The sequence below is a fragment of the Sander vitreus genome, chromosome 2 (assembly GCF_031162955.1).
Source record: "Sander vitreus isolate 19-12246 chromosome 2, sanVit1, whole genome shotgun sequence".
Classification (NCBI taxonomy): Eukaryota; Metazoa; Chordata; class Actinopteri; order Perciformes; family Percidae; genus Sander; species Sander vitreus.
Window position 1 is genome coordinate 37492180 of NC_135856.1, and position 128633 is coordinate 37620812.

Sequence of the window (128633 nt, forward strand, 5' to 3'; positions counted from 1 at the left end):
ATGCATCAGTATGTTAGCAATGTAACAGTACATCCAGCTAACAGCTGGATTCAGCTGGGTTCACCAAAATTGGGCCTTAGCCGTTGGCTAATTAATTCATTTTACTTTGAGCATGCTTACACTCCTGCCTACTTTTTTTTTATTTTTTTATATAAAGTCAATATAGTGAAATACATTATTTACTGAACACATGTATATGTGACAAAGGCAATTTATTATTTTGGTGGATTTTTTCATCAACCAGTCTAATTTCAGTTACTGAGAATTAATGCCCACCCTTTGACCAATCAGAATTGGTAATTCACCCAAGCTGTTGTATAATCCTATTATAACCCATATACACACACACACACACACACACACACACACACACACACACACACACACACACACACACACACACGCATGCCAATGTATGCTATCACACAGCCAATAAACAAAATGATTCATACCGACCACCATCAAATGGACTTTCATTCTCTACCTTCACTGAGTCCAAGGCTGAGTGTCCATGTCGTTGTTTTCTCAGCACCAGCAGTTTTTTTTTTTTAAATTGTTCCCAATGAGTAAGACTTGAGTGCTTCTAGTTAAAAATCGCTGAACTTTTCACAATGGTATCTTCATTGTCGCTCATTTTCAGGGAACCAATGAATTGCATAGCAAAAAAGCTCATTTTAATACCTTTAGACGCATTTTAGACGATTTTGTCCTACATTTAGTCAACACTCAACAGTTCCTGTTGTTTTTTTCCCCCCTTGACTGTGAACCCAGAATGCTTAACCACTTAGTGCATGGTGCGATGAACAGAAAGAGGGAGGGGTGTAAATAACCGAGGGGGTGAAACACAGAGTCAGAGATAAACAAGAAAGAGGAAAGAAGAAAGAGATAGGCGGAGTGGGTAAAGAGAGAGATACAGACAGACGAGAAAGAGAAAGCTGTCTACTTGTTGGCCAGTTGGTCAACATAATACATGAAGTTACAGGAAGAGAGCATGGACTGAAGACTGGTGTCACTGAGCAACAGGGATTTCTTTACAGCTCTGCCTTTTCCGTGAGGAAGAGATACAGTTCTTGGCTATCTGGATACTGCTCTCAGTGTTGGACTTGAAATATCGATTTCTTTCTTTTTCCAACACTAAATAATAATGACGACGTCAGCAGCATTTGTGGACTGAAATCTATAATTGCGGCACGCACACTAACAGCTGCATTCAGCTGAGTTCAGTTTCAGCCTTTATATTCACAATCCATACATTTTCTTTATATTCCTTTAAATCTTACCAAATACACAAATACATATTGTTTTATGTTTACTCAGACACATACTGCTACGATGTGGTCTTGTATAAAAGACTTCTTGACCTATGAAACTACCAAGTCAGTGGTAGTGAAGAGCTGGACCATCGGCATCATCAACCGTGTCGTCCAACTCCTCATCATTACTTACTTCATTGGGTGAGTATTTCCCTTCATTCTGGTGTATTTTAGGATTATGCAGTATTTACTTTGGTCTGGTTGAATGAAACAACAGCAGCTGCCAGTTACAGAAATTTTATTTTTTATATTTTCATATTTCATGCAATGTATAAGGCATTGGTTAATGGATTAGGCATTGGTTATTATATTGCACCTGCCCTGATTAATTGACACTTGTTACTATTTACGAGAAACTAATGTTGAAAAAAATGATGAATGTCGTTGGTCAACCAGTCATTGGTGGGGTTTTTAGGTTAGGTCTAGTGAATCATTCAAATTATTATCAAATTAGGATTCATATAAATAAATTGAAGTTCAGGTTGGCATATATACATGCAACTTCTCCTGTTCTATAGATATGCAAACGTGTATAAATCTTGCCATCTGTCAAATATCCTTTAGAGTCTCTGACTGTACGTGTTACATTTAAGCACAACATGTAATCTTTGTCCACAACACGTGTGTTTTCTTTTGTTTTCTTTTGGCAATTTGTACTTTTTTGATATAAGTAGTGATATTTGTGATTTGGTACCGCCATTACACACGCACACGAACACAAAGATTAAACAACGGTTACCTTCCACTTATGGTTTTATATTAAATAACCTGGTACATTTAATTGCAAACACATATCGAAAGCCATCAGCTGTAGTTGTACTGATTTATTAAATCCCATGGTTAGTTTTCTATCAGATTTCGTGGAGCTATCTTGTGGAATGAAAAAAAGAATGTACATTTAATTGGATTCCTCTGTGTCATTGTCTGTTTACAAAAAGAGATTTAGAAATGCCCTACTGTCAAAAAGATTTTTTGTTCTATTTTTAAATATAATTCTACACATATTCTATATTAAACATTTGAACACTAATATTTATAATATAATAATATATTATTATTATTATTAATACTATATTATTATTATTATTCTTTATTTTTTTTATTTTACCTTTTGTATGTCCTTCTGAACGGTGCTCCTTTTTCCAGTTATCGTCTCAAACACGCCCCATATTAGATCAACGGTTTGTTACTGTTGAGAACTTTACTTTGCTCTCAGCTAGGGCTAAAAAATGAATTGGTAAAAGATCAGGATTTCTATTCAGTCCTGTACACAATGTCATTTCTGAAGGACAATAATTCCGCCATACTTGCTCTGGAGAGTTGCATATTTAGAAGGAGTGCTCACATTTTGCATCTGCTGCCCATATATGCACTAAGACTGACAAGACTCTTCCTGAACCTACCACTTTGCTAACATTCAACAAATCAAATTAGCGACAAAGCAATGTGTGAGGTCAGACTGGGTCGCTGCAGAGAGTGTCCACTCTTTGTTGAGGCCAACACAAGCCTAGCCTGTAGCTTTTTTTTAAGGTGCACCAGCATTAACATTACTGTAGATAAATGTATGTTAGCTCTACCAGAGATATTATTCTACGTAGAATGACTTTGGCTCCACTCAGTCCAGAAAGAGCACTCTGTGTAGCTTGACAGCACAAGAGCTTAGAAGCTATAGCCTAAAACGGTCTCACTTTATTTTACAGTACGTTAATATGACATAATAAGACTTTGTATCAAATTAGACCAAGCTAGAAATAATGTGGCGTTAACTAGACAGTAAATGAACAGTTATAACCTAATTAGACACCATACACCGAAATTATGCTGTAATGAGTTCATTAATAAGACGTAATAAGCTCTACTTTGTATCAAATTAAAAGTAAACTACCGTGATCTTTGTTAGACAGAAAACAAACACAGTTATACCCTGATGACACCATACAGCTAAATAATGCTGTAATTAAAAACTGCTTATATTGCCATATTAAACCCCAAATATACTAACTTAGTCACAGTTATACCAAATTACACTCTAATTAGAAACCTTATATCGGGCATAGCCTTTTAGTGTCATTTGTTGCTTATTAGAAGAAAGCTACCGTTAGGTATTTAATATGTATACATGCCTCATCGATGCTCTACTCCCATACCACTTAAAGTGGCCATATTATGGCATGTCACTATCCGACCTCAGTAACGTGAAAGCTGCCAGGACATTGTATCTTTATTTCCCAGTTACATCCTTATTAATGGGTAATTAGCGTCATATTAGACCAGAACAGTACTGTAATCTAAAGTGAGATCCAACGTTATTTTTCACTGAATGATCTTATTCGACTTTATTAGAAGGTCATTTGAAACAAATTACAACAAAACCATACAGTGATCTAAAGTGGGATCCATCCTTGTTTCTCTCTGTCAGATCTTGTTAGATCTTATTAGACTTTTTAAAAAGGTAATTAGTGACGCATTACAACAAAAATGGCCAATTAGTGCACAGATTTCCATATATTTGTACACAGGTAAAATAAACATACGTGGTATTTTCACAAATGTATTTAATTATTTATTTACTGATTGACTGACTGTGTATGGCCTGTTGGAACTGAAGCAGTGTGAGCCCTTTTAAACAAAGAGAATCTCCTCAGATATGTGACCTCCTAGACAAAGGAAGGCCACATGTCCCACATGAGACCTGAAGCACCCTTTTAATAATAATAATAATAATAATAATAATAATAATAAGTCCATGCTAATGTCCTGTACATGTCTTTCTGTCTTTAGTTGTCTGTATCTGTCTAGTCCATGTTAATGTCCTGTACATGTCTTTCTGTCTTTAGTTGTCTGTATCTGTCTAGTCCATGCTAATGTCCTGTACATGTCTTTCTGTCTTTAGTTGTCTGTATCTGTCCAGTCCATGCTAATGTCCTGTACATGTTTTTCTGTCTTTAGTTGTCTGTATCTGTCTAGTCCATGTTAATGTCCTGTACATGTCTTTCTGTCTTTAGTTGTCTGTATCTGTCTAGTCCATGTTAATGTCCTGTACATGTCTTTCTGTCTTTAGTTGTCTGTATCTGTCTAACCCATGCTAATGTCCTGTACATGTCTTTCCGTCTTTAGTTGTCTGTATCTGTCTCAGCCCATGCTAATGTCCTGTACATGTCTTTCTGTCTTTAGTTGTCTGTATCTGTCTAGCCCATGCTAATGTCCTGTACATGTCTTTCTGTCTTTAGTTGTCTGTATCTGTCTAGCCCATGCTAATGTCCTGTACATGTCTTTCTGTCTTTAGTTGTCTGTATCTGTCTAGCCCATGCTAATGTCCTATACATGTGTTTCTGTCTTTAGTTGTCTGTATCTGTCTAGCCCATGCTCATGTCCTGTACATGTGTTTCTGTCCTCATGTGTTTTAACTGTGTCCTATGTTCTATGTTTCTGCAGAACAGGAACTTGCTGCAAACCAGTTTTTAAACTGAGTCAGGCCTGTTTATATTGTAACTTATTGTTACTTTAAAAATGTTCCTGTATAATAAACGAAAAATGAAATGAAAAAAGAGCATTTCACTTGTATGTGTGTGAGTATGGAGTTTTATTCCTATCTTTATTCAAGAACGCGTTCTTTCAATTTGAGAGCATTTCTCATTGATTTCACATTTAGATTTTGTAATAATTTCCCTAAAAACCTTGCTCTCACAATCAAATAGCCACTGCTCGAGCTTGGATTTGCTGGACTTCTGCTCAAACGTTACGCTTGGACTCAGATATGTTGTTGCTTGGACAGATTTCCTGCTCTCAGCTTTGGCCCTTCTCCTCGCACTCAGGAAGCAAATCTTCTCTCGGATTTCTCCTGCGCTCTCGGATTTTTTGTGTTACAACCCTGTCAAAATCCCCCAACCAATAGAATGCCAGGTGTAGTGTTGACCAATGAAATGATCCCTGCCCCGTTAAGGGTGCATTAGCTTTAAGTTAGAACATCCCTTGTGGTTGGCTACTCTGTAACCAGGTTTATTTACCCCCGCCTTTCAGTGCTTTATGATAAGTATATATGTCAACAATGTGCACAGGATGCTCAACACACTTTCACCTGCACCAGCCAGCAAACGGGAGAAAGGTTTAAAGTCAAGTTACATTCACAATCATGAGGTTGAGTTTTCTTTTTGCCCAGCATGTTTTGCCGTCTACGTGTATGGCTTAGCTACCCATGTGATCTCGTCATCATCTTCTCCTCTCTCTCTCTCTCTCGCTCTTTTCCTCACACACACACACACACACACACACACACACACACACACACACACACACACACACACACATTTATAAATATTATATATACTATTAAATTAATCAATATCTGTATTTTTAAGAGAACGCCATTTTTGAGACTGTATTCACAGTTCAGTTATTGGCCCCTGATTCCAGGGTGGTGCCCTGTTCGATTATTTAATACACATATTCTTCATTAATCATCAATATTGATCAAATATCTTTGCTAATTGCTAATAATTGAGTCTGTACCGTCCTAATTCCCAACAGGCCTATTGCAGTTCTCCTGTGTCTGGTGTTTCACAGCGGGACACTGGGCTATCTGTCGTTTGCCTGTGAGTGTTTGTAGCCTATTCCTCCGATTCCACACTGTGCAGCCCATAGAGAAGATGCACTGGAGACCTCCGCCGGCCGAGCAGGCTTCTTCCAGTTTAGCGCTCCGCTTTCTTGAATGGGGAATAAATGATTTAATCGTGGGGCTCTTCTAGACTTTCCAAATTATATCGGACCGAATGGATCAAATTCTGATAGTAACGAGTAATTTTGCAGGGGGTTGTGACACTCAACACTGACACTGGTTGGGTTGGTTAGGTTAGGTTTAGGCAAGAGGAGTGGGATTGGTTATGGTTAGGTTAAGAAGCAATACACTAGACCTTTTCTGTTCTTGGTCAGAACAAGTGCACAGGCCTAACGTTTCAGTTTTAGCTCAATGTGTTATTTGTGTGTGTGTGTGTGTGTGTGTGTGTGTGTGTGTGTGTGTGTGTGTGTGTGCTTCAGGTGGGTGTTTGTCAATGAGAAGGCCTACCAGGTGAGAGACACGGCTATTGAATCCTCAGTGATGACCAAGGTCAAAGGTTTTGGAATCTACAATGACAAGGTGATGGATGTTGCAGACTACGTCACTCCTACACAGGTATGGACGGATAGTTGGATGAATGGACAGATGGATGGATGAGTGCTAGTAAGATACAGTGATGGTGATGTGCTATGTGTTTTCCACAGGGAGCTTCAGTCTTCTGCATCATCACCAAAATGATCACTACAGAGAACCAAGTCCAAGGATACTGTCCCGAGGTCAGCTACTCTCACTACCATTTCTGCAATACTACCTTTATTAGTGCCTCACCTTTATTAATATTTCTACCATCATTACAACTGGTTCATCAGCATTAAGATGCATTCTGAAAAAAATATAGCCATAAGTGGCGATTCACGATAGCAAACAAAAAGAGTAAAGGGGACAATGGGCATCCCTGGCGTGTTGATCTAGATAATTTAAAGGGCTTTAAAGTTTGATTGTTTGTTATCATTTGTGCTGTTGGATCCATGTATAATAATTCAATCCATTTAAGAAATCTTTTTAGAGTATTAAAAAGGTATCTCCATTCCACCCTGTCAAAGGCCTTTTCGGCATCTAATGACAGGATTGCGTGGTGACGCGTTATGTTTAGCATACAAAATATTTAACAATCAGTGAATATTATGAAAGGCTTGTCTGCATATATATTTTTCTAATCGCCTCGCCAGTGCCTTACACAGTATTTTTGTATCACATGACAGTAGGGATATAGGACGATAGGGAGATTTGCCTGGCTTCAACAGCAAGGAGATAACAGCTGATCTCAAGGATGGAGGCAGTGTTCCTTTACCATAAGATTCATTAAACATTTTGAGAAGATGTGGTAGCAGTTTACTTGAAAACCTTTTATGCATTTCTATTGGTAGGCATCAGCCCCCGGTGCCTTTTCATTATTCATTGTTTAAAGCCTTTTAGCCGGTTTTAGCCTCATCAGGTAAAGTTGCAAATTGGAGTTGGTCTAAAAATCTTCTTTTCCTGAGTCATTTCATATTCAGATTCATAGATTCATCTTTGTAGTAATTTGTGCATTTCTTTCAACATTGTCGATGGCAGTTCTCCCGTCTTCTAGTGTAATGGAGTTAATTGCTCTATTTGTCTGTATCTTTTTTACTCTCCATGCTAAAAGCTTTCCCGGTTTTTCACCGTGGTCGCAATATGATTGTTTTAACCATACCAGATTGGAGGCAATTTAATACAAGTTATCTCGTTGTATGGCGATTTCAGGTAGAGAAGCTCTTGTTGTTTTTACGGTATGTCACTGTGGTGTAATTCTCGTTTTAGATCTCTAACTTTCTTTAGTGTTCAATAGTGTTCAGCCTTTCAAAATATAATTCTGATGTTTAGTATACTGATTATCTCTCCCCTTATATGCGCCCTTCCCATTTTGTTGAGGCACTGGTTTGGTTAGTGTTAAAGGACAAATATTCATCTATTTTCCCATCTAGAAATTCCACAAACTCTGGGTACCGGAGCCATTTAGATTGGAAACTAAATCTAGGTGGGGAAAAAATCTTATTCAGTACTTGCACTATTAATGAAATTGGTGCATGGTCTGACAATAAAATACCATCATACCAACACTTATCAATATTTGGTAGTAAATCTTTAGAAATTAAAAAGTAATCTATTCTAAGGTACGTCTTATATGTATTTGAAAAGCATGAATACTCATTTTTATTGGGATTAAGATCTCGCCAAATTTCAGTCAAATTCAAATCATTCATACATTTTTGAATAATCTTTCTTGTTTGTTGGTGTGAAGTGTCACTGCCAGTAGAGCGGTCTTGTAAAGGGTCTGGTACACAATTAAAATACCCGCCAATAATAAAATGTCCAGGGTAGGATGCTGGGGTGAAAAATAGGTTCTGGAAAAAATCTGGATCGTCATTGTTCGGACCATATAAGCATAGTAAATTGATCTGAAGAGATACTATGGAGCCGTTTAGTATAATGTACCTCCCTGATGGATGGATGTATTTGTTTATCAGCTGGAACGGGACAGATTTATGAATTAAGATGACCCCCTGAGTTTCCTGCATGAAAATTATATTTGATTTCATCTGCGTCATCCTACCAAGCACTTGTTTCGTCCTCTTGTATTCCAGCTAGACATTTTTAACTCTGAACTATTAAACATAAGTCTACGCAATTATTGAAACTATGTGCTGGGTCAATGTATTCCATAGGTTGTATAGACCCTTTGCACGTGACGTCACGCTCCACTCGCGCGAATTATGAACGCCATGACGGACAGCGGAAGAGCTATGTTGTAGACGGACGGCAAGCTAAACGCGTACGTTTTCGTTTCGTGTTTGTGTTCTCACATTCACAATCTGCAGAGTAATCCTCACCAACACAAGCATGTGTATGTATTGCCTTTCTGTTTTAAATGAGTGATAAATAAAATGATCCTCAACCAGCTAGCTGCTGTGCTAACCAGCTGTTCCTGCTAACAGGTCCAACCCGATGATGACCCACATAACTAGCTAACATCGGTTATTCACTGACCTAGCTACATATCCAAAAAAGAAAGCCGTTCCCTTGATCATTTAACTTAACACACATACAAAAAATATCGGAAACTAGCTTAAAAAAGGCCAAAAAAATGAGTTAAATGCGGGTCTGCGGAGCTCCTTCACCTTGAACAGCCGAAAAAGGAGCAAACTTATGAACTAAGTTTCTGTGAGCTGTAAATTTAGACACTGAGCAACATTGGCATTCAATGCGAGTCATTTTCTGCTGGCCTAATGGATGCAGATTTACTCTCTGTTAGCTCTGTTTTTGGTCTTTGATGATTCTCAGCGGATTTGTCCCTACAACGCCCCGTTTAACACGTGTGTGTGTGTGTGTGTGGGTGTGTGTGGGTGTGTGTTACCCAGAGTGAGAAGAAGTTTATTTGTACCCACGACAGTAACTGCACAAGGCACCTTAACAAGCCAGGAGGTTATGGTGAGATCTTCTCTCTGTTTCTTTTTCTTCTCTTATTATATCAGTATTTGATGAATTTGTTTTCATGATTATTACTATTATTATTAGGGCTGTCAGCGTTAAGGCGTTAATCGCGATGCGATTAAGGGCCGACGCAATGCGATTAATGTTTTTTAATCGCATTAATCGCATGCCGGCATGGGATTCATTTATTTTACACTTCACTCGGCTTTGCGTCGTGCCTAACGGCTACTATTTTGACCCTTTGGCGCTGCCGTACTTCTTCACAACACATCTTCTGCTGCAGAACGCAGGCAGGCTGCCAGAAACACTTCTGAATGGCGCTTTTCTTTTAAAAAAACTCCCGGACGGCTCAGTAGACAAGTCAAAACCATATGCACATTGTGTAAAGCCGAATTAAAATATCACCGAAGCACGTCAAGCTTGAGCTACCACCTACGAGCTAAGCATATTAACATGACGCAGTTTGATGCTAGCGGGCTCAGGCAAAGCAGTATTTTGGAGAGTGCTACTCCCCGACCTGTGGATGAAACCAAATCCAAAAAAATGACTACAGCTCTTGCAAAAGGGGTGGCAACTAACTGCAGACCTGTCAGCATCGTAGAGGACTCGGGTCTTAAAGACGTACTACGGTTGGCATGTTCTGACCTGTCTTATACACTGCCATCAAGGGGGACAGTAGTTTCACCATACACAGCCTGTATGACACGGAGAAAGCAGCTAAACTGGAACTGCTGCCAAGTGCAAACACACATTAACCGGGGGATCACTGGACGTCAGTGAGTAATCACAATTATTTAGGAGTTACTAAACACTATATTGACTCTGGCTGGACTTTGCACTTGTTTGCCTTAACGTGGTTGTTAGTGTTACATCTCAGTCAATTGTTCTCAATCCTTGTTAAAAATGTAAAGGTTAAATGTCCTGCTGTGGCATCCGGTTTTTGGACCATTTTGTTTGTACTGTATAAGCAAAGTGTTAGTGTTACATCTCAGTTAGGTTAGGGACTTGGAGGAATTGTGCAATAATGACAGATTCACACATTTGTTTACAGTAAATAAATAAAAGTTCATCAAGTAACTTTCTTTGCGTTCATTTGATTCCCAATCAAAATCCACTGGTAAGAACTGCTTTCGATTGTTAATATGTACTTAAAAAACAGTTCTGAAATGCGAAATAATAGAATTTTAATTGTGATAAAACATGCGATTAATCGCACTTAACTATAGAACTTCAGCGATTAATCGCGATTCAAAATTTTTAATCGTTTGACAGCCCTAATTATTATATGTATTGCATATTTGTTGAATCAGTTAGAACCTACATTTTTGGGGGGTTTTGCAGTTTGCATATAAGCTTTTCTTTTCCTGCTCAGGAATTCTGACAGGGAAATGTGTTCCTTTTAACACCACTGTCAAGAGGTGTGAGATAAGAGGATGGTGTCCTGCCGAGATCGACACCATCAAAACGTAAGATGATACTGTGCATGTGATAGAGAGCTTTTTACAAGGCTTCACAGAGCTTTTAACAAGGCTTCACTGTCAGTGTTCTCTATCGTATCGAGACTATCTCTCCACCGTTACATATTCCATATGTACAGGGATGATCCCCCTGAGGTCAGGTACGTGAATACTTCTTTAAGACATGCTAGTTCCTATAAAGCACCTGTGCTGGTGTGGAATCACTGATTGTTTGATCTCCACCTGAGGAGTATGGTTACGTGTGTGCAGACAATCTCATAGAGAAAAACAGAAAGTGTGGGTTGCAACGGTGAATTTGCTTACCTGTTGAGTTAGGAGCCTATCTGTGAGCAGCCTCCGTGGATTGTTGTTCCCGTGTTGCAAACAAAGTAGCCTACGTGACAACAGTTTTGACTGTCTTTGGGAGTCCAGTTGCAGCGGTTGCTTGTCCCTTTACCGGCGTATTGCTTGTGACCTGACGCGCCATGTGTGCTGAGGATGATGCCGCTTTGCCAGTTCCAGCCGCATTCTCAGGTTGACTGGTGGCTCTGCCTTCACCTCATGGGATGGAGGACATCCAGATAGTTCCCCTCACCCTCCTCTACTTGAGACCTGTGCACCGGATTATGGTTGGTCTTGTAGAGGCACGGATCCTTCTGCTGGTGGCTGACTTTGAAGCATAGCAAAGAAGTGCGCTGCAACCAGTGGTTCATCACCAGCTGGTCTCCACAGATGTGGGGTGCTGTCCACAAAGGCCGCGGGGTCAGCGGCCGTTGGTACAGCCTCTAGGTGACTCAACATATCTCTGCCCTGGAGCTATATCTGTTCACCTAGCACTCCGCCAGATTTTGCCCTGAACTGAGAGGTCATCGTCTTTGTCAAGATCGACAGCACAGTGGTGGCAGCCAATGTGCAAACTGGCAACCAGGCTGTATCTGTGGGCACATCCCCTCTTCTGCTCGCTCATAGCAGTGCATATGCCGGGCTGCTAACTCAGCAGCAGACATCGTGTTGTGAGGGGGACCGCACACATGGGAGTGGAGGCTCCACCCTTGGGTGTGTCTTCAGCTAGGGACAAGAGGACAGACAGTGTCTACTCTTCTTCTCCCTAGGAATGTCAGTCCGCGCCTGGGTTGGGACGCTCCGGCATGAAAGTAAAGGAAGGTGCCCTGGTGGCTCATCTGGTTGAACATGCACCCCATGTACTAAAGCTTAGTCCCTGCCGCAGCGGCTCAGGTTTGATTCCTATGCTGCCACCTATGGCCTCAGGGTCTGCTTTATGCCTCTCCTCCTTCCGCCTCTCCTTCTTCCGCTCTCTTCCAGCCTCGTCTCTGAGAAATCAGGCTGACGGAGTGTGGCCTCCTGTCGTTTCTGCTGACCCAGCTGGAGGCGGGAAAGTTGGTTCCAACCCTGCAAGGAATTTTGGCAGTGGTCTAGGCAGTGTGTGTTTGTGCTTCCACACTGCATGCACATGACTGCTCCCTGAGTTCCTGGTTTCTCAGAGGCTTCCTAAGGCCATAAGTCCAGTCATTTAGTCTCTCTTTGGGCTTGACCATGGTCCTTGGAGCATTTCTGCATCCTTCCTGATCTGAAGTTGCTCTCCCTTCACACTGGGTTACTCTGGCATACCTTTGCCTGAAGAGTAAGCAAGCTCCATGACCTGCCTGTTCAAAAATAGCAGTTAAGACTGCAGGTTCTTGAAGGATGGGGACGGTTTATCCTTTACCCTGATCCAAGCATTCCTGAGAGAGGTTTCATCAGGGTTCCTTTCACTCTCCTGTCCTGAAGAGGCTTGGATGGTAGAGTGGTGGAATACATCAAGCGCACATGGGCCCTTAGGAAGACTGTCCAGTGGTTCATTCTGCTTCCGGTCATCTGGGCGTACCTCCAGCTGTAGGCCGCTTGGAGACGGTTCCAATCAAACTATCAGTGATTCCACGCCAGCACAGGTGCTTTATAGGAAATAGCATAGGGCGTGGCCGGGCAAGCCAGTGTGTCTTAAAGAAGTATCCACGTACCTGACCTCAGGGGATCATCCCCGTACATATGGAATATGTAATGGTGGAGAGATATTCTCTGCACTCAGAGAACCAAGGTTACAACGTAACCGAGCATTCTGTACTGCTATGCTAATAAACATGAAGAGAGAACAGGGTTATCCTGATAGCAAAGTCATGATGTGCAGTTACATTCAGACATTCATTATGTTGGGGTAGTGCACTCTTTAAAGGGTATCTAACCTCTAGTCATATGTACTGTATCTATGCAGATAGTTAGGGTATCATTTGTCCAGCTTTTGAGATATCTGAGGTTTCTGCCTCCACCCCAGTACAGTGGAGGTGAACAGAAGTGTGTCCATTGGTACACACTGAGCCTTGTCACACCATGATAGTCAAAGAGAAAATGTTGTTTGTGAGGCTTGTGAAAATAATAAGGGATGCACTGAATCCAGATTTTTGGGGTTCGGCCGAATACCGAAACTGAATACCAAATCCTCCTCCCATCCTCAGACCATTAACACAGTAAACAACGTCCACAGCCTCTAAAATAGTTAAATGTAACAATTTAATGTTGAATTCACATGCTCTTTTCACATCGTAGGAAAGCACATTGCTATCGCCAGCTGAGTGACAATTTTCACTAACCAGTGTATGATGAAGGCATGTTGGGGGGGTGAAATTAGAAAGCTAACGTTGGTTAACGAGCAGCAGCCGGCCGTTCAGCTTCCACTGCTTTCGTACGGAGACTCATTTGCCAAGAAAAAGGCTGACAGCCTGGGAGAGGTTGACACTGGTTAACACAAGTTTTTAGCTGTGACTGTCCTTCCTTTGCCGTACCTGAAGTTGCTGCATTCTGGCTGCTGTCTGTAGATTCCTTCATGCTCAGCTCGTATTCTTCCAGATGTTTCATACCAGATGTTGTAACAGCGGTGATGTTCTGTATTGTTTAGGGTCCTCGCCACCATGAGACAAATCAGCATTGCAAATTAAACATGTAGCTGGACTTGAATGGCCTTCTTTTGACTGAAAGTACTGACAAACAACACATTTTCTGCTCACCAGTTCCATTTTCACTTTCTCTCAGCCTGCTGCATTGAACGCTCCACCTACGTAAACACCTTCCCGTAATCAACGGCGCCGTCATTACGTCGACCAGCGTAGCGCAAGCATAGGGTTCGGTTTGGTGGAAAAAAATTCTGAATACTTGAATCCGAAGCCAAATCCTGGATTCGGTGCATCCCTAAAAATAATGTTTACTGTTTAAAAACTGTTGTTTGTATGTCTATCTGTATTTTCTCTTCTTCTATGTTCCTCCCTTCACCTCTCTTTCAGTACACCAATGATGGAAGTGGAGAATTTCACCATTTTCATTAAGAATAGCATCCGCTTTCCAACCTTCAACTACACCAAGTATGACCATTATGATTTTAAATATGATGATGATAATGACGATGATGACACTGAGGTATGACATGTTCATATGATGATATGTCTGTATGTGTGCAGAGGTAACTTCCCTACTACCATCTCTGAAGAGTACATAAAAAAATGTAAATTTGACATGGTCAACAACACCTACTGCCCTATCTTCAGAGTGGGAGACGTGGTCCGCTACGCACAGCAGAACTTCACTAAACTGGCAGACAAGGTAGAGTCAAGAGATGTTTTCACAGTTAAGTCAGAGTCAAGGCAGATGATTTTCTGGTCTCTCAGTGCTGATCATTACAATTACAGCATTTTCATTGATTTTCCCTTCAAACAGTGTTTTTTTTTTAATGATTTAGTAATTAAAAGCTAGCATTCCTGTCCATAGGCTAGACCAGTGGTTCTCAAACTTTTTTAAATAATGTACCCCTTTTGAATTGTTTCTTTAAGCCAAGTACCCCCTAACCAGCGCTAATCATTTTTGGTAGAAAAAAAAGTCTATATAAAGAGGAACAGTACAGCGCTGTCAGCGATAGATTTACTGAACAACAGCCTTGTAACTGAAAAAAACATTTAAATGCTGATGAGAAAAGGAGACAAATACTGTAAAAAAAGACAAAACCTTGGAAAAAGATGGTAGAAAGAAGGAAAGGAAGTAAGGCAAGAATAGGTCGAAAATAGTATCAAAAACTTCAAAAACAGTGATATAACTTCGAAAAAAGCGAGAAACTTGTAAAAAGTAGAAGGAAGGAGGCAAGATTAGGTCCAAAGAAGGCGACACAAATGTCACATTTTGGTAGGAAAAAAAAAAAAAGTCTACATAAAGAGGAACAATGTTCTGGACAACAGCCTTGTAACTATTAAACATTTTGTTAAATATCTCACGTACCCCCTGCAGTCCTCCAACGTACCCCTAGGGGGACACGTACCCCCATTTGAGAAACACTGGGCTAGACAATACATTGAACCACTGGTCCAATACTGGTAGATTCAACCACATGCAGCTGATCAAATCAAATTGATTGCACAGATTACACCCTCAAAACAAACTAAATAGTCTAATTTCACCCAGGAGGACGGGGTTTGTGTCCCGTTTAAAAAAAAAAAAATGAACTGCAATTTTTTTTTTTACTAAGCGGAACGTCACATTCTGCATCACATGCGTAACTGAAAGTAACATAACAGATGTACTGATTTTAACACAATCTTTTTCTAAACCTTACTAAGTAGTGTTGGTGCCTAAACATAACCAAACTGCGACCAGTTCACAATGTGTTTCATGAAGTGACTGTTATGTTCTCTGGTTTAGATATGTGGATGGATGTCGTATTAGAGGGTAGGAATAAACAACCTATATCATGGTATGGCGTGTTGTGTTATGTGTATTGCATGTACCTTTGATGTACTTTGTAAAAGCCAAAAACTAATTTCTACTGAGGTGGACAAGTCAATCAAATAATAAGTAAAGTAACAATAAATAAACACAAATTCTTAAATCAGATGAATAATACAACTGTCTGTAACATTATCCAATGTAACCGAGACAAATTCTGGTTGAAAGTACAGCTTGCATTATATATTTTTTGAGCCTCCCTCCAAAAGGCAGAAAACAACATAATCCTAATTTAAGTGTGATTTCTTTGGCATATGTTGTCAAACAGGTTCGTAATGTATGTCTGGGGATGTGATCTAAAAAGTGTTAAAAAAGGTGACTTTAGTTGTGCGTGAGGCAATATATGAACCCTGGTTTGCTGTGGGTTAAGAATGACTTTCTCCTTCATACAAACAAAATGTTACGTGTAACCCCAACACAGGCAGCACATTGTTTCTTCCATATTAGGCAGTGTAGATTAGTTGTATATAAATGAAATCCCTAGGAGACACACACTCATCCACGCGTCTCTCTTATTTTGAAAATTCTGTCAGGGAGGAGTGATCGGAATAAAGATCGGCTGGATATGTGATCTGGACAAGTCAGATGACCAGTGTAACCCCTCGTACTCATTCACCCGACTCGATGCCATGTCACAGAAGAGCGATGTCTCACCGGGCTACAATTTCAGGTATTAAACTACATGTTTTTTTTTGTTTTTTTACATCTAGAGAACTCAACTAGCGAGCTCAACAGCTACTGGACAGATTGCCATGAAATTCATTAGATATATTTACGGTCCACAGGGGATGATTGTAATTATTATTATATTATTATTTTAGTGCCACCATGCCCTTTCCTCTGGCAACAAAATGAGACAAGAACTTCCACTTTTACACAACAGAAAAGACCTTCTTTGAGCTTTCCTCTAGTGCTAAAGTTACTTTGTATATAAGATATCAACAACACATGGTCATATGTATTAGTTTGCTGTGGATATTTATGGCTCCCAAGACCAAAGTCATCATTTTGTGTTGATTTTTTGGCGACCCCTCAGGACAAAAGCGGTAGTGTTTTCATCTGGATCAGCGGGGACCGGCAGAGCAGAGAGGTGAAGCTATGCTCCTGGCCGGGGGGGGGAGCTGCTCCTGGCGCAGAGCTCTCCACCTCCAGCCAGAGCTCCGACTGCAGGTCGATCCATGGTTTCAACTGAGGGACCCCTAGCCACAGAAAATTACATAGGCCTATTGTATGTTTAAATTGGGACTTTTTTACAACCAGTTAAAACGCCTTGTAGTAACTTTTACTTACGGTCTTAAACATTTTATATTGACGAATTCTGCAGCAAAACCTTAAAGGAACATGCCAACCTATTGGGACGCCAACATGTTCCTATTTACATGTTGTGATTTGTAGAGTCACAGCGTGTACAAATAACAAGGTCACATGACACACAGCTATCTTCTAACCGTATATAAACTGGGAACTACACTCATCTAAAGGATTATTAGGAACACCATACTAATACCGTGTTTGACCCTATCCTATCAGTATGGGCCAACATTTCTAAAGAATGCTTCCAGCACCTTGTTGAATCAATGACACAAAGAATTGAGGCAGTTCTGAAGGCGAAAGGGATCCCCCACACCATTACACCACCACCACCAGCCTGCCTTTATTTTACGTTGAAAAAGCTCAGTAAAACTGCAACCCACCATTGAATCAAAATAAAACGTTCCTCTTATTTGTGAAATAAGCATGTGACCCGTTTCATTGGAATCGAAAGGAAGAATCGCAATTGGAATCAGAATTGTTAAAATCCAAACGATGCCCAACCCTAGTTGTAACCAGTGGTTATTTGAGTCAACGTTGATCTTCTACCAGCTGGAATCAGTCGGCCCATTCTCCTCTGACCTCTAGCATCAACAAGGCATTTTCGCCCCCCAGGACTGCTGCATACTGGATGTTTTTCCTTTTTCAGACCATTCCTTGTAAACCCTAGAAATGGTTGTGGGTGAAAATCCCAGTAACTGAGCAGATTGTGAAATACTCGTTGTTGGTACCCGTCTGGCACCAACAACCATGCCACGCTCAAAGTTGCTTAGATCACCTTTCTTTCCCATTCTAACATTCCGTTTGGAGTTCAGGAGATTATCTAGACCTGGACCACCCCCCTAAATGCATTGAAGCAGCTGCCATGTGATTGGTTGATTAGATAATTACATTAACGAGAAATCTTACAGGTGTTCCTAATAATCCTTTAGTGTATAGTCTCAGAAAGGCGAAGCACTGTTACTCTCTGCTCCTCACCACGGGGCTTCTCAGGTGCTGCAAGCAAATCCCTCCGCCCAAGTAGCAGAAGTAGCAGTGCTTCACCTTCTGAGAATATAGTTCCCAGTTTGTATACGGATAGAAGATGGCTGTGTGTCATGTGACCTTGTTATTTGTACACGCTGTGACTCTACAAATCACAACATGTAAATAGGAAACTGTTGGCATTATTTTGTCACTTATTGGGAGCAGTAGGCTAGTTGGAGCCGGTTACCTCCAGGAACTGTGCTAAGCTAGGCTAGATGGAGCCGAGTTACCTCCAGGATCTGTGCTAAGCTAGGCTAGATGGAGCTGAGTCTACCTCCAGGATCTGTGACTAAGCTGAGGCTAGATGGGCCGGTTACCTCCAGGAACTGTGCTAAGCTGTGCGTCAGACAACACGCATGAGATGAGAAGGGTATGTCTGGACTTATCTAACTCTGGGGGATACGGGGAATAAGACAAAGTCCCAATGAGTCGGTGTGTTCCTTTAATCAAGTAATCAATCAGACTACATAATTTCCAATATATCAGTAACTGATCATTTTGGCTAGTCCAGATCTGAGCTAATAAAATAAAATAATAATAAATAAAATAAAAGGACAATATCAGACCTTTGCATCTGTAATCAAACATCTGCAATATCTGCTAGCTTTTCATACGGGTCTTTGAATGTGGTGTGAACTACTAAACCATTTAGTTAAAAAGGCTAAAATAACCCTTAATGTTCGACACCTTCATTTATTGTTTTTGTTCATTTTTGTGAACATTTTGTATCAGTTTGTTAAAGCTTTTACCGTTGTGGTTACTTGCTCTCTTGACCTTTGCAAAGTGCTTTTATCTATGCTTTTAAATGTGACATATACTGTAAATAATCATTTATGGTTATGATTTTTTTTCTGTTATACCAAGAAAATGCATCTCAGTTACACACTTAAAACTGTTTTCTTTAACAGGTTTGCCAAATACTATAAGATGGAGAATGGGACGGACTACCGCACTCTGGTCAAAGCCTATGCTATTAGGTTTGATGTTCTGGTCAATGGAAATGTGAGTATATCTTAGTGTGTGTCAACCTTTGTGTGAACACTATCCATTATGAATAATGACAAAGAGATATGTATCTGTATGTAGTCGTTTTGACAGCTCAACATGGAAGCATCTTGTTCCTTTTTATAGAGTACTAAAATATATATATTATGGCACTGGTTGCTTAGGTTTCTATGCATAATACTTCTACAGTGTGGCCATAGTGTTTGGGACGTGAGACACTGAAAGGGTTATTATCTTTAACATAATTGCTGGTTAGATAAAGTAGTTATGATCAGTGAAAGTTGATTATCAGTCGTCAACATTTTTATAAGGGAATTAAATGAACAGAAAAAGTCATTTCTTGTACTACTACATGTATAAAGGCAAGTAATAATAATAATTATTTTAAGTTTATATGTTTAGCACTTATTAAAACAAGCATTACAAAGTGCTTTACAATGAACACAGAAAACACAACAACAATAACCAGGTAAACATTAGGAAAAAAGTGGAACAAACTTAAAGCCAATGGATGATTACATTGTAACCCGTTCTGAACGTCAAGAATAAAGAATAAAAAATCGAATGATTAAGTTAAGAATAAGATAAGAAAGCCTTTCGATAAAGATATGTCTTCAAAAGTGATTTAAAAGAAGATGCTGATGTAGCAAGCAGACGTTCACCAGGGAGGTCGTTCCATAGTCCAGGAACCCAGCAATACTTCCTGATTTCTTACAGTGCAGGTGCTTTTGCTGCTTGCTCTTGCCTCTGCTTGCATTTTTCTGCTGATATTCTAGCTTTTCCTCCGTGAGACGCTATTAGCAGCAGCTCCTGGATACTTACAAACCACTGGACTATACCTTTTTTGTAAATTTTTTGCTATCGCTATATTTCAACATTTTTAGGATCTCCTCAGTACTGCGTGGCCTGCCAATAGCACAAGCCTGTACTGCTGTGACTGAAAATGTGGTACTTAGCATACCGTAACTTAGGGTTACCCCTTTTATCCAACTTCATTCCACTCATTAGTTTTACATTTATTTTTTGCATTCATGGTCAACAGACCTCATTTACATGAATTATACCTCATTTCTAAGTAAAATGAGGATATATATATATATATATATATATATATATATATATATATATATATATATATATATATATATATACACGATTAGTTGTTTTGGATTGTAACAGACTGGTATATTCAATTAAATTTTATTTATAGTATCAAATCATAACAGGAGTTATCTCAGGACACTTTACAGATAGAGTAGGTCTAGACCACACTCTATAATTTACAAAGACACAACAATTCCAGTAATTCCCCCAAGAGCAAGTATTTAGTGGGACAGTGGCGAGACCCAGGCTCTTGGTAGGCATGTGTGTGTGTGTGTGTGTGTGTGTGTGTGTGTGTGTGTGTGTGTGTGTGTGTCTTTCTGTCTGTCTGTCTGTCTGTCTGTCTGTGTATGTGTGTGTTTATGTGTGTGTGTGTGTGTGTGTGTGTGTGTGTGTGTGTGTGTGTGTGTGTGTGTGTGTGTGTGTGTGTGTGTGTGTGTGTGTGTGTGTGTCATACATACTTGTAAATATGCACGTGTGTCCTGTGTTTTTATCTTCTGTAAAGCTCAATAGTGCCCTGTTGCTCTACCAGGTCAAAATTCGCCCGGGAAGACCATAACTGCTATAAAATTGAATAAAACACCCAAAATCTTATGAAAGTTGTGAATATTAATTTACTTGCGAAGAGCATGGAAGGGAACAATGCATGTTATCTTTGGTTAATTTGGTTGAAAGAGTGTTAGATGCCTTTTTACTGGCTGGTGTAAGATTAGAGTAACTAGTCAATAACTGCCACACATAGGCTATTAATAGATGGATATAGATTTCATGTGATTTTAAAATTATTAAATAATTAAAAACTTTATATAACCCTAAATAGCTAACTTTAGTCTAATCTGACAAGCTACAGGCAAACAATGTTTTCATAAAGTGCCTCGTTCTACTGGCAGTTATTACAGCTCTCATACTTTTATTTTGACACGTTAATGTTACTTCCTGTCCAGAGCGCATTGGTTTTAGTAGACTTTTGACTTAACACGTAAGACCAAAATAACATTATAAACGAGACCTGTGTTCCATCAGATTTTCAATGATTATGCACATTATAAAAATGAGCCCGTATTCTCGCTCTTGGGTTAAAACGGAAACATGAATAACAAAAAAAACAACAGTTGAAAAACGAGCAGTTTTCCAGTTAATTTTTAATTTGTATGGACATTGGAAAAACGAGAAAACGGAGCTGATAGTTTTGTTTTTCCATCGACCCGTTTTTTCGTTTTTGGTTTAAAACCAAAAACGGATTATAATTTAGTACCCTGACCGTTATCGAGGGGCAAAGTATTCACATGTTTCTTTGAACTGAAAGATGAATTTAAAAGTTTCTTCATTGACCATCATTTTCACCTCTCTGAATATGCATATTTTTACCCGCCTGAATGAGATCAAATTGAGGCTATGATAAAGAAGTTGAAGCTCTGGATAGACTGCATGAACAACAACAAAACAGAGGGTGTGCCAGTATAAGCTGATCTCAGCCCATTTGGAGTTCAGGGGGTCTCAAAGTGGACTTCCCGTCCCTTAGTTTCTTTCCCATTATTGAAGCTTAAAGTCCAGTTTGAGTGAGATCAGGAAACAAACAATGACAGTTGCTCGATGCAGTTACGCGAGCATGGTGTATGCCATATGTTAGGTCATCGGAGAGCATTTGCGTGCCAGTTCTGTTTAAGTGGAGCCCGCTCCGAATAAATACCTCTGGTCCCAAAAGACATTCAAATTGTCTATAAAGCCCATGCTGTGGTAGTCACAGACAGAGGAGAGGCAGGTGTTGAGGCCGAGCAGTCTGCTGAAACACCCCATTCCACGGCCACAGGTGCAGGTTGGCCCGGCGATGAAAACACTGCAGTGGGAATGTTTTACAGTGTTAAAAAATTTTTGGTAATTCAGACTGCTGTTTTGGAATGTCGCTAGTACCTACATGCATGATTCTATCAGGCTCTGGGTGGGATTTTATTATGTAAGGACATTTCAGCAGTGACACACAGGAGACTGAAACATGCTGAGATAAAGTACTATTTTTCCTTTATAGGCAGGGAAGTTTAACATGATCCCTACACTCATCAACATGGTGGCAGCCTTCACGTCAGTGGGAGTGGTGAGTTTTACTGGTATACTTGACACAATCAGTGTAAAAGCTCATTATACACCAGGCGTTTTTCTCTCAGAACTGATAAATGGAGCCAAACCTTCCTTTAATTTCTGATTTAAGTTACAATTTGACCTTTCGTCGTACTTGAATACATTACAAAATTGGATCAACAATGTTCTCTCATTACTGAAGCATAACTGTGAACTGTGAACATGAATAGTGAGCTTTGAGGAAATGTGGGACTGCTGTTGGGCTGAGTCTTTAAATTTCATCTGTCATACTCTTGCTTTGTTGAGTGCTTTATAAATAAAGGTTATTAATACTATTATTATGTAGGGCACGGTGTTGTGTGACATCATACTGCTGAACTTCCTGAAAGGGGCGGAGCAGTACAAGGCCAAGAAATTTGAAGAGGTAAAATACTCTTACTCTAAACTGTAACAACACATTCTCACTCCCATCGCGTAAGCTACGGACGCTTGATCAGGTGCCTTTGGCCTTGTTATTGACGCTAAAAGTTTCTTTTAGCTTCATATCTAAACACGTCAACAAAACGTGCTTGGTCGGGAAAACTGGCTGCACTTTTGACGCAGTTAGGTTAAGGAAAAGATCGTGGGTGGGCGTATAAAAGGTACGTTTCTGTTACACGCAGGACAAGAACGGGACAGTTGGATTTAAGTAGAGAAGAAAGCGACAGTTGGGTTTTAGGAAACTTGACATGCGGGACACGCATTAGATAATATAGAAAATATGGCAGAAGATGAAGCAGAAAGGTATTTTGGGGGCATTTCTAGAAACCCAATAGCTTACCTCTGGTCGTTTAAGAGGCAAAGCGTGAAAGTGGACAATTTTTCCTTCATTTTCTACTCTATAAAATTCATTGCTGTATCCAGGGGCAATACTGAAGTGTCCTCCTTTGCATCACTTCTTAGTTTGAGGTCCTTTATTCTCCATTAAGTCAGTTGTTGTCAGAGCTGTCACTAGTTAGCTGGTTAGCTCATGAAAACTAATATAGAACTTCAGAACTGGTTCTAAACAAGAATAAAATGGCATTACACCTGTTTGAAATATGTAATTTAGATTACTTATTATTTTAATCCAGTATCACCGACATAGACCTATACTATTTCCATCTTGTAAATTATGCTAACTATATCCAGTGTTTCATTTCCACTTTAAGCTTCTGGATAAGGTGAAGGGTGGTAAATGTAATGTAAGGCGTATGCATAGTCAAGACATGAAAATCACCAAAACTGAAGGATTTGACGGATGACAATATGTGTGGTAATATACTAAAGAGCAACATGTCTCCCTATCTCTCTCTCATATACTGTAGGTGTCGGACAGCCCGCTGGATTCCCACAACAATGGGTTGTACCGCTCCCAGCTGTCACTCAGACATAGCGAGGCCATCATGAGGTCCAGTGACTCAGGGGCATTTTCTATTGAACATTACAGCTAAAAGGACAGAAGCAACAGCCAATGATCAGGGAGCAGTGGATTGAGAAAGACAAATGTGGGTTGGGTTTCTCTAAAAATGTTTTATCAATTATAGGCATTCAGGGCATTCAAGGTATTCAGAACCCTCTTTATATAATACTCAACGTTACCAATATGTCTAAAGAACCTCGAATTGTTGCCATATTCGTAAGTGTTTCAAAACCACTACATACAGTATGTCAAACAATATATTCTTAAGTCTTTGCATGGTGACACTTCTGGCATGTGACATTGGCTCAGGATTTTTTGAGCAAAAAGGAAACCTTTGTGTTTAAAAAAGGAATACAGCCAGAAAATGATTTCATATTTGAGCTCTATTTGCTTGTTTTGCTGTAATGCACCACAACTACATTATTAAGGCTTTGTGACATAAAACAGGAATAAAAGGCAGCTGACATGAATTGGTTCACTTGCTTGGCCTTCTTTAATTGCTCTATTGTGCTTTATATTCTGAAAGATTTTCTCTGGGTAATGGAGCTGGAGCTGGATTGTGGAGTGGTTTGACAAAAGCAGCCACTTTGTCTACAATGATACCTAGTGGGTCAACATGCCCTCGTTCACTTCCCCTAAGCACCTGCCCTCGGGGGAATCCCCGCCGCCATCTTAAGTGTCTGTCCAATTGTCTGAAAAACTGAAGTGATCTTGGTGAGATCAAGCCCCGGAGGGCTGAGGGAGCGAATGAACAATGATGGTCACTCCAGAGGTGGACCCACAATCACCCACAATGCATTGCAGTTATGCATTTGGTGAAAGAAAATACATCCGTGGTTAGGTGGCAGTAATGTACAACTGCTTAAACTCCTGTTGCTGACCACCAAAGAAGAAGATGAATAAATGCATTTAAACTTTTTAGTTTCCTCATTGTTAGCTTTATATTTTACTGAAACATGTAATATAACTAATGTTATTTTACTTTGTACATTTTATTTACTAGATATGTGGTTTCTTTTTTTTTAACATTAACATTATCTGTAAATGCATGGAGGACATTATGTTTTTGCGAGATGAAAGCATCAATATGATTTATCATGACAGATCACAAATTTCTAAATCTGAAACTCATGCAGCAGATTACCAAGCCTCATTGAAATGAGTCTGCAGGTATTTATGATGTGTAAAAAGCAGTAACAATACTTACTATACTTATAAATAATATTTGTATTGCGCCTTTCATACAAGAAATAGGCCTACTGTACAATAAGGAAATTGTGTGACATGAGCAGACAGAATGGACATAAAATGGGAATAGAATGCCATAATTAATAGAAAATAAGATGGATAATAAAACGCACTTGAAGCAGTAGCGCTAAGCCTACAACTGGCGGTCGATCCGTATAGTTTGGGCTGAAAGTGAACGAGGGCAGGTGTGTCCTGCTCCTCCCACTTTCCTTCTGCTCTCCAAGTGGCCTCCGTGTGACGTATGCTATGACGTCATACCACTGGCTGAGGGGAAGTGAAGGAGGGCATGTTAAAAAACGAATGAAACGCAGCCTACTCAGTTTACAATGCTCAAAATATTCAGATTTTTGCCCTTATTCCATAAAAGACGATGTTCCTACTAAGCTGTTTACATGATCAATGAATGCAGCGGTGCATATAGCATGTTGTGGAATGGCTAGAGCTACTTCTGAATTTGTGAATTTGGCTTCTTTGCGTCAAAATAGACTTTGTTCAAAGTTTTTCACTGGTGGTGGACTTGTTTGACCCAACACAGTCTCCCTCTTCCATTTCTTCGACCACCTTCTTGAAAAGATCGGCATTGTGATGTTTGCACATATCCAAACCTGTTGATATCCAAATATTTCCTAATGTTTAAAATAAGTGTTCCGTCCTCACTAAGTGATGTCCACACTAGGGCTGAATGATTAATCGCATTTGCAATAATATCGCGATATGTTAAACCACGACTTCCTAATCGCAAAGGCTGCGATTTGGTCACATGACTCGCGAGAGCAAATCAACTTAGAACGCTAATGCTACGCCGCACCTTGAGCAGATTTCTGTCATTCAAACAACTGAGTTGTAGTTTAAAACTTTTACAGCCATTTTAATAAAATGAAGGGTTTTATTCAGGCTCGAGTCCATACATGCAGTTAATGGATACAGGCACACAGAACTGAAGGCTCGGTTAGCAACCATTAGCTCTATATATATGTGTGTATATATATATATATATATATATATATATATATATATATATATATATATATATATATACACATATACACACACACATATATATATATATATATACACACACACATATATATTAATATATATTTATATATAAATAATATATATTTATATATAAATAATATAAATATATATACATTAATATCCTAACCTGTCAGCTGTGTTGTATTAACAGGGAGAGTCTAACCTGTCAGCTGTGTTGTATTAACAGGGAGAGCCTAACCTGTCAGCTGTGTTGTATTAACAGAGAGAGTCTAACCTGTCAGCTGTGTTGTATTAACAGGGAGAGTCTAACCTGTCAGCTGTGTTGTATTAACAGGGAGAGTCTAACCTGTCAGCTGTGTTGTATTAACAGGGAGAGTCTAACCTGTCAGCTGTGTTGTATTAACAGGGAGAGTCTAACCTGTCAGCTGTGTTGTATTAACAGGGAGAGTCTAACCTGTCAGCTGTGTTGTATTAACAGGGAGAGTCTAACCTGTCAGCTGTGTTGTATTAACAGGGAGAGTCTAACCTGTCAGCTGTGTTGTATTAACAGAGAGTCTAACCTGTCAGCTGTGTTGTATTAACAGAGAGTCTAACCTGTCAGCTGTGTTGTATTAACAGGGAGAGTCTAACCTGTCAGCTGTGTTGTCGATGCCTCGAGAGAAAAAAGGAAGCGACTCAGAGCTTGCCGTAAAGCAGTATCTCTGGCCATATATGTGTATGACGTCATTGACATTTTAAAAGGCTTTTTAGGACGAAAAAGCCTCTTTAAAAAAATCAAACACCCAGCAGCGTGTATTTTCTTAGCCTCCCCTTTCGAATGCAACATTCAAATTACTAGACAAAAAATTATATCCTGAGAAAAGTGGATTTTGAGGGGTACAGACCATATAGCTCCATTCATTCTGCACTGGCCTCTAGTGGAACTGCAACCAGTTCAGAAGCCGGAAGTAACGAGAGAGTGGAACTTCTTCCCTTATTAGAAATTCTTTGGAAGCACTTTTCCGGTGAGCACCGAGCGTTACTGTGCAGCCTCCAACTGAGAGAAACCTGTCTGAAAGTTGTAAGTCTTCTGGTAGCTGTGCCAAGAGAAATCTCAATCATTCCCAATCTAGCAGAGACGGAGAGCGTAGGTATATGTAAGGAGATAACATAGACACAGGCTAATTATTGATCACTAAAATGATAGTTAATATTAGTAATTAAACTTAAACAGCTAATGGAAGTCCAAACTGTCTGCGAGCTTCTCCTGTACTATACAGTAATTCCTCTACTATGAGACAGTAAGTCTCGTGGTTATGACACAATCGTTAGCCTATTTTTACAAAAACGTCTGCTACGGAGCCATAACGTGAGGTACAAGGTAATGGAGCCTTTTATACATTGTCGTGTTTCTTTAGAAATAAACAATGGACAAATAGAGTCTTTAAACGCTTCAGATGTAAAGTTATTCGCTGTCAAATGAATGGGAGTCAATGGGATGCTAACAGGGGGTGAGTGCTTGTTAGCATCAAAATGGCGCCATAGGAGGTTCGGGTTGGATGTAACAATCTGCAGCTGCCATTGTCGGAAAAACACAGACGGTGCGTTCAATGAAACTGGTAACCTACAGCGTCGTGGTGCATTCAAAGTGGTTGTTAAAGGCCCTTTTCCCATCTGGTAGTTGTTTTTCTCATTCAACAGCAATTTACTAGTGAAATAAGTCATTGTTATAGTTATTACATTATTATTAAATAATTTAATTTTGACCATATGGCCTTAGCAATAAACAAGCCTTCTTTAATGTTGCCGACTGTTGTTTAGTACCCTTCTTTTTTTTTCTTTTTAACTTTCTTAAAAAGTATTGGTTAAGGAACCGGGCAAAAATGATGTATGCGATTAATTTAGATTAATTAATCACAGAGTATGTAATTAATTAGATACATTTTTTTAATCGATTGACAGCCCTAATATATATATATACACTATATTTTTACTTATTTAACTGTCTAGTAAAGTTCAAAGACAGTGTTTAAAAAGTGCATACATATGTTTATTATAGTAAATAATAATTAAATAATCTAAATACTACTAAGTGTGGTAAAGCTACATATTTGTTTTTATATTTCTGCAATCTGCACTTTAGTTTGTGTGATTAGTTTCTGACTTTCATATGAATGTTTCCACCAGGCAGTCAGTGCTCAGTATACTACTGGGACTGAAGTAGTTAAATAAAAGATGTCATTCATATAAATTCATGCATCACCTAATTTCATATCACATCACATCCAGGCCTGGCCTCCAGGAAAGAACAGTTTGTTTAATCTATCTAATCTTGTGTTGTTCATACTATACAATGATTTATTGCTTGTCTTGAATCTATACATTATCTTGAATAATACAGAAGACAAAGAGCTTAAAAAATAATCGCATATTAAATCGCAATCACAATATTTGTGTAAAAAATCACATTACGGTTTTTTTCAAAAATCGCTCAGCCCTACTCCACACAAGCGTATACTCAGCTATGCAGACAGCTAAACACTCTCTAATGAAGCTCCAAGGAACAGGCCCATGTATTGATTTTGGCAGTTTAATCAGATTTAAGTGTTGAATCATTATGTAATATCACACAAAGTTTAGCTTAAGAGTTCCATGACATCTTGCACAAGGTAAGTGTAAACGTTTTTTATATGCTAGTGCAATAAACATATCAGGTTTTACTGTACTAAATAGCAGATAATTAAATCAACCACATTAGCTAACTAAGAAAAGACATAACTTACTAACCAATACATTTTTAAACAAATAATGATGTATACATGTCTCTTCTATGATAATAATAAGTTACAGATGATGCCATGTATAAACTGGGAAGGTAAGGATGGCACTAGATCATAGCCAGCAGAAACATGTGGCTGTCTCAGGCTAGATCAAGAGAAGAAGTGAAGCACTTCCTGTTTCCTCTCGTAAAGTGACACTTCAAAAAACAACCACCAAAGGTCCCAAAGCAATACAAACATATCTGGCTCCTTAACACTCCCCACATGGCACCTTTAGGATGCCAAACCAAAAACTAAACTATAAAGTCATTTGATCAAGTCCTTTTGTAACAGAAGGATGACTTCAGAGACTGACCTTAACAACAGTTTTGGTACACCATCTTTGACTATTTTTTCTTTTCTTTCCATTTTCACTTGGAAAAGCTCTTGTGACGAGTCCTGTGAGTCATGTCTCTTGACTAGGTTGTCTTTAAGCAAGAACTCACCTCAAATATTTCTTTAAATTAATAAGATGTGTTTGTCATTCACGTTGTCGGTTTTTTAATGATTTTTTTTCCAATTCAAGAAACTTGACTCATCAGTCTACATTTTGCATATAACTGTTACTTCTTTTTTTCTTCTGGCGAAGGCCCTATTGGAACTGAAGGAATTATTATTATTTTTCCTGGCAAATGAATTGCCTTTTTGAGGGGCTTAACATACTCAAAAACTCACCAAAATTGGCGGTCACATCAATCCTGGTGAAAATGTACGTATTTTAAGGGTTTCGGGAATAGGCGCAAAAAAATGGCTCGCTAGCGCCCCCTACAAAATAAAACAAATTGAGCCCCTGTAGTACGTACAAACAAGCTCATTGGAGCCATACCCTAAACCCAACAGGAAGTCCGCCATTTTGAATTGAAAGTTCCAAATTTTATTTTGGCCATTTCCACACGTCGTACTTTAATGAACTCCTCCTAGAGAGTCCATCCAATCAACTTCAAATTTGGTCTGTACCATCTTAAGACATTAAAGATGAACAGTCATTAAAAGAAAAACTTTGGCATGGCTATGGCGGGGCGGCCATTTTGTGCGTTTCGCTCTGTTAACCAGACATACTACCTCTGGAGCCTGATTCTTTGACCGGAGTCAAGTCCATATCTGCTGCCTCAACCAGTTAAATTGTGGGAGGTCAAACCCCTCCATTTCATGGTCCTTCAAGCTGGATTGAGTGCACACTCGACGATATGGACAGCGCGGCTGCAGACACACCAGCAGAGAACAGGGAACGTCCCCACAGAGAACATCATCCACCTGCTCACTTTGCAGATTATGAAGTTGGATACTTTCCCCGACTGGATCATCCTCCACCTGCTCAACCCTGCTCCAATAGCAACCGCAGTGGCAAATCGAGGACAACATCCAAGAGAAGCATATCCAGCTTAGGCTCCAAGTCCAGTGGGCGGACCTCAGTCTCTGGAGGTTCAGCTCCCTTTCTTGCTCTATCTACCGCCATTCTGGAGAAGCTTAAGGAGATGGAGCTTAAAGAGGTTTGACGTCAGATAGAAGAGGACTTATGTGCCGACAGGGGCGCCGCCAGGAATTTTGGGCCACATGACAAAAAATCAATTGGGCCCCCTCTGCGCAGCTGTTGTCACCACATCTCTAGGATCTAACTGTCCCATCAAAAGCTTTACATAACTCTAATTAAAGGCTTGCAACTGTCTTGCTTCTTGTAGTTCAATACAGTTAATATTGTCTGTATCTTACATGCAGGCTCAGGTAAGCTACTCACTGTTTCTAACTGTCCAGCATCCAGTACAGACAGTAGGTTGTTGTTTTTTTATTTTATTTCATAATGATCATTATGTGAGAAAATAATTGTTATTAATGTGTTTTCTTAAGTGTATTTTCTTTTTTGTAATGGTAAAAAGAGCAAGAGAGACAGAGAAATCCCCACAGACTCTCTGCAATGATGCTAACTGGCATGTCATTGACCACAATGTTGCTCACCTTCTTCACTGCGACAGGGAGGGGCACAGTTAGGGGGAGACTGGGCTGCTGCTGACTCATCTGTTGTTAAGTCTGCTAAAAGGGGCAGGGACAATGATTTAATATGAATATCTTGCTAAATGTTTCCCTGCACTGTTTAAATGGTGATTAAATGTAGGCTAACACTATTCTGTAGCTAGCTAGCTTATTTAACTATGGACATTAAGCCAACAGGTTAATACCACTCAGACTATAGGCTACCCACCTTTCTTGGTGAAAAACTGGGTTACAGTTTGACACCCTTTCCTTTGTCTTTCCTCTCTCTCTTTTCTCTTTCCTTTTTTGAAAACCAGATTTTGATTTAACGTTACTTGGCAACATTGTAGTCACTGTAGTTCTGGCACATCTACTGACTGCAACTAAACACCGTCACTGATTCTGAGTGCACGAGGGGTCGACTCAAGATGGCGACATGAGTAGTCGTACTTTGAAAGGTTAGCTAAAAGTGTGGGAATTACTGCACAAACTATTAACGTAGCTACATTTTGTTGCCAAAAGAAGTTATTACATGTTTTTGGAGAAGCAAATAGACAGTTCCCGTTAATATATACTGTATACTTTTACGCCTGCATCTGAGAATACGAGAGGTGGAGCTATCGGTTTCTAGTTGTAAGCTAAGCTAACGTTACCACATGTCAACAATGGACAACTTGGGTGAAGATGAACTCCCGTGACTGGAAGATATGGAGGTTGCCATTATTAAAAAAAAACGGAGCATAAGTGAGATTCACTCTTATGCTTGTCAAGCAGGACATGGTGAAGACTGCAATTCCTCTCCTAATATGCATGTGAAACATCAACCTAAGAAGCCAAAAGGTAACGGTAACGGTAACGTCACTTCAAAAGAGAAAACATATCCTGGCCAAACCAGCAGTGAACCGTCGCTCTCTGAGCTGCAGAACACAATCATCACAGTTGTCATTGAGAAGATAAATGAAAGAGCGGACCCGCAGTCGTCTATGGCCTGCCGTGGAGGCGGCGAGGAAGAGAGGAGACAAGGCCTACTTTGTGGGAAATAATAAGGTGTTTGTTAACGGGAAAGAGATTAAAATAGACTGACAAAGAATTTAAATAAGCAAACAGAGGTATGTGATAATAATATACTCCTAGGTAAACTTGAATATTCTGGGTAAGATTCGGTCATAATGGTGTAGCCTATATTGTTCTGTTAAGGCAACCAATATACAACACTTGTGCAGTGATTCCTGCAATTAACCAAAAAAGCTTAAAAGTCTAGAGAGGGTAGTTATTCTTTACCCGTTTGTGTTCTCAAATGTCTATTTCTGTTTTATCTGTCAATGCCAGGGGTATTAGAAACCAGTTGAAGAGAAAATATTTATTCTTATATTGCCAGAGTAAAGGTGCCGATTTTTATTTTATCCAAGAAACTCATGCTTCCAAAACAGATGTGTCATTTTGGAGGAGTCAATGAGGAAGAGATGTGTGGTTTTCCTTTGGTAGTAATAGGTCAGCAGAGGTCGCTATATTGCAGGTAAAGTTTAAGGGTCATGTCATCAAGCACCTAATAGATACAGATGGTAGATGGATAATTCTTCTTGTAGACATTGACCAATCTCAGTTTGTTTAGGTTAATATCTATGCATCCAATAATAGACCAAACAATACAGTCATTTTTTCAACAGTAGAATGTAAAATGAATCACCTCTTAATGGTATTTCCTTCAGCTAAAGTTTTATGGGGTGGAGATTTTAATACAGTAATGGAGGAAAGTATGGATAGATGGCCTCCCAAAGGCAGAGCAACAAATGAATTAGGAAATATATGTAATCGATTGGACCTAATTGACATCTGGAGACACAAACACCCAAACCAAAACATATATACTTGGAATAATAAGGATAGATCTCAACAATCCTGCATAGATGTCTGGCTGGTCTCATCAGACATAGAAAATAAGGTTGACTCAGTGATGATAGAACCCGCAGTTTTTACAGATCATAAGGCTGTAACAATTAATGTCAATATTGGGATGGTTAGACACAAACCTAACAAAGATTACTGGAAATTAAATAAATTACTTTTACAAAAGAAAGATTTTTAAAAAGAAACCCAAACAATAATTGACAGATACTGGAGTCAAGCAAACTTACTCAATAATTTTGGAAACTGTTGGGAATTAATGAAATATGAAATTAGGAATTTGGCATTATCTTTTGGGAAACGGATTGCTAAAGCAAAGAAAGAGAGTCCCAACTACTTACAAAAGCGATAACATTATCAGAGAAAATAAGTTTATCCGGAGAAGAAATGATTGAGCTATCATCTCTACAACTTGAATTGGACAAAATATACGAGGAGAAGGCCAGGGGTGCCTTTATCAGATCTAGGAGGAAGTGGCTTGAACAAGGCAAAAAATGCACTAAATACTTTTTCAATTTGGAAAAGAGAAACTTTGAGTTGTCTTCTCTGTGTAAACTTAAAAGTAATAATCTAATATGCAAAGATGTAAAAGGTATTTCACAGTATGTAGCTGATTTCTATGCTGCTGACTGTGAAAATGAAAGAGATATGGATATGTTTCTGGAAGATATGGAAAGGAACATTAAATGCAGATTAGTTTAACAGAAATACAAAAATGCATTGACTGTCTCAAAGAAAATAAATCTCCTGGGAATGATGGTTTGACAAGTGAATTTCATAAAGTATTTAATGAGTCATTAGCACCTTTTTTGGCGGCTATGTTTGAAGAAGCCATAGGAAAAGGAGAATTACCTCCAACTCTTCGACAAGATCTTATTAAATTGATTCCTAAACCAAAAAAAGATAAACTGAGTATTGAGAATTGGAGACCAATTAGTCTGTTAAATAATGATGCTGAAGATATTCGCATTGGTCTTTGCTAAAAGGTTGAAATCAGGATTGGATGATATTATTGATGAAGAGCAATCGGGATTCATGCCAGGAAGAAATATTTGTAATAACATACGATTAGTATTGGATATGATTGACTATGATGAATATATATTGGACAATAGCTTTATTTTATTTGTGGATTTTTACAAGGCATTTGATACCATAAGTCACCGATTTATGTTTAAAGTTATTAAGGGTCTTGGATTTGGGAACCAATTTTTGAAAGCTGTCGAAACGCTATATAAGGGTTGTGTCAGGGACCACGCAGTTAGGCAAGAGGAGTCACAAGAAGATTTCAAAAAAGGGTTTTTCATTTTACCCACAAAAACATTACAACAAAATAGAAATAAAGTTTGGGCCCTTAAAAGAGGTAAAATAAACAAACCAAACTTAAGCTCTGAACATAACAAACTCAAAAACTACAACTGACCTGTCATAAGAAAAACAAAGGGGATATATATATATATATATATATATATATATATATATATATATATATATATATATATATATATATACTGGCTGATCAGACCAGGTTTGACACACAGGGGGAGACTAACAATAACACTAATACATAAACTACAAATAACAAAAAAAACTACTAAACACTTACTCCAAAAGAAATGTAATCTTAATTAACATTAACCAAATAAATGTTCTAAATACAATACAAATCAAAACTCAAATATCTTGGGAAAAAATAAAGCTACCCCCCCAGACATAACAAGTAGTGGTAGAGTCCAATTTGGCCACCACCCCTATAAAGCTGCTGTTGTTCCAGACGCCACCCCTTTGTCCCAGCAGCCTTCATGCCTCACTCCAGGGTGTGGAATCCGTAACACTGGTAAACTCAAAAGAAAACCATTAGAGCAAAAAGACAATCCAAAACTAATAAAGTATATATGTAAACCAAATCCAGTGTCCTGTACGTTATTTAAAACTAAATAAATGTTTACAACAAAATATATAATGCATCTGAAAAGGTATAGAAACCAATCTTAAGGAAAACAGCATGAACTAAGATAAATGTGAGTGTATGAGGTTACCGCCTTTAAGATGGGTTGCAACAGTTCAATTAAGTTAGCTCACGGTATGACTCCTAGATTTGATATTGGTCGTGGCATAAGACAAGGGTGTCCACTTAGCCACTTCTTATTCCTCCTTGTAACAGACATTATGGCTATACATCTTAAAAAAGGTAATTTCCAAGGTATAGTTGCCTTAGGCAGAGAATTTAAATTACCCCAACTAGCAGATGACACAATAATTTTTCTAGCTAATAGACATGAAGTGATAAAAGCAATAAGTTGTATTAAGAAATTCTCTGATGTGTCAGGTTTAAGAATGAATTTGAGTAAGTCTGTTTTACTACCACTTAAGGAATGTGACCTAACCGAAGTAGAGGTATGAAGAATACAATTACATACCTGGGTGTTATCATTGATAAGAACGAAAAATGTCAAAGTAACCTAAATTTCAGTCCTATAATTGAGCAACTTACGAAAAAATTCAATATGTGGTTGATGAGAGATCTTTCATTGAATGGTAGAGTTTTGTTATCTAAAGCTGAAGGAATATCCAGGTCTGTCTATGTATCATTATCATTGAACATCCCTTCAGAAATATCCAAAAAATTGGATAAAATCTTATTCAAGTTTATTTGGAGGAACAGATGCCATTACTTAAGAAAAGACATCCTGTGCAACATTAGAAGAAATGGTGGTCTAGAAGTTGTAAGTTTTGAAACATTAAATAATACTTTCAAAGTAAAATGGTTAACTAATTTGATTGAAGAAAATGACTGTATTTGGATTAGTTGGTTTAGTTACATTTCTGTTAACATGTGATTACAAAATTGATAGATTACCTGTAAAGTAATCACATTTTCATAAACAAGCTCTGTTGACCTGGAAATTAATTTACAAGCATAATTTTACGCCAACCAATTACTACATTTGGAATAACAAGGATATTCAATATAACAATAAATCTCTGTATTACGGAAATTGTGTTGCTAATGGTATTGTATTGGTATAACAACTCCTTAATGCTGACAGGCAGTTACTGAAGTAGAATGAATTCCTCTCCAAATTCCGGTTTGCAGTCACTCCAAGAGAATATGCAACAGTTGTTGATGCTGTGCCGAGGAGTGTGCTGCAACTTCTTAGAGGTTCAGTAATGTCAGTGATCAATCGGTTTAGTAGTGGTATATTCCTTGGGGGGATTGACATTACCAAGAATAAATGTTCAAATAAACACATCAGGAATTGTATACAAGAGGTAACTCTGCCCTCAGGAAGATTCTTTTGGGCTTCAATCTTTGGAGAAATTAACTGGCAAGAAATCTGGTTAATGGGTGACAAATTCTGTCTTAATAACAAAGTAAAAGAGGTTTCTTTTAAAATCTTACATAAAATACATCCAGTAAAAAGGACATTAAAGAGATTTAAACTTGATATTGAATATTCTTGTACTTTCTGTGAACTAGAAGAAGAAACAATCTGTCATTTATTCTCTCACTGTATGCATACTAAAATATTTTGGGTAGATGTTCAACATCTTATAAGACGGAACAGTGGGCAATCAATTCAATTTAAAGAAAGATATTTTAATTTTTTTTGAAGGCAATGAGATGGACAATAATGTTGTTTATTTTGTTCAATTAATCTTGTTATTGGGAAAATTCCACATTCACAAGAAGAAAGGGGCGGACTCCAAACCAAGCTTTGAACACTTCTTTCAAGAACTGCACCAATACGGCCACACTATAAGAGACATTAAAAATAAGAAGGCAATTAAGACTGGAAGTGTGTTGGAAAAAATTGTCATGTACCAGTGATACATTTGACTTAATATGTACTACACTTTTCTATTTTTTTTATTTATTTTCTACATATATTTTTCTCTGTATATGCACCTCTGGTATTGACTATTTGTATATGTACATATTGGCGATGTACCTATGTTCTTTACTAAATTAAAAAAAGGTGAGTGCGCTAAGGCAGGACCAAACCATTTCAAGCAGATACAGGGGGGTGGTCGGTCAATATGGATGTTTACTTTTTGGTCAATGGGGCTATTTAACTTTTACTGACAAAAACAAGTAAAAACAAAGAGATCATTAATTTTATTATTATATTTGAAATATATATACTGAATGATGATGGTTTAATAATTTTACATTAGTTTTTACCTATTTTTTGGAGCCCCTGTCAGTCATGGGCCCTTGGAATTGTTCTAACTTTATCCCCCCTATACGGCACCTATACACCCTGTGTGCCGACATTGAATGCCGAAAGCTAGAGCTTCAGGCTAAGGAGGCCCAGCGACAGCAAGAGGAAGCCCTCAAAGCCAAAGAGGCATTAACAAAAGCAGTTGGGGCGCCAGCGTCGCCTCAAGAAACCCAAGTAGCAGCACGTATCTCGGCCTGCCTGACTGACATTTCTTCTTGGATGTCCAAACACCATCTGAAACTCAACCTTGACAAGACTGAGCTCCTTTCTTCCAGGGAAGGGCTCTCCTACCCAGGACCTGATTATAACAATTGACAACTCTGTGGTAGTCCCCACCCAGACTGCTAGAAACCTGGGTGTGATACTTGACGACCAACTCTCCTTCACTGCCAACATCGCTGCAACTACCCGATCGTGTAGATACACTCAAAATATTTTATCAGGGGGGTTGTGCACTTTAAATAGTTGTCTAATGTTCAGTTTACTTAAAATACATGTCTTTGTTAGGTTAAAATGTTATTTTCAAGTAAAGTCAATGTAATTGTGTCTATTGTTACCTGTAAAAAATATGAATGTGTTGATAAATCCCAAAACATTTAATTTAAGTGAATTAGGATTGTAATACTTGTTACATCCTGAAGACGGCAGTAAACAACACCAGCTGCCATTTAAACCAAAAAAGGAGAAGAAGACAGATGCGTCAGAATGCGCATGCGTATAGATTTGAACTCCTGACTTGACCCCGCCTGACCCTCCTTCGGTTAATTTCGGTAATTCTGTTGGAAAAGTTGCAGTTGGTGTCTAATTTAGAAAAGGTAGGACATTTTCTTTCACTCGAACCTGTTTTGTAATATTTTCATGTTGAGCATGATTGTACTTTGTGTTTGTGATGCAAACTGCTGTAAAAGCAGGTGGGTCTTCGACATGCAAACTTAGCTAGCTAACATTAGCTGTATGACCCAGGTCGCCCTGCTGTTTATCCAGCGGGGCGCCACTTAGCTATGGACCCTTTGCACGTGACGTCACGCTCCACTCGCGCGAATTATGAACGCCATGACGGACGGCGGAAGAGCTATATATAGATATATGCTGTAGATGGACGGCAAGCTAAACTTGTACGTTTTCGTTCACAATCTGCAGAGTAATCCTCACCAACACAAGCATGTGTATGTATTGCCTGTTTTAAATGAGTGATAAATAAAATGATGATCCTCAACCAGCTAGCTGCTGTGCTAACCAGCTGTTCCTGCTAACAGGTCCAACCCGATGATGACCCACATAACTAGCTAACATCGGTTATTCACTGACCTAGCTACATATCCAAAAAAGAAAGCCGTTCCCTCGATCATTTAGCTTACAGTATTTCTGAATTGCTAAGACACATTTTTTTTTAATGTTTCTCTCGCTTTCTCAAAACCTTAAACACAAATCACCAAACTTAAGCTACACTGTCAAAACCTTTGAGTTGTCTTGCTATAACAATTGCTTCAGAACTATGTTATCTTTACCCAAAACCAAACACTGTTTTACACACACACACACACACACACACACACGGGGAAAGATTATATTTATTATAAGTACGAGCACAATCCTGAACCCATATAAATGTAGTCAAACAAAATATGCAGCAGATCGATAGCAAGCAATGTCTTGGAATCATTCTGCCTCAGCATCATGCCTCTGGGCATGGTCAGGCCACAGGACCTCATCAACGTCACAGGCAATCCTGTCCCTTGCTATACAACAAGGAAAGAATCCTTTAGCATGCCGAATCCAACCTTGAATTGCTTCCACTCCAATGTCACATGCTGCATCCATTGACTGAATGAGAGTTTCCTGTGCATAAGGATTTCTGTCATAGACCTTCCACCTCCATGCAGAAAAACATTCTTCAATGGGATTAAGGAAGGGCGAGTATGGTGGGAGGCACACATTTATAAAACGTGGGTTATTTTCAAACCACTCACGAATTCTAGGACCACGGTGAAAGTTCACATTGTCCCAGATCACCACATACATTGGATGCTCTGCCTGCTCATCACCTCTCTGTTCACGTCTCAGTAGTGCGTCCTGTAGAGCGAACAGAAACGTCATAAGATGGGCAGTGTTGTAAGGCCCTACGGTCACATGGCGGTGAATAACCCCGTAGCCGCTGACGGCAGCACATGTGGTCACGTTGCCACCATGCTGCCCTGGCAACTCTACAATGGCACGTTGACCAATAATGTTACGGCCTCTCCTTCTCCTCTTGGTGAGATTGAAGCCAGCTTCATCCAAGAAGATGCACTCATGAGGCCTCTCCATGGAATCCAGTTGAAACATTCTCTGTAGAAATGAACAAAAATTAATTTTTGAAGTAACGTAAATGACATAGCATTCCAGGCTTCATGCCTCTGTATACATGTGCTGCATTACATTGAACACAGTCAAGATGTACAGTAACTCAATAGTGCTGTATAATCTCTGGACATGATTACTTACTTGTACATATTGATATCGTAGCTCTTTTACCCTTTCAGAATTTCTCTCAAATGGTACTCTGTAGGCTTGTTTGAGACTTATCAGGTTGCGTTTCAGGACACGGTCAATTGTGGAGAGACTCACACTGTTGATTCCTTCAAACATGTCTTCCTCAACTCGCTGCTGTATTTCACGCAGACGAATGAGATTATTTTGAAGGATCATATTGACAATAATGGTCTCCTGCTGTTGTGAGAACATATCTCTCCTTCCACCAGCATGTGGCAGTCTTTCAATTCTACCAAATAAAACCTCTTGTTAGAATTGTACAGACAGGCCTAATGCATTGAAATGTCACCAAATATGTACAATACATAAAATACTATTATACAAGTATATCACTGCAAGAAAAGGCCCAATTTTTAGAGATATTACAGTAATTTACTGAGACGTTCCACGACTGTACATACTGTACTGTAAGTTTGAGGGACCACAAATGATAGTACACTTACCTGTTCTCTTCTCTGAATGTCCTGACAATGGAGGCCACAGAGAACCTGCTTATATTTGGTTGAACACGTAGTCCTGCTTCCCTCATACTCATTCCATGAACCAGAACATGGTGGATGATTGTTGCTCTAATTTCATTGGAAATGATGGCTCTTGTTCTTCTTCCTCCTCCTCCTCCGTCTCCTCCTCCTCCTCCTGTGTCCTCGTCCACTTCCACTTCCACTTCCTCTTTCCTGCCCTCCATTGTGAAAATCACACATGCCATTTGGATATGACATGGCTTTATATCCTGATTACTGATTAGGTGCAACACATTACTGATTTGAAACAGATCTGTTCATTTTTGAGTGCTTGTGTGTTACCGATGACAACCGTGTGTTGCTTGTGTTTCACTTTTGGGGGCTGTGTTGTGCCATTTTGAGTTGAAGTGCACCACAATGCTACATGTGCTTTGTGAATGACTTGTTTACAGTTTTGCACAAAGAGTGATTCCGATTTGCTAGTTGTGTCTAACCACATGAGAAGTGTTTAAAGTTCTGCAAACTGTGTGATTCAATCAATAACGTGGTTTGTACACTTGCAACTTTGGTTTTGCAAATGGATTTTAGTGTTTTAGCAATTCAGAAATACCGTAACATACAAAAAATATCGGTTAAATTAAAGATGACATGGCACGGAAACTAGCTTCAAAAATGAGTTAAATGCGGGTCTGTGGAGCTCCTACCCCGGCTAGCTGACGAGCTAGCTGCAGCTAGCTTTGGACTGCTAGCTAGCTGCTGCCCATCGCGTCGTAATATCCACCGGTCAAATCTAAACATAGGCTACACGGCGAATATAATCACAGATAAGAAGATGACTAGATGTTACAATTATGTGTGGTTACTACTGATCATATACACTCCGTGATTTACTGCATGGATTAACGTGTGATAGATCATTAATGACTGCACTTCCCATCAGGCATCCATTAGCTAGGAAGTTGCATTGGCACACCCAGTGAACAACGGTATGTGGGTAGCCACGACCGACCATGTCCTCTAAAAACATGGGCTACGTGTTATATAAATCTTTACTTAAGTAAAGAATAGATGTTAATACAAAATAAACCCTAGATTGATGTCTTATCTTTGCCATTATGAGGTACCTCCCCCCGCCGTTAGCGTAGCATCGCGTACCTGTAACCCAGCCAGCTACAAAGAACTGGGAAGCATCCAGACTTTTAAAAGCTTTGAGATCAGCACCAGTATATGGGGGTACCCCGTTTACCACATAGTGGTACAGATCAGCACCAGTATATGGGGATACCCCGTTTACCACATAGTGGTACAGATCAGCACCAGTATATGGGGGTACCCCTGTTTACCACATAGTGGTACAGATCAGCACCAGTATATGGGGGTACCCTGCTTTACCACATAGTGGTACAGATCAGCACCAGTATATGGGGGTACCCCTGTTTACCACATAGAGGTACAGCTCAGCACCAGTATATGGGGGTACCCCTGCTTTACCACATAGTGGTACAGCTCAGCACCAGTATATGGGGGGTACCCCGCTTTACCACATAGTGGTACAGATCAGCACCAGTATATGGGGGTACCCCGTTTACCACATAGTGGTACAGATCAGCACCAGTATATGGGGGATACCCCTGTTTACACAATAGTGGTACAGATCAGCACCAGTATATGGGGGGTACCCCGTTTACCACATAGTGGTACAGATCAGCACCAGTATATGGGGGTATCTCGTTTACCACATAGAGGTACAGCTCAGCACCAGTATATGGGGGTACCCCGCTTTACCACATAGTGGTACAGCTCAGCACCAGTATATGGGGGATACCCCGCTTTACCACATAGTGGTACAGATCAGCACCAGTATATGGGGGTACCCCGTTTACCACATAGTGGTACAGAATGTGTGGACTGAAGTCGGGCAGACTTGGTGATTTAATGAGGTCCGTGAAAACAGAGGGAGAAAGAATTAAGGGTCGGTATCCAATCCTGCTATCTCCAACTTCTCCAAATACCGCTCTTTGTGAGCACCTACCAGATGCCCTACCTCGACCGATAACGGCACGACAACCTGTTCAATAGAAGAAGCCATGAAGCCATAAATACAGTTTATTTAGTGTTATGTATTTCAAACTGATTGAAACTATGAAACTTTCCGCTCGTCTACTACTGTTTAGCCTGTGCTTCCGCCGTCCGTCATGGCATCGTCACGTGGTCGTGTGACGTGTTTGCAAAGGGTGAATAGCTAACGTGTGTAGTGTTTCTAAACTTGAATTTAGTGCTGGTGGCCCAATGTAATTAGCTCAGGTTAGCGGTTAGCTCCGGTCAGCTCGAGTGGAGCAGAAGGAGAGGGTGAACAAACCATAGACTGTATATAAGAAGTGAAGAACCAGACAAATGACGTTCGGGGTCACTTCCACAGTGATGTGGCTGCGGCGCTTTCGCGGTTTATTAGAACAGGTAATCCGGCAGGCCACAACACCACAAGCAGCATGCTGCTACTAACGTTAGCCTCTGAGCCTGAAGTGAATGTTGTGTCATGCTCGCTGCGCGCTAAACTTTCTGTGTTTAGCTAATACAGATAAACAATAGAAAAGGTGTCCATTTGTGGACCTGACCCATCCACTTATTTGTGGTGAATTTGAAAGTTTACTTTGCACATTTAGAGTATAAAATGTATAGCCCCCCAGGCCAAATCATTAGTTATTTTTTAATCTTGTTGAGTATGTGAAAGTCATGATAAGGAATGATGTAAAAGTACATTTAAGTACATTTTTGTCATATTGTAGCTCAGCAACACTATGTAACTACAGCTCGCGCTACTAGCAGCTTCGGTCCCCCTACAGGTTCTCATTGGAACTACAGCTCGCGCTACTAGCAGCTTCGGTCCCCCTACAGGTTCTCATTGGAACTACAGCTGCAACTAAAAGTTGCATAGTGTTGCTTTAAGAACCATGTAAAATGTGCCCCAATAATTGATCTGTTAACATCTTTATACATTTATTTGTCTCTTTTAGTAATCATTATGTTGCAACATTTCAGATCCTGAACAATTGCTTTGTTGATGATTTGTGCTCCTGTCTGGATAAGACCTACTCATAAAAGGTAAGATCATAACTAGCTACCTAATTACTGCAAAATCGGGTTTTGCATATTTTTAGGAACATTTATTAGATGACAGCTTCATTATCTTGTTCTGAATAGATTTTTTTTTTTATTTTAAGGTATAGAGCTCTCTTAAATGCAAGTAATGCATTTCAGTAGTTGATGGCTTCTGTTAATATGTTGAATTTCAGAGCCTGGCTGGGATAGCCTTTGTCAGCTCCCTCCTTATTGATGTGTTATAGCTGGACTGTGGAGCTTGCATGTGGTACGTTATGGCAGAACATAGAAAAACCTTTTTATGAGGTATTACTAAAATAATGAATGTTGACTGTTTTAGTAGGTGCCATTAATATAATTTGTGTTCGTGGACATGTTTTCAGATGGAGGCAGAATTTGTCTTACTACTACTACTCCCCTTCTCTCAAAGTTCAACAGTTACACAACTTGACCAACGCACTGAGCAGCTCATGAACGTGTTGAAGAACAAAGGAGGCTCTGCAGGGAGGAAAATCAGGATCATTATGGCCCCAATCACACAGGTATGTTTTGCTGTTATATTAATATTATGGATTTATAAGTTGTGTTGACTAGTGAATCTGACTGACTAGACAGTATCTGTGAATGCACCCTTAAGAACAGCAACTCTCGTGCTTCTTTCAAATTATTTTTTATTTGCAGCCACCTCTGAATATAAACACAGATCAGTCACTGTAGCTGTGTTTAGGGATCAAATGTATTGAAATTTGGAATGAGAAACAGAAGTTTGCTTCTTAACATACAGCACATAGTAAGGTAAGGGACAGAAACTTCAGTTTTGGTACGTGAAAGAGATTTGTGTACGCATTATTGTATTAAACTTGTACATCTAGAGTTTTTTTCGGACATTAACAGTAAGGTGATCATTTTACTTCCAGTTCATTTCTGAGGTTGTAGTGGGTGTTGCCGGTGTACAGTTTTAATGGACATGTGTTTTAGTATTATTATTATCTACCTACATGAGAATATTAGGAACACAATGTTAACAAAAACTATCTAAGTATAGTTTAAGAGAATCTATAGCAGAGCTGCTGATGTTAAATAATGTAAATGATAAAAATGATCTCTAGTTTGTTACAATCACCCAGCATTACTTCGTCTTATTTATACACATACTGTTTAAGGTGTGATGCTATTAAAATTATTATTATATACAGGAAATCTGAATTGCGTAGGTAAAACGTTTTCTAATATAATAGTTTTTCTCCTCTGTAAAGGAAGCCGATGGTACAGCTGTTGAGAGGGAGCTTGAGAAGTCACCTTTGGTATCTACAGCATCAATGTTAAGGGAGGTGATACCACCACTCCTCCAGCCGATGTTGGAATTGTGATTGAGGGTGTTGAAGTTCTGCACGACTTGGGAGACTTTGCCTCTGCATGTGCCCTCAGTTATCTAACAGACTGAAAGCCTTCTTTAAAAGTACTTCAAAAGCTCTTTCTTCAAATGGATGCCTGCAGACTCTCAACCAAGGTACAGCTGCTCAAGAACTAACTGTACGAATGAGACAATCACTGATTTGGATGCTGAATGTTCCATAGAACAGGAGAAATATTTTGGGCCGAAACTGAATAAAATGATTACCTGTTTGAAAATAGAGCAGAGAAACTACACTTGTTGAAAACTGTAAAAAGTATTAATTATTTATTAAACCGTAAAAAGTAGGAGTTATTTATTAAAGTGTGAATTATTTATTTATTTGCTATCAATCAATCGACTAATATTTGCAGCTGTAATTCCATGTGTTACAAATGTGTACATGCATTGAAATGTTACTTTATTGTATACAATGTTACTGTAGTGTATAGAATTGCACCCAAATGTTACTGAATCACTGCTGTGTTGGTGAATAAAGGAAATAAGAAAACTATGTTGGGTGTACCAAATTCATTTGTGTGGAACCGGTTGACAAACTTGAATTATGTCAAAGTAAATAATAAAACTTATAGTAGATGAAAACCTAATGTTTTCATTAACTGACCTTAAATGTATTATTTAATGACTACAAATGAGATATACGCTGAATTGACAAAATGTAAAATATGTAGCCTGTACATATATTATTTAGGTTAATATAACATAACTGACTTAAATATCTCTTGTTGATCAGAAGTAAAACATTTTAATTGGCTGAATTTACAATCATTGTGTTACTGTAAAATAAGTTATATGTAAGATGGATGGATGGACCTTCATATTTTTGCTTTTAACTAACCTAATAAAAATACGTGGAACCTGTTGCCATAATACATTTAATTAAAGTCAGTGATTCAATTTTTTCAGTGTACATAACATCAGAAGGATATGTCCTCTTCTAACGCAGAAGGCGGCTCAGGTTCTGGTTCTGGCTCTAGTCATCTCACGTCTAGACTACTGCAACTCCCTCCTAGCTGGCCTGCCTGTATGTGCCGTCCGGCCCCTGCAGCTCATTCAGAACACAGCAGCTTGACTTGTCTTCAACCTCCCCAAGTTCTCTCACACTACACCGCTCCTCCGCTCTCTTCACTGGCTACCAATTGCTGCCCGCATCAAGACACTTGCAAGTCCTTGCATACAGGGCCACGAACGGATCAGCCCCAGCATACATCCAGGACATGGTCAAACCCTGTACCCCAACCCGCCCACTGCGCTCTGCATCAGCCAACCTGCTTGCTGCCCACTCACAACGAGGGACAACTAATCAGTCAACGAAATCCCGACTGTTTGCTGTCCTGGCTCCTAAATGGTGGAATGAGCTCCCTATTGACATCAGGATGGCCGAAAGCCTACGCGTCTTCCACCGAAGGCTAAAAACACATCTCTTCTGACTGCACCTCGGATAAACATTAAAAAAAAAATAAACGGAAAACTCGACGACGGATAGCAGATCTCCACAAACCAATGGTTGACGTCACACATGCTCTGTCCATTAATATACAGTCTATGAGTAAGACGCAGCGGTGCTTGTGCATGTCTGTGTGTGGGGAGATGCTACTTTCAAATCTGGCTAGCTTTTCAACATTACCAACCCTGCATTTAAATCAACTTCAGTCTCCTTATCTATACAATGTAAAGACATGTGCGCTTCAATTGATACTCCTAAAATGTAAATTCAAGATAGACACTGCATTACAGTACCCATACCTTTGACTGACAGATGTAAATTCACAAATATAAAATAGGCTACGTGCGCACATTCCATTATACCCACAGCTATTATTATAATGAGTCATAATTCTGTATTTCGCTCTCTCTCCCTCAACTGGTCGAGAGCCACCAAGAGCCAGGGTCTGCCTGAGGTTTCTGCCTGTTTAAAGGAGGTCTTTCTCGCCACTGTCGCACCAAATGTTTGCTCTTGGGGGGGGAACTGTTGGGTCTCTGTAAATTACAGAGTGAGGTCTCGACCTCCTCTATTTGTAAAGTGTCCTGAGATTACCTCTGTTGCGATTTGATACGATAAATATTATATTGAATTGAATGGTAGAACTCTACTAACAAGGGTGAGGAGTGAAATAATTGTATTGTGCTTTGTTGTTTATTGCGCAAAATGTTTATTGCACATATTAACAAAACATACAAGATGTGTTCGCAGTACAAAATCATTTCAGTCAGTGCTTCCCAAACACGGGCACCAACAAAGGCTCATGGTGTGGTTGGCCAGCCCAGTCTCATGGCAGTTCATGAAGTGGTTACGTTATTGACTCTACCTCCCTACGCTGAAAATCCGCGTAGGGAGGTAGGTCGGGGTGGTGGATGGGTCAAACAACGCAGGACTTCCACCCTGGAGACCGGGGATCGCGTCCAGCGTGTTACAGTTCCTTTCCGCGTTACTCTCTTCCTAACCACAACCGTCCCGTTGTTGTCGGCGTGTCCTGCGTGTGACGGTTCCTTTCCCAGTATCTTCTTTTCCTAACCTCAACCGTCCCCGTTGTTGCGTGCCACAGAGAATGCGGATTGTGTCCCTGCGCGTCCCCCGTGTGGCAGTCCGTCCCGTTGTTGTCCCCGGCGTGTCGTTTAAACTCCCCGTTGTGGCGTTTCATTTCCCTGTTGCTGCGTCCCGCAGAGCAGCCCAGTGTCATGGCAGTTCGTGAAATGGTAACGTTCGAAAATCGTGACCTGTACATGAATTAATAAATCAAAATAACGTGACTATTTACGAACTGGCGTGAGACCGGGTTGGGTTGGACATATAAAGACAGCAAAAAATTTGAACAAAATATCCTCTTGAAGTAGCACCTTGAAGGCACCAGTACATCACCGTCCCATTCATTGTGACCATACAGTGTAACTACTGTTTACAACCATGTAATAGCTTTCACCCCCGTAGAATTTTGAGTGCTGTTTTTACCCTAAAGTTAGACCCAGTGTTGGACAAAATGGAAAATTAGTAATTAGTTACAGTTAGTAGTTACTTCTTTTAAAAGTAATTTAATTACTTTACCAATTACTGTATATCAAAAGTAATTAGTTACTAGGGAAAGTAACTTTTAAGTCTGCTTTTTAAATGTAAAAATGAACAGTACTGAACAGTCACACAATAAACATCATTTTTAGACTTATTTATTGTAATCAACAGGCAACAGGCCTTCAAATCAAGCAGTAGTACAAAAGTCCATTTTAATACGTTAATGTTTTTCTTTTACCACATTAGGCCCAATGAAATAAAAATGATTGGCCTACAGTATACCTAGCAATCAATGTATTCAGCTCTGCCTGGCTTATCGGCTGCACTGCAAATCTGAATTGCTACTCTTAGATGTGGATAGGTTCTTTACACCTGCACATAATTGACAACTCACCGCTACATTTTTGTCTTTAATTTCGACGAGAGAAAAGTAATGTCTGTCATATACGGTAGTTAGAATGCACCTGCGCATATACTGTGATATATACGGTAGCACCCAAAATGTGTGTGTGTCACTGCTCACTTGTTACTTGCATCGTGAGTTCAGAGTCAAGAAGACTAAATGATAAACTGCCTCCTTTGTTATCATTTTACAATGTCAATACTTCCAGGAGAGAAAGCTCATTCTATCCGCACTATCGGCCATGCTGTGGTTTAATGCTCATTGTTTGATTGGTGTATCATTGCGCCACCATAAGGTCCTGCGACGTTAGATCAGAAGCAGCTAAAGTAGGCCTATCTGTCTTCTTGTCTGCAACCGTTCATTTTTCACAAAAGAGAGTAACGCGAGTAACAAGCTCATTTAAATTTCAGTTATGGTAATATAAAATAATAATAATAAATATTTCTTTAAAAACAAAAATGTTTGTTACATGCTTGTTACCGCTAAAAGTAGTGGAATTACAGTAACGCATTACTTTGTTGCACGTTGCTCCCAACACTGGTCAGACAACATTTCCCCCAAACCCTAACGCTACTTCCTGGCATTTTTTGTTTTGAATTGGAAGAGCATGAATGAGGCTGAAACTATGTAGAGAACTGTAACAACTAGATTGCCCTCATTTGTTTGTGGCTCAAAATGACTACAGTAATGAAAACACACATATTTTCCGTGTCATTTTACCATTCGCAATGAGAAGATTTTGGCTGACACCAAACTCTTCATGCTCACGGTTTACAAACGTGGAATTAAAATATGTATTTGTTCTTTCCAATTTCATCCTCTTTTTTCATTACTTAAACACATCAGGGGGGAGGATGTACAGTGGGTTCTCTTTCTTCTGACTGTGGGGGAAGGTAGGGGGGTCTCTTGAATGTTTATTGAAGGCATTTGGATTAGATAATGTATGCTTATGTGTTATGCATGTTTACTGTATGTTTATTGTGTGTTCATGTGCGATGCATCGCCGTTTTTGTTCTCTCGAATTTCTCCTACAGGAGACAATAAAGCCATATCTTATTTTAACACGTGCAGTAGGATTATGTTTTATTTAAAGGAAGACCGGACAACATTTAAGCCCATTTGACACAAGTCAAGTATAATGTGCTTTCTCTAACATCCAGGCAGCCTTTACTGTCGGTATTTCTGTAAAGAATGAAAATCAACTGTCAGACACAAAAATCACAGTGAATGCCATGTCTGATTTTGTTGTTGTATAAGTTGGTTAATTGTTGCGTGGTATTGCAGTGCTGACGTTTAAATCAATCTGCACTTCAAACTGAATTAAATGAGAGCAGTGACTGCCTGGAACAACACGTTCAAAACTCTAAAACAACACAGCCTACATTTGGTTAACAGTCAGTAGGAATGTAAAAGCGGGGGATGTGAGAGCTAAAAGCCATACAGTGATTTTTCATATATCAAAGACACAAAACATCTGAAAAGTATGAAAAACCAAATAAGTAACTGCGGTAACTGTTTCACGCTGTGTTTTAGTTTTCCGTCAGATCAGTTATAGATCTCCACATTTCCGAGCCCACTTAAAGGCAGCTTCATTTACACATACAAACTATTTCACTCTAGAGTTAAGTCCATGCCCGACATAATCATTACATAATGAAAACAGTTTCCCTTCAAGATGTGCCACTGGATTAAAAAAAACCGTAAGGACACTGTCAGGTCTGTTCAGAGCTCTGCAGGTGTTCTCGGTGGAGCCAAATTTGCCTTCCTACAAAAAAATGGATTGTGTTCTAAATATACACACCAAAACCGTAGACTGGCTCATTCATTCAGTTCAATTTGTTTTAAACTATGTGTTTGCATTACTGCTACTATCCGTGCGAAGTTGCCATTCATGCCAACAACAACAACCTGGCTGTGAACGCGACGTTTGTCGCAGCTTCAATCTCAACCCATGGAGCCAATATGTAACCTATGCCAAAATCCTAAACAATGGCCGTGCTACCCAACCACCAACCTGGACAAATACCAGAGGAGCTGAGAACTTAAAACAACCGCACAGAAAGTTCATATACCTGATGGCAATCCTCCTGCTAGCTGGTGATATCCAACTAAACCCAGGGCCTCGCCTGGCCTCCGCTGGCGATCTACTGCCCTCCCCGGGTGCTTTGGATTTTCACCCTGCTCTGATGATGCCTCCGTCGGCGTATGGAAGTGCCCACGGGTGTGGCGGGGGAGCAGCGGCGGCGAATGGAGTGGCCTGGTTGCTTCGTCCTGGCTGGGGAGCGGCGTTCTTGATGCTCTGGATACTACGACCGCAGTTGTTGAGGATTCGCCTCGGGTGCAGTATGGAGAATGCTCCTGTCCACGAACACCTGGTAGTGGTGAGTTTCAAACTTTGACTGCTCCACCCTCACAAGAGAATAGCCCCAACCAAATCCGAAACCATAGCGAATCCCATCAAACAGACCCTTATCAATCGGCAACACTGGGGGCTAAACCCGGCGAAACATCGAAAAACTAACTTTTTTCAAACTCTCAATCACGCAAAACTGATCTGGGATCCACAATCCAAACCCAAAGGATTACTCGGCGGACATTTAAATATACTAAGCATTGTCTCTAAAAGCAATCAGCTAGAACACTTACTGTCTCACTCTAACTTGGACTTTCTTGGTCTTTCTGAAACATGGCTTAACAAACACCCCCCATCGAGGCTGCCTTTGATATTTCTGGGTATAATCTGTTTAGGAGGGATAGAAACAAGGGCAAGGGTGGGGGATTGCCAGTATATGTTAAAAACACAATTACATGTAACCTCATTGAATGGTCACAGGAAATAGATATGGAGTATATTGGGTTGAATATGTCACTATCTCCTCAAATGACTTTCATTGTCATTTGCCTATATCGACCACCATCATCCAATAACATATTGTATGAGCATCTCCATAGTATTCTTAGCAATGTGATGGTAAAAAGGAGTTAATATTAATGGGCGACTTTAATATAAACTGGGACAAAAAAAAGCTGAGAAAAAAACTTAAAGAGATAACAAACAAATTCAATCTCTCCCAATTGATACAAGGTCCAACAAGAATAACCAACTCCTCCCAGACACAAATTGATCTGATATTTACATAAAAAGACCTGAGAGAGTAACTACATCGCTGACTGGTCTGTCCGACCATAATATCACACTTCTGGTAAGGAAACTAACCAGAAAACAATTTGCATATTCTACCAAAAGAAATCAATTCTATGAGAAAATTCCTAAAAATTAAATAATCAACTTGGAAAATGCTATAAACCAAAGTGACTGGTCTGATCTTCTAACCAGCAGAGATACTGAGATGAGCTGCAGCACTTTCTTTTCTACCATTAATGAAATAAGAGCAACTTTCACAAGGAAGGTGAAACATAAACATGGACAAAAGACCACCTTACCATGGCTAAATGACACTCTCTGGCAACACATGAAAGTTAAAATCAGGGCTTAGTAGTGACCGGCTCACCTTTAAAACTCTCCGAAATAAGGTATTTTCCTTATTACTAAGGAATTTAAGAAAGGCTAAAGCAGATTTTTTTTATCAGAATCATTAATGAAGCACAGGGAAATGGGAACTTATCTGGAGAAATCTTAATAAATTAACCGGTGGGAATAAAGAACAAAGGACTACCTGAACTCAAAGTGAATGGAATCTTGACGATAATTATATGATAGCAAGTACATTTAAGGATTTCTTTATCAAATCAGTCAGGGAGCTGGCTCAAGGTATCCCAACTGAAACTGTACCATCTATCCCCATTGATAAAGCTAGACCTATTTTTTAAAATAAAGGAAATATCTGTATCAGAGGTTATCAAAATTATAACCTCGCTAAGGAACTCAAAAGCAAAGGATTCATATGGTTTGGATACCACATTTTTTAAATCATACAGGGACGCACTTGCTTGACCCATTGCTCATCTGATCAACCTGTCAGTTAGGCAAAGTACTTTTCCAAGCTCCTGGAAAACAGCAATGGTATATCCGATCTAAAAGTCTGGTGATAAAACCATGGTGTCAAATTGTAGACCCATTGAAATCCTATCAGCGATATCCAAGGTGTCAGAAAAATGGGTATCAGAACATCTGAAAAATCATCTAAACTTGGGCCACACCCCTTTACACCCAATGCAATTTGGATTTCGCACAAACCACTCTACAGAGACAGCTGTTTCCTTGTTGAAAAGTCCAAATTAGATGAGGGTGGTATAGTAGTCCTACTTAACTAACAGAAAACAGAGCGTACATATTGGTAATTCTTACTCTTCATACCTCGACTGTAATATTGGTGTACCCCAGGGGTCGGTACTGGGCCCTATCTTGTTTAGCCTGTACATTAACGACTTATCTTCAGTTTGTCCATCTGTTAATATACATATATATGCAGATGATACAGTTCTTTATTTGCATACCAATAACAAACAGCAGGCTGCAACTAAACTAACTGAAGCACTGGTCCATGTTTCTGACTGTCTAAAAAGGTCATACCTACATCTTAACATTAACAAAACAGTCTGTATGGTCTTCTCTAAGAAATCCACAAGTGCACAGCAGGCTGATGTTTTTATTTATTGGTTGTGTCTGATTTGAAATACCTTGGTGTCATTTTTGACTCTAACTTAAAAAGCATGTTTAAAAAGGTGGCTAATACCACCAGATATAATATGGCTAACTTTAGACGCATAAGGCCATATCTAACCACAAAGGCAGCCAAACTTTTTATGCGTCCCATGATCTTTTCCCACACATCATACTGTTTCACAAGCTGGTCCCAAGCAAACATGACAACTCTTAAACCAATAGAAACCCTTTATAAGAAAACTTTAAAAACACTAGATCAAAAACCTATCAGCTATCACCACTGCCATATCACTACTAAATACAACTTATTTAATTTTGACAGTTTTTTACATTATCTAGATGCCTGCCTCATTTTCAAAATATTGAAACCTCCACCACTTGGTGAATTTATATCACAGAAGAACAGCAGTGGCAGGGCAACTAGGGTAGCCACCAGGGGAGACTGTGCTGTACAGTATAGCTGTAGTGAGTTTAGCCATACAGTCTTCTCAGTACGGGCCACAAATAATTGGAACTGCTGAAAATTTTTTTTAATAAAAGTCTCTGAGAAAGAGAGAAAGTAAAGAGACAAAGCGACTGTGCTTAGTTGTTGCAGAAGACAGTCAGCTGTTACACAACTCCAGTGGTTGTGTTTTGTTTTCACCCTCAGTGTTTTGAAACGTCCTTGTGGCAGCAATAGAGGCAGTGATGTTTCCTCTTAACTGTACGGGACTCTCACACCGTATCAAAACACAATGATAAGTGTAATCGGTTACATGATTGGCCACTGCAGCGTCACATCGGGTTTCACCAAAAGTTGAATCCGTCTCAACTTTTTTGCGGCCCCCAGCGGCGCAGACTTAAACACATTACCCCCATTCACAGACCTGGATTTTCCCCGCACCATCAGTGTGAGTGCACGTTCAGTCTGTTTTGAGGCTGTGTGAAATATAGTACAGGAAACATCACTGCCTCTTTCACTGCCACAACAAAGTTTAAAATACTTCTGAGGGTAAAAAAAAACAAACGAAACACAAGCACTGAACTGCCCAGGAGATGTATTACAGCTGACTGCTTCCTGCAACAAGCTCCAGCAAAAAACACAGTCCCTCCGTCTCTTTTCTTTTTCTCTTTCTCTGTAAAATGAAGCTGCCTTCAAGTGTGGTAGGAAATGTCGAGATCTAAACTTAGCACAAAAAGTAAGGAAATTTGTGTTTGGTAGATTTCTCTGTGGTAACAATGCTTTTTGGCAATAAATCTTATAGCGTTGGAAAGCCTGTTTAGTTCCCTTTCAAATGGTGCCCCATTTGTAAGGAACATGCATTTGTGGGATGAGCAGCAGTGCTGCCAGTGCCAAACAGCTTATTCTGCCATTGACTCATTTGGTGTTTGGTGGATTGGATGATTGCAGTTTGAAGAAACAAGACATATTGGCAATTGAACAATTGATTCATTTCACAAACAGGAGCCTCAGTAGCGTGTGGAAGAACCATACACAGCCACAACAGTCTGGCACCTCCTCCTCATGCTGGTCGCCAGCCTGGTCACACACTGCTGTGGGATGGCATCCCAGTCGCAAGTCAGCCAACGTGGTCGTGTTGGTCACTCTGGCACGAACAGCACGCCCAAGCTGATCCCACAAGTGTTCAATGGGGTTGAGGTTAGGACTGCTGGTTGAAGAATGGGATGTCATCCCACAGCAGTGTGTGACCAGGCTGGTGACCAGCATGAGGAGGAGGTGCCAGGCTGTTGTGGCTGTGTATGGTTCTTCCACACGCTACTGAGGTTTGTGAAATGAATAAATTGTTCAATTGCCAATATGTCTTGTTTCTTCAAACTTCAATCATCCAATCCACCAAACACCAAACGAGTCAATGGCAGAATAAGCTGTTTGGCACTGGCAGCACTGCTGCTCGTCCCACAAATGCATGTTCCTTACAAATGGGGCACCATTTGAAAGTGAACTAAACAGACTTTCCAACGCTATAAGACTTATTGCCAAAAAGCATTGTTACCACAGAGAAGTAATCTACCAAACACAAATTTCCTTTCTTTTTGTGCTAAGTTTCATAAACAATCTGACGGAAAATAATAATGGTTAAATAAAAAGCCTATGTGTGCTACAATGGGGTGTTAACGAACACAACGGGACATCACACAAATGCCATTTGAGTGACACTCCCATTGCTGCACAACCCTGCAGCGAAGCGCCGGATCTTTTCTTCTGGTTTGAACTTTACAGCGTCTATGCATCAACCCCTGGTGTAAATAAAACACAGCTGGCATTAACAGCCCATTCCTAGCCCCCCACTAGCCTGTGGTCCGCAGCCTGTGGCAGATTGCTGGTGCGTCCTCAGGTTGCAGATCCAGGCGAACCTCTTCCCACACTTTTCACAGCTGAAAGGTTTCTCCCCGGTGTGAACTCTCTGATGCTTCTTCAGGTTCCCGGCCTCTGAGAAGCGTTTACCGCAGGTGTCACAGTGGAAAGGTTTCTCCCCCGTGTGGACTCTTTCATGGGCCTCCAGATTGGACAGACCAGAGAAAGCTTTACCACAGGCTCGGCATATGTAGCTCTTCCTGCGGCGCTCGCTGGGCACCATGCTGGCAGCCTGGCTTTTATTGTGGCGAGCCAAAAGGTTGGCTCGATGCTGCGCAGCAATTGCCACCTCAATGCTGGCCAACGCTGCTGTGGATCCCCTGACAGATCCGGAGCCCATAGTCCTACTGTTTGAGCTGATACCAGAGGTAGTTGTTTTATCACCACTGTGAGTGTGACTGACAGCAGCTGTGGTGGAGGACAGCGTTGTCTGTGCAGAGGGAATGCTGTGTTGTTGCTGAGAGATCCTGTCGCTATCAGGATGCTGCTGCAGCAGCTGAGCCTGTGCACTTCTGATCATGACTGGTTTTCTGCTCCATGAAGGCCGGGAGGATGGAGCCTGCATCCTCAGAGGTATGGACACAGAAGGCTCTGCTGACAGGCCTGGGAGCAGAAATTACAGAGAAGTCAGCACACATTCATTACATCCTTTTCTCTGAATGACTTACAGTCAGGACCATAAATATTGGGACATCGACACAATTCTAATCTTTTTGGCTCTATACACCACCACAATGGAGTTGAAATGAAACGAACAAGATGTGCTTTAACTGCAGACTTTCAGCTTTAATTTGAGGGTATTTACATCCAAATCAGGTGAACGGTGTAGGAATTACAACAGTTTGTATATGTGCCTCCCACTTTTTAAGGGACCAAAAGTAATGGGACAATTGGCTGCTCAGCTGTTCCATGGCCAGGTGTGTGTTATTCCCTCATTATCCCATTTACAAGGAGCAGATAAAAGGTCCAGAGTTCATTTCAAGTGTGCTATTTGCATTTGGAATCTGTTGCTGTCAACTCTCAATATGAGATCCAAAGAGCTGTCACTATCAGTGAAGCAAGCCATCATTAGGCTGAAAAATCTAAACAAACCCATCAGAGAGATAGCAAAAACATTAGGTGTGGCCAAATCAACTGTTTGGAACATTCTTAAAAAGAAAGAACGCACCGGTGAGCTCAGCAACACCAAAAGACTCGGAAGACCACGGAAAACAACTGTGGTGGATGACCGAAGAATACTTTCCCTGGTGAAGAAAAACACCCTTCACAACAGTTGGCCAGATCAAGAACACTCTCCAGGAGGTAGGTGTATGTGTGTCAAAGTCAACAATCAAGAGAAGACTTCACCAGAGTGAATACAGAGGGTTCACTACAAGATGTAAACCATTGGTGAGCCTCAAAAACAGGAAGGCCAGATTAGAGTTTGCCAAACAACATCTAAAAAAGCCTTCACATTTCTGGAACAACATCCTATGGACAGATGAGACAAAGATCAACTTGCACCAGAGTGATGGGAAGAGAAGAGTATGGAGAAGGAAAGGAACTGCTCATGATCCAAAGCATACCACCTCATCAGTGAAGTATGGTGGTGGTAGTGTCATGGCGTGGGCATGTATGGCTGCCAATGGAACTGGTTCTCTTGTATTTATTGATGATGTGACTGCTGACAAAAGCAGCAGGATGAATTCTGAAGTGTTTCGGGCAATATTATCTGCTCATATTCAGCCAAATGCTTCAGAACTCATTGGACGGCGCTTCACAGTGCAGATGGACAATGACCCGAAGCATACTGCGAAAGCAACCAAAGAGTTCTTTAAGGGAAAGAAGTGGAATGTTATGCAATGGCCAAGTCAATCACCTGACCTGAATCCGATTGAGCATGCATTTCACTTGCTGAAGACAAAACTGAAGGGAAAATGCCCCAAGAACAAGCAGGAACTGAAGACAGTTGCAGTAGAGGCCTGGCAGAGCATCACCAGGGATGAAACCCAGCGTCTGGTGATGTCTATGCCTTCCAGACTTCAGGGTGGAATTGAATGCAAAGGATTAGCAACCAAGTATTAAAAAGTGAAAGTTTGATTTATGATTGTTAATCTGTCCCATTACTTTTGGTCCCTTAAAAAGTGGGAGGCACATATACAAACTGTTGTAATTCCTACACCGTTCACCTGATTTGGATGTAAATACCCTCAAATTAAAGCTGAAAGTCTGCAGTTAAAGCACATCTTGTTCGTTTCATTTCAACTCCATTGTGGTGGTGTATAGAGCCAAAAAGATTAGAATTGTGTCGATGTCCCAATATTTATGGACCTGACTGTAAAAATGACAATATGTCAGTATCTCCTGCACTGAAGAGTGAAATATGTCATTTTAAATGGAATGCTGTGACTATTGTTTAGTTAGCCTTTAACAGATACAGTTCCCAAGTTGCTTTCACAGCACGTATGTGTCTGAAGTTTTTATTAAAACATTTTGATGTCCGTCACTGTTGCGTCTCAGAACACACCCACATTTCATCAAATGTATCATTCCACACAGACTTCAAGAGACACATGTGAAGACAGATTGCTTGTTTTCGCAGTTTTTCGTTACGTTTGGTTTTGCATCACCCACCGAAATTAGCGTGTGCATTGTAAATGCAATTAGTAAACCTGCTAAAAATAGGTAATAGACTCCTTTCCCATTGTCAGAAGATGAGTATGCCTTTCTGGGTTTTTCTTCTGGTGTGTCACGTTTGGTGCTTGAGTGACGAGCTCTGGCAACTATGGCCGTGGTTTAGGTGTGTGTGTGTGATGGCTGTGACTGTTCATTCAAAACAACAATGGCGGGCGTGATAGACTGATTATTCATCAAATCACCTGCCAGGTTTTTTTAAAAGTGCCTGCCCTTTTCAGGAAAACACCCTGTTAAGATAGATTATTCGCAAGCATTGGCATGTTCTGAAGAGTGACCCGACACTCAGACATCTGCGCTGAGCTGCCCAGGTTTATATTTAGGCGTGCCCACAACATTCGTGACCGATTGGTCCATTCAGACATGACCAACCCACCCTCGACCATTTGGCTTCCCAGCCCACCCCTGGGTTCCTATAAATGTGGTAACTGTGCGCAATGCTCTAACTCGACCAATGCAAAATAATTCTCACATCCCTGTACTGGCAAGAAATACTCCATTTCTTCATTTATTAATTGCAACAATACACACGTAGTGTACCTTCTAAAGTGTCCCTGTGGACTGGCTTATATAGGCCAAACAAAACGTCAACACAAATTAAGGATATCTGAACATAAGACAGCTATTTGTACCCAGAACTTAACATATGCCATGGCGAGGCACTACAAGCAGGCCAATCATGGCTCCCCTGCATCACTGAGGTTCTGGGGAATCGAGTAAATCACACCCCCACCCAGGGGTGGTGATATCATTAATGAACTCCTATGCAGGGAAGTGTTTTGGATACATACACTCGACACTCTAGAACCTCTAGGTTTAAATGAAGAATTGAATTTAACTTGCTTTCTCTAATGTCAAAAGTATGTCAAAGTATAGTATTTAAGATGAATATACCTTTATTCCCATTGTATTGTGAACATTTTATGCTTGTTACCTATCAACATTGTTTATAATCTACTTTTGACCTGTTTGTGGGCATTTGCCCGTTAATGACTGATTAATGAGTGTAGCACCTTGGTTGAGATGGGTGTATCTTCAGGCAGCTAACGCCCCCCTATATGCACAATCACACCTGTTGGTGATTCTTATCAAGGGCTTCACTGCCCATTCTCTCCAAGGACTCTGATGAAGATGTAACTTCACATCAGAACGTTAGTCACTGTTATGCACCTTAAATTTGCCATATTATGCTCATTTTCAGGTTCATAATTGTATTTAGAGGTTATATCAGAATAGGTTTATGTGGTTTAATTTTCAAAAAACACCATATTTTTGTTGTACTGCCCATTGCTGCAGCTCCTCTTTTCACCCTGTGTTCAGGTCTCTGTTTTAGCTACAGAGTGAGACCTCTCACTGCTGTAACATCTTTGTTGGCAGTCGCACATGCTCAGTAGCTCGGTAAGGATCACATCATCTAGCTAGCTAGCTGTTTCTCCAACTTCAGTAGAACAAGGCAGAATTAGCTGGGAGACTTCTTCTAAAGGAGGGCGCACTTCCAACTTTGTGTGGAATACCTGCAGAACAGGGACATGGAAGTAGTTCTTTTGTAGATTATGGTGAACTAGTGTGTGTTGTAGCAGTGTTTTGCCATTTAGAACGAGCTAGCATGCTAGCATGCCACGGTTAGCCCCCTCGTCTCAGCTAGTGACGTAGAAAGCTGTGCAGATGTTGACCAGCTCACCCAGAGACTGAAGGCAGGACACATTCAGAAACCATATCTCACTCAGAACAGCATGGATGTATGAAGTTTTTATGCGTGTGGAAGCACCAGAGACACAAAATAACAGCCCAAATCCCAGAAAAAGTGATTTTTTCATAATATGGGCACTTATTTATTAAAATAAAAATAAAAAACTATAAAGTACGAAGACATCTGTGTTCCACCGGCGATTCTTTTTTACTCTAGGTAATAGACTCCTTTCCCATTGTCAGAAGATGAGTATGCTTTTCTGGGGTTTTTTTCTGGTGTGTCACGTTTGGTGCTTGAGTGACGAGCTCTGGCAACTATGGCCGTGGTTTAGGTGTGTGTGATGGCTGTGACTGTTCATTCAAAACAACAATGGCGGGCGTGATAGACCGATTATTCATCAAATCACCTGCCAGGTTTTTTTAAAAGTGCCTGCCCTTTTCCAGTTTCCAATGACAGCGTCTCAGTTCTGTGTTAACAAACCATTTGGCTCGTCAAGTTGAATGATTGCCAACTGACATGGGACGATGTTTGAGCGCTGCTTGTCTTATCAGGGCATCTTCATCAAAAAGTCAGTACGGTGCGCCTCGCATTTTGCAAACTGCAAATGCGCTCTGTCTAACTGGAGCCTTTGTGTAGATGTGGTCAGTTTCTAGCCCTCCAAAATCCTGACTTATATGATCTTTATTCACGGCTTTGTTGTTGTAACAGTTATCGGCGCCTGCCTGACATTATCATTTCTGCAAAACAAAAAACAAGAAGCACAAAACCAGTGACACATTAAGCGTCTACCAAGGAAAGGAGACGATCTCTTACCTTGTGACACAGACGGCTGGATCTGAACAGAGGAGAAACTCTGCCCTTCAATAATAACATCATCCTGGTCACTCTCTGCTGGGGCATCAGTGGTTAAAGGACATGAAGGGCCACTGCCGGCCGAGTCACTATCAGGGGCCCAGCGGGTGAAGAAAGTCTCGAGTTCAAACAGAGAGTATTCAGAGCCGAGAGGATTGGTGTTGCTGGATCTCTGCTGCTGCTGTCGTGTTTTTGGGTTGGCGGGTGTGTTGGTGTCTGGTACCCTCAGCTGGACTGCCACCACACTGCTGGGCTCTTGCGATATCACAGGCGTTGGCTGAGGTGCTGCAGACTGGGGAGGAGGAAGAGCGGGGAGCTTTAGCAGAAGAGTGGTGCAGGTGTTATTGACTTAAATCTCATCAGGGTACAGGACTGGATGGACAATCTGAACAGACAGACATTTTAAGAAATTAGATAATAGATAGCACCCTCTCTACCACTGTAGAGTGACACTACTCCATATATTCATGCAATATTAATAGAAAATTAAAAAATTCATCAGTTCCATGAGATGATCATTGCATGTGTCTTTATATTCATAGCTATATCAGGGGTGACCCTGACTATTCGATCTAAGGAGCCTGATTCGACTGCCAATCTCAAAGTCGAATCGTCGCAGTGTCAGAAAACGTGGTTATGTAACTACATGGCTACAACAGGCTATATGGGGGTGCTGAAGGTCAGATTTTGCATAGAATTGCATGTTTTTTCCCAATAAATTATGATTTATAGGCTATTTTTGCATAAATATCAGCCTATTTATAATACTGTTAATAACAATTACAAGTAAGGGTACTCATGTGGACAAAAATCAGAAGTGCCGGTACTCAGTACTGCTGAGTACTGGCCCATTTCAGGCACTGGTCCATCTTAAATATCTACATGTGAAAATACCATGTAGCATAAATGCATAAACATGTTGTACTGTATGCATTTACAGTCTGAAAACTAACGTTAGCCCCCGGTCCCCTTTCCAACTCCCCATGAATTGGAAAGCCTAGCTGGTTACATTACATTACAACCCACTGAAGGTGCCAGTGCAGACAGTCCAAACTGTACAGTAAGTCTGTAAAAAACAAGGATGTGCTCCAGTAATAGGGTGAAATCTAACTCTACATGGAGGCATACGTAGAGACTGTTAAGGTCATCTGTACATATGGTTATTATAAATTAGAACAATGTACTGTATCAATGTAGATTTTATGAGAATATTGTGCCACAATTTTGTAATGTATGATTTATAATAAAAACACAAATTCGCATGTTGAGTTTTAATAAAGTTTTTAATAAAGATTGAATTACATTGCAAACTGTGGACATTGAGCAGGATATTACTAAATTGTGACACAATAGAAAAAGCTAGTTACATTAACAGTATATGTTTATGCTACATAACAGTCAAACTTTAAATTGACATTATTCTTGTAGATAAAACAGAGAGAAGTATGCATCAGAGGTCCTGTATTAAGACAAACTGAATGCATTTCCACTGGAAGAACATGATTACAATATGATAAAATGCAAACAATATTACTGACTGAACATTTCTCCAAGCAGTGTTGTCTTGCACTGTCTGAAATGTCTTATTAGATATTCTGCTGATTTTATTTAACTTTAGAATGTGAACACACAGATCCACATCTTACTTTATGAACTCCATTGTCAAGTTCACCAACAAACTGCTGATTTTTGAGAAGAAAAAAAGTCATTTTGGGTCGGGCTCTGGCATGATTTGCGTACCAGAGCGAAATTGGAGCAGGATGGAGCTGGAGATAAAGCCACGCGCCGACTTAAAGAAAAGCGCTCTGCACTCCGCTCGCGTTCCCTGATCACTGCTCTGATGAGTGTGTGTGATATTTCATTTTTTAGGTAGTACTTTTTTTAATGGCTAAAATGTTTTGCTGCTGACCCCGTCCACAGCAGCTTTTTCTTCTCCAAACCCCCAAAAACTTTGCCCCACACACACACACACACACTTTTTTTCATACTGGCTCTGCTATTCACTAAAAGGGATTTACTACTCTTACAACATAGGTTAGTAAACAGCAGAAAGCAGCATGGAGGAGCAGTGAAATTGTCACGATGGTGTCTCTCTTTCAAACTTGGTGCTGACTTATTTGATGTTCAGGCACTGCTTGGGGGTAGATGGACGAAATTTGTGATGACAGAAGTTACCGATGGAGACGCTTATTACAGCATCGCGCCGGAAATCGGCAGAAAATAAGCGCATCTACCCGAGTGTCCCGTTTCCGTTACTGCCGATTTGAGCTGGAGCCGAGAAAAAACAGCACCTACTGCAGAGTCATCTGTCCCGGGAGTGAAGGCTGATTCAAAAGCAAGATGTTAAATGGGTTTTTTGGCCAGTGGGGAAGAGGTATAAGATGTCCCTGACTGCATGCCTACATTTGCGGGTGGTGTCTCTTTTGGTGTTTTTTCAGGTTGCTAGGGTCAGAGAACCTCTCGGGGCAGAGCGAGCACTGGTACGGCCTCTCCCCGGTGTGGATGTTCCTGTGGATCTTCAGGTTCCAGAACTGGGAGAATTTTTTACCACAGATGCTGCAGCCGTACGGCCTCTCTCCTGTGTGAGTCCTAAGGTGGGATTCTAAATTTGCCGCTGAGCTGAACCCTTTACTGCAGAACTTACAGATGCAAGCCCTCTTCTTGGGGATTTTCTGCTGCATATCACCGCTGCCATGACTGCCCTGGCCTGCACTTTGTCCTGGGTCCAGGAACTGCTGGGCCCCCTGTATCTGACCTAAAACCTGGCTGGGGCTAGACTCCTCTGACAGATCGATAACAGGAGACTGCTGCTGAAAGGACACAGAGGTGTGGAAGCCTCTAGAGCTTTCGGCAGCCAACCCCCTTCCTGCTAAATTCTCAACAGCCAATCCCCTCCCAGAGCTGCCTGGCTCTGCTCCAATGAGTGTGGTGGGCAGGTATGAGAGGGGGGTGCAGTGTGAGGACGGCCCTGGGAGGCTGTCGTCATGAAAATAACTACCCCCCCCATTAGTCCACAGCGAAGAACACCCATGGCTGACCTCTGAGAAGCCCCGCCCAGACTCCTGCAGGTCAGACAGACGATTGTTGGAGGTTTCTGGGATTTCATCAAATGGCAGAACTGCTCTACAGTCGTCGGTGCTCGACTCCACCAACCCTGGGTACAAAGAGAAAGACACCGGTCAGACTCGGCATCTACTGGACAGGATTAAATGCAGCATTCATTGCAGAGGTACGGCCGTTCCTATCCCAAGAAGATGCAGAAAAACTGCATTTATTTCAAGTATATTTAATTACTGTAATGCTCCCTTTACCAGTTTTCCAAAAGAATCAATTGACAAATTACAATGAATCCAGAACTCTGCTGCCAGGCTTTTAACTGAAATAAGAAAGAGAGAGCATATTACCCCAGTTTTAGCTAACCTGCACTGGCTCCCAGTGTCTTTTCGGATTGACTTTACTTGTTTATAAGGCTCTTTTGGTTTGGAACCGGCCTACATTACAACTTTTTTTGTCGTTTTATAATCCTTCAGAGCCTCTCAGATCCTCCGTTTTTCTAAGTTTTTTTTTTAATGCAAACTCATATAAAAAAACTCTGCAGCTCAGACTTTTTTAACTATGCACCACAACTATGGAACTCCCTACCCAAGGCTATTATGGCACGTGTCCACTGACAGCGACATTTCCATGCTTCCCGTTCATTTCCATGGGAGCAGCCGTGCATTCTGGTAGCGTCGCGGGGGCTTTGAAGAAGCGGGGCGTCGAGTCAGCCTCTCCTCATTTGCATAAAGTTAAATCCAGGCAACTTTATGCAAATGAGGAGCGGGCAGCTAGGCTCGATGTCCCTCAAAAGCTGACTTTTTTTTTTTTAACTGACCGTTGAAAATGAAGACAGATTCAGAAACTGCATAGCCTATTTCTTGCTTAAATTGTTTTAAGAAACATGATTCATTAAACTATTTTCGTAAAATAGATCGTATTCCAAACGAGCCGCCATTATGGTCTGTTTTGAAATCTGGGAACAGACAGCACCACGTGTCCAATCAGGTGCAGCCATCAGGCTTGTATGAGGCTGTAGCCTATTTTCTACAGATAACTGCTGGTGGCAAGCCCACTAGTGTGCAATGCTGGGCAGCGGGTCGATCCCTGTCATGAAAACAACGCCTATATGGACACATACCATAAGAGCTGTGGCTCAAGTAGTAAAGCGGTTGTCTACCAATCGGAAGGTGGGTGGTAGAATCACTGGCCCGTCTGCCCCTGGCTATAATTGCGCCCAATGCTGCGCCATCGGTGTGTGAATGTTTATCTGATGAGAAGGTGGCACCTTGTATGGCAGCCTCAGCCACCAGTGTATGAATGTGTATGTGAATGGTATCTGTAGTGTGTAACGCGCTTTGAGTATTCGTTTAGAAAACTGGCCATGCTGGGTAAGAGACATCTATACAGGCATATGTATTTTATTTTGCTGCTTCAATACTGCTTCAAATGAAAGGTGTCCACTCACCCTCTTGTATGCTGAGGCCTGTCTGGTTCTGAGTCCCCGTCACCGGCTCCACCTCCTCCACCTTCACCAGCACCACATCCGGCTCCTCCTCCTTCTGCACACGCACAATAAAGAGAAAATGTCTGATGTTACTGTTGCAGACACACAACATAATTGCACACCATACAGAATGTGCACAGCGTGAGTGGCACTGAAAAGACGCTACTTCATTCAAAACTTGATAAAGGGGCTGCAGAGTGAGGTAATCATTTTTAGTGAGTTTGTCACTAGCGAAATAACTGCAAACATTCTGCCGATACAAAATCTAACAGTTATTTGAAACCCATTATGAGTGTTAAAATGTAGGGGCCTTTGCTGTAATGACCTTTTTTTAACAATATGTTGATTAACATTTTACTCGGTGTACAGTTCTAAACTTACAGTGTACTTCGACCACTCGAACCTACACTGAGGTACAGGTGATGGAAACAAAAATTCAAACAGACAAACGGGAACAGCAAACAAGTCCAATGAAAGGTTAAAAAAAAAAAAACTCTCAGACAAAAACATCTCATATGTACATTCCAAAAATTATATAACAAATCACAGCCTAACCAATTCAATTTAAGGTAATTTCATTGTTTAATAGTTTGAACTCACATTGTCCACATTGCAAGGTTTACATTAGTCAGTAACCAATCCTCCTCCTCTTCTGCTAGCCCCTTTTGCTTCCCTCTTTGTACATACAGTATGTTATTTTTTCCAGAAGAACATTTGCCGAACCCAATGTATGACACTTGGTCTGCTGGTCTTTTTCCAAAATATCGCAACTGATTTTTTTTAGCGTGCATATCAATCATTATTTGTTCACTATAGACCTTTTTCACGGCAGACATGTTGACATGTCATAGTAGGAAAAGCACAGGTGTATTCAAAACCATTCATGATGGCTGCGTTCCACTTAGGAGAGGCCCTGGTATTGTTCATGCTGACTCACTGAACTAGCTGGAACTGAGCCATCGTTAAGGTTATCATTATCAGCTGTGCTTTTCCTACTATGACAGGTCAAAATGTCTGCTGTGAAAAAGGTCCATTGGTGTACTTGTGATGTTGGGGGTATAGTCCTACAGTAAAATAAAAAAAAGAGCTGGGTTCATCAAAAAAAAACTTTTGAGAGTAATGTCCATTCAGATAATCTAAGTCAAAGTCCAGTCTTCAGATAATCACAGAGTAACATTTAGTGTGTGTGATGACAGGTGAAGGAATGTTCCATCACTGACTTGAACCTGCCTTAATGTATATTGAGAACACTAAAGGTTAATATCTAACTGACATGTTTGTCATATTTGTCATTTATTTTTCTTCTTGTGTTGTCAAACAATGGGTTGCAACAACTTTACTCTGTATAAATGCAATGAGTTGAGAACAAAATGTGACAATCAGTAATGTTTAAACAAAGTATTTTAACCCTAAAACATCCACATACTTACAATTTCTAAGTTATATATTTACAGTTTAAAATACACTACTGTGCTTTAAGATGTAGCCAACATATATTATTTAAGATTTGGGCATTGTAGGCCTTTACTTTCATAGAACAGAAGACATGAACGGGGAGAGGGGGAATGACCTGCATCAAAGGGCCGCAGGTCGGAGTTGAACCCGCAGCGTCGAGGAGTAAACCTCTATATATGGACGCCTGCTCTACCAGGTGAGCTACCCAGGCCCCCATTATTGTCACATATTATTCCTAGCCTGTAACATATACAGTGGGGAGAACAAGTATTTGATACACTGCCGATTTTGCAGGTTTTCCTACTTACAAAGCATGTAGAAGTCTGTAATTTTTATCATAGGTACACTTCAACTGTGAGTGACGGAATCTAAAACAAAAATCCAGAAAATCACATTGTATGATTGTATGAAGTAATTCATTTGCATTTTATTGCATGACATAAGTATTTGATACATCAGAAAAGCAGAATTTAATATTTGGAACAGAAACCTTTGTTTGCAATTACAGAGATCATACATTTCCTGTAGTTCTTGACCAGGTTAGCACACACTGCGGCAGGGATATTGGCCCACTCCTCCATACAGACCTTCTCCAGATCCTTCAGGTTTCGGGGCTGTCGCTGGGCAATACGGACTTCCAAAGATTTTCTATTGGGTTCAGGTCTGGAGACTGGCTAGGCCACTCCAGGACCTTGAGATGCTTCTTACGAAGCCACTCCTTAGTTGCCCTGGCTGTGTGTTTCGGGTCGTTGTCATGCTGGAAGACCCAGCCACGACCCATGTTCAATACTCTTACTGAGGGAAGGAGGTTGTTAGCCAAGATCTCGCGATACATGGCCCCATCCATCCTCTATTCAATACGGTGCAGTCATCCTGTCCCCTTTGCAGAAAAGCATCCCCAAAGAATGATGTTTCCACCTCCATGCTTCACGGTTGGGATGGTGTTCTTGGGGTTGTACTCATCCTTCTTCTTCCTCCAAACAAGGCGAGTGGAGTTTAGACCAAAAAGCTTAATTTTTGTCTCATCAGACCACATGACCTTCTCCCATTCCTCCTCTGGATCATCCAGATGGGCATTGGCAAACTTCAGACGGGCCTGGACATGCGCTGGCTTGAGCAGGGGGACCTTGCGTGCACTACAGGATTTTAATCCATGACGGCGGTCATTGACCAGGTCCTGCCGTGTAGTTCTGGGCTGATCCCTCACCTTCCTCATGATCATTGATGCCCCACGAGGTGAGATCTTGCATGGAGCCCCAGACCGAGGGAGATTGACCGTCATCTTGAACTTCTTCCATTTTCTAATAATCGCGCCAACAGTTGTTGCCTTCTCACCAAGCTGCTTGCCTATTGTCCTGTAGCCCATCCCAGCCTTGTGCAGGTCTACAATGTTATCCCTGATGTCCTTACACAGCTCTCTGGTCTTGGCCATTGTGGAGAGGTTGGAGTCTGTTTGATTGAGTGTGTGGACAGGTGTCTTTTATACAGGTAACAAGTTCAAACAGGTGCAGTTAATACAGGTAATGAGTGGAGAACAGGAGGGCTTCTTAAAGAAAAACTAACAGGTCTGTGAGAGCCGGAATTCTTACTGGTTGGTAGGTGATCAAATACTTATGTCATGCAATAAAATGCAAATTAATTATTTAAAAATCATACAATGTGATTTTCTGGATTTTTGTTTTAGATTCCGTCTCTCACAGTTGAAGTGTACCTATGATAAAAAATTACAGACCTCTACATGCTTTGTAAGGAAAACCTGCAAAATCAGCAGTGTATGAAATACTTGTTCTCCCCACTGTATAGTGTGTGTGTGTGTGTGTATATGTGTGTGTATGTATATATATATATATATATATATACACACACACTTTTTTTTTCATTGTGTATTTCTTTGGCACTTTCTATTGTTTAGGATTTACAGAAACACCTGATTTGTATGTACAGTGTTGTTGGTCATTAATGCTTTTTATATACATTGATATACATATATTTTAACCTACCTATGCATAATAGTTCTATGTTCATTGGCCTCAATTTAGCGGTGTGTATTTCTTCCTTAATTCTATCTTCCTGAACTTGTTCTTGAACTGCGTGCAGCAACTTAAAACCATTTTAGTAAGAAAAAACGTCCTTTTCTGTCCACTCTGCTGAATTACTGATCAATCGTTTTTATTGCAGCAATGCAAATCTGATAACATTCATAGATTTCAAGTCATGACAACTTCATTCTTAAAAAAAAGGGCTGTACAATAATACTACGTGGTTCAAGAAGCATATTTTATTCAATAAATGAAATGATGCATACAAAATCTGTAATATTTCAACTATAAAACACAAGAAACATGTTACATTTAGAATGTCAATGCTCTCAAACATTTACTGGGAGTCCATGCAGTATTTCTTTTTTTAAATGTCAAAAATACTTGAAATATCCATTGGGTTTCCCCTATATTCATTCTGCAGTGGCACACTGCTGTGAGTCCAGGAATGAGACAACTGTCTGCAGGACAGTCTAGTGTGTTACCTAAAACGGCTAAATCAGTCAACAAGGTGAAGTGAAGATAACGTTGTCTGTAGTCTACCGGTTCCAAACTGGCTCGGTAGTGGACGACATGCAAACGTGCTGACGGATTCAGTGTTTTTAGCTGAGCTAAACCAGAGAATATTCAGTTTAAACAGTATAGTGGTGCCGTTTGCCCTCATTGTTCTCTCTGAAGTTTGCTGAAGTGATGTAATGTAGTATTTTCTTTTCTTTTTAAAGATTATTTTTTGGGCATTTCAGAATGTATTTGATAGGACAGCTTAGACATGAAAGGGGAGCGGGGAAATGACATGCTGCAGGGCTGGTTGGAATTGAACCTGCGGCCCCTGCAGTGAGGACTGAGCCGCTGAACACGGGGCGCACGCTCTACCAGGTGAGGTACCCAGGCACCCCATAACGTTGCATTTTATGTGGAGTGAGCACTGCGCCAGACTGAATTCCAACACAAGTACTTATCAATTTTTCCAACCATTTGACCAATGAAAACAACAAAATGTGTAACACACGTTTATTGAACAAACCACATTTTAAAATCTCCTTCATGTAATGGAAGGGGAACCAGTTGTTCCACCATGTTCAGTCAGTCCAGCCCTCACCTACTAGGGAGTGACCTTGTTCTATTTTAGAAGTCCCACTACAGACCTGTATGGAAAACTACTCCGTTATGATCAATATTTTGTTTAACATGGTTTACCCACATAAAAAGTAAAATAAAAGTCTGAAAAGTGACTGGAAGCACATCTGCTCTACTCCCTCACTAAGAAATTCTGGATCTGGCCTCGCACTTCGTTGAGACTCAGCGCATATCTAGATGACTAGAAACATTAAGAGACTCAGCCACGGCTTATGTTTGAGCCTCGCGCCGGGTTCAGACAGGAGACGACAGGATGGCTGTCTCAGCAACCTGTTTGCCGAGCTCCGCCAGCTCCTGGTGCCCCACAACCTACGCCAGCTGCACGGCCAGCTGCACGGCCAGCTGCACGGCCAGCCCGTTTGCCGAGCTCTGCGGTGACAGCTATGGCATTTTTAGACTATCAAGTCTTGATTCGTAAAGATCAAGAGTTTCCAAGTTTGATTCACATTTTCAAAGTCTTCTTTAAAAACATAGTAGATATATATAGATGTAAAGCACTTTGAATTGCCTTGTTGCTGAAATGTGCTGTAGAAATAAACTTGCCTTGCCTTACAACCTGTCAGTCTGTCACTAGAGAACACTGCTGTGCGTGGAAAGATACACCCGGAAGGCAGAGTTACTCATTTCCAAGCTAGGTTATTGACAAAAATAGGGCTAGTGTGTTGCAAATGCCAGGTCCGTTTCTTGACCCCAGTCCGTCACTGGTCTTGGAGGAAGTGTTAACCGCACCACGGCCGCTATCGGATCGCCATTACACTATATCGCAGCGAATGCTGTCTGAGTTTTGAAAAAAGTAACCACACTTGCAACCGCTTTACCGGCATTGCTGTGACTTGAACAATCGAGGCTAAGTAGTTTTGCTCCATCCACACCTCTGTACGTGTGCACGCGTATGCCTGAACTGAGCCCCGCTCTCCGTCAACACGCGCTCTCAGGTACAGAAATTTGCCACCGTTTGATTTAGCGTGAATTGGTCCTCGGTAGCACCAATGTAATTTGGTCAGATACCCCAAAAAGTACAGAATTCGGTACCCAGCCCTAAACCTCGGTGGATGATACTACCCATTTCAGGTTTGGACGCTAGAAAATAAATGTTTCCCAACTTTTTAGTCGGAAACCTTTACTTGACCAGGACATTATATAGAGAGATATTTTAAAGAAGACTGACAAATTCATCATAACTATGTTCAAATTGTTTGTCCAAAAGCAGCTTCACTTCAGCATTTTGGTTGAGAGACTAGAAATACAGCTTATTCTTGTTCCTCTCTTTGAAAATATGTATAAAGTTCCTAAAAAGGTCCCAAACTGTTTTCATTCTGTTGAGCAGTCTTTTTTGACTGCCAACATAGAGTCGTTGCTGGATTATTACATCCTACAGTAGACTTCCGGGAAGAAGAAAGATTAGGTCTGTTCCCAGGTCTCTGCAGGAAATTCAGGGTGGCTCTTTTGCTGGTGTGTTTTCAGGTTTCTTATCCAGGCGAATCCCCTGCCACACAGCTTACAGGAGTATGGCTTCTCTCCAGTGTGAACTCTCTGGTGTTTCCTCAGGTTCCCAGCCTCGGAGAACATCTTCCCACATGTGGTGCAGCTGAAAGGCTTCTCCCCCGTGTGGACGCGTTGGTGGATCTCCACCTTTTTGGGACGATTAAAAGCCTTGCCGCAGTAGCTGCAAACAAACAGTCTTTCCTTGGTGCCAGTTTGATGGCGCACTTTGCTGCCGTCACTGAAGGGCTGGGACACGGGGACACCAGGGCCGCAACGAATCCAGCCGTTAATACTGGAAGAGGTCGGTTGGAAATCGGCCGCTGCCATCGAGTATGAACAAGACGGCCTCCTTTCTTCCACTTCAACCCCAGAGTGCTTGTCAAAAAACTCCTCGACCAACGCGTTAGCGCTTCTATTGTCGTCACACAACACATCAAACTGCGAGTCACTGCTGCCGTCATCAATATACTGGGGTGGGATTATCGTTTGCTGCAGTGAGTCTCTGCCCTCAACAGAGGCACTGACTTCACAATTAAGGAGAGGAGAGGAGCCACTGACCTCCACTCCTCTGCTGCTGCTGGGACGCCTTGTCCTGCTGCTCTGGATCTGGGACCAGGTCTGACAGGAAGTGGACTTGTTGTCCTGCTCTTCAAGGCTGGGTCTCACAGGTCCACAAGGGACACACTCCAACATTCCTTTAAAAGACAAGAAAATGGAATAGTTAATACTTTAGTCTCTTGATACAGACAATATTTTATTACACACAAAATATGCATGCCTCACATGATACTAAGTCTGCAACTATCATGATTTTGTTTTTAATTTTGACAAATCGGTCTGTGATTCATAGGGTTGGGTATCGTTTGGGTTTTTTCCAATACCGGTGCTAAAACAATACTTTTTAAAACGGTGCTGGTCCCTACATGGTGCCAAATGATACAAAACAACAGTCAGCGACATTAAATGCCAATGTCACAGTTAAAGGTGCAGTAGGTAAGACTTATAAAACTCCCTTTCTGTCATATCTGCTGAAACTGACCCCATGTTCCAGTAGATCTACATGAAGCAGGTCATTAAAAAATAAATCCAGCTCCTCTGGCTCCACCTACAGCCTGGAGAGAGATTTACAAAAATCCACAGCTCCCTGTTCAGATGCACCAATCAGGGCCGGGGGGGGTGTCTAACTGCGTGTCAATCACTGCTCATGCACATGCATTCATTCTAGCTTGTGTGGGAAGGGGCTTAGATAACATTTTGGGCTTTAGCAGAAAGGGGGGAGGGACTGAGAAGTTGTTGATGTTCAAATTCTTTGGCTAAGTCCTGGATCTTCCCAATCCTTCCTACAGCACCTTTAACACCAAACTCTTTCAAACTCAACATCTGCTGTTGGCATCACAGTTCTTCTGTTAAATATTTGTAGTCTCCCAGCCAAACCCTGATAACATCACTATGACACTGTTTTTCTGTTTACACAGCCTGAGTAGTACTCGACATTACGGATGTCACGAGAACCGATACTTCGGTACCAAGTCGATGCGAAAATTCTGAAAACGTGACAGTACTTATTTTTCTACAGTATTGTAGGTACCGTGAATGCAAACTTTGCGGACCTGACGGGGGCCGCATATACGCCTACGCGTGTTCTAGTGTGCCGCTAAAGAAGAACGCCGACCAGCACATAAAAAAAAACATGAAATTGCGCGTCATCTCCGTGCATCACAACGTTGACTGTTTGACTGCAGTCAGCCTCTGGCTTTACCGTGCATCTACAGCAATGGCTTTCACGACTTCACCTCAAGCTCCAAAAGACGCCAAAGACGATTGTGAATGGTTTTAAGAAATGGACACAACGCAGAGTTTTTTTCCTCCTATCCTAGAATGGATCTGTGGTGTAGCCAGACCTTACTCCACAGCGCTGTGGAGGTAGAGCTGGCAATGCAAGACTACTAGTAAACTGACCATGTGTAATGTCAGTGGACTGCTCCTTTAAATGAGGAAGGAAGTAAACAGGAATCTGAATGAGCATTCAGTGCTTCCCTGTTTTCCATGCTGCAGACACTCAGTACTGACAAAGTATTGAGTATTGTTACCCCCAGTGTAGTCTTATATACACGTGAAACAGTATTTTATCTGTACTCACCATCATCTCTGATAAGCGGCACGTTTTCCTCTTTTTCTTCAACTCTTGACAGCTCCACCCTCTCCTCCTTTACCAGCACTGGCTCTGGCTCCACCAACTCCACGTCTGGAGACTGTACAATAAGGCAGGTTTGTCAGCAACAACAAGTTTCATATTCATTAGGGGTGTCACGATTTTGATTTTAAATCAAAAATTTATCAAAATGAGCTTTTCATTTCGACTATCGAAATCAGGAGCAGGATCGGTGATTCTCCCAATATTTTTTTGTCTCTCCACCCCCGCCTACTTGTGCCTGTTCGAAGAAAGAAAAAGAAAAAAGACACAGCATAGCTTACCGGCTGGTAGCATGCAGCTAAAGACACAAGGTAACGTTAGCTTACCGGTAGCCTGCAGCTTGACTATTCTAGACACCATGGCAACTGCCAGAGTCAGAAATAACGGAGAAAAAACAGGAAGTACTCCTGCTTCCCTGAAGTCACCGGTGTGGCACATTTTGCCTTCCCCGTGAGTAAGTTATGTAAACAAACAATTACTTTATGGTGACTTCAGGTACATAACATTAAACTAACGGTGCATTCAATTCTGTGTCCCAACCAGCAGTGGCAGACGGCCGCCCACCAAGAGCCAGGGTCTGTCTGAGGTTTCTGCCCGTTTAAAGGAAGTTTTTCCTCGCCACTGGTGGGTCTCTATAAATTATAGAGTGTGGTCTAGACCTACTGTATAGTGTCCTGAGATCATTTTGTTATGATTTGACACTATAAACAAAATGAAATTGCGCCACAAAAACAACTCAAACCATATAGTCTTATTCTCTTATTGTGGTATTGCCGTCCCTGTTGAAAAAAAAAAAGTTTTATTTGAAAACTGAACTCAGTCGTGACCTTACAATCCAAAGTCAAATCGAAGATTTGGAGAATAGTGACACCCCTAAAAATTCATGCAGCTACAGTACATGCACTGACCCAGAACAGCCACCCAGTACAAACACAAGCCTCTGCTTTTTACAAACAACTTCCAGATAAAGTTAATTCATAGCATTGCTCAGCAGCCAACCTGTCCATCCCTATGTGTTTGTTCCCAGAGCTCGGATTTATTAACATCCATTCATGTCTACAAAAATCACAGTCCCCTTGACTCCCCTTTGGAGTGCTTACCTTACTCTGGACACTGTCAAAATGAATCGGCTCGCTGCTTGCATCCTCTGCAGCAGCTCTACCAGACCACAGAACCACGTCCATCCGTCGCTCAAACACTCCACCTACACAAAAACAGGGAAAGTGTCCATTTAGAAACACTGACAGTGGACATTTCATTTCTGTGTCACTACAGTTGAAGCAAAGATGGGAAAATCATAGCATCATAACAGTTATCTTAATAAGCCCAAGCATATTGTTGCTAAGGAATGTTATCAATGTTTTACATTAATCAATCAACTTTTTGCTAAAATGTTCACAACAACCCAATAAGCTGCTGACAGTCTGTCTGTCACAGCATTGGTTTGTGATTTTTTGATGGAAACAATTCAAGGATATAATACAAAAGTTTACAATACACAATTCGCGCTACTCTAGAATTTATGAATCTAGAATGTGATGCAAATTTTCACTTTCAAGCAGTCGCGTAGGCAGAAGCTGTATTTTGGGAGGGTTAGTAGGGCTGGGCATCGTTCGATACCTCGGTTTCCGATGCCGGTTCCTTAACGATACTTTTTTCGATTCCATATATGTCTTAAAATCCATTTCAACATCAACAAAAATACATTAAACACAAAACGTTTATTTTCCACCTTAACTGTGAATCAAAACAGTTATCAAAATTTAAAAAATCTGGTAACACTGCTCACTCAGAGTAGCATTAATAAAACTGGTTGTGCTTTTGGATAGAGGTGCACCAGTCAGATACTCAGGACTGGTATCAATCCAAACTTGGCCAAAATTAACAAAAAAAGAGAAACCTTTTTGCCACAACATGAACATATTATCAATAATAAATAAACAAATGACATTGTGTACAGGCTAATATTGAACTAACTAAAATGCAAAGGAATGGAAAGAACAAATACTTTTTAGTGCAAACTGCATAATGATACAAACCCTTAACAATAAACTTGGTGACTGCCCTGTTGTCAACATTGAACTAATGGAGAACTGACTTAAAGGTCCCATGGCATGAAAATGTCACTTTATGAGGTTTTTTTAACATTAATATTAGGGCTGTCAAACGATTAATTTTTTTAAATCGAGATTAATCGCATATTTTGCATTTCAGAATAGTTTTTAAGTACATATTAACAATGGAAAGCCATTTTTACCAGTTTATCTTGATTGTGAATCAAATGAATGCAAAGAAATTACTTTATGAACTTGATTTTAAGATTTGTAATTATTTATTTACTGTAAACAAAAGAAGAATGTGTGAATCTGTCATTATTGCACAATTCCTCCAAGTACCTAACTAAAAAACTAAAAATCCCTATCCTTACTAGAGTCAATCTAGTGTTTAGTAACTCCTAAATAATGTTGATTCCTCACTGACGTCCAGTGATCAGCGGTTAATGAGACAGTGTTTGCAGCACCTTGCAGCTGTTCAGTGTGGCTGCTTTCTCCGTGTCGTACAGGCTGTGTATCCGTGAAAACTACTGTCCCCCTCGACGGCAACGAGACAGGTCAGAACGTGCCAACTGTAGTACGTCTTTAAGACCCGAGTCCTCTACGATGCTGACAGGTCTGCAGTTAGTTGCCACCCGTTTCGCAAGAGCTGTAGTAATCTTTTGGGATTTGGTTTCATCAACAGGTCGGCAAGTAGCACTCTCCAAAATACTGCTTTGCCTGAGTGGGTAGCATGCTAGCGGTAGCATCACGTTAACTGTACTACTATGCTTAGCTCCGTAGGTGGTAGCTCAAGCTTGACGTGCTTCGTGATGTTTTAATTCGTCTTTACACAACGTGCATATGGCTTTGACTCGTCTACGAGCCGTCTGGGAGTTTTGGAAAATAAAAAGCTCCATTCAGAGTTATTGCTGCTGTCTTTCTCCATCATGCTGCAGCCTGCAGCAGCAGGATGTGTTAGGAGAAAGTGGAAACTTGATGAGAAGTAACGGTGCTGCAAAGGGTCAAAATAGTAGCTGTTAGGCACCACGCAAAGCCGAGTCAATTGTAAAATAAATTAATAAATGCCGGCATGCGATTAAAAAAAAAATGTATGCGTTATGCTAGGCCCTTAATCGCATCGCGATTAGCACGTTAATGCTGACAGCCCTAATTAATATGAGTTCCCCCAGCCTGCCTATGGTCCCCCAGTGGCTAGAAATGGTGATAGGTGTAAACAGAGCCATGGGTATCCTGCTCTGCCTTTGAGAAAATGAAAGCTCAGATGGGCCGATCTGGAATCTTCCTTTTATGATGTCATAAGGGGAAAGGTTACCCCCCCTTTCTCTGCTTTGCCCGCCCAGAGAATTTGGCCCATGAGAGAGAGAGAGAGACATCATGGCTTTCAAACGAGCAAAGTGGCAGTTGGTCAAGACCACACCCCCACTCTCCACCTTGCCCCCCCATCCTCCTCAGCTCATTGTGGGACTGGCTCTAGTGGCTGTAATTCTGCACCAAGGCTGAATTTCAGGAAAGAGACTTCAGATACAGTATTAGGGGACCACTAAGGTCTATATAAAAGAGACTTCAGATACAGTATTATGGGACCACTAAGGCCTATATAAAAGAGACTTCAGATACAGTATTAGGGGACCACTAAGGCCTATATAAAAGAGACTTCAGATACAGTATTAGGGGACCACTGAGGCCTATATAAAAGAGACTTCAGATACAGTATTAGGGGACCACTAAGGCCTATATAAAAGAGACTTCAGATACCGTATTAGGGGACCACTAAGGCCTATATAAAAGAGACTTCAGATACAGTATTAGGGGACCACTAAGGCCTATATAAAAGAGACTTCAGATACAGTATTAGGGGACCACTAAGGCCTATATAAAAGAGACTTCAGATACAGTATTAGGGGACCACTAAGGTCTATATAAAAGAGACTTCAGATACAGTATTAGGGGACCACTAAGGCCTATATAAAAGAGACTTCAGATACAGTATTAGGGGACCACTAAGGTCTATATAAAGAGACTTCAGATACAGTATTAGGGGACTACTAAGGTCTATATAAAAGACTTCAGATACAGTATTAGGGGACCACTAAGGCCTATATAAAAGAGACTTCAGATACAGTATTAGGGGACCACTAAGGCCTATATAAAAGAGACTTTAGATACAGTATTAGGGGACCACTAAGGTCTATATAAAAGCATCCAAAGAGCGCCATGTCATGGGACCTTTAAGTGCAAAATAATGTAATTGAGTTGCCTTGTTGCTGAAAGCTGCTGTAGAAATAAAGTTGTGTTGCTTTACAACCTCAGCCTGTCAGTCAGTCACCAGGGCATAGAAACCACTGTTGTGCCTGCTTGTCTCAGAGGAAGTGTAACGTCAACAGCACCGCGACCGTTTCGCCTCTCTATTTATATATCACAGCAAACGCTGTCTGCGTGAAGTTTGAAAAACTGGAATCACGCTTGAAACCACTTTATCGGCATCGCCGTGACTCACTGTGACTTCTACAAAACTGCAGAGCCGACGTAGTTTGCTCGAGTTTACTCCGTCCGCACCTCTGTGTGTGTGTGTGTGTGTGTGTGTGTGTGTGTGTGTGTGTGTGTGTGTGTGTGTGTCGGAGCTCCGCTCTCTGTCAATATGCAGGGAAGACATAAGCCTGCGCTCTCAGGTACCGCAGTTTGGTACCGTTTGATTTAAAGGACAATTCCGGCGCAAAACTAACCTAGGGGTTAATAACAGATGTGTACCCACATCTCAACTCTATCGTTCTCTGGGACATGTTTTCATGCTAATCCAATGTGCGCGGACCGCTGATTAGCTTAATCAAAAAAGATAGTTTAGAAAGACCGTAGCTCCCAAGACGGCGGCCGCCTGTATACAAGAACGCTACTAACTATCTTTTTAATAAACTGTCTGTACACTTACAAAGTAAGTGGTGATATTTTGAGCCTTTTTAGTGGTATAAATAGAGATTTGTTTTTACTTTCCCTGTGCCCCGAATACTAGCGTTGTAAGCTAATCAGCGGTCCGCGCTAGCTTGTGTCAAGCTATAAACACATTCGATTAGCATGAAAACATGTCCCAGAGAACGACAGAGTGGGTACACATCTGTTAATAACCCCTAGGTTCGTTTTGCCCCGGAATTGTCCTTTAAAGTGAATCGGTCCTCGGTAGTACCGACGTAATTCGGTCGGTACCCAAAAAAGTACAGAGTTCGGTACCCAACCCTATGGGCCAGTACAAAAGTAAGTCCGCCATCTTTCCCCAGAAAAAAAAGATGTATTAAATAATTAGAAGTAGTAAAAAGGACAAACAGCAGCAATTTTACTTTCCAACATACTGCATTACAATGGCAATAACAGCAAAACACTGTCTATACAACATGCTCAACTGACAAAGATCAGTCTATAAAGGCTGTAAACAACAGAACAGACAAAAACCTGTCTATTATAACCTATTCAAACTCAAATATATTTGCACTGGCAGAACCAGCAGCATCGGCTCTACAGCGCACAGCATTATTAATAATTAACCATTTTATTGCACAAAGTGGCAAATAAACAAACAAACAGCAGAGAAGTGTTGTTGTTGTCGTCTTAGAACCCACACAAACAAACTCCTCTCTGGCTGATGGGCTGTCAGCTCTGCTGGGGAAACATCTGCACATGATGCAGAACAGCACGTCCTTATTTACAATGTATTCCCACCAAGAAAACTGTCCACACCACTTTAAAGAGAAGCCATTGTTGTCGTGGTAACTTTTAACACGTCATTGTCTGAAAGGCAGCCCAGAGAGTCTGCCTGTCGTAACCCATTGCAGCCAACAGTTCCGTTTTAATCAGAAGAGAAGACACATTAAACACACACAACTAGCTCTGCTACCATTTCTCTTTTTTACATCCATTTGAATATTTTTCATAAAGCGTATTTTGATCAAACTTGGCTCGACGGGCTAGTGAGTAAAACTGGCGAGCCAGTGCCGCCCTGGCCAATTATTGACTACGCGCCTGCTTTCAAAGTAGATGCAGAAAACTGCCCCACATTTTGTAATACTGATTGAGCTTACGTTAGAGACAATATTCAACTTTTCCCGTGTAAGTCAGGATGATAGTTCTTTAAGCCGGTGGCAGATGTGATGGCAAGACACATCTTTCCAACAGTCAGATGCTTGTGTGAATTAGGCTGGAAAATCATGTCTTCTCAAAGATATATATATTCATGTCAGAGTCACAATGTTTGTTTACAGTAACTTCCAGGTAGAAAACTCCTGCGTCCCGTACGTACGATAGCCTCGTTCGAAATGAGCTGCGACTCGCCTGTAAAGTGGACGAGAGCAGGCGGCAGCAGCAGTGGGCGGTGACAAAAAGTGACGCTACGCGTGTTCTGTGCAAAATAAGCCTTTGAATCAGACAAATAGCAATTTAAATCCCTCCAGTTCAAAAACAATAAAAAAGTTTATATAAAACGTCACCATGTTGTGTCGATTCTGAACCAATCAGCTGTTAGATCAGCTGAGAGCCTGGTGTTTCCCATCGTGCCCTGGGCCCGCCTGGGTCTTGCAGTCGGTGGGAAGCAAGCGGGGCGCCTGCGTCTCAAAACCGCGGCCGCCTTGATCTTGTGAGGTTATCGTTGCCCACGTGTGCATGACGTCAGAGCAAGTGGCGATGCCCAGTGATCAATTCTACGAGGCTATTGTAACGACGCTGAGCAAACGGGGTCGATCAACTGGATACAGGACTCTCGTTCATCTAAAATGCATGTTTGATGCTTTCCTTTGTCAAGACATTCACTAACATTAGCTTGGAGCCCTTATTTACCTGTTGGGCCACAGACTACAGATAACGACACCACACAAACTAGCAGTCAATCCGACCGGCGGTGAGATGTTGCTGTTCCTAACGCTAGTTTGGACTTTTAAAGACGCTAGCAAAGCAACAGTACAGAAAATAATCACAGCAGAAACGCCAGACAAGCCCGACCTCCGTGATTAACTATATATCTTAAAAACGTTACATTAATGGCTGAAAATGACAAGAGAAATAGACAAGTTTGCAGATGTTACATACTGTATGTCTGCAATTCAAATCAACTGCCTTACGTCTAACCGGAAGTAGCGTTCAAAATTAACTTTTCGTGCACCAGCCAAATGGCTAGTGAATGTTCAAAGTTTACCAGCCACTCAGTAGATCACCATAGTTTCATGGGCTGGTGAGTCAAGCAAATCTCCCCAAAGTGCTTTTCGTGTAAGTGCAACATCACAGTGATTCCGTCTGTAGACCCAAGATGCAAAGCATGGGATTAGAATGGGTTTAGAAGTTATTTGGGAAATTATTTTGTTCCCAAATGTTTGCATCTCCTCACAATCCTAAATAAATTAGTATCTGGTTCCTTTATAGGTTTGGCATTAAAGCGTAACTCTCGCCAACCTAGGGTCTTTTTGTGAATGTACCCGAGTCAAACTTTAGTTTAAAAGCATATTATTACCTTTTGAATGGGAGTGCTAGGGGCACTACTATGATAGCCTCAAAATAGCTATTTTTTAAAACACTAAGAAGGCTCGACAACATGAGACTTTGCTCCAAGTATCACCAGGGCCTCTACACCTTAACCAAAGCACTGACAACATTGGTTGTGTTCACACAGTTTACTAAAAAGAGAGGTTTTGAATGACTCACTTTCACAGTTGTGGTTTCCGGGCACTACCATCTTGTCAGTCAAAAATAGGCGATCTCCGAATGTGAATGAACGGACTCCATAGGAGGAAATGTCATTCTTATATGAGGCTCCTTTTCCAACTACAAGGTCAATATTGTGTTTCACTAACGACAAAACAACAAATTATCCGTGCATTGATATGGAACTAAGATTTAGGAGCTTTCCATCTTTACTCTCCTCCCTGTTACGTTTCATTTGGAGTTGGACTATTTTTGACTGTCAAGGTGGTAGCGCCCGGAAACAACAACAGCTACAGTACGTTTTTCAAAACCTCTCTTTTTAGTAAACTCTGTGAACACAAACAATGTTGTCAGTGCTTTGGTTAAGGTGTAGAGTCCCTGGTGATACTTGGAGCAAAGTCTCATGTTGTGTCGAGCCTTCTTAGTGTTTTAAAAATAGATATTTTGAGGCTAGCATCAAAGTGTCCCTAGCACTCCCATTCAAAAGGCCATTTGACCATAAAACGAGAATACAGTCAATCTTAAAAGTGGCGATTCCGTCCTAAATATGATTTTAAACTAAAGTTTGACTCAGGTACATTCACAAAAAGACCCTAGGTTGCATTTTGGCGAGAGTTACGCTTTAAATGGCCATTAAAGCTGATTCTGATTCTATAAAATGTGAACATTAGCTTTAACCTTTCCGTGTTTGGTTTAAAACGAAAAAACGAACTGCCAAAACGTACACGGAACAAAATAGCCTTAACACTGTTTAAATGAAAGACTGACATGGTTTTATACTTCAGTGATCCATTATTATTGTCATACCGGTGGTGTTTATCTGCACCCTGGATCGGCTGCTGTTCATGGCGCTCTCCCGGAGCCTCCTCTCGGCGTTTCCCCGGGCCATCTTCAGCTCCAGCAAATGCAGCTTCCTCTTTAGGGCTTTGTTCTCTCTCTGGCACTGAGACATCTGTAAACTCACCACCGCATAGTCGTCGTCTACCAGCTTACAGATCTCCGCCACTGCTGCATTAGCCAGGACCTCCATGATGGAGGCCAGCTGGGTCTGGAAGGCCAGACGGCTAGACATTGTCCCTACAGTCGGTGGCTCGCTGGCTGCTCCGTCGTCTTAAAATATACCTAATGTAGGATTAGGAAGTTCGGTCAAAACATAACAGCTATAGTGGAAATTCTACGTTTTTAAATGTTGGTCAGGTGAAAGAAGACTAACGCAGAGCTAAAGTAGCCTCTCAGGAACCTAACCACCATAATGACCTAAGATCCGACCGCAAACATTTTGCGTCATTTCCGGTGTGTCGAACAGATGATTTTAACAAAAGAAAAAACATGATTTCGACCGAGGCCAAACCATTGATAGGTAGCTGCCAAGCCTCTTTATATACAGTCTATGGGCCAACTGCAGCAACAATCGGCTTCACAATTCATTACATTTGAAGACGTGACTCACTAAAAGTACTACACTACCCACAATCCTAAGCGTAACAGTGGCGTCTTATTGGTGGAGGGAGCTCGATGTTACCATGGAAACGTTTACTGCACCGGCGAACGGCTAGCTGTTAGCAGAGACGGTTTAGAAGCAACTGGGTATTTGCTGTTGGTGCTACCTTTGTTTATGTAGCTACACCGTCTTGTACCTTGGCTCTTTTTTTTTTTTGCCGTTTTCAAAATGTTTTTGAGCCGAATCAAATGTTTTATTGTAACAACTCATCTCTTAGCTAACGTTAGCTGTTTGGCTTGGTTCCAGGCTTAAAACTCTTTATATTAACATTTTACTTCAGTGGAGAAAACCTTTAAATGAAGTTTAATCCCAAAAACACAATACAAATGATCACCTCCCAGCGGCCCAGGGTTCGAATCCAACCTGTGGCCCTTGGCTGCATGTCCTCTCTCTCTGTCTCTCTCTCTCGCTCTCGCTCTCTCTCTCCCCACTGTCCTATCGGCCAAAATGCCCAAAAAATAATCTTAAAAAAAAAAATTACATTTCTGGCCTGGCTATTTCTGATAGGCTATATCACACCTAGAGTAACAGTACATTTAAATATTTCCACAAAGTTCAACTTTTAAAAAGCTAACGTAAATCTGTGAGCCTGAATTGTACAGGAAACCGTTTGCTAGCTTGCTTAACACACAGTTCATGAGAGTAGAGGAGAGCTGGGACGAATGGAACATTCCAGTTTTCTCCGAGTGCAGTGATGATAGACAGACTTCCTTAGGTCAATGTTAACCTCCTTCTATCAGCCAAATATCTTCCTGTTATTTCTTTTCATCACGGAGTTACAGCAGGCGATAAACAAGTTTTGATGGTCGAAAGTAAACTTTATTAGCGGTTACATTTTTTCGTTTATTAATGAGTGTTTTTCATTTAAAGGTTTGACTACATGCTTATTCAGTAGACCATTTAGTGTTCTCCACAATCCCAGACTTTCATATTGCATGCTTGTTTACATGGAAAGAAAAACTATAATGGCATATGTCTATCGACCTGGCTGTAACTCCATGTATTTTAAGTAAATGCACAAATATCTGTGTTTATACAATAATTTATGGAGGTGAGACATGGAAAAGCAGTTTTAGAAAGATGAAAATATATTTCGGCCCACCAGGTAAGGGGTCGAGTTTTCCCATGTTATCCTATGGAGACTGACGGGCTGTGGGTCGTTAAGGTCCCATGTTATCCTATGGAGACTGACGGGCTGTGGGTCGTTAAGGTCCCATGTTATCCTATGGAGACTGACGGGCTGTGGGTCGTTAAGGTCTCATGTTATCCTATGGAGACTGACGGGCTGTGGGGTCGTTAAGGTCCCATGTTATCCTATGGAGACTGACGGGCTGTGGGTCGTTAAGGTCCCATGTTATCCTATGGAGACTGACGGGCTGTGGGTCGTTAAGGTCCCATGTTATCCTATGGAGACTGACGGGCTGTGGGTCGTTAAGGGAACTTATTTGGATGTGCAGTGGCCTGACCCACGTAAAAACCTAGTGAAACAACATTTTCCACAATAGAAACATGATATAAATGGGAAAACTTACTGTTCTAGCTATAAAAATGGCAGAATCATCTACAGTGCATGATATTTCAATAACTGCTACGCGCTTCACGATGACTGCAATTAGTTGTTAACAGACATTCACCAAGACGTATAGCCCAGCAACAATCTATCTAAACTAACACCTTTTGGGAGTACCATTCATGATATGTAGTAAAATATTGAAGTTGTGGGAAGTTTAAATGGCTTAAACTGTATGTTTCATCCCCCCCCCCATGCTGTTTCAATTGTCCCGACCAGGAGGGATGAATGAAACATTACGCACGTCCCACTTTTGCTGTAATAATTCCTGAACAGTTTTGTTCAAAGCTGAAAATGCAACTGTATTTGACAGATGACAGGTGTAGGTTGCTAGTGGCAAAATATTAGCTTTCAGTGTGATACGATCGCTTTGTAAATTACGTTTAATTAAAAAGTGTTTCAACTGTCCCGGCTCTCCCCTAATGTTAAATGTTCACTTACTTCAGACAAGAAGTCAAAGAGAGAGGTCATTGCTGAAGTCATAGAAATACAATGGATCAAAGCCAAAACACAAAGGGCCAATCAGAGTTCTCCTATCAGAAAAGCCTTATCAGATGTTTCCTTGTGTCCAGTTTGGGGGGGGGCAAACCATAGGCAAACACTACTAAGAAACAGTAAGAACTCACCACATGGTGGTTCTATAGGTACCATGTTTTATTAATATGTTGAGTTATTCCATGGTTTTTCCACATCGGGCAGATGTCCATAAAGTATTAAAACTTAAAAGTAAACCACGGCAAGAAAAAAGTGAAAAGAAAGATAATTGATGCCTGTTAAAGTAAATAAGTTTGCCTTATTTTGTTTCAAACTAAAAATAAAAAAGTATAAGAAAGTAAGAATATTTCTTGTTTAAAGCTCCATTGTGTAATTTTTTGAGTTGATACTTTGTTCTTTCACAAATATGTGCTCATTCATGTGTAATGACTTCCACTAACTAATCAAAATATTCTCATAAGTGTAGAATCTGACATTTAGAATCCTTCAGAATACATATGAGCAACTCGCTCGAATGACGGCAGCCATGTTGCGCCTCCATCTTTAAAATACATTAACCAAAGAGAGACATACCTCCATCTTTAAAATACATTAGCCAAAGAGAGACATACCTCCATCTTTAAAATACATTAACCAAAGAGAGACATACCTCCATCTTTATAATACATTAACCAAAGAGAGACATACCTCCATCTTTATAATACATTAACCAAAGAGAGACATACCTCCATCTTTATAATACATTAACCAAAGAGAGACATACCTCCATCTTTATAATACATTAACCAAAGAGAGACATACCTCCATCTTTAAAATACATTAGCCAAAGAGGGACATACCTCCATCTTTATAATACATTAACCAAAGAGGGACATACCTCCATCTTTATAATACATTAGCCAAAGAGGGACATACCTCCATCTTTATAATACATTAGCCAAGGAGGGACATGTCTGTTGAAGATGGAGGATCGCGCCTATTCTCGAGGACATGTAACAGAGTCGCCAAGGAAGTTAAAAAGAGAATTAGCAGAATTAAAAGAGAACGACGGCAAAGCAACAAGACCATAACGCTAGAACGACGTCTAGGAAATACTTTTCCTCGCGTCAATGATGAAAAAGGATTGTCTACCTTGTAACATAAACGTAATCATATGTGTCGTGATTTCCCTGGCAGACAACTCACGTCATGTGCAGCTGTAACACAGACTAGCTACAGCTAGAACAGCTGCGTGGAAACAATGGAGATACTAAGAGCTCATTTTGGTTTCATTGACATTGTTCATACTGCTCAGAGAAATATATTAAAAACACAAACCTCTTTGAAGGGCTTCCCCTCTCTCCTCGTCATCTTTGCTTCACCGATCCACTGCCACCGGCTCTGTCTTTTGGTTTTTCTTAACGTTCCCTTTTCCTTTAGCTTTCCCTCGCACCTCCGTCGCATCAACTGATCTCTGATTCTGCTCACGGAGAAAAATATGTAGCCTACGCTGTAAACATTGCCTTACACTATTAATCTCATACAATATACAGAATAACGATAGCACTGATACATTACTAACATTAGCTTGCATATGTTTGGGAACCTGATAGCTGATGTTAGCAATGAAATGGTACCAAAATTAACTAACTTAACTATTAATCATTTTACATAGCTAGAGGTCATAACCAACATGTTAACTGACTAAATAACTAAATGCAATTTGTAATTGTTTTCTAAAGTAACCTAAGTTGTACTGGAAGCCATGTTAATCTGGGCATACGGCCACCGTAGGAGTTAAAAACGCACTCGGAATGGGAGGGGCTAGAAAGTAACATTCAGTTGGTGGTCATATACAATTTCACCACTAGATGGAAGAAAATCGTACACAATGTAGCTTTAAGATTAGCAGTCGGAGCTATTGTCTGGATTGACTTAGGCTGAACAAATGGCACATTTTTAGCAACCATGGCTGTCTTTGAGGACGCCCAAAATTTAGAATGAAACCGGAAACCTCACTGAACAAAAATCAAACACAACTGAAAGCTGTCCATCATATATATTTTTATTTGTATCGTTTTTTCATTCGACAATTTGCCAAAAATGTGACCCAACTTATCAGATGTCACAGGTCTCAAAGTACTACTTTAAGAGTTCACAGATTGCCATTCCCATGGGGTAGAAGTGAAATCATTCTTCTTGTTAAATTAGATGTGTAATTGTTTGTTTCCTGACCCTTGTTGCTGTTGCTGTGTGTGTGTGTGTGTGTGTGTGTGTGTGTGTGTGTGTGTGTGTGTATAAGCTTGACACTCTCAAGTGTTAGTGAAGTCTGAGATAACTGCAGTAATACGTAGTTCCACTCTTCATTTATAAGTTTTGTGCATTTGTGATAATCAGGTTTGCATATGTATCCATTTTGTATTTTTTGTCACTGTAGGCAAGTCAAATTCACACATACCTCCTTTGACAATTAAAAGACAAATAGCCTAACTTCCTCCCTAATTCTTTTCTCCTTTTTTGTTAATTTCTGAAAACATAACAGATTCTCACAGAGTTTAGATGATAGAGAAGCTCCAGTCCCCTATATATATATATATATATATATATATATGTATACATTTAACAGATTCTCACAGAGTTTAGATGATAGAGAAGCTCCAGTCCCCTACATATATATATATATACATATATATATGAGATCACACACACAGAAATGACACCAGTTCATTGTAAACCTTTTACATATTTAATGATACCCATACATTTTTAAACACCGGAACATGTCATAAAAGAGTACTAAAAGGCAACATATTCGTTGGCTCTGCAACCTACAGCTACTGCCAATTACATCCAAACATCTACACATACAAACACGACTCTCTGATATATATGTTTTTACTTTACATGTTTTTACAGTCCTTTGTTCTTTGATTTTTAATTGAGAACAAAGAATGATTGACATTAAAAAGACTGTTACACCTCAGGCTTCAACCTCCAATTTTTGTCCATGGCTTTAACAACTAGTTATGCGGCTGTGGCTCAGGTGGTAGGGGCGGTCTCTTGCCAAACGGAAGGTTGGTGGTTTCGATCCCTAGCCCTGCACACCCCATGTCGAAGTGTCCTTGGGCAAGACGCTAAACCCCAAATTGCTCCCGACGCTGCTCCATCGGAGTGTAAATGTCAATGAGTGTTTATCTGATGGGCAGGTGGCACCTTGTACGGCAGCCTTGGCCACGGTGTCTGAATGTGTGTGAATGGGGGATGGTTCCTGTACTATGTAAAAGCACTTTAAATGGTCATTAAGACTAGAAAAGTGCTATATAAATACAGTCCATTTATGTGACTATTGAAAGTGCTTTAAAGGAATAATCTGACATTTTGCAAAACTAGTACAGTACCCGTTCAAAACATGTCTGTTCAGAATGAGCCGTTTGGCCTTTCTGGAGAACCGCTCATAAACAACTTAACACTCGACACTGTGCTTCCTTGGGTCCTGAGCAACACACCTGCCATGACATAGTTGCATCACACACCCAAGTTGCAGCGCCTCAAGGTCAGAAACACTGGTACAGTACACTCTGGTTCACAGGAAAAACAACAGGGGCAGTCTTTACCATTAGGCAGGGTCAGCAAATTCCTGGGGCCCCAAGGTAAAAGGGCCCCAAACAGCTATACGTTTATTATGATGTTTAGATGTGAAAAATAGTGATTTATGTTACTATTCATATTCATTTTATATCAAAATAACTTACAAAAGGCCCCAAAGCACTTAGAAAATAAAATATGCAACTCAACTGTATACTACTTACTGTGTACTTCTACTTCAGGAAAACATTGTACTACTACATTGACCTGACAGAAATGTTACTGGTTCTGTTGGAGATTCAGATTTGACTCACAAAATATGATTAAAATATGATGCGTTATTATTCCTTACACTATGCAGCATTATATTAGAGTAAAAAGCTCCACTTTGAACAGACGTGAGGTAAATTTAAAGTGGCTATATGTAACTTTCACTTTGTGTTGATTCTAGCGGCTGCTTTGGACAAAAGTGATACTGTTTACCACACCTGCTGTCATAAAGCTCTTTTCTTTACGGTGCTGTATTGCTAGGGTTGGGCATCGAGAAACGATTCCTACTTGGAATCGTTTCAGAAATTACGATTCCAGTAGAATCGTTTCTTTATTGGAATCGTTTGGAGGATTTGGTTTCAAATCTGATCATGGGTTCCAAATTTAAGTTTGGGTTTCCGTAGCGGCCAGGTGCTTGTTGTATTACAGCCATGGAGCTCAGTAAGCAGGGCTCTAGTCTGGCTTTATTTTATGTTGAAAAAGCTCGGTAAATCTGCAACCCACCATTGAATCAAAATAAAACTTTCCTCTTATTTGTGAAATAAGCATGTGACCCGTTTCAACTCCACCCCTCAAAGAATCAGAATCCAGAATCGATAAGAACCGGAATCGAAAGGAAGAATCAGAATTGGAATCAAAATTGTTAAAATCCAAACGATGCCCAACCCTATGTATTGCCCACTGTAGATTACTGAGTTAGTGTTACCGGGAGGTCGTATAGTTACGCTGAATATTTTGCTCAGACAGAAAATCATTCATTTACAATAAAAGAATACATTACAGATACATCGTTACGGTAACTTAGTCTACTTTGGATGTCTGGTGAGATAAACCAGGTATCACTGTCACTGGGTCAGAGCTAAAGCATTAAGAGATTGTTGTAGCAACCAACGTAATAATAACTTATATGGCGCATTTCATGAAACCCACGGATGCTTTTACACAAGTACAGGAGGACAGGGTAAGAGAAAATAGTAGACCAACACAAACAGGACTAAAAAGAATTAAACCTCCGCGCTAAATGGAAGGGGGACGTCATTTAATCTAGGCTACAGACGTACAACCACATCGCACAATGTAAAGTTATGTTATCAATAAAATAGACATATTACATACCTGAGGGCCAATTCAGGGTCAGTTTTGAATCATTTACAATCCTGTAATTGTCTCCATCTGTTGAAAGCCCGACCGAGTGTGACTCACGTCATCACCCGTTGTCTTTCTCTTTCCCTTTTTCTTTTTTTAATTTCCCTTTTAGCTTTTAGTTGTTCTTCGTTAAAGCGTAACTCTCGTCAAAATACAACCTAGGGTCTTTTTGTGAATGTACCCGAGTCAAACTTTAGTTTAAAATCATATTTAGGACGGAATCGCCACTTTTAAGATTGACTGTATTCTCGTTTTATGGTCAAATGGCCTTTTGAATGGGAGAGCTAGGGACACTTTGATGCTAGCCTCAAAATATCTATTTTTAAAACACTAAGAAGGCTCGACACAACATGAGACTTTGCTCCAAGTATCACCAGGGACTCTACACCTTAACCAAAGCACTGACAACATTGTTTGTGTTCACAGAGTTTACTTTTCACTCACAAGAAGATCCTAGGTTGCACGCCCCCCCGACCACACTTCAAGCAGCTCAGGGTACTGCACTAGTCTAATAATGATAAAGCAAGGAATCTGTGTGTGTCTGTCTTTGCATATCTCGAGAACTGTTCATCTGATCTACTTCACACTTAGTGGGTGTATTGCTGGCTACCCAAGGATGTATTTGTAATTTGGACTGACTGTGTGTAGCATGTCATCTACAGCGGGTTACCAGCGACCTAATTGAAAATGAATTCCTCCGCTAAGTGTGTTTTGCCGGTGTTCCTGATTGCGGATGCTGGATATACGATGTACAATCAAAAATGTTCTTTGCTTCCCTGGAGTCAACAGCCCCAGGAACAGCCCCACGCTGCCATTACAACTCAAATGGTGTTAGTTTGCAATACTAATGGCACTATGCTGGGAATGTTGGAATTAGCAGTGGTAGAAGAAAAACTATTATTAGTATATATAAATATAATAACACCACACAGTAAAAGTCCTAAAAGTAACATTTCAGGTAATTAGGTGAATGTAGTAGTACAATGCTTTTCTCTGAAGTAGAAGTACACAGTAGGTCATTAGTAGAAATAGTTGAGTTGCATATTTTGAAAGTGCTTTGGGGCCTTTTGCAAGGTGTTTTGGTTTAGAATGAATCAGAATAGTAACATAATTCAATATTTTTTATATCTAAACACCATAATAAATCTATAGCTGTTTGGGGCCCTTTTAGCTGGGGGGCCCAGGCCATTGCAGTCTGTCTCTGTGCTGTGATACAAATTGCCTCTCTGAGGAGAAAGACATGCTGTGTGCTGTCATTGTTTAGCTCAGTAACAACTGTCTGCTCATAAAAATTACATTATGGTTTGTATGAGCCATACATAAACATGCCACTTAGACAGCTTTGTTGTGGTTGGAATGTGTAGCTGTTTCCCTTTTGACTGAGCTAGGCTAACTAATGCCGTGTTTTCACCGTAGGCTACGACTTGACACGCTCTTTTTTTGGTTTTCCATGAGCAAAGTTTGTGGAAAGTACCTGGTACTGTTTTGTTGGTACCACCTTGGTGGAGGTTCAAAGCGAGCCCGGTCGATACTTGAAGGAGTTAAAACACTGCAGACCACTGATTGGTCTAGTGTGACACTGGACAACCTGCACAAACCTGCAATTTTTGATCAGCCAAGGAACCGTCAATAGCTACCACAATGTTTTTATTCACTCAACCCAGATTTTTTTTAAATTGGCAGACCAATTTAGTAGTACACTACGGCATACAATTGAGGATGTACAGATGTTCTTCCGTTTGGTTGCAGATGAAAGGACTCAGCAAGTATTGCTTTGAAAATTATGTCATGGCAGTTTTGCGCAGCGTCGCAGTGGAAAACGAAAAGAGAAAAGTACAGGTCCCAAATAAGTGAGTCGAGTCAAGCAGAGCCGTACCATACAGTGGAAACAAGGCATAAGCTAACAGGTTCTCCCTGCTTTTAGTCAACAAAAAAAGAACTCCACTGAAGACGTCTCAGCATCCTTTGATATTGACACTTTGCAGTGAGAGAAATTAAATCTTAGTACTTAGTGCCAGCAGTCCTAAAAAAACAACAGCTGGAAGTGTCTGGAAATCACAGTAGGATAAGGCAAGAATAGATTTTTCGTTTTTGTTTTGCTTAACGTTGGATGAACTTTAATTGTATTTTAAGTCAAGTCATATTATAAGTCAACTCATTACATCAATACTATAGAGCTGCAAGGTGCTCAAAATATTCATGTTCTGTTCATCCTGTTTGACAAAGTGGTCAGTGGACAGTGCAGGTACACCGTGATGATGGCAGTGTCCCAGCATCATCAGCCAAAATGTGTTAGCTATGTTAATACAAACAGGACGATTTAATGACAACTTGATGGATTTAGTGTTATCAACACTGTCTCAGGCACTCTTTTACCACTCTGTGATCCTCTCTCACTTTAAAACAAGGAGTAGGAAAAGGTTGAGAGGGCTTCAGGGAAAATCCTATCCTTTGCTTTAAAAAAACACAATTCACATATTACTGCTATGATCTAGGACAAATATCAACTCTACGTGCCATGACATCACAGGATACAGCCTTGCTTCTTTGTTCGTGCTTACATAAGACGCTAGAATTTCCATGTAAAGGATTTCAATCATTCACCCGTCATAGCCCCCAAACTGTATGAGGATCAGTTCCAGATGCCATCCACCTCCTCCAGCGGTCAGTCTACAAACCACACTGGGACTGCTGCCGGTGTCTGCGAACGCTACACATTTGGCTGAAGGACTGTCCGCACCGCGAGCAGCTGTAGGGCTTCTCCTGCGTGTGGACTGTGCGGTGCCTCTTCAGGTGGCTGGACGAGATGAAACTCTTCCCACACAGTGTACATCGATAACGTCTCTCCCCAGTGTGGATGAGGAGGTGGACCCGCAGGTTGTTGGGCTGGGCAAAGCCCTTCCCACAGTGGGGACAGGTGTAGGGCCTGTCCCCCGTGTGCACCCTTTGGTGCAGCTCCAGGGCGGCTGCGCTGGGGAAGACGCGCCCGCACACAGCGCACACCACGGGCTCTTGAGCAGCAGCAGCGCTGCTGCCGTAAGGCCGCCTCTGGATGGTCGTGGTGGCAGAAGGAGCTGTAGTGGGAGGGGCTGGAGGAGGTGGTGGAGGTGATGCAGCCACGACAGCAGCAGCGGCAGCTGCGGCAGCGGCCATGTCGAAGGAGGCAGCGAAAGCAGCCATTTCATGAGCGCCACCTGTGAAGAGCATGGTTGGAGGGCCATCTAGACTGTCTCCTCCACCCTGCGAGGGGAAGGAGGCAGAGGGGTGGCTAGTTTCTGTGTTCCCCAAACCCAGCTGTGCTACTGCGTATGCTGCACCAAGATGGCTGACCCTCTCCTGCATCCAGGCCAGGTCCAGGCCCAGACTGTTGAGGCGGTCAGGGCTGGGTTCATCGGAGGCTACAGGGGCTGACAGCTGAGAGGGATGAAGTTCATCTTCTGTAGCATCATCTGTCTGGATCTCTGGCTTCAGAGCACCATCTATTAGGGTCCCTCCAAGGTCCCTGCGAGTAGCATCGGAGGCCGTGACCCCCCCACCGCTGGATGTCAAACTGTTGCCCAGAAGTACGGCGGCTTTACGTTTCGCCCGAGGCCTGCAGGTCAGGTCCATTGTGGCATCAGTGGGGGAAGAGGAGGGTTGGGTGGTGAAGGTGTTGTTGGCGACACTGGTGTTAAGAACAATATCACTGGGGGGGGTTTCCTCACTGGGTTCCATGGCTGAAGACACAGGGCACAGGGGAACAGGGTGAAAGAAGTCAGAGAGTCAAGAATCATTAAGAAAACATTATTGCTGCACTCATTTGCTCTTAACACTTTGGATTTCATAAAGCCAGACAGAGAGGGCTGAAATGACAGGAATAGAAAGAATTTAGGAAAATCAAAAACTATGAATAAATTTGACTTAGGGACAAATCTAGGTTAGATCACACCTGACCACTTTTTTGGATCCTGGTTATTATTTGTAATTTGTGAGGAAGTCATTTTTGCTGTAGCTTCATCCTAGGTAATGAATTAAACAAAATACCCTGATGATCTACTTTTGATCTCTGTGAGATCACATTATTTTACTGTCTGGTGTTACCGACTTTGGTATTTTTCAACCTGGAACCTATTTCTCCATGTTTTTATGTCTAAGTGACTGATGGAAACAACATTTGTGGAAACTGGTCCAGTATTAAGCAAGATGGCGAAACAAGCATTATTTGGTATGTTATTCGGCAATTTCAATTCATGTCCACAAAAAGTGCTCGTTTTGCTGCTGACAGACTCAGATTATTATTCTAAGTGTCTGACAACATTATGAAAAGATCCCTACAGAGACAGAGCTTTTAGTTAAAGCGTAAGATCCTTTTAGTTTAACAAGAAACAGCCCCAAAATCCTCATCGCCAAACCCACCAGACTCCATGTAATTAAACAATAAGTAATTATATCATCGTAAAACACACTTCATTCAAAGTCGACAGAAACTAAACCATCAAAAGTTGTCTTGGTATATATTTTCACTTTTTCAGCAATCACCACTCTGTTTTGGTTGAAATAAACTCTTAATTCACCCATTTACATGTGGAAATATGCTGGCTTAATACACACTTAAAAGTATTGTTTATTTAAATGGAGTCTGGTGAGTTTGGCGATGGCGATTTCGGAGCTGTTTCTGGTTAGGATCTGTTATATTCTTCACTGTTACATGTTACTAGATATAATAATGATAACACGGTGGCCAGGTTGGATCAGTGGTAGAGCAGGCGCACACATACTGAGAGATTTATGCCCCGACGCAGAGGTTCAAATCCGACCTGTGACAATTTCCTGCATGTCTTCCCCCCTCTCTCCCCTTTCTTACCTAGGTGTCCTGTCACAAATTAAGGCAGAAAAGCCCAAAAACATAATCTTAAAAAAACAATGATAACACGGACTACGACGGAATATTAACCGTTTATTAGCCCAACAGCATATCTTTACAGCAGCATGGCTAACACCAACAACATAAACTGAAGTTACCCACAATCCATCAGGTGTATCTTAACTATGGAATACGGAATAGCCCAACATACACAACATCTCCTCTCCTCTCAACATTGTGTTTTTCTATGCTACCTTAGGGGTGAGGGTAGACTACCTCCAGCCCCTGACTGTGCCCATGTCACTATTTAATCTAATAATTCAGGCGTGCAGGAGGCTGCCGCTCTCTGGTGGAGTATCGGCGGTCTGCAGGAACATCAGTCTTTTTGTTATCACATGGAGAGCTTGTTTCTGGTGCTGATGCAAAAGAAGGTGTCTCTTTCCCAGCCACATCTGCAACTGGAACGTTTGTCTCTGATGTGGTTGAGTGTCGCACTTGTGTAGGTCAGTAAACTGGTGTGTTGAAAAGTGCATCTGAAAAATCTCCACAAGACAGTTCTGCAGGCACTGTAGGAGTCTTTAGGAGTCGATCCACATGCTTTCTCCAGACACTATCAGCGGTTTGGAGTGTATAGGATACTAGTCCAGTTTGTGCAAGAACAGTTGCAGGAACCCACTTAGATTCGCCTCTGTAGTTGCTGCCAACACAGATTCTCCATAAGTGAAAAGTCTCTCCTTGGCCTGATGTTCTCTTTACATAATCTACTTCTCTTGTTGCTTTTGAACAGTGTCCTTTACTGCTGATGGTTTCAAGAGATCGAAAGTGGTGCCCAGATCTCTCTTAAACATCAGGCTGGCAGGACATTTGTTTTTGCCAGCTTGGTCTCACAGAATTCCGTGAAATGATCACGAACTGTTAACAGCGCATTACGTGGTGGTGGCATGGAATGTGTGAAAATTCTGTGTGGCCACCACAGAAAACAATGCCAATGTAAAGTCAATGAGAAGATGATGTAGCATTAAGCGCGACTACGTAGGGAGGTTACGTGTGTAGGGAGGTTTGTTGGGGTGGTGGACTGAGCCAAACACAGGACTTTCACCCAGGAGACCGGGGTTCGTGTCCTGCGTGTCACGTTTCCTAAACTGAACCATAAGAGGTGAATTATACTGGTGCGCGCCATCGTGACGTCAAAATGACGTAGATTTTGCCGACTCGCCCGGATTTATAGCGCGCAAGCCGAGGTCGCGCACCACCACAGCGGAAATAGGAAGCATGAACGAGCTCCTGGGCAACGTGATGCTAGGACTCTGAGAGTGACTGCAAGTCTCTCTTGTAAACTTACTGGGTTAAGATGAGGTCTTTTATGGTGAATGAAATGCTTGATCCCACCAAGCATAGATATATACAGTGGTGTGAAAAAGTGTTTGCCCCCTTCCTCATTTCCTGTTCCTTTGCATGTTTGTCACACTTAAGTGTTTCGAACATCAAACCAATTTAAACAATAGTCAAGGACAACACAAGTAAACACAAAATGCAATTTGTAAATGAAGGTGTTAATTATTAAAGGTGAAAAAAAATCCAAACCATCATGGCCCTGTGTGAAAAAGTGATTGCCCCCTAAACCTAATAACTGGTTGGGCCACCCTTAGCAGCAACAACTGCAACCAAGCGCTTTGCGATAACGTGCAATGAGGCTTTTACAGCGTCCCTGGAGGAATTTTTGGCCCACTCATCTTTGCAGAATTGTCCTAATTCAGTTACATTAGAGGGTTTTCGAGCATGAACGGCCTTTTTTAAGGTCATACCACAACATCTCAATAGGATTCAGGTCAGACTTTGGCTAGGCCACTCCAAAGTCTTCATTTAGTTTTTTCTTCAGCCATTCGGTGGTGGACTTGCTGGTGTGTTTAGGATCATTGTCCTGCTGCAGAACCCAAGTTCGCTTTCAGCTTGAGTACACGAACAGATGGTCGGACATTCTCCTTCAGGATCTCTTGGTAGACAGCAGAATTCATAGTTCCTTTTATCACGGCAAGTCTTCCAGGTCCTGAAGCAGCAAAACAGCCCCAGACCATCACACTACCACCACCATATTTTACAGTTGGTATAATGTTCTTTTATGAAATGCAGTGTTCCTTCTACGCCAGATATACTTGGACACACACCTTCCAAAGAGTTCCACTTTTGTCTCATCGGTCCACAGAATGTTGTCCCAAAAGTCTTGGGGATCATCAAGATGTGTTCTGGAGAAATTGAGACAAGCTTTGATGTTCTTTTGCTCAGCAGTGGTTTTCTCCTTGGAACTCTGCCATGCAGGCCATTTTTTGCCCAGTCTTTTCCTGATGGTGGAGGCATGAACGCTGACCTTAACTGAGGCAAGTGAGGCCTGCAGTTCTTTGGACGTTGTTGTGGGGTCTTTGTGACCTCTTGATGAGTCGTCGCTGCGCTCTTGGGGTAATTTTGGGCGGCCGGCCACTCCTGGGAAGGTTCACCACTGTTCCATGTCTTCGCCATTTGTGGATAATGGCTCTCACTGTGGTTCGCTGATTCCCAAAGCTTTGGAAATGGCTTTATAACCCTTTCCAGACTGATAGATCTCAATTACTTTCTTCTCAATTGTTCCTGAATTTCTTTGGGTCTCGGCATGATGTGTAGCTTTTAAGGATCTTCTGGTGGACCTTACTGTGTCAAGCAGCTCCTATTTAAGTGATGCCTTGATTGTGAACAGGTGTGGCAATAATCAGGCCTGGGTGTGGCTAGAGAAATTGAACTCAGGTGTGGACAACCACAGTTATAGTATGTTTTAACAAGGGGGGGGCAATCACTTTTTCACACAGGGCCATGATGGTTTGGATTTTTTTTCTCCTTTAATAATAAACACCTTCATTTACAAATTGCATTTTGTGTTTACTTGTGTTGTCCTTGACTTTTGTTTAAATTGGTTTGATGTTCAAACACTTAAGTGTGACAAACATGCAAAGGAACAGGAAATGAGGAAGGGGGCAAACACTTTTTCACACCACTGTATATATAAAGGCCAGATGTCTTACGGCGGAGTCTCTAATGTCATCACCGGCGGCCATCTTGTCACAGGCAAGCTTTCTTGTGGTACCTGATGTAAGGTGAGTGATCTGCACGAACACAATTACTTTTATCTCGCTGAAATCTTGACGGATTTACAAACGGTTTGGTTTCTTACAAACGTTATTAATGTGGCTATAATTCTGGATGCTTGAACATGTTGAAATTGCAGCTTTTCTTTTCGAAAAACGACTTAATCGTGCAGCATAGTTGTTTATCACGACTACTTGCGCAAGTTATCAAGGCTGAGACCACAATCGAGCTGTTCAATTATATAGGTTTTACTGACACCAATAACGATTTTATGACAACTAATCTTTTGTCTAAATTACAATCTTTGTGGATGTGGTTGTAGTTATTAGCTGGCTAATAACAAGAAGCTGTGAGTGTGGTTGTAATTATTAGCCTAGCTGGCTAATAACAAGAAGCTTTGAGTGAGACCTAGTAGCAGCTAATGTTACAGTTTAGCTGCTACCCAGCAATTTTACATCAGTGGGAGGGGCAGAATTGCTTTCTTTTCAATATAACTTAAGTTGCACATGATTTCCAATCGGTTTGGTTTGTTAAAAACATCTTACATTATGATACAAGAAATTGCTGTCTTTATAAGAGAAGATGCCAGACTTTTGTGCATCCTACGGATGCTCCAATCGCCGGAGTCTCAAAACGAGAGCCCGTGGGATCACCTCTCACCTGTAAGATATGACAATATTATGATATTTGGGATAATCGTTAGTTACTTAGTGGATGTATGTACAATACAGGTCCTGTTACACAGAAACAGCGCGGCTATGACATAATAGTATTACAAGATTGTTGTTGACCCAAGGCTTTTTAGAAGTTTGTTTACACAATCGCTGAATGTTTCTTTTATACCTTTTTATAACTAGTTTAGTGTGGTTGTCTTATTCTAAAGTACATACATGCATACATGATGCATACATGCACACATGCATACATACAATTACCCCAAACATATGATAATTTAGGTGTGTATTTTTGTCCTTACCGTTAATGTTGAAAGAAGGAAAAAAGGGTTGGAAATGTTGACAATAATTTATATATCTGGGACATTTCTCATGTTTTTAAGGTTTCCCAAACAAACTTGCCCTAAGAAGGGACGGTTTTGTTGCCTCTGACAGGACACTGCTCTGCAGTGAGCACTTCAGGAGTGAGGACTTTGAAAGAACGGGGCAGAATGTCCGGCTTAAAGATGGCGTTGTGCCACCAGCCAACCATTTTCAACTTTCCAGTTCATCTTCAAAGGGTATGTGTATCACTGACCAACAATAATTCAAGGTGTATAAGATTGATATATCAATATGTGACTAAATGTCACGTGTGTGGGAGAAGTTCGAGAAGACATGGAGAAGGACTTTCGGTCGGCACCAAGGTGCTTCTGAAAACCGCTCGCCACCTCAGGAGGGGGGAAGCGGGGAACCATCCAAGCTGTGTACAGTAAGGATGGGACGCTGTTGACCTCAACTGAGGAGGTAATAGGCGGTGGAAGGAGCACTTTGAGGAACTCCTAACCGACTAATACGCCTCTATGGTAGAGGCAGAGCTGGAGGATGAGGGGGATTGGCATCAATTTCCCTGGTGGAGGTTGCTGAGGTAGTTAAACAACTCCACAGTGGCAAAGCCCCCAGGAATTGATGAGATCCGCCCAGAAATGCTTAAAGCTCTGGGTGTGGAGGGGTTGTCTTGGCTGACACGCCTTCAACATTGCGTGGAAGTCTGGGGACGGTGCCTAAGGAGTGGCAGACCGGGTGGTGGTTCCCTTTTAAAAAAGGGGGGACCAGAGGGTGTGTGCCAATTACAGGGGTATCACACTTCTCAGCCTCCCCGGTAAAGTCTACTCCAAGGTGCTGGAAAGGAGGGTTCGGTCGATAGTCGAATCTCAGGTTGAAGAGGAACAATGCGGATTCCGTCCCTGGTCGTGGGAACAACGGACCAGATCTTTACTCTTGCAAGGATCCTGGAGGGAGCCTGGGAGTATGCCCAACCAGTCTACATGTGTTTTGTGGATCTGGAGAAGGCGTATGACCGGGTGCCCCGGGAGATACTGTGGGAGGTGCTGCGGGAGTACGGGGTGAGGGGGGTCCCTTCTCAGGGCCATCCACCCTGTACGACCAAAGCGAGAGCTGTGTCCGGGTTCTCGGCAGTAAGTCGGACTCGCTTTCAGGTGAGAGTTGGCCTCCGCCAGGGCTGCGCTTTGTCACCAATCCTGTTTGTAGTATTTATGGACAGGATATCGAGGCGTAGTCGGGGTGGAGAGGGGCTGCAGTTCGGTGGGCTGGGGATCTCATCGCTGCTTTTTTGCAGATGATGTGGTCCTGATGGCATCATCGGCCTGTGACCTTCAGCACTCACTGGATCGGTCCCGCAGCCGAGTGTGAAGCGGCTGGGATGAGGATCAGCACCTCTAAATCGGAGGCCATGGTTCTCAGCAGGAAACCGATGGAGTGCCTTCTCCAGGTAGGGAATGAGTCCTTACCCCAAGTGAAGGAGTTCAAGTACCTTGGGGGTCTTGTTCGCGAGTGAGGGGACAATGGAGCGGGAGATTGGTCGGAGAATCGGCACAGCAGGTGCGGTATTACATTCAATTTATCGCACCGTTAGACGTAAAAAGAGAGCTGAGCCAGAAGGCAAAGCTCTCAATCTACCGGTCAGTTTTTTGTTCCTACCCTCACCTATGGTCATGAAGGCTGGGTCATGACCGAAAGAACAAGATCCAGGGTACAAGCGGCCGAAATGGGTTTCTCAGGAGGGTAGCTGGCGTCTCCCTTAGAGATAGGGTGAGAAGCTCAGTTATCCGTGAGGAGCTCGGAGTAGAGCCGCTGCTCCTTTGCGCCGAAAGGAGCCAGTTGAGGTGGTTCGGGCATCTGGTAAGGATGCCCCCTGGGCGCCTCCCTAGGGAGGTGTTCCAGGCACGCCCAGCTGGGAGGAGGCCTCGGGGAGACCCAGGACTAGGTGGAGGGATTATATCTCTAACCTGGCCTGGGAACGCCTCGGGATCCCCCCAGTCGGAGCTGGTTAATGTGGCCCGAAAGGGAAGTTTGGGGTCCCTGCTGGAGCTGCTACCCCCGCGACCCGACCCCGGATAAGCGGATGAAGATGGATGGAAGCTATATAATGTGTTGTTTATTACAGCACATTTTAGACACTCAAAACGTCTTTACTTATGTTATATTTTAGCTGGTAGCAACAAGAAGCACAACCACCTCTAGAAGAGCAGAAGACAACCTGCCAATGGACTTGTCTGAGGATGCACCTCAACCTGATGTTGTGAGTATTTGCATGTGGAATGTCAAACAAATGAGAGCATCATATGGCTTGTTATATTAAATCATTTCTCTTGGTGGTACCCTAGAAAGGTCTATGATGGTGTTAGTAGTCTAAGAGCCCAATATTATTTGAGGTGGTACTCTGTGTAAAAGGTTGAGAACTACTGGCTATCTCACTTGCTCTGTCACTCATACACTTGAATGAATAAACATGTGTGAACATTGAAACTACACCCAGGGGTAGGCAACCTTTTCAATCCAGAGTTGGGACCAGTAAGCAGAGTTGCTGTCTGTTTAAAAATCCTCCTCCTCACCTATAAAGCTCTTCATTTTAAGGCCCCTTCATATCTTAAAGAGCTCAGGGTACCCCATTACCTTTTTTTTAGAACACTACGTTCTCTGAATGCAGGGCTACTTGTGGTTCCTATAGTCTCTAAAAAGTAGAACAGGAGCCAGAGCCTTCAGTTACCAAGCTCCTCTCCTGTGGAACCAGCTTCCAGTTGTGATTTGGGAGGCAGACACCCTCTCCACATTTGAGAGTAGGCTTAAGACGTTTCTTTCTTTGATAAAGCTTATAGTTAGGGTTGGATCAGGTGAGTCCTGAACCATCCCTTAGTTATGCTGCTATAGGCCTAGACTATCGGGGGATTTCCCATGGTGCACTGAGCTCCTCTCTTCCTCTCTCTCTCTTTCTGCACTCATTCATGTCCCATTAATGCATGTTACTAACTTCTTCCCCGGAGTTCTTGTGCTTTCTTGTCTTGCAGGTTCTCATGGATCCTAGTGGAGCCTCCTGCCATGGTCCTGCTTGACTGCCATTGCCAATACTGTTGTTGCTGTGCACCTCATCTCTCTCTCTCTCTCTCCCCCAACTGGTCGAGTCAAACGACCACCCACCTAGAGCCGAAGGGTCTGTCCTAGGTTTCTGCCTCTTAACAGGCAGTTTTTCCTTGCCCTTGTCTCCAAGGTCTTGCTCATGGTGGTACTGTTGAGTCTCTGTAAATAATGTTATAAGGAGTTCGGTCTAGACCTGCTCTATTTGAAAAGTGTCCTGAGATAACTTTTGTTATGAATTGGCGCTATACAAATAAAATTGAATGTGTATACCTCCACAGTAGTGTAGTTCTCTCTACAGGGTGGGGATTTCAACATGCAGCATTTCTTTATGTATATTTGTAAAGGGAAATCTTGTACCCATTTTTTTATTGCAAATAAATGTCACTTTTATAATAGTTTAAACATGTAATAATTCAAATTATTTTTATATTAGTAATATTCATTATAAAAGTATATATATATATATATATATATATATATATATATATATATATATACATCATGTTGCTATTCTGTACACTGAGTTTTAGTAGCCTATATATTGATTTAACATAAATACCTTGTGCGTGTGTATATTCATTGCACCTATCTGTTCTGTTTAATGTTATTTTCATATGGAAGTCCATGGTTATAATTATTCATAAGTATGCAGTGTCATAACTACATCTCTGACGTTTATAACAAACCAAACCGTTTGAAAATCGGTAGAAAATTGAGCAAGTTATGGTTATTTAAAAAGTACATGCACCATTAAAACACAATGTTACGAGTGAGCGAGCTGACTGTGGCAAAGATGGCCGCCAGGTGCGGACGTCGACCTCCATTGGCCAGCAGCGCGGACGAGACATCTAGCCTTTAAATATATCTATGCCACCAAGTAGCTCATCGAATCAAATCCAAGCATTGACGTCAATGCTGCTGCCAGTTCTGCCATTGTTTTTCTTTTTTTTCTAGTCCGTAGAAAGAGCAACATCGGTAGCCTTTGCTCATTAGCGCCACCTCTGTTCAGGAGAAGACTGCAACTAGTGTCGCGACCACCAGCGCGGGTATAAATCGTTATGGCGATTGATGTCACATATCCGCGCGCCAGCTGGGCTGCGGTTACTGTAAAACACGCTTAACCGTCCCATTCTTCTTTTCCTAAACCTAACTGTCCCATTGTCGACACGTGTGTCATGGAAAGGTAAGCCCACCCATGACCTTTTCCTTAACTTAAGGGGCCGTGTTCATTTCACATAATTCTTCCGTGGGCCCATCACGGAATTTTCGGCGATCCATGTTCATTTCACGGAATTCTTCCATGGGTCCATCACGGAATTCTTTTGCGATTCCATGAAACTGCCACAGATTTTGAGTTAAGGGGCCGTGTTCATTTCACGTAATTCTCTGAGATCAGGTTGGTTTTTGCATGTGGACTGTTGCGGTAGTTTAGCAGAAATTTGTGCAGTCTCTGATGCAGTGTTCCTTGACCTTGTGATGCTTTCAGTGCACGTTTCATTGTCTGGACGAACCTTTCTGCAAGGCCGTTTGTTGCAGGATGGTATGGAGCTGACTTAGGGAGCTTTCACACCTGCCTCGTTTAGTTTCGGTTGAATCGCACTAGAGTTCGTTTGTCCCGCTGGTGCGGTTCGTCAGGGCAGGTGAGAACGCGGCATTTGCACTCGGGTGTACACCAAAAGCGGACCGAGACCTGCTTGACGAGGTGGTCTCGGTACGCTTTCAATGGAACTCTGGAGCGGTTCGTTTGTGGTGAGAACGTGATCCGTATTCAAACCGCACCAACTATACATACTCCTCCAGTCTGAGCTGATGTCTCCCTTAGTCAGGTGTGTTCAGCAGTCTGAGCTGATGTCTCCTGTAGTCAGGTGTGTTCAACAGTCTGAGCTGATGTCTCCTGTAGTCAGGTGTGTCCAGCAGTCTGAGCTGATGTCTCCTGTAGTCAGGTGTGTCCAGCAGTCTGAGCTGGTGTCTCCTGTAGTCAGGTGTGTTCAACAGTCTGAGCTGGTGTCTCCTGTAGTCAGGTGTGTTCAGCAGTCTGAGCTGATGTCTCCTGTAGTCAGGTGTGTTCAACAGTCTGAGCTGATGTCTCCTGTAGTCAGGTGTGTTCAGCAGTCTGAGCTGATGTCTCCTGTAGTCAGGTGTGTTCAACAGTCTGAGCTGATGTCTCCTGTAGTCAGGTGTGTTCAACAGTCTGAGCTGATGTCTCCTGTAGTCAGGTGTGTTCAGCAGTCTGAGCTGGTGTCTCCTGTAGTCAGGTGTGTTCAGCAGTCTGAGCTGATGTCTCCTGTAGTCAGGTGTGTTCAGCAGTCTGAGCTGGTGTCTCCTGTAGTCAGGTGTGTTTAGCAATCTTTGATGCAGCAGAGCAGCAAACTGTAGCAGCTTGCAGTGTTTCTATCACAGAAATAGACAGCGGTCAAGCTTGCCGTCCGTCACTCTCATCTCCGTGGTCAAACCAGCCACCGCTACAATTGGAGACACCGCACAGCAGAGCAAAGGCTCGGTGACCAGAGCAGACGTAGTAACGTCTCTCACGAAACAATGTCTGATCATTTTAATGAAATGAGCTGGTTTGACCATGGAGATGCAAGAAATATGCACTAGTCCAGAACACAGGACCTTCTTCCTGTATTTACTTTCTTGCTCCCACCCCAGACACATCCAACCAATAAGAGGAGTGGACGTTCTTGCGTGATTTGTAATGGCACATTTTGGTACGCTTGGATTTTTCCAGGTGTGAAACCAAACCAAACTGATGGCAAATCGCTCCAAGTTTACTAACTCACCAACTGATTTGGACCAAAGCAAACAAACTACAGGTGTGAAAACGCCCTTAATGTGTTGCACTCCATTAGCTTGCATAAATGCATTTATTTCCTGTGAGACAAGTTGAGGTCCCTTGTCAAAAACTAGCTGTGTAGGAGATCTGAAACGACTAAACATTTCTCCTAACTTCTCTATTGTCTTTTCTGTGGTGGTTGGACCTCATGACAGCCACCTCAGGCCATTTACTGTGCGGTCAACAGCTACAAGAAACATTCTGTCATCAAATGGACCTGCAAAATCAATGTGCACACAATGCCATGGCTCCTGTGCAAACTCCCAGGGATGAAGAGGAGCTAGTGGCGGATTCTGTCAAACCTTGTGACAAGATCAACAACTTTCAGCTATCTGTTCAAACTGTTTGTCCATGTTTGGCCACCAAAAATATGTTCTATCTCCTTCATTTGCTGGCTGTAGAAGATTGCGTAAAAAGTTGCAAAGGGGCGGACATTTTCCGGTAAATTTCCAGAAACATTCCATGGAAAGTTAAGCTGGGGAATATTGGAAACATTCCAATTTGGAAACTTTCATGGGAAGTAATGGAAATTATGGGAATTAATGGGAAAATATGGCATTAACTGGAAATGTTGGGTAATTCATACAAACGCCATTATATACAAACATAAATATTAACGTTTTCTTTTGTAATAACTGTCTTCAATCTGTCTTCAATCAGCTTCAATCAGCTGTATAATGTTCTATATGGATTCTAGAAATGATCTGTGCAGTGGGTGTGGCCTCAATAGCTCTGCAGTAGGCTAAGTAGTAGCCCAAACCATTGACCTTTAGCTTAACATATGAAGGTAGCTAGCATGCTGCCTTTGATTTACTATGGTTATGGTTATATGCGTGCTAAGCTAACCATCAGCGCTGTCTATTGTTTCCAGCCTATCAAGAACAAGTGGGCTATACAATTAACACACATAGGTTAATAGCAATGGGTTATGTATCTGTATGTATTATGTATATTCCCGTTAATTCCCATGGAAAGTTTCCAACTTTGAAAATTCTCGGAATTTTGCAACCCTATTAACAAGTTAAATGTGTTTGGGCCCATCACACTCAGAAAAGTAGGCACTTAATTCTTATCCTCTATTCCGTTAGCCGTGACGAAATAGTCAAAGAGCTCTGTGTAGGAGCTCCATTGCCCCGCGCTTTCATCAAAAGGACCGATTGTGCCAATAACTCCAGCCATTTTAGGGCTCCTGGTTATATGGCGCTCTCGTATTCACAGACTTCCCTTCGGTAACTTCAGCCCTTTCAGTTCCCCGGCGCTACTCAGATTTTGTACCGATTGGTTTTCCACTGTTCTGCTCCTACCCGCTTAGCTGGCCATACACACCTCAGCACACACAGTAAACATGCCATGCATCGATGCATCGGCAGAGAAAAGCAGAATAAAACTCCTCCATCGCAACAGCAAGCATCGATCCAGACATCCTCGTCACCACTGTTTCATGTTACTAGATATAACAATGATAACCACAGCATGTCTTTACAGCAACAACGGAATCTAAAGTTACCCACAATCCATCAGGTGTATCTCAACTACGGAATACGAATAGCCAAAAATACTTCTTATTCTTTAACAAAAAGGTAGATCTCTGCAGGGATCCTTTCCGTAATGTCAGACATGTACACTAACAATCTGAGCCTGTCAGTGGCAAAAACAGAACTTTTAGTCAGGGCTCGACATAAGCGATGGCCCGGGGGCAGTAAAAAAGTATGTCGGGCTAGTTGATTGGCCGCACGGGCCAGTGACAGTGGCTCTGTCTGCTGCATCAGCAAACGTCATACAGAGTGGCGCGAAGCATGTGAAGCATTAGCTAACATTTCACATTTTCACCTCAGGTAATTTCTAACGTTAGTTAAAATGTCAAATAACTATGAAGCTAATGTGAGAAAGAGGGTATTCCTAGTGTCATGGAAAACACAGGACACCTGGGTGGAGAAAGGCGATGATGGCATGTACTGTCTCATTTGTGGCAATTTTCAACAGAAGCCGACTTGCCAAACCAGCAAAATGCCATGCAGCTTTAAACACAATTCATTTTGATACAAGCATTGCATTTTGGAAGATAGACGGGATTCTGAACAGCGATGCCCGCGCTGCGTACACACACACACACACACACACACACACACACACACACACACAAAAAACACACACACACAAACACAAAACACACACACAAACACAAAACACACACACAAACACACACACACACAAACACAAAACACACACACACACACAGTTAAAATCATAGCTGGACGCTTTATTAGTCTTTCTACATGGGTTTGGTTAGTCAAACTGGGACGTCTGGTCACCCTATGTAAGTAGCCTACAATAAACCCTCCATGATTAAAAAGTCAATACTTATCAATACCCACCTACCTGTTCTACAGGCATAAACGTGTAGAAACCCATATTTCAGTCTGCTCTGTCTGTCCACTCTTGTCCACCGCGCTGTGCAAACACAGCTCTACTCTGCAAATAGCGACTTTTTACAAACAAGGCACAATGAAAGATGCCAGTTTGTAGTCTACCTGTTTATCTTACTTTGCAACAAATCTTGAACTTTGGAAAAAACTCTTGTAAACATAGCTGCTGTCTAAACGAACCATCCTCTCCGCTGGAGCGCTAAACCTATGGATGTATTATAAGACCAAAACAGATACATGTGGCTACTTAATATGCATGTGCATGACGCCATCATCATGTTCGTGTTCTTCACTCTTGATGATGTTGCCGGTTGTAGTCTTTTGCAACAGCATTGTCTTATTTCAAATTAGACATACAGGACGAATGCTAGCCTGCCTATCAGTCCATTCATCATTAAGGCTGCTGTTTTACATAACTTGTCCCTTCAGGCTCTTTGATGGTGACACGTTTACCTGACAACAGGCCTTTCTTTCTGCAAGCATTTTCCACCAATCAGGACGCTGATTACGTTTCAGTAATCAAGACTTTAACCATCACTCCTCAGTGAACTGCCCCCTAATCTGAGATCATTTTCTAGTTAAGTAGCCTATCTAGTTATCATTATGGAGTTTCCATGTTTTTAGGAGTTTGCTTACACTAATGCATGTACAAAATATGGCATTAATTTAGTAAGAAAGTGAAATATCAAACAAGAATATGCGTATTAGGTATAAATACATTTTATTTTTTATATGATCAATACTTACACTTTATTAATCGTGTTGTAATCCACTGTTTAGGGTGTTTGTGTGTTCTCTAAAGTCGCTCTAACGTTAGCTGCACTGAAACGTTAGGTCAGGCACTGATCTGTCAGTCAAATCTACTCAAAAAAACTCATTAGCCAATGGGGATGCACCCCTGAAAGACCCACCCACGCGAGAAACAAAGAGTCTGGAAGCGCAAACGAGAAAGCTGGGAGCGCAACTGCAAACGTGAGTGAGAGAGCAAAAGACTGATCATTGAGAAAGAAGCAGAGGGAACTGTAAACAAAAGGACATAATATCAAACAAATAATAGTCTTTGTTCACATTAGTCACTTCGACAGCAAGCCATGTTTAAAACCTACATGTAGTTAGTCAACAGCATTTTCTGTTCCCTTCTGTCTTGCCCTCTTTTGAAAGCCAAATGAATAGACCATAGAGGTTCGTTCTTGACTTATCTGTGAGACATATCTGTGATAACATATTCTAAACTCAAGGTTACCTGATCAAGGCCAGAAAAATGTCTGCTGTGACTAAAGCCCTATTCGCATGGGACTAGTATTACCTGGGGGCCCCTAGTAATGTGTAATAATTACAGAGGTCGTCTGTGATATCATTCCTGTCTTCATATTCTGCTTTCTTTGTATGAAAACCAGAGTAAACATTGAAACCATAAGAAGAATTAGAAAAACACTGATTTAATCATGTACAGTAAGGAGCCACACTCACCAGTAGACAGGCCACACTCTGCCCTGATATTGACCTCCACCTTGAGGTCCAGGTTGCAGTCATCTTTCTCCACCTTTTCCTGCTTCACCAGTGGCAACGCCTTGGTTTCGTCCTGCTGTGAGACAGGGAAAAGCAGCTGGAACACGACATAGACACATCTGCATTTATCAGGTGAGGGCTCAACGAGAAGGATTGCCCGACGGCCTTAGACAAGTAAAAAGACATCGGGCTAGTAAACCTAGCTTTATCTGCCGTCAAAACAAATGAAACCCATCAGGCCAAAACAGATTGATCTTTCAGTTGAAATGCTGTGGATACTACAATACATTAGCATAACAGTGTGAGTACTGCATGTAAGTCTGTAATCCTAGCGCAGCCCGCGGTCCGTCTAGGTCTAAAGGCTGTTTTATGCTTCTGCGTCAACTCCACGCCGTAGCTACGCCGTTGCTCCTACGCCGTCATGACCCTTTCGGAGTTCTGCGTCGGGGTTGCTTTGCATCGCAGTGCATTTCACCGCCATAACGCTAGGGGGTGATAAGTCTGAGGTTATTTGCGAGGTGTCTGCCAGCCAGTTTATGTTATGTTAGCAAGCTAACTTTAGCACGACTGCCCACAAAGTACTGCTTGCTGGCGAAGTGCTAATTTCAAAAAGTTACTGACATATAGACCCTTATATAGACAAACGGATTACCCCGTCATTGTTACCAAAATATGTCTGAGTTTATTTGCAGAGCTGATGTCAGTGAACTAGCGTGTTGCTACTCCCCACAGTAGGCCATACAAGTCCATACATACCCTTCTCATCTCCGTGCGTGTTGTAGCTCTTTCTGACGGCTCCACCGGCAGCTTAGCCTAGCACGGATCCTGGAGGTAACCGGCTCCATCTAGTCTACTGCTCCGAATAAGTGACAAAATAACGCCAACATGTTCCTATTTACATGTTGTGATTTGTAGAGTCACAGCGTGTACAAATAACAAGGTCACATGACACATAGCCATCTTCTAACGTATATAAACTGGGAACAAGATCCGTGCTAGGCTAAGCTACCGGTGGAGCCGTAGGAAAGAGTTACAACGCGCACGGAGACGAGAAGGGTATGTATGGACTTATCTAACTCTGGGGGATACGGGGAATAAGACAAAGTCCCAATGAGTCGGCGTGTTCCTTTAATAAAGCCTTCCCCAATGTTCTTTTCCTAAACCCAACCGTTTACGGTTTCCTTAAGCATGTGATGTGGGTCACCGTCATGTTTTTGTCATTTGTTGTGTTACTAAAGCCTTTCCCAATGTTCTTTCCCTAAACCCAACCTTTTTATTTATTTTTTTTACACGCGTGTGCCGTTGTTCTCGCAATAGCACGGCACGTTCTCGCAATAACTGAGTATGTTTACATCCGCTGCGCAAAGTCATGATGCCATGTTGACTATCAACACACAGGACCAGTTGACCAATCACAGTCCTTGCGGTCTGCGTCGCTTCGACGCAAAGTAACACATTTTTGGAGGTGCACGTCGAGCTACAGCAGAGGGCTCGGAGGGGGGTTTGTGGCGACGCACAGGGGTCTGCGGGGGTACGTCGTCGATTTGACGCAGAAGCATGAATCAGCCTTAACTGGCCCTCTGGCTCACTCCCCTCGCTGGTGGACTAATGGGACTTTGCTGGGAGGAGAGCAGAGGAGAACAATAGAGAGCGGAGGAGAGTGGCGAAAAAAGGCGGTCTCCACCAGTGGCAAGGAGTGAGGCGGACGACCACTGACCCAGCCACCAGTCCGCTGTTTGGCTCATTAGCATTAAAGCACGGTGGAATTAGAAAGCTTTTAGAAAACTTTCTATCCAGCCAGCCACTAAATATGTATACATCCCAGTGTTTCCGCTCAAAACATTTAGTCGCCGCTCCAAAGTGACTGCCGCCGCTGCTGCTTAAGAATTTTATGAAATGTCATGAAGTCGCAATTACGCGACTCTGCAGGACGCTTTGTGTTCATTTAATTTAATTAAGATTTAACAATTATCATTGTCATTATCAAGTCGTCGTTTTTGATATACCCTAACAAATGAAGAATTTGTACGTGGGCAAGTAAAAATTGATAACTGATGCTCTCTTTGCATTGTTGCCATTAGCGTTGTTAGCGATCCCCGTTTCCTCCACCCTCTCTCTCCCGTTGTGATCCGCTGATCAGCAGTTTGAGCTCCATATGAGCACAAATATTGACTTAAAAATGGTCCTCAAGAATCTATGATCAGAACTCCTTTCATGGCAACGGTCTGTTATATACCGTAGATTCATCAGACCGTAAAATTGCTCTAATTGACCAATCATTACATTACATGTCATTTAGCTTACAACTGCTATATATATATATATATATATATATATATATATATATATATATATATATATATATATATATATATATGTCAGAGGCCACTGGAGCAACTATGGGTTAAGTGTCTTGCTCAGGGACACATTGGTTGATGTATCACAGTGGGAATTGAACCCAGATCTCCCACACCAAAGGCACGTGTCATATCCACTGCCTCATCACCACCTAATCAGAATAGAGTATTAAACTAAGGTTGTTTAATACATGATGTCATCTTAGAGTTCTACAACCGATGATGATCATTTCATTAGTTAGCCTACTTAACATGGTACAAATGACTCAGTATATTGGGGGAAGGCAAGCCAGAATTTCCCGAGTCCTGCCACCTGCCATATCCTGGCGTCATCCTAGCATTTCAACAGCTCCAGAACGGACTACTGAGTGTCAGTGACATCCGGTCCGGCCCTCTGCTCTGTGCTCCGGGGGTGGGGAATGTGATGGTGAGACAGCGCTGATAAAATATTAAGTAGAATTTGATTTATATATATATGGCTTATATCTTTTACGATTGAAAGTTGTTAATGGAATAGCAATGGCTCACTAGCACAGCACAAAAAAACACTGCTGGTTTGAATGTTTATGATAAAGTGGATCTAAAAGTAACGTGCGATAAAAAGTGAGATTATTATCATGATCATATAAGGATTCCTCTCACATACAGCCTGGCTTCAATTCACCACCTCACCATCTGGGTCGCCAATTTACGGGCTCCAAAAATGTTCATACGGACGGGTCAGAGTTTCCATACATTCTCTCGGCATGTTTGTTTTTATAGATCTCAACTCTCAGGCCCCGTTTTGTGCGTTCACAACAGTTATAAACGAGCAGGTCACCTGTCAGTGTGTGTCATCTCTAGTGCCTTCATTTCTATGTTCTCAGAGGATAAATGAATGCCTTACATACAGTATAACCGTGAAATAGCTGTGACTCAATAGACCTTATTTAAAAAAAAAAAATTCTGCTGATTAATCTTTACTTTTGAAATGTGATGAAAGGGTTTGTCATCAGAGGCGACAGGAAGAGGCGGCCCCACAGGCTGATGGTCCTCCGCTCCTGAAAAACAACAGAACACTGAGCGAGTAATGTCCACAGGTTTTCCTGCCTTTTGAACTTGTGTGATTTTCGACAACTGTGTCATCATGCATGTACAACCTTCAAAGTCATTTCTTAGCTTCTGAATAAGCTACTGAATGGCTTCAACCTTACAGTGCTTCAGACTATAATATTGTGCTGTCTTGAATGGTCAGTTCGTATGTAAAAATAGCATCAAGTAGTGATAATAGAACATATCATACCAGCATGGTGCAATAATGCAGGCCTGCTTAGATCCTTTGGGGAATGATTGTAAAGATTTACAAAGAATATGTTTAGGGCATCTCCTCTCTAACTGGGATGTTTTGGGACCGATTGGTGGGATTGCTGTGGATGAAGTACACACGGAAATACAGCAAATAACGCTGAACCATGTATCCAGCTAATTTAAATAGCTCATTTTATCAAAACCTAGTTTTACGACATTCATTATTCTAGTTGTGTGCTTATATAGGCCTATTACATAATTCTAAATGGATGTGTTCAATCAAATTACCATAAGACTAAATGAGGCCAAGTTACTCCAGCAGAGAAACACTGTACACATAGAACAGAGTGGAAGGAGTCAGGCTAATAGGAGCCCAGCAGCAGGGAGTTATGCAATGTCATTTCTCTAAATTTGGAGAAATGAGGCCAAAACTAACAGCATGTAAATGAAGTATAACTGTCATTTTGGCCAGCCTGCCACACATGTGATATACTGTGCATGTATGATGCTGAGGTCCACAGTGGTGCAGGAGCCACTGGAGCATGGTAGTGTGTGACCAGACATGATGAGAAGTTACAGCAGGATGGAAACTGACAGCCACTACAGGCCCACCACTGCGTGGTCTCATATTGATTAGATACTGAATACATCGGCTTATTAATACGCATATATATATACATATATATATGCGTATTAATAAGCATATAACGAGGACAGATCTGTGCCATGACTCCCTCACACATAATGAAGCAACGATGGTGCAACCCAGCAGGCCAGCTGCAGCCCTGCCTCTTGCCATCTCTATCTATTTACCTTCGGGTGGCCTAAAATGAACGGCGTGCATTTCCTCCCGCTGATTTCGTCTCCTCATCTTCCTCTCGTAGTTCCGCACCTTTACATCTATTTCTCGCAGTTTCTGCCGCAGGGCATCGTTCTCCTTCTCGCTCTTCTCCCGCTCCAGGTCCATCTGGGAGCGCAGCGCCGCGTAGCCATCGTCCACCAGTTTGCAGATCTCCGCCACTGCCGAATTGGCCAATATCTCTATAATCGAGGCGATTTGCGCTTGAAAGCCAACACAGTCCGCCATCATTGCCAGGTCTGTCTGTCTGTCTGTCTGTCTGTCTGTTCCTGCACGGACGGATGCGCTCGGCAGACGGCTGCTGCTGCTGCTGCTGCTGCTGCTGCGGCGGCGGCGGCGGCGGTACACGGGCGTGAACAGGCTAATATGATATGTGGCTGACTGGTGACTGCTTCACTGCCTGCCTTCTTTTCTGTGCTCCAGAATGTTGTGGTTCTTTGAGGTGCGAGAGTCGCCTCTTGATGACGTCAGTTTGTTGTTCAGCATCACTTCACCATGCACTTCACAGATTCTGTGGAGTTCTGGAAGATATTCAAAAGAATCACGTAATTAAATTGGAAGCAAAAGATGTAAACTATTAATTATGATAACAAAAACAAAACAATACACAGGATTGTCGAGCTATTCATTCTACAAGGGAAATTCCACATCCATAACGCGAAATGTTCTAAATCTCGGCCAGCTTTTACTTACTTCAGAGTTGAATTTCGGAACTTTTTTGAGTCTATCCAAATTATTAATAATAAGAAAAGTATTTATATAGCTGATGTACTGCAAGATTTTTTTTTAAGGAAATGTGATTATATAGCATACACTCCATTTCACCTTTTCTTTGTATTGTATTTTGTGTATTTTGTATTGTTTTCTTTTTTTTTTACCTTCTTTTATTCTTTCTCTTTATGTATTGAAGTGTCTTTCCTTTTTAGTTTTAGTATTTTTATCATTAAGTAAGGTTGTAAATGTTCTTTGGATGGGAATGAATATCTTTTTGATATGTTTTGTAAGTACAATGCCGAACACTGTACAACATTTGTAAAAGTTTGCAAAAAAAAAACATGCACTTCACAGACATCATGGGGTTGAGCAATATGTTAGTTGTGCAATACGTAGGCTATTGGGGTTGTGCAATATGTTAGTGTATTGTGTCATTTGTGCAATACAGGCTATTGGGGTTGTGCAATATGTTAGTTGTGCAATATCTCATTGTGCAAGGGCTGTGCAACACTGCTTACGGAAAATGCAGCTGACAGGGTTGTTCATTTAAAAACTGCCACTGAAAGGAGGAGTTAATGTGCTTATATATATATATAGGTACCTGTCTAATGTATATGAGAGTATTACTATATAGGTACCTGTCTAATGTATATGAGAGTATTACTATATAGGTACCTGTCTAATGTATATGAGAGTATTACTATATAGGTACCTGTCTAATGTATATGAGAGTATTACTATATAGGTACCTGTCTAATGTATATGAGAGTATTACTATATAGGTACCTGTCTAATGTATATGAGGACATTACTATATAGGTACCTGTCTAATGTATATGAGAGTATTACTATATAGGGACCTGTCTAATGTATATGAGAGTATTACTATATAGGGACCTGTCTAATGTATATGAGAGTATTACTATATAGGTACCTGTCTAATGTATATGAGAGTATTACTATATAGGGACCTGTCTAATGTATATGAGAGTATTACTATATAGGTACCTGTCTAATGTATATGAGGACATTACTATATAGGTACCTGTCTAATGTGTATGAGAGTATTACTATATAGGTACCTGTCTAATGTATATGAGAGTATTACTATATAGGTACCTGTCTAATGTGTATGAGAGTATTACTATATAGGGACCTGTCTAATGTATATGAGAGTATTACTATATAGGTATCTGTCTAATGTATATGAGAGTATTACTATATAGGTACCTGTCTAATGTATATGAGGACATTACTATATAGGTACCTGTCTAATGTATATGAGAGTATTACTATATAGGTACCTGTCTAATGTGTATGAGAGTATTACTATATAGGTACCTGTCTAATGTATATGAGAGTATTACTATATAGGTACCTGTCTAATGTGTATGAGAGTATTACTATATAGGTACCTGTCTAATGTATATGAGAGCATGTTTTGTGTTGCATGAGAGTATGTGTTGAGAGATGCTTATTTTCTGTTTTTTGTGTTGTCTTTGTAAAGCTGTGGAACAGACAGAGTCCAAAACTAATTTCCCTTCGGGGACAATAAAGTATATCTTATCTTATCTGCTGTTCAACAGTCTGAGCAAACTTGGAGAAGAAAATGAGGAAATCTCATCTCATTCGACAGAATTGTAATACACTTAGTGCTGGTGGATTCATGTTTTACAGGGTTCTTCCAGAAAAACTCAGACCTATTAGTCAGCATTTATGCGCATATGTGAACACTCTAAGGGACTTAGACCCCTCTGGAACAATCCGTAGGTCTGAGTACAGTTCGCTTCAATTACAACGATTTCACTCTGTTGTTAGAACACACAGGCCTGAAATACACACATGCTCACGTCCTTTACGTGCACAAATGGAGAGATGTCAGAGTGAGGGGGCTGCGACAAGCGCCCCAAGCAGTTGGGGGTTTGGTGTCTTGCTCAAGAGGAGGTGAACTAGCACCTCTCTAGACTTTGGTCTGTATGGGGACTTGAACCAACTCCCTACGGACTGAGCTACTGCCACCCAGTGCTTGAAGTGGGAAAAAAAGGTGCCGGTACTCTCTTGCATTGGCAAATCATTATGACATTTGAGATTTCTACAGTGAAAAACAAAACTTATTATTATATTGCTGGTACAACAAAAATGTATTGTTATTTATTAACAATATAAATGTATGTATTTATTTAAACAAGTCGTGTGTGTGTGTGTATGTGTGCATGTCTGCAACTCCTCCAAGTCTGCAACAGTGCTGGGATTGGAACTGTACAATCCCTAGGCACACACACACACACACACACACACACACACACACACACACACACACAAACACACACACAACAGAGACAGGGGGAACAGGGTTAATGCCAGACATACAATTAGATGGTAGCTACACAGATGGCAGTGAATTCAGTCTAGAGATATTCTGCTGTGATATTAACCAAATAGGCTATTCTCAAGAAACAGTAGACAATTAAAGGACAATTCCGGGGCAAAACGAACCTAGGGGTTAATAACAGATGTGTACCCACTCTATCGTTCTCTGGGACATGTTTTCATGCTAATCGAATGTGTTTTGTAGCTTGAAAGACGCTAGCGCGGACCGCTGATTAGCTTACAACGCTAGTATTGGGGCACAGGAAAAGTAAAAACAAATCGCTATTTATACCACTAAAAAGGCTCAAAATATCACCAAACTTCAACGGTAGCATAATGAGGGTCCCTAAAAACCGAAGCATTGAGAACTTTGTAAGTGTACAGACAGTTTATTGAAAAGATAGATTATAAAGACACTTGTGTTCATGTTTACATGCCGCCGCCATCTTGAAAACCAGTCATGACTTACAGCTGGCGATGCAAACTAAAATCAAAAGCAATTTGCTCAATATATCTGAAATAATCGCACTCTGCATAACTTGTCTAGTGTACTTACTCAGTGGATAACTGTCCATCTGGTCCCTCCGGTCTGGGTCGCCGTCTCCAATTTATTTTCGGGACATGGAAAAAAGTTTCAAGTACAGCCCTGGGGAAATCTTCAGACTGTACAAAACACTGCGTCTCTTGGGCATCGCGACGCAACACAGACACTCCTGTTGGGTGGCCATAGCTTCACAATGTCTGCAGGTACACCACCAGTTTCCCGAAGTACGAGGCTGTGTTGCGGCATTGACTGCTGGTAGCTCTCTCTCTCGTAGCCCTTTCACGGAGCTCCCGCAGCTTCAATTCAATAAACTGTCTGTACACTTACGAAGTTCTCAATGCTTCGGTTAACATTTAGGGACCCTCATTATGCTACCGTTGAAGTGTGGTGATATTTTGAGCCTTTTTAGTGGTATAAATAGTGATTTGTTTTTACTTTCCCTGTGCCCCGAATACTAGCGTTGTAAGCTAATCAGCGGTCCGCGCTAGCTTCTTACAAGCTAAAAACACATTTGATTAGCATGAAAACATGTCCCAGAGAACGACAGGGTGGGTACACATCTGTTAATAACCCCTAGGTTCGTTTTGCGCCGGAATTGTCCTTTAAGTTATATTATTTGATTGAATATTTGAAAGTAGCATACATTTCTGGCATGAAAAAACATAACTATTTATTAATAATATATAAGAGGTGTTCATACTTACAGAATGGCAACAGGATGTTATGGGGTTGTTCATCAGCTCATCGGGACCCCAGGAACATTGGGTTCATCAGCTTTTTTGGTGCCTTTGTGAGGCACAGGCTTTCAGAAATAGAACCAGAGGTAAAGGATTAGTTGGCAGTGTGGGGATGCATTTAGTGAGGAAGTTACATTAAATAAATTGTAATCTAGTGTGCTGACACATATTCATTGTCAAAGACAGGAGGAAGTATTTGTAATCTAAATTCTGTTCTACATTTTATAAGACAAAAAGATGGTTTACCTACTTAAAAAAAAGGCTCCAGAAGGTCTTGGGGTCAGCTGCTGCTGAATGGTGAGGGGCTTCACATGCAAGTTCATCTGCAGATCTTCGTCTCTTTGCCAACCATGATCTCACATAATTGTGTGGACTGAACTGCTGTAATGGTGGTCCATTGCATTTCAGCACCACCAGGTTGGACAGTCTGTTTACAGCAAGGGAGTTCCTTTTGACTGTTAGAATGTCATTCATGCAACTGAAGGCTCTTTCGCATTCACTGGTAGACACTGCAATTGTATGGACAGCTTTAAGAAGAGGCTTGAGGGCTGCTGGGGTCCCAGATGCACTCAGTTCCTTGTACTCCCAAAATCCCTTGATGCTCTCCCTTCTCTCTATTTTAAATGTGTCACCTAAGCGAAGGACCTCTGCTTCACCATGTTGTATGTCCAGATTTCCCTCTGGCCAAGTATCTGGTTGAAGAACCTTGAAGTCGGACATCAGTTTGCTTCCACCTCTATGTGAGGAACCTTCCTATGTGCTGACATGAGAGGAAGTTGATGTAGCTGTCCTGGATTTCATATTTTCCGCCATGCTGCGAAAGACCTATCCTACATTGATCTTTACAATCCTTTGATTGTCACACAGTGATACATTCTGGAACAATTTCTTGGTTTCAGCTTGAAGAACAGTCTGTGTGTGGGGGCCAGGTGTTGAACCCATGAACTCAAACACCCGGATCTCCCGAAACAGCAGCTTGTCTGCTTCAGGCAGTGTTGTGCCTCTCTTTTGAAGCATCCTTGAGAGATCACTCAGTTCTGTTAGGGCATCATACATAACTCCAAGATTACACACGAAAGACACAGAGGTGAGAACATCAAGGAGTCCCTTATAAGTTGCTCTCTCTGTTGAATCCCTGGTGACATCATGAGCAGCACTAGAAAAGTGTGCCAATGACAAGGAGACGCTGCCCAACACATTGTGCATGTTGATGCAATTCTCTTTGGTTTTTGGGTGAGGCATGAAATAAAGTGTATAGCAATATCAAAATAAATCTTGAAGGGATTAAGACCACTGACCTCTTTGAGAACATCCCCAACTTCCAGTTCTAGGCGATGATTTAAACAGTGCAACACAAACAAGTCTGGGAATCTGGCACAAAGTTGTGTAGCCACCCCTGCTTTTCTGCCAAGCATCACTGATGCTCCATCACATACAAAGGCCACAAAACACTCACCCAAAAAGTGGTCATCGAATCCATATTTGTGGAGGCATAACAACAATGTTTCTGTGATAGCATTTGCTGTGGTCCCTTCCAACTCCAGCAGGTAAAAAAAAATGTGTCAGGTTCTGCGCACAGTTTTCCCACTGATCGTCGTAGACTCGTCGATCAACAAGCACACTTTTCTTTTGTTTACAATGATGTCATTGACCATCTTTTTCCTCATCTCCGTTGCAATATGGTCAATAATGTCGGAGTGCAGAACTCGGCCCATGTTCACTCCATTCAACTCTTGCAACATTACATCCATTCGCATGTCTTTGAATGGACGCCCGTGCTTGCCAATTTTGTATGCAGTTCGGAACACTCCAGATGTAGTTTCGTGTTCAGCCCGGTGCATAGATTGAACTTGCCTGCTCAGCTCATTGCGGGATGCTATCTCCGGTACAGCTTCAGTCCCCTCTCTGTCTGGGCAGCAAGTGATGGGATGTTGCTACATGTTTTGTAGCCCAGTTTGTTATCTTTAAAGGGATATTTCACCGCTGGAAAGATGGATATGTATTAAATTGGGTCATTTATATAGTAGAAACGTGAACATTTTTAGAAGTTGGTGCCTTCTAGACCGACAAAAGCCAGAAAATGTATTTTTAGCTCATGTGGATGAAAGACAATAACTCCCAGAATGCACTTGCTTCACTTCCCTACGAGTCCACTCCCAAGCCACGCCTACTGGTTACAGACACTCTCTTAATACATCCATGACATAGACAGAGGCAGTCAAGTCAACTCAAGTGTATTTATGGTTGATTTGTTGTCATTTCAACCATATACACGAAACGTTTCACCGTGGCTCAAGTGGTGTTACACATTTAAAATATATAAAAACGACATTATATAAAAACAACATACGAAACATGCTACATTTAGTGCAGAACTTTCTTAAATTAAATGATGAAAAAACTGAGGTGGTTGTTTTTGGAGCAAAAGAGGAACGATTAAAAGTCAGCAATCAGCTTCAAACGATAATGTTAAAAACAACAGACAAAGCCAGAAATCTTGGTGTAGTCATGGACTCAGACCTGAATTTTAACAGCCACATTAAGACAATTACAAAGTCAGCCTATTACCACCTTAAAAATATATCAAGGGTTAAAGGACTTATATCTCAGCAGGATTTGGAAAAAACTTGTCCATGCTTTTATCTTCAGTAGACTTGACTACTGTAACGGTGTCTTCACAGGTCTCCCTAAAAAAATCAATCAGACAGTTGCAGCTGATTCAGAATGCTGCTGCTCGAGTCCTCACTAAGACCAAGAAAGTGGATCACATCACTCCAGTTCTGAGGTCTCTACATTGGCTTCCTGTACCTCAAAGAATTAATTTCAAAATACTTTTGCTAGTTTATAAATCACTAAATGGTTTAGGGCCAAAATACATTTCTGATCTGCTACTACACTATGAGAGATATAATGGAGGGATTATATCTCTAACCTGGCCTGGGAACGCCTCGGGATCCCCCAGTCGGAGCTGGTTAATGTGGCCCGGGAAAGGGAAGTTTGGGGTCCCCTGCTGGAGCTGCTACCCCCGCGACCCGACCCCGGATAAGCGGATGAAGATGGATGGATGGATGGATGGATACTACACTATGAACCACCCAGACCTCTCAGGTGGTCTGGGACAGGTCTGCTTGTTGTCCCCAGAGTCAGAACTAAACAGGGGGAAGCAGTGTTTAGTTTTTATGCTCCACATATGTGGAACAAACTCCCAGAAAACTGCAGGTCTGCTGCAACTCTCATTTCTTTTAAATCAAGGCTGAAGACCTATCTTTTCGATGTTGCCTTTCTTTAAATAAGCATTGTTGACACTGTATAACAATCTATATAAACATATAAAGAGAAATTCCTAAAACAAATAATAGAATTGAATTTATGATTATTCCGGTGACATTCTTTTGCAGTAACGGACATATCTCTGATTATTTCTCTGATGCAGGCATGACAATAGTTGACAGAAGAGACAGACGTTGGGCTGGTCAAAAAGTTAGTCGAAGTAACTAACTAATTTAGGCAGAAGGCCTAAAAAGAAAAAAATAGTCTATCAACACTCTGAGCGAGTTCTTGACTATTTAGAGACAGACTGCAGAAGAAATAAAATAGTTTAAGAACACGTTCTGGACTATTAAGAGATTTTTATCTGCAGGGCTGTACCGGGTTTTACAAGGTTTGAGAAGAAAAGAACTAAGCTTTGCGGTGACGACCACATCGAAAATGATAAGAGTATACTCAAGAAAAGCTTCTGTAAATATGGGGAGTGAAACTTCAAAGCCGTGCGACGCATCTGGACCCATAGTGGGTGAGATGGTTAGAAAATATGGACCGGATTGCTTGAGATATCTGTCATATTGGTCAAAAAGCTTTGGCTTTCCAAAAACTGGATCACTGAGTCCAGGAAAGTTATTTTATCTGCTTTTATATATTTAACTGTTTTTACTGCTCTTCAATGTTTAATTTCTTATACTGCACTGTAACTTCTTTTTTTTTTCTCGTATTTTATCTGTTTTTTATTTTTAATCAGTTTTCATGTAAATCTGTTTTTAATTTTTTAATCTGTTTTCATGTAAAGCACTTTGAATTGCCCTGTTGCTGAAATGTGCTCTACAAATAAAGCTGCCTTGCCTTGCCTAAACACCGAGTATAAACAGTCAGCATTTAACAGTCACAAACTCCACCAGCAGTTAGCAGTTAGACCTCCAGTCTTACCCGAGAGAGCAGCATGTGCTCAGAGGGCTAGCAGGCCTAGTAGCTGGATAGTCCGGTACACTGTTGTTCAGCCATGTTTCCATGTCATGGATTGTCTATAATGAACACCATGTTCGAACATAGGGATGCTCATAAGTGTACTTGGTACCAGAGCACCCTAGGCCAAAGGTCAATCAATTCATCTGATCTGAGGCCGTATGTTTTGGACACTCGGGTGAAGAGAGGGGTGGAGCTGTCAACCGATCACCATCTGGTGGTGAGTTGGGTCAAGGGGTGGGGGAAGACTCTGGACAGACCTGGTAAGCCCAAACGGGTAGTGCGGGTAAATTGGGAACGTCTGGAGGAGGCCCCTGTCCGACAGACTTTCAACTCACACCTCCAGCGGAGCTTTTCGTGCATCCCTGTGGAGGCTGGGGGCATTGAACCCGAGTGGACAATGTTCAAAGTTTCCATTGCTGAAGCTGCGGTGAGGAGCTGTGGTCTTAGGGTCTTAAGTGCCTCAAGGGGCGGTAACCCACGAACACCGTGGTGGACACCGGTGGTCAGGGAAGCCGTCCGACTGAAGAAGGAGTCTTTCCGGGATATGTTATCCCAGAGGACTCTGGAGGCAGTTGCAAGGTACCGAAGGGCGCGAAGGGCTTCAGCCTCTGCCGTGAAAGAGGCAAAGCAGCGGGTGTGGGAGAAGTTCGGAGAAGACATGGACTTCTTACAGTGTGTGTGTTAGCGCCATCCTGTGTTGTTCAGAGGACGAGGCTCTGAAGCACCACACAGTGTTAAAAATAACATTCACATTTCCTTTTTGTTTTAATGTAGCGCATTAATTTAGAGCAGTAAACAGTCAGTTTCACCAGAACTCCTTCAGTAGGTGTCCTACATCACTTTTTTATGGACACCCTGCAGCCAATCAGAATCGAGTATTCACCCAGACCATGGTATAAGATATTAATACACTATATTGGAACTTACGCATTTGCTCTAGCAGCAATTTTCTCCCACGCAAATTCTCTCTCTTTTGCAGCAGCCGCAGTGTGGCTTTTTTAACTAAATACATGTTCCAACTCGCTGTTTGTGCGCATGAGAATTTCCGCTGACCAGTTTGTTTGTGGTTGTTGCCATGGTGAATCGTAGTATCATGGCTCCATTCATGCTGCCTTTTTATAGTGGTGGGGCACACGCTTAACTCTGAGTTGATTGAACCAACTCAAATCAGCTGTTCTAGAACCAAAAACTCAGAGTTTCCGTCTCAGGGTAAATCTACTCAGAGTTCAGGGTTAGACTCAGAGTTCGTTTGTTAAACCTTAATCAGGTGATTTAGTTAGTCTTTGCAGCGAACATAACACACTGTCTACCGTAGCTTCAATACCCATGGAAAAGTATGTGCATCACTGTGTCAGCAGCAGCTGCCGCGGTACTTATCTACACACAGAGAGCCTCACTTCCCATAACAATAAACCCCGTCGGACTAACGCGGCCCACATGACTACCTGTCTGAAAGGGGAAGGGTCGCCAGTAACGATCATGTAAAAGGAGAACGGTGAAAGTTAACTTTTCTATCAAGCAGCAAAAAAGTTTTAGCGTCAACATCGCAACGTCCTGCGATGTGACTATCGCGCATGCGCACATCGCGATGTAGACGATGAAACTAAATATCGTGCAGCCCTAGTAGCAAGCCTCAACATTAATTCCTGACGTGTTTCTATCGGTCAGCAGCTCGGACACATGCTGTCTGTGCTGACGTACCGTCACCTGTTGGGACACAGCTGTTGGGACACAGATGTTGTCCATACCGTCTCTAGTTCTGGCTCTGACCATGGGAACAGTGACGGGACAGCTCGCTTCAACACAGCGTAATAACTCCTTAAAATAATGTCCATCTCGCAAATGTAGCCGTCTCTGCAGTCATCTCAACCATTGAATACAGCAACAGGAAATAATACTCACGGCTTTTTTTTTTCTGTGAAGAAATGTTTTGTGATGTTGGTGAATTCTTAAAAAAACAAAACACCACTAAATGTTGCGTTAAAATGCGTTGTAACTCGCGTTACAGAGATTGTAACGGGTATAATATTACCGAAATTTAATTAGTAACGCGTTATGTTACTGTGTTACAGCAAAAGGGAATACATTACTGTACTACAACACTGGTGACAATGTATTTAAGCCCTGAGGCCCAATCAGAGCTGAAGTAGATCAGAAAGAGAACTGAGTCCTCTTTCAAGTAAACCGACAATGGGACTCAGGTTTGAAAGGCCTTTTCTGTTGGTCCACTTTAAGAGTTTGGTTCATTTAAAGAGGACTATATGTGAAACACCCTTACTCTTATGTTGGTCATTGGTACATTAGTCTCGCTTAGCCAGACCTTCCTCCACAGCGCTGCGGAAGAGGGTCTAGCTAGTCCACACAGCATTCCTGCATGGGAGAAAAACGTGCTCTGGTTTATTGGCATTTCTTTAAACCAATCACAATCGTCATGGATGTTGCTAAGCCAGACAGAGCCACGGTGCTGCTGCAGCCTAGGGAAGGATGTTCCTTGTTTTGGTGGAACATGTGTACGTTCAAAAGTAGTTTTAGTCGTGCATTGTACAGATAGCTAGCTGTCTGGATTTACCCTGCAGAGATCTGAGGAGCAGTTAACCATAGTCCTCACAAATCCACCGGAGGTTAGAATGTCAACACAAAGAAAGCTATATAAACATATAAAAAAAGGATATAAACTATTGGTACATAAACATAATGTATCTCACAAGTAGACACTCATACTACATACAATAGTAATAACTACAATTCATAGATACCAAAGATGTCACTTTCAGCATGCCTGCCGCCTGCCCGCCGGGAAAAGGAAGTTGGGGCAGAAGCTTCCAGATTTTAAGGGACAAAATACAGTTGGAGGTAATGCATATTGATCTATTATGACCATAAGATGGCAAACATACAACGAGATATACATAGCTACTTGTGTTGGTATATTTATTCCAACAATAACATGTCTTTTAAAAGATCTCTACATACCTACCTATTACAAAATAAACTAACGTCCTAATATCCTATACCGTGATATTTAATATATAGACGATAATAGACCTCTCTCTCTCTATGCACCGCTAAACAATTAGCTCCCTAGCAAGTGAGCTAGCTTACTAGCCAGCCGCCAGCCGGCCGGCCTTTAATTTAGTAAAACGACTCAATGTTTCATTTACATGCTCTTGTCACGTCGTAGGAAAGCACATTGCTATCGCCAGATGTGTGACAAGCAACCTAACGTTAGCTAACGAGCAAGCAGCCGGCCGTTTGGTCGCTACGCTACGCTCCCAATGTAGGGAGACTTCTTTGCCAAGAGAACGGATGACAGATCGGGAGAGGGACAGCCTGGTTAGCCATCTCCCGGTGTCTGCTGTGTTCCCGGCGGGGAGTGAAGCAGAGGGACCGTAGGCTCTGTTCAGATCTGCCGCTGCTCAAGCAAACGCTGTTTGTTGTGGGTATCACAGCAACGTTTTTATCCGGTTTCCCTTATTGAATGACGAATAGATTACTGCCGCCTGCTGGTATGGAAAGTTATTTCCTCTGACGCAGGCACAAAACGTACATGGTACTTGGCCGTCAGCTGTAGTCTCTGTGGTGTGTCTCAGTGCTAATTTTTGACCAAGACAAGGGCGATGCGGGGCTACGTGAGGCGACGCCACAGTCGGCCTTCGTCGCCACTAGTTTCTGGCTGTCGGCTTGGTGTGTCAGGGCCTTATCATAGCAACGTTTATAATCGGTTTCCCTTTTTGAATGACGAATAGATTACAGCCGCCTGCTGGCATGGAGAGTTATTTCCTCTCATGCAAGAGCAGAACGTACGTGGTTGTTAGCCATCGTCTTCAGTCTTTGCGGTGTGTTGAAGTGCACATTTTTGGCCAAGACAAAGGCGACGTCCGACGACCTGAGGCGACGCCACACTCTGCCTGTGTCGCCACTAGTTCTCCAGCCGTCTGCTTGGTGTGTCAGGGCCTGAAGGCGACGTGAGGCAACGACACAGTCGGTCTTCGTCGCCACTAGTTCTTGGCTGCTTGGTGCGTCAGGGTCTTAACGCCTACAGACGCACTTCCACTCTCACAACCAGACACAGTGATGAACCTCTCAGATACGCCCCTTTCCAAAGATTGCATTTCAGCTTTGTCAAAGGTTTGACTTTTGCTCCTATATACTGAGCTAACCAGTTCCATATTAAAATTGACTCGTTCAAACTCTATAGGAACTTGCATCTGAAGATGTGATAAAATCTAAATCTTTATAACACTATGGAAAGGACACATAAACAAAGTGCTACTCCCAGACCCATATTTAAACCCAAGTCTACATTTGATCCTGTGATTAACAATGCCTGTCTGAATGCTTTTACTAAAAAAAGTGTCCCATGATGTTGACAAAATGTCAGAAGGAGCTGGGAAAAGTATGAACAAGAGGCCAACAGACAACTGGATAACACTGACTATTACTTATCCAGTAACCCCCTGGAGAATATGAAAAGGGAGCTGGATACTAATTTTGGAAGAAAAACACTGGATTTCCAAACAGGAACATGATGTTCGTCTCCCGGCCCATCCTAGGTTGGCGATTTTCTACCTATTACCTAAGGTTTATAAAGACCCATTAACCCACAGGGAAGGCCTATCATCAGCAGTATTGATTCCAAAGACAAACTTTATAGGCAAAAAAAGTTACTTATACTTACTTATACTTTGGACATCTGGAAGAGAATTTTATACTGTGTTCTGCCAAGCCTTTTTACAAGAAAATAAAGTGGTATGGAAGGTACATCAATAACATCTTTCTGACTTTTTCAGGATCTGAAAGTGAACTGTTAGAATTTCACAAATATTTCAACTTCCTTAATGTATACCTAAATGTGAGTATTGAATACAGTAAAAAAAGAATTCAACTTCTTGGATTAAAAAAAATATATATATTTCACGCCACCATGTACAGAAAAAGTATTTCCCTGTAATTTTTGTCATCACATTGTAAAGACCAAAATACCAGTATTTGAAGACATTAGTGGACCCAGAATACATACAGTCATTTGTGAACTGCAACACCACGTTTGTAGTGTACAGGTTGAAGCGTGAACGTGGTTGTTTTTACGTGGGACATATGCAGACTGAGGGACAGGTTTGTCTGAGCACGTTTACGCCATCAGGACTTCCAATGACAAATACCCCATGGCTAAACATTTCAGACAGGCTGGCCACAGCAACCCCCCCTCAAACGCCTCTTACAAAGAGAAACCTTTTGGATTTTACAATTGAAAGCCATTGTGTATCCAGGACTAAATGAGGCCTTGATTACTCTTTCTTACTAATCTTTTTTGTGATTACTTTTTTGTGTCAGTTAATTTATTGTTCATTTATATATATATATATATATAGGGACAATATATATAACAATTCTGATTCCGGCTCTTATCGATTCTGGATTCTGATTCTTTGAGGGTGGAGTTGAAACGGGTCACATGCTTATTTCACAAATAAGTTTTTATTTTGATTCAATGGTGGGTTACAGTTTTACCGAGCTTTTTCAACATAAAATAAAGCCACACTAGAGCTCCGCTTACTGTGCTCCATGGCTGCAACACAACAAGCGCCTGGCCGCTACGGAAACCAAAAATTGAGCATGTTAAATTTGGAACCCATGATCATATTTTAAACCAAATCCTCCAAACGATTCCAATAAAGAAACGATTCCACTGGAATCGTAATTTCTGAAACGATTCCAAGTAGGAATCGGTTCTCGATGCCCAACCCTATTTGTGTCTCACTTCTGGTTAGTCACCCTGAAGAAGGCCTGTGTGCCGAAACACGTTGGTGCGTCTTTCTTACTCGTTATGCATTAGCCCCATCAGTAAAGGCTTTTTCATTTTTTCTTCAACAAAAGTCTGATGCTATTGTATCACCCCTGCACCAAAGAGCACCTTGTCAGGTTTTTTAACCAGCACCAAAAAGAAGTGCTCCTTTTCTTGTGTCTTCCCACATTTTTAGGGCCCGAGCGCTGACAGCGAAGGCCCTATTGGAACTGAAGGAATTATTTCCCCAGCAAATTAATTGCCTTTTTGAGGGGCTTAACATATTCAAAAACTGAAATCATTCAGTCATTGGTGACGATTTGCAGTGTCTGAGTGCCGCGCAAATGCACAGTCGCAAGGAGCGGCGTCCGCCAGTAACCCTGACGCGCAGAGGAGCGAGGGCCGGTCCAACGCTGCTTGCAGCTTTAATATATTATTGGATTTCGAAATTACACTCTGTTAACTAATTCATAATCATAAATGTGAACATGTAAGTCATTAACTTCAGGAGTTCTTTAAAGAGATCTGAGTAATAACATAATTATGCCTTTGCTTATTATGTTTTATGTATATATTTTTTTCCAATCAGGGTTTTTGAAGGTTTTAGTAAGTCAAATTTAAGACCTTTTTAAGACATTTTAAGACCATAAAGATTGAAATTTAAGAGCTACACGACGCATTACCAAAAAAATTATTTCTGAAAGAATCCTTTTATTTCAATGAATTCAGTCATTGAAAAAACATTAGTTTAATTTACAGAAGCAATCACATTAGTAACATTTCACACCCAACAACGTGCCAAATGCCCAAAATGAAAACAGGCTAAAACAAACGTGGAGGACGACAGCAGGTGCGAGGCACAAAACTGGCTAATTGGCCGAGTCTGTTGAAGGCTTGTGTTTCTCAGCTCTGGCGTGTGACTCCAGCGCCTTCACACTCAGAGTCCCTAATTGAATTTTTTTTAATACAGATTGCAGTGAGTCTCGTACCTGGAGCTGGGTACCGCTTGTAACCAACAGCGGAAATCGCTGTGATCTAGCCATGTCTCGTTAAAAGTACACTTTCCCATTTTCCACACGTAGGCCTAGCCGAACTTCAACAAATACTGAGGAGACGCAGATGTATTTCGCGGGTAGGTATTGCATTTATCACGGGATTTGTAGTTTTATCACCGTGTACGTACCAACACCAATATCCCCCAGAAAGAACTACAAAACACCGAACCAACGTTCTGAGGGCAGCGTTCTGCTGGTTCTGTTACAGAGCAAAGACTCTAGAGCTCCGCTTTGTAGGCTACGACTCCATACTTTCTTTGTAGGCTACGACTCCATACTTTCTTTGTAGGCTACGACTTCATACTTTCTCTTTGTAGGCTACGACTCCATACTTTCTCTTTGTAGGCTACGACTCCATACTTTCTTTTCTCTTTGTAGGCTACGACTCCATACTTTCTCTTTGTAGGCTACGACTCCATACTTTCTCTTTGTAGGCTACGACTCCATACTTTCTCTTCTCTTTGTAGGCTACGACTCCATACTTTCTCTTCTCTTTGTAGGCTACGACTCCATACTTTCTCTTTCTGCGGCCAGCGTTTCTGGAAATTAACGAGGGTAAAACCTTTTTTAGACCTGACTAAATGAAATTTAAGACCTCGGATGAAAATCTGGCTGTTTTTAAGACGTTTTAAGGCCTTTAAATTTAAAGTTCCGAATTTTAGACTTTTTAAGACCCCGCGGGAACCCTGTCCAATGCTATATTATTGTTTCATTCTTTTGTCTCTATTAAAATTGAGTGATGAAGTACTGTGACTTTTTTGTTTGTTTGATATTATAATGATGCAGTGAAGTCTGATTCAGGATGCTCTGTTACCTCTGTTCTGCGTGATGTATATTCTAATAAAGATGGAAAAAAATCTG

General features: G+C 41.4%; 2 protein-coding genes across 2 annotated transcripts; one reads left to right on the plus strand and one right to left on the minus strand.

Moving 5' to 3' along the window:
* Positions 1-867: 867 nt before the first annotated feature.
* Positions 868-24086, plus strand: p2rx3b (purinergic receptor P2X, ligand-gated ion channel, 3b). Its single transcript, XM_078270380.1, has 12 exons — positions 868-1454; positions 6348-6483; positions 6573-6644; positions 9309-9378; positions 10754-10847; positions 14171-14248; positions 14345-14486; positions 16190-16326; positions 18902-18995; positions 22126-22191; positions 22522-22599; positions 23522-24086. Exons 1-12 carry the CDS (start codon positions 1306-1308, stop codon positions 23645-23647), a joined length of 1242 nt encoding a protein of 413 aa, XP_078126506.1. The 5' UTR covers positions 868-1305; the 3' UTR covers positions 23648-24086.
* Positions 24087-54301: 30215 nt separating this feature from the next.
* On the minus strand, positions 54302-112790 carry LOC144529054 (uncharacterized). The gene is made up of 13 exons (XM_078267987.1): positions 112283-112790; positions 111146-111222; positions 107787-107901; positions 91685-92722; positions 81268-81570; positions 73828-73931; positions 72674-72785; positions 70453-71228; positions 64379-64472; positions 62278-63028; positions 60934-60940; positions 59836-60166; positions 54302-55262 (listed from the first exon to the last, which is right to left on the minus strand). The coding sequence occupies exons 1-13, from the start codon at positions 112557-112559 to the stop codon at positions 54568-54570; spliced, it is 4680 nt and encodes a 1559-aa protein (XP_078124113.1). The 5' UTR covers positions 112560-112790; the 3' UTR covers positions 54302-54567.
* Positions 112791-128633: the final 15843 nt, after the last annotated feature.

Coding starts and splice junctions, on each gene's coding strand:
- p2rx3b (XM_078270380.1), top strand. CDS start 1,306: ATGTTTACTCAGACACATACTGCTACGATGTGGTCTTGTATAAAAGAC. Junction 16,327..18,901: donor TCACCGGGCTACAATTTCAG/GTATTAAACTAC, acceptor TTTCTTTAACAG/GTTTGCCAAATACTATAAGA. Junction 22,192..22,521: donor CCTTCACGTCAGTGGGAGTG/GTGAGTTTTACT, acceptor ATTATTATGTAG/GGCACGGTGTTGTGTGACAT.
- LOC144529054 (XM_078267987.1), bottom strand. CDS start 112,559: ATGATGGCGGACTGTGTTGGCTTTCAAGCGCAAATCGCCTCGATTATA. Junction 81,571..91,684: donor CCGGCAGCAGTCCCAGTGTG/GTTTGTAGACTG, acceptor GTATATTTTAAG/ACGACGGAGCAGCCAGCGAG. Junction 64,473..70,452: donor CAGAGACCTGGGAACAGACC/TAATCTTTCTTC, acceptor GTGCGTGTGCAG/AAGGAGGAGGAGCCGGATGT.